General features: G+C 33.8%; 23 protein-coding genes, 1 non-coding gene and 1 pseudogene across 34 annotated transcripts; 11 read left to right on the top strand and 14 right to left on the bottom strand.

Moving 5' to 3' along the window:
- Positions 1 to 11,837: 11,837 nt before the first annotated feature.
- LOC123220627 (ethylene-responsive transcription factor ERF098-like) lies at positions 11,838 to 13,334 on the top strand. Its single transcript, XM_044643162.1, has 2 exons — positions 11,838 to 12,383; positions 12,929 to 13,334. The coding sequence occupies exon 1, from the start codon at positions 11,911 to 11,913 to the stop codon at positions 12,367 to 12,369; it is 459 nt and encodes a 152-aa protein (XP_044499097.1). The 5' UTR covers positions 11,838 to 11,910; the 3' UTR covers positions 12,370 to 12,383; positions 12,929 to 13,334.
- Positions 13,335 to 17,457: 4,123 nt separating this feature from the next.
- LOC123220628 (ethylene-responsive transcription factor ERF096-like) lies at positions 17,458 to 18,211 on the bottom strand. The gene has a single exon (XM_044643163.1). It carries the CDS (start codon positions 18,195 to 18,197, stop codon positions 17,763 to 17,765), a length of 435 nt encoding a protein of 144 aa, XP_044499098.1. The 5' UTR covers positions 18,198 to 18,211; the 3' UTR covers positions 17,458 to 17,762.
- Positions 18,212 to 24,246: 6,035 nt separating this feature from the next.
- LOC123220235 (RING-H2 finger protein ATL16-like) lies at positions 24,247 to 26,052 on the top strand. The gene has a single exon (XM_044642320.1). It carries the CDS (start codon positions 24,680 to 24,682, stop codon positions 25,739 to 25,741), a length of 1,062 nt encoding a protein of 353 aa, XP_044498255.1. The 5' UTR covers positions 24,247 to 24,679; the 3' UTR covers positions 25,742 to 26,052.
- A 3,431-nt stretch (positions 26,053 to 29,483) lies between these two features.
- LOC123220233 (transcription factor bHLH104-like) lies at positions 29,484 to 32,261 on the top strand. Of its 2 annotated transcripts, none has more exons than XM_044642319.1 (5): positions 29,484 to 29,684; positions 29,778 to 29,846; positions 29,928 to 30,005; positions 30,109 to 30,253; positions 31,838 to 32,261. In XM_044642319.1, the coding sequence occupies exons 1-5, from the start codon at positions 29,587 to 29,589 to the stop codon at positions 32,084 to 32,086; spliced, it is 639 nt and encodes a 212-aa protein (XP_044498254.1). In that variant the 5' UTR covers positions 29,484 to 29,586; the 3' UTR covers positions 32,087 to 32,261. The 2 variants fall into 2 exon arrangements, with proteins under 2 accessions (XP_044498254.1, XP_044498253.1); XM_044642318.1 differs by having other exon boundaries at positions 29,488 to 29,684; positions 30,091 to 30,253.
- A 130-nt stretch (positions 32,262 to 32,391) lies between these two features.
- LOC123220232 (WAT1-related protein At5g07050-like) lies at positions 32,392 to 36,038 on the bottom strand. Its single transcript, XM_044642317.1, has 9 exons — positions 35,811 to 36,038; positions 34,248 to 34,497; positions 33,986 to 34,048; positions 33,789 to 33,905; positions 33,489 to 33,723; positions 33,209 to 33,367; positions 32,961 to 33,112; positions 32,683 to 32,863; positions 32,392 to 32,651 (listed from the first exon to the last, which is right to left on the bottom strand). Exons 2-8 carry the CDS (start codon positions 34,451 to 34,453, stop codon positions 32,686 to 32,688), a joined length of 1,110 nt encoding a protein of 369 aa, XP_044498252.1. The 5' UTR covers positions 34,454 to 34,497; positions 35,811 to 36,038; the 3' UTR covers positions 32,392 to 32,651; positions 32,683 to 32,685.
- Positions 36,039 to 38,103: 2,065 nt separating this feature from the next.
- LOC123220231 (CASP-like protein 5B3) lies at positions 38,104 to 41,903 on the bottom strand. Of its 5 annotated transcripts, XM_044642314.1 has the most exons (6): positions 41,641 to 41,903; positions 41,127 to 41,241; positions 40,037 to 40,113; positions 38,678 to 38,810; positions 38,459 to 38,571; positions 38,104 to 38,381 (listed from the first exon to the last, which is right to left on the bottom strand). In XM_044642314.1, exons 1-6 carry the CDS (start codon positions 41,646 to 41,648, stop codon positions 38,156 to 38,158), a joined length of 672 nt encoding a protein of 223 aa, XP_044498249.1. In that variant the 5' UTR covers positions 41,649 to 41,903; the 3' UTR covers positions 38,104 to 38,155. The 5 variants fall into 5 exon arrangements, 4 of the variants coding, with proteins under 4 accessions (XP_044498249.1, XP_044498250.1, XP_044498248.1 ...); XM_044642315.1 differs by lacking the exons at positions 40,037 to 40,113; positions 41,641 to 41,903 and adding an exon at positions 41,485 to 41,633 and having other exon boundaries at positions 38,104 to 38,283; positions 38,382 to 38,571; XM_044642313.1 differs by lacking the exons at positions 40,037 to 40,113; positions 41,641 to 41,903 and adding an exon at positions 41,485 to 41,633.
- A 900-nt stretch (positions 41,904 to 42,803) lies between these two features.
- On the bottom strand, positions 42,804 to 43,444 carry LOC123221551 (1-aminocyclopropane-1-carboxylate oxidase homolog 3-like). The gene is made up of 3 exons (XM_044644378.1): positions 43,252 to 43,444; positions 42,965 to 43,166; positions 42,804 to 42,858 (listed from the first exon to the last, which is right to left on the bottom strand). Exons 1-3 carry the CDS (start codon positions 43,442 to 43,444, stop codon positions 42,804 to 42,806), a joined length of 450 nt encoding a protein of 149 aa, XP_044500313.1.
- Positions 43,445 to 45,241: 1,797 nt separating this feature from the next.
- On the bottom strand, positions 45,242 to 46,849 carry LOC123220230 (1-aminocyclopropane-1-carboxylate oxidase homolog 3-like). The gene is made up of 3 exons (XM_044642312.1): positions 46,194 to 46,849; positions 45,776 to 46,097; positions 45,242 to 45,701 (listed from the first exon to the last, which is right to left on the bottom strand). The coding sequence occupies exons 1-3, from the start codon at positions 46,787 to 46,789 to the stop codon at positions 45,444 to 45,446; spliced, it is 1,176 nt and encodes a 391-aa protein (XP_044498247.1). The 5' UTR covers positions 46,790 to 46,849; the 3' UTR covers positions 45,242 to 45,443.
- Positions 46,850 to 47,866: 1,017 nt separating this feature from the next.
- Positions 47,867 to 51,622, bottom strand: LOC123221550. The gene is made up of 6 exons (XM_044644377.1): positions 51,034 to 51,622; positions 50,624 to 50,945; positions 50,293 to 50,546; positions 49,033 to 49,590; positions 48,587 to 48,908; positions 47,867 to 48,282 (listed from the first exon to the last, which is right to left on the bottom strand). The coding sequence occupies exons 1-6, from the start codon at positions 51,555 to 51,557 to the stop codon at positions 48,025 to 48,027; spliced, it is 2,238 nt and encodes a 745-aa protein (XP_044500312.1). The 5' UTR covers positions 51,558 to 51,622; the 3' UTR covers positions 47,867 to 48,024.
- A 1,058-nt stretch (positions 51,623 to 52,680) lies between these two features.
- LOC123220229 (1-aminocyclopropane-1-carboxylate oxidase homolog 1-like) lies at positions 52,681 to 54,361 on the bottom strand. 2 transcript variants are annotated; one of them, XM_044642310.1, is made up of 4 exons: positions 54,064 to 54,242; positions 53,712 to 53,950; positions 53,306 to 53,627; positions 52,681 to 53,134 (listed from the first exon to the last, which is right to left on the bottom strand). In XM_044642310.1, the coding sequence occupies exons 1-4, from the start codon at positions 54,103 to 54,105 to the stop codon at positions 52,877 to 52,879; spliced, it is 861 nt and encodes a 286-aa protein (XP_044498245.1). In that variant the 5' UTR covers positions 54,106 to 54,242; the 3' UTR covers positions 52,681 to 52,876. The 2 variants fall into 2 exon arrangements, with proteins under 2 accessions (XP_044498245.1, XP_044498244.1); XM_044642309.1 differs by having other exon boundaries at positions 53,712 to 54,361.
- Positions 54,362 to 56,070: 1,709 nt separating this feature from the next.
- LOC123220228 (1-aminocyclopropane-1-carboxylate oxidase homolog 1-like) lies at positions 56,071 to 58,659 on the bottom strand. Its single transcript, XM_044642308.1, has 3 exons — positions 58,433 to 58,659; positions 56,560 to 57,516; positions 56,071 to 56,465 (listed from the first exon to the last, which is right to left on the bottom strand). Exons 2-3 carry the CDS (start codon positions 57,457 to 57,459, stop codon positions 56,208 to 56,210), a joined length of 1,158 nt encoding a protein of 385 aa, XP_044498243.1. The 5' UTR covers positions 57,460 to 57,516; positions 58,433 to 58,659; the 3' UTR covers positions 56,071 to 56,207.
- A 3,634-nt stretch (positions 58,660 to 62,293) lies between these two features.
- On the bottom strand, positions 62,294 to 64,752 carry LOC123221797 (1-aminocyclopropane-1-carboxylate oxidase homolog 1-like). Its single transcript, XM_044644712.1, has 3 exons — positions 64,077 to 64,752; positions 62,868 to 63,189; positions 62,294 to 62,772 (listed from the first exon to the last, which is right to left on the bottom strand). The coding sequence occupies exons 1-3, from the start codon at positions 64,607 to 64,609 to the stop codon at positions 62,515 to 62,517; spliced, it is 1,113 nt and encodes a 370-aa protein (XP_044500647.1). The 5' UTR covers positions 64,610 to 64,752; the 3' UTR covers positions 62,294 to 62,514.
- Positions 64,753 to 67,865: 3,113 nt separating this feature from the next.
- On the top strand, positions 67,866 to 74,567 carry LOC123221549 (1-aminocyclopropane-1-carboxylate oxidase homolog). The gene is made up of 3 exons (XM_044644376.1): positions 67,866 to 68,390; positions 73,577 to 74,126; positions 74,202 to 74,567. The coding sequence occupies exons 1-3, from the start codon at positions 67,982 to 67,984 to the stop codon at positions 74,299 to 74,301; spliced, it is 1,059 nt and encodes a 352-aa protein (XP_044500311.1). The 5' UTR covers positions 67,866 to 67,981; the 3' UTR covers positions 74,302 to 74,567.
- Positions 69,266 to 71,212, bottom strand: LOC123221798 (1-aminocyclopropane-1-carboxylate oxidase homolog 1-like). The gene is made up of 3 exons (XM_044644713.1): positions 70,572 to 71,212; positions 69,758 to 70,079; positions 69,266 to 69,680 (listed from the first exon to the last, which is right to left on the bottom strand). The coding sequence occupies exons 1-3, from the start codon at positions 71,102 to 71,104 to the stop codon at positions 69,423 to 69,425; spliced, it is 1,113 nt and encodes a 370-aa protein (XP_044500648.1). The 5' UTR covers positions 71,105 to 71,212; the 3' UTR covers positions 69,266 to 69,422.
- Positions 74,568 to 75,102: 535 nt separating the features above from the next.
- On the bottom strand, positions 75,103 to 76,523 carry LOC123221796 (stemmadenine O-acetyltransferase-like). The gene has a single exon (XM_044644711.1). It carries the CDS (start codon positions 76,465 to 76,467, stop codon positions 75,163 to 75,165), a length of 1,305 nt encoding a protein of 434 aa, XP_044500646.1. The 5' UTR covers positions 76,468 to 76,523; the 3' UTR covers positions 75,103 to 75,162.
- A 5,312-nt stretch (positions 76,524 to 81,835) lies between these two features.
- On the bottom strand, positions 81,836 to 82,467 carry LOC123221547 (vinorine synthase-like). Its single transcript, XM_044644375.1, has 2 exons — positions 82,174 to 82,467; positions 81,836 to 82,096 (listed from the first exon to the last, which is right to left on the bottom strand). The coding sequence occupies exons 1-2, from the start codon at positions 82,465 to 82,467 to the stop codon at positions 81,836 to 81,838; spliced, it is 555 nt and encodes a 184-aa protein (XP_044500310.1).
- Positions 82,468 to 87,624: 5,157 nt separating this feature from the next.
- LOC123220049 lies at positions 87,625 to 90,227 on the bottom strand. Its single transcript, XM_044642044.1, has 5 exons — positions 90,026 to 90,227; positions 88,486 to 88,600; positions 88,311 to 88,400; positions 88,125 to 88,223; positions 87,625 to 87,991 (listed from the first exon to the last, which is right to left on the bottom strand). The coding sequence occupies exons 1-5, from the start codon at positions 90,091 to 90,093 to the stop codon at positions 87,890 to 87,892; spliced, it is 474 nt and encodes a 157-aa protein (XP_044497979.1). The 5' UTR covers positions 90,094 to 90,227; the 3' UTR covers positions 87,625 to 87,889.
- A 2,459-nt stretch (positions 90,228 to 92,686) lies between these two features.
- Positions 92,687 to 95,128, top strand: LOC123220211. Its single transcript, XM_044642279.1, has 5 exons — positions 92,687 to 92,893; positions 93,952 to 94,066; positions 94,206 to 94,295; positions 94,437 to 94,535; positions 94,627 to 95,128. Exons 1-5 carry the CDS (start codon positions 92,826 to 92,828, stop codon positions 94,726 to 94,728), a joined length of 474 nt encoding a protein of 157 aa, XP_044498214.1. The 5' UTR covers positions 92,687 to 92,825; the 3' UTR covers positions 94,729 to 95,128.
- Positions 95,129 to 97,162: 2,034 nt separating this feature from the next.
- Positions 97,163 to 109,203, top strand: LOC123220020 (actin-related protein 9). 4 transcript variants are annotated; one of them, XM_044642011.1, is made up of 21 exons: positions 97,163 to 97,300; positions 97,378 to 97,450; positions 97,539 to 97,648; positions 97,752 to 97,811; positions 97,918 to 97,983; positions 98,760 to 98,862; positions 100,021 to 100,235; positions 100,521 to 100,641; positions 101,024 to 101,088; positions 101,770 to 101,859; positions 102,656 to 102,706; positions 103,998 to 104,129; positions 104,274 to 104,363; positions 104,466 to 104,536; positions 104,629 to 104,828; positions 104,909 to 104,952; positions 105,042 to 105,091; positions 106,234 to 106,279; positions 107,016 to 107,066; positions 107,616 to 107,762; positions 108,466 to 109,203. In XM_044642011.1, the coding sequence occupies exons 1-20, from the start codon at positions 97,298 to 97,300 to the stop codon at positions 107,757 to 107,759; spliced, it is 1,785 nt and encodes a 594-aa protein (XP_044497946.1). In that variant the 5' UTR covers positions 97,163 to 97,297; the 3' UTR covers positions 107,760 to 107,762; positions 108,466 to 109,203. The 4 variants fall into 4 exon arrangements, with proteins under 4 accessions (XP_044497946.1, XP_044497944.1, XP_044497945.1 ...); XM_044642009.1 differs by having other exon boundaries at positions 108,452 to 109,203; XM_044642010.1 differs by having other exon boundaries at positions 108,414 to 109,203.
- LOC123222243 lies at positions 109,077 to 109,203 on the top strand. Its single transcript, XR_006503566.1, has one exon. It is a non-coding gene; the product is annotated as a U11 spliceosomal RNA (small nuclear RNA).
- A 131-nt stretch (positions 109,204 to 109,334) lies between these two features.
- Positions 109,335 to 110,298, bottom strand: LOC123221546 (annotated as a pseudogene).
- A 1,477-nt stretch (positions 110,299 to 111,775) lies between these two features.
- Positions 111,776 to 112,370, top strand: LOC123220021 (uncharacterized protein At4g14450, chloroplastic-like). Its single transcript, XM_044642012.1, has one exon. It carries the CDS (start codon positions 111,906 to 111,908, stop codon positions 112,212 to 112,214), a length of 309 nt encoding a protein of 102 aa, XP_044497947.1. The 5' UTR covers positions 111,776 to 111,905; the 3' UTR covers positions 112,215 to 112,370.
- A 6,854-nt stretch (positions 112,371 to 119,224) lies between these two features.
- LOC123220035 lies at positions 119,225 to 121,664 on the top strand. Its single transcript, XM_044642033.1, has one exon. It carries the CDS (start codon positions 119,625 to 119,627, stop codon positions 121,389 to 121,391), a length of 1,767 nt encoding a protein of 588 aa, XP_044497968.1. The 5' UTR covers positions 119,225 to 119,624; the 3' UTR covers positions 121,392 to 121,664.
- A 617-nt stretch (positions 121,665 to 122,281) lies between these two features.
- On the top strand, positions 122,282 to 125,723 carry LOC123220295 (bet1-like SNARE 1-2). Of its 2 annotated transcripts, none has more exons than XM_044642407.1 (6): positions 122,282 to 122,654; positions 123,932 to 124,088; positions 124,445 to 124,501; positions 124,593 to 124,652; positions 124,974 to 125,063; positions 125,309 to 125,723. In XM_044642407.1, the coding sequence occupies exons 1-6, from the start codon at positions 122,641 to 122,643 to the stop codon at positions 125,339 to 125,341; spliced, it is 411 nt and encodes a 136-aa protein (XP_044498342.1). In that variant the 5' UTR covers positions 122,282 to 122,640; the 3' UTR covers positions 125,342 to 125,723. The 2 variants fall into 2 exon arrangements, with proteins under 2 accessions (XP_044498342.1, XP_044498343.1); XM_044642408.1 differs by having other exon boundaries at positions 122,288 to 122,654; positions 124,974 to 125,059.
- Positions 125,724 to 129,719: 3,996 nt separating this feature from the next.
- On the top strand, positions 129,720 to 131,505 carry LOC123221763 (AT-hook motif nuclear-localized protein 20-like). Its single transcript, XM_044644670.1, has 2 exons — positions 129,720 to 129,899; positions 130,425 to 131,505. Exon 2 carries the CDS (start codon positions 130,467 to 130,469, stop codon positions 131,277 to 131,279), a length of 813 nt encoding a protein of 270 aa, XP_044500605.1. The 5' UTR covers positions 129,720 to 129,899; positions 130,425 to 130,466; the 3' UTR covers positions 131,280 to 131,505.
- The last annotated feature ends 157 nt before the right edge of the window (positions 131,506 to 131,662 follow it).

The following is a 131,662-nucleotide window of genomic DNA, read 5'->3' as shown; positions in this document are numbered from 1 at the left end:
TTTAAGGATAAAATCATCATTTTATTAATAATATTAAAATAATTAAAATTATATCTTATTTTTCTTCTTTAGTTTGAAAAAAAAACATATAAAATTTTTTTTATTAAGATATACAAATAAATTTTTTATTAAATTTAAGGATAAAATCATCATTTTATTAATAATATTAAAATAATTAAAATTATATCTTATTTTCTTCTTTAGTTTGAAAAAAAACATATAAAATTTTTTTTATTAAGATATACAAATAAATTTTTTATTAAATTTAAGGATAAAATCATCATTTTATTAATAATATTAAAATAATTAAAATTATATCTTATTTTTCTTCTTTAGTTTGAAAAAAAAACATATAAAATTTTTGATTAAATTTTAAAAAATTTACTTTTCCTTCTTAAGATATCAAACCTGAAATCTGGTTATTTTCTCTAGCGAACGATAAACTAATAGTGGAGGAACAAAACGGAATCGTCTAAAGGATGAGCTCTAGACGATGATCATCATCAAATGATTACGAGTATTGTCTAGATCTGGACAATGTTTCATCATTTAGACTGAATAACAAGTGTTGTCCTTACTAGATGATGTTTAGGAACAAAACAGAATCGTCTAAAGGATGACCTCTAGACGACGACCATCATCAAATGAGTACAAGTATTGTCCATATCTGAACAATGTTTCATCATTCAGACTGAATAACAAGTATTGTCCTCACTAGATGATCATTATCTAGAGAATGGATGATGCTTTGTTATTCAGTGAAGGATGACAAACGTCGTCTAAAAGTCACTTTTCAAAGTTTACACATGTGTATTAAATGTTAATTTTTAAAATTTAAGGAAGATAATAAAATAAAATAATATGTTTTTTTAATTTTTAATAATATTATTAAATAATAATTATACATTTATATTTAATAAAAAATTTTATAACAATTTAAAAATAAATAGATTTTTAGATTTTTTACCTATTACAAATATATTATTAAAAGTGAAATTATAATAAATACTTAAAACTAAAGAGTGTTAAAAAAATTATCCAAAACTCTAAGGATTAAGCAAAAATACCCTTAATTTGGGAAATAACTAAACTACCCTTATATATAAAGCCCACATTTTCTACGGATTTACTATTCAAATTCAGAAAAAATTCAGATCTCTCACAGGTGCAACAGGTTTTGATCTTTTCTGTCGACTTATCGTGTTTTTCGACAATCGAAAAATGACAAATAAGGATAGTACATCATCCTACTTCTTGTTTGAATCAATTTATTGTTAGGAGTATTGAGATTTGAAGAAGATTTTGAGGTTTGAATGTTTAGGGTTCTGATTTTGAACAACGCATAAAATGTTTTGATTCTTGGTTGTTTTGCTTGAGTTTCTTGAGGGGTTTTGTGTTATTAGATGTGTAGATTTGATTTGTGTTGAAATTAGAGGCTGAAATGATGATTTTTGATCGAAAAATGGGTTAGATCTGTTGACGCTACGATAATCTTTCACGAATGCCCGTGGGGTAGGGGGGAAAATTAACGTTTTCAAAATTTTAGAGGGAGGGGGAACAGGGGGAGATCCACGGGTGTCCGTGGGAAATTTTACACTGATCCGTGAAAACCATGGGTTGGGTGGAAATTGACTTTTTTTAAACTATAGGGCTTGTAGGAGATAGATTTTGAACGATTATAACTTTTAATTTGGGAGGAGTTACAGAGCCTATAGTATATCAACACAAAACTCGTTTCGAGTTCTATAATGACAACCACCTTTGCTGTTGCGCCCAATTTGGAGGCCTAAATAAAACTGTTTCACTGTGTATTATGCAGTTTTTTTGTTTTACCAAATTTAAGATTTTCAATTTTTATGATTTTGACATTGTTTGTGACCGAGCTAGACTTTTGATATGTAGTTTTTAAATTTGACATCTATCTCTTTAGCTTTTTACTTTTTTAGACACGTTTTACGATATAATTACAAAATTTTAGATTGATTTTTCGGTTTTCTCGTTTCTAAGCTATTTGAACGTGTAGTTTTTGAAATTCAGATATATTTTCTCAGATTTTCGAGTGATTTTTTTTATTGTTGACATTCTAAGGTACTTCAATATATCAATTTATTCTTAACATGTTATTTAAATCTTTTATATATTGTGTAATATCAAAATACCCCGCATATTTTTCTAACGTTCATTTAACCCCTAAATTATTATCAAATATCTAAATGCCCCTTTTACATGACATACAAACTAGATTTAACAAATAAAATTAAGTTTTGAATTAAGATTCATATAAATACTTTTTTTCACGAATTAATTTTTTCGATTCAAATTCAAAAATACAAAATTCTTCCTTTCGAATGAATTCATAGTAATTGATATTAAATAAAAATGAGAGTAAAAGTGAGTGTTTAAATAGTATAAAAAGTGTATATAATAAGAATAAAAATGTAACGGTTTATATAGATGTAATAAAGGGTAATTTTGATATTTAAAAAAAATCTAAGACATTTTTACTTAAAAATAAAAAAATAGATATCTTTACTTAATAAAAGAATAAAATAGGTATTTAATATAATTTCTCTTATTAAAATTAAGCTAAAACGAGGGGAGAAGCAGTCCTTTGCCCCCTTTCTTTTTCTTTTTTTTTTTTCTATGGTCAGTTTAATCTCTGTAATTCTGTTCTGTTGGCTAGCATCTTATTCAGCAGAAAGACTTTGGGGAGGCCTTTTTGTCTTGTTTCTCTTTGTTGTTTTGTTTTTTTTATTTCAATGGCAAATATGAATAATAACTTCAGAGTTTCGCAGTCAAAACTGTTTTTGATCAATAGGGCACATCAGTAAAAAAAAAAAAAAATTACAACATAATCTCATACATAAGTTACTTGAACAGTTACTCAGAAAATATTGTCATCTTGGATATAGGCTTTTTGTTTTTCAGTTGAACCATTTTATAAAACAATTCGTAATTTAAATTGTTAATAGAGTTTTATCTTTAATTTAATCTGAAAATGCTAATTAAGTACAGATTTGACCCCCAACAATCCTTCCAAATTGAACGGTAAATATCCCATGAATTCCATTACATTTCCTTCACGTCTCTCCTCTTCGCTACAACCGGTGGTATTCATGTGAAACGACGCAAACAATAATCATAAATCGCTGCCAACTCTAACCAACACTGATTCACTCTATTCTCCCCTTTCAATTGACAGTGACAGGGCCTAAGCAGCCAAAATTGTCTTGAACAGTTTTTTTATTTTTAAATATTTATTTATGGATCATAATAAACATATCAAATCGTTATCCTATCCTTCTCACGTTGAATTTGATGGCTAGAAAATTATGGTCTACATACAGCTCCCTTGAAATCCCCAAATGACTGTTTCAGTCTCCCAACCAAAGTAAGTCCTCCACAAACAAAGGATAGCTATTTGCGATTTTGCTAATTTTCTCGTTGGAAAATAGACTCTTGAAGTTTCTGGGAAGCCCCCCATTTTGGGATATTTTTTCTTTTCCAAGTGAATTAGAGCCCGTCAATGGCAAGTAAATCTCAGTGGAAAATTCATTCATACTGTAAAACTATTTTTAATTAGATAAAGTGGTGATTAGTGACCTTAATTAGAGAAACATAAAAATTAATAGTTTGTTTACAGCAAAACTCTTTCACGAAAAAGGAAGAGCAGGACTTCTATAATTAAATTGACAAAGCGATTAGGCGGAGGATGATGATGATGTGTACGAGAGATTGAGATTCATGGAACATAGTCAGTTTAAGCTGATTGTTCACATGTAACTTGGCACAATGAGACAAAAGACCCACGCTCCTCCCTCCTCCCTCCTCCCCCTCCCGTGCCCTTCACTCACACCAACCTAGACTTAACCCATTTAAGGCCGCCTGATGGACCTTTACCCAATATTTTCATAACTAGGTTGGATATCATTGATCCAATGAATGAAGCAATTTGATTTAATGGGCGATTGAACTGTTTGACTGGATCAAAATTGATAAACTATGTGTTAGGTTTAAGTCCTAATAATAAATATTTTTTTTACTTTGATTCAATCAAATTTAAGTTTTCTTCTGATTTGAATATTTTAACCACCTATTTTAATTTAATTTAATTTGATCTAAATTTAAAAATAATTTTTAAGTAAACCATAATTATTTTTCTTTAATAGGAAAAATGCAATGAATTAAAATAATGGGAAGAAGAAGGTTCGGAGGAAAGGAGTGATAGTGGAGTGAGAAATGGAAATTCTATGGGCCATCGTAAATTTTTTAACATTTTCACTTACATCAATCACGTCGATTTAAAAATTGGAATTAAAAAAATTGAATCAAATGTGGAAGAATTATTATATAATATCAGAAACTGAAAGTATGAAGAAGGAAACTAACTTAACTGTTGTTGATTTGATGTAATTGGTACATGAACTTGAACATTAACTATGCTTTTCAAATATTATTTTAATATATTTTAAATGTGATGTACCATGAATCATATTAATGGGCATTTGGGTCCCCAAGATAAGACATTATGAATTAATTCCATCTTTTTTTGAATTTAACCTTCTCAATTCACATTATAAAAGTTAATTAATTCAAGGATATGAATGCAAAATTAGTTTTACCAATATATTCAGATAACTCGAATAATCATAATTTTGTTGATATCTCTAATATTCAAAGACTTAGGCAAAACTTTTAATATCCCTTGTCATACTCTCATATTCAACAAAATCTCATTTAAAGAATACGAAGTCAAATCAACTTTGATAACACAACAACGTATATTAAATAAAAACAAAAATGTGCGATAATTTAAATAGAAAATGACATGCCGAAGATTGAGGAAAATATTGAACTCTTATTTACGTATAAACCGCAAATAAAATTGCATTTAAACAAAGTCAAGATATACTTTAATACTCTAATAGCGTGATATTGTATGAAATCGAAGAGGAAGTTGTTACCTATATTATTGTCCTATGGAAGAATATTACATATTTGATTCCTTAAAGAAAGGTTTAGCAATGGGGGATGATAATGATGACTCCATGGACAAGATTTTGGCTAGATATCCTTAATCTAGACAGATTCATTCATCTATACTGCGATGGTTTATAAAGGTTTAACAAAATTTTCACTCCTTGAAAAAGTCTAATCTAATTAATTATCCTTATAAACATTTTTTTTTTCTTTTTTTCTTCTTAATCGCATGAGACTTGCAAAAAATGAGGTGAATTACTGTTATTGATAGTAACATCAACAGTTAAAAGCGTGAAAATCAGCTAAGTCTAATGATAATGGAATTGGAATCATACACATTGATGATTAATGGACCACAGAAAGTGCATCAAACTTAAAGAAATTTTAATAAATAATTCAATAAAGTTAGAATAGAAATCTATAAAAGCAAACATGATGAACAGTAATTAACAATTTTAATTTATTTAAAAAAAATAATTACTAATCATTTTATTGTCTTTGTTTTAAGGCCAAATAAATACTATTTTTCACTCAAACTTTGGTGAAACCTATTTTTTAGAAAAGTTTAATTGATTATCTATTTTTTAATTTATTTATAAAAATGATTTGGTTTGACTGAATATAATAAATAAATAAATATGAATTTAAAATAAAACTATTAATTAATCGCTGCTTGTCAACTACCTCGTCAAACTTGATCCCAATATTATTGTGTAATTAAATCGTCCTTATTTCCAAACGAATGTAATGACCAAGGCAGGCTGGGCTGGGCTGCCAACTGCAAAGGCTTGTTTATTTTTTTGGAATTTATTAAAACTGTGAAGCCCGAATTTAAGTGCTTTGTATCCCATAACGTTTAACCTTTCTATATATACATAAAATATATTATTGGATTGGTGATATTAAAAATGTGGGCCTATATTTTTATAGGCAGAAGCATAAGGATAAAGTTTGGTGAATGGCTAATGATTGATTTTAGCTGAACTAAACCTGTGCAAGGACTGATTCAAATATAAAATAACAAGCTCAAAATTAAGTTTAATTTGTTCAAATTATTAAAAAAATAATTGTTTAAATGTAAAAGAACCATTAAAGAAGAAAAATTATTAAAAAAAAAAATCGTTTGAACCTATAATAATTAATGAAGAAGAAAAAGATGAATTTTCAATAAGACATATTTCGACCGATAATATAAATGAGGTAAGAAGATTCAAATGAAACCTAACAACGATCTGAATTTGAATTATCTCGAATAGACTATTAGGAGCTTCCCACGTACGCTAAAAAGGTCATCAAAAAGTACTTGCTTTTTTCAATCCAATAAAATAAAACTATGTTTTCACTAAAATTCAACGTCCAGGTGCAATGCAAGGTTTCAGCAATAATAACAAGTTGAACATTAAGAAGCTGTTATCGCTGTTTGGGTTTGTCCGGTTCTGATTATTTTATAAAATATCAACATCAACCCATTAAGAATGATATGGCTGCTTCAGGATTTTGTTACATTGTTGGCTTGGCTGCTTTGAAAATTAAAAGTAAAGCAACGATTTTTAGCTTATTATTATTAAATGAAGATGAATAGGCCAACTCACTATTGCCCACCCAAATTTTGATATAAAACAATTTTTCATCTTTTGATTTTGAAAAATCTATTTTCTCAGCTGTTTGTTAAATTTGATAGGAAAAATTGTGAAATGGAAGGGCAAAAAAGTTATTTTGCCTAAAGTTATTATAATGGTAATTTTATTTCATTAAAAAAAAAACTTTATTTGAAATATTCGTTTTGATTAACCCATATTCGTGATTCACTATAAAATTTAGAGACTTAGGTCATGAGAGAATCACTGTGGGTGGTGGAGCTTTCGTGATGAGGATGTGAACCAGGTTTTTATAGATAACATGTTGAGCATCGCAAAGACAACGCACATGAGTGATGTCATGTCTTTTAATCAAATTGTAGATTATATTATAGAAAAATCAAATTTTCTATGAAAGATGTTGATCCAACCAATAATGGCCATGCCTCATGGGTAACTCCATTTGTTGGCATGAAACATAGGTAGGGTCCATAAGTAGATGACTTGTTTAGAATCAGACTAATCAATCGAAGATCTAATGGTAATTGTAAAGATCCCACGGTGGCGATGGACCATAACTTTAAGAGTTAAGGTTGTCCTTATGTATTCGAAAACTAACTCATAAGCTTTAGATAGTTTTAGTCACGTCATCTATGGTTCCATTTCCCAGTACCACGACCAAAATGAATTCATGCTTTCATAATTTTTTATAAACTAGTGTTCCAATAACTTCTTATTATTTCTCCCACACTACCTTTTTTTTAAGAGATGAGGTGTCCTAAAATAAATAATTGTGTATCATTGGATCCCACTCATTTTAAGGGCTAAACCACTTGAAATTTGGGTAATCCTTTTCCATCAAGTACTCGTAAGTGCAACCAAAATTATAATCAATGGTTGGGGTTGATGAGTTATCATCATCATAATATATGATTAGGATAAAAAAAGTTTGATTTGTATTAGATGGGAACAAAGAGATGACTTTAAGAACAAGAGAACTATATTGATAATCCACCAAAGCGAGCTTTGATTTGTTGTGTTACAAGAGTACAAAGAGTATGCACATGTCCAGGTTAGGGTTGAACGTTATTAAGGATGACATCAATAAAGGGTATGACAAATTACACCTCATACATGGAAGAGATAGTAACAGTCGCAATAGAGGTGATGTAATCTAATCATTGATTGAGATGACGGATGAGGGTTTAGAATTGGTGATAAGAACAAACTAGTAATGGTGATGGTGTTGGTGATGAGATGACTAGTGAGAACCAATCGGTGATGGTAATTGGTGAGACTATGTTGGTGGAGGTGAGAACTGATTGGTGGTGGTGGTGGTGGTTGAAGATATTACGTTGGTGGTAATGACTGGTAAAATTCTATTAGTGGTGGTGAGAATCAATCAATGGTGGTAACGAGTGAGACTGTGTCATTAGTGATGTGCTGAAGATGAAGGAAACATAATGGGAGATAAAGAAATAAAAAGGAAAAAATAGAGAGAAAACATATAATGAAAAAAATAATAATATAAAACAATTATTTTTAATATTTAAATTAGATTAGGGTATTTTTGTAATTTTAATAAAAATAAATAATTAATATTTATATTTAAGTATTAAGAATAATTTTTATAATTTTTTTAAAAGAGCAAACTAGTAATTTATAGTAAAACTAAATGATTTTCACTAACATAATTGATAGATAAGTGGAAATAGGGATTTTTCAATATTCAAACTTAAAGGGTAAAACATTGCCATTGCATTAAAGTTCGGGTGGGACATAGTTATTTGGCAAGACGAATATTTTTCAAAGAGTTAACAGTTACATGTGCATTGACTATTGCCCTCTGAAAAAACAAAAACAAAGAGAGGATTTTTATAATGGAAATAAATAATATTTTGTTAAAAAAAAAAAATGTTGGTGAGGTCAAGGGAGATTCGGAAAGTGGTCAATAAGAAATACAGAGTATGACCGCGGTCATTAAGGGACCTAAGTTTTAATTTTATCCGCCACCTGAATCTACCAGTCTTCCTCCTACATTGCTTTGTTTTTTTTTTTTTTCAAAACTTCTATTAATCGTATAATATTATTTTTTTATATTAATTTAATTTATACAAATAGAAATAGTTTATTATAATTAAATTACATCAATTATATAAATAAATTAATTAAAAAACTAATATATTTGCATCGGTTTAAATAATAAAAAAATTTATATAAGTATATTTTAATTTAAATAGTTTGATAGATTAATAAAATATTAATTATCTTAATCACATCATCTATTATACTTTTGTTTTTAGATTTTAGAACCAAAGAGTTTATAAAGTATCTAACAAAGTGTTTTTTATTTTTAATATTATCAAATAATATAAGATGCACGTACTTCTTTAACATATCCTGTATTTTAGCGATATAAAATTTACATAATAAGTGTGTTACAAAGAATTATGTTCACTTCTTTAGAAATCAAAGGTAAAAAGTTGGCTTTTGTCTAATCAAATATAGACATAAAAGTAAGCTTTTTGAATACCTTGAACATTAAAACTCGTGATTTTAGCTAACGCCAACAATTTGAGCTTCAATCATTGAGACGGAAGGAAGATTCAAATTTTTCTTTATTGAAATAATTCGCATTTGCAATTATGAATTGGCCAAAGGACTATTTCTAGGGCTGGATTCGAGCCGAGCCGAGCTCGGCTCGCAGCCAGCTCGGGCTCGGCTCGGTTTTTTTTATGACCGGCTCGAGTTCGGCTCGAGCTCGACTCGAGCTGACTCGGCTCGGCTCGAGTTCGGCTCGTTTTCTGCTCGGCTCGTTAACGGCTCGGCTCGACTCGTTTTTCATATCAAAACGACATCGTTTTGTGTATATATATAAATCAAAACGACATCGTTTTGTGTATATATATAAATCAAAACGACGCCGTTTTGAATAAAAAATTAAAAAAAAAATTAACCGAGCCAACCCGAGCCAGCTCGGGCTCGGCTCGAGCTCGATCGAGCCGAGCAGAGCCCGGCTCGTTTCGGGCTCGAACCGAGCCGAGCCGAGCTCGAGCCCGAGCTGGCTCGGCTCGAATCCAGCCCTAACTATTTCCCATCTAAAGTATGCTATTATCTCAAAGTTTCTTTTGTTAACTTTAAAAATTTTATTTACCTATCCATAAACGGTTAAAATTAATACAACTCCAACCCCTTAAAATTTTATCTCTTTTCCCCTCTAACCTCTAAAAACTAACAATTTTTCCTTAGACCAAGTTTTAAAAAATATCTCGTTTTCATCTGGGAAGACGAAGAGCTTCATCCCTTGATGAAGCTCTTCGACTTTTCAGGCGAGATCTCGATCGATTGGCATTCCAGAAGAGAAAAGAGAGACGATCAGAGCATGGTGATGCCTCTAGAAAGCTTCGTCATCGACAATGACGTTAGATTTGATGTCGAGGATTGAAAGCTAAACCCTAGAGAGGGAATGCTATTTTTTCATATTATAGATAAAATAGCGATTTTACTCTTTAAACCGTTAATTTTAACACCCTATAGGTGGGTAAATGAAATTTTCATAATTAACGGATGAAAAGTTAAGATTACAGTATACTTTGGGTGGGAAATAGTCCTTTGGCCTTATGAATTCAACCAAAAATTACTCTAGTTTGTAATTTAGTAAGAATACTATAAGAGAAGTCATTTGTTCCAACGGTCTACTTTCTAACGCAACCAAGAGTTATCAAATAACTATGAATATTTCGATGCCAAATGGCCTTGCTCATTAGGAGCACACTTTTAGCTATTCTAGTATTGTTTGGAGGGGTGGGTTCGCCAATCGGGTTTGCGGCTATGTGTTTAAATTGAGTAAGCCAAACTTGAGTAGTTCAGGTTTGGGTCAAATTAGCTTGAATAAACATAATCATAAAAAATTAACTTTTTTTTTCCCAATGACTTATTTTTCAACTTCTTATTTGATGATTCTTTGTCTTCTTCATTCTAATAACCTTTTTTCTTTCATCTTTAACAGTAAGAGTTAGATTCAAATCAAATTTGTTCGAGCTCGAATTTGAACAAGCTTGAAACGAGTCAACCCCAAATGAGCTCGAGTTTGAGCTTACAACTTCGAGCTCGAGCTACTTGTCAAGTTTACAAACTAAAAATTTTGATACAAAACGATATTGTTTTGATTGATCTGTATTAAAACGATATCGTTTTAATAACGAATTAGTTAAAATTCGAGCTTTAATTGAGCTCGATTGCAGTGAGCTCAACGAGCCCGAGCTCGAGCTCAATTATTATAAATCTAATCAAACTCGAGCTTGACTCGAATCTAACCCTACTAACAACTTTCTTATGACTTTTTTGTGAACTCATTGTCAGCTAAAGTAAACCAACTCAAGCTTGAGCTAGCTTTCCTTCAAACATAACTTAATTCAAATCCATTCCTAATTGTTTTCATTCGGCTTGGCCACATATTCAAAGCTACAATATTCAGACTGAGTCATTTTATACAAATTGGGACTAACTGGAATTCTTAGGCCACATGACAATTTTCACAAGATGCATGTGTAGAATTGTGTAACTACCATTTTTTTTATAAATGTGTTATGATTAAAAAAATAATAATTGCAAAGAGTATATTAAGGTCTAAGAATCTTGGCGGACAATCAAATATGTATTTTCAACATTTGAATTAATTTGCCTGGAACATTCAATTAGAAGAAAGCCTGTTTCATCACTTGATTGCAAAATTTTTCTCACTAGTAATGTCTGTTTTTCCAAAACCATAGAAATTAATAGTGAAATTCCTATTGAATTGATTTTCCATTAATGAATTCTTCCCTGGCCCCTAGGTGTTCGTGATTTGGGTATCCATGGATGCTTTTTTACTTGGCATATCTATGAGACCGAAAGTCGCCACCAAATAGTAAAATTCATGTTTCTATTGACCACAAATGTTAAGCTACAAAATCCATTTGATTCTTCCATATTTTCCATCAAAATAAAGAAGAATCCGAGCCAGATTAAAAGAATCCTCCTTATCATGAATGAAATAAAGAAAAAATGCTTATCGAAAAAAAGGAGATCCATTAGTCATAGGAAAGGTCGAACAATCCAAATCTTATACTGCTAGCAAGAACCTTCCTAGAAGAAGAATTAAAAAAATTATATTATATTTTCCGACTTGGTCAATCCACGTTCTAGACAATTCATTTTTAACGTCAGATCTTACTTCACCCTTAGATGGGTTTAAATTGAGATGGCTAACAAGCAACCAAGTTTGAAACTATAGCTTTAAAAAAAGACTAAGCTAGGTTAAGCTTAGTCGTTGTATTTCTTTTGTTTTAACCTAAAAAGAAAAGGGTTAGCTATGGAGGATAAAGGCAAAGAAGAGAAGGGAAATAAAGAAGAAGTTCGATATCGAGGAGTTCGAAGAAGACCTTGGGGAAAGTTTGCTGCAGAGATTCGAGACCCTTCAAGACAAGGAGCTCGGTTGTGGTTAGGGACATTTGACACTGCTGAAGATGCTGCTCGTGCTTATGATCGTGCGGCGTTTAATCTCAGAGGTCATCTTGCTATTCTCAACTTCCCTAATGAGTATTATTCTCAACTTATGGGGTCTGCTCCTCAGTATCGTCCTTCATCGTCTGTTACATTTTCGTCTTCTTCTTCTTCATCCTCTAGTTCTCAACCGAGTGAGGGTTTTGAGAGGGGAACTTCTTCGGGTGGACAACAAAGACCAGTTTTCGAGTTCGAGTATTTGGATGATAAGGTCTTGGAGGAGATGCTTGAATCAGAAGAAGAAAAGAAGAAGAGAAATAGAGATTGAATCTTGAGGTTTTGGTACTGTACACTTGCTTAAAACCAAGATCTTGAGTTTCTTATAATAACTCATTACAAAGTACTGATCTAAACAATGTAGTTGTGCTATTTTCCCTTCAGCTTTTGGTGAGGAATGGTGAATGTATAATAGGAGAGGTGAATTAAGCAAATATAACTTATTACGGGTAATCTAATTCGACTTTAATGGCTTACGGGTAATCTAATTCGACTTTAATGGCATTTTAAATACTAGAATCAAAGCTTTCAATTTCATAGAAGGTGTTCTATAATATATGCCCTAAAGGTAAAAGGTGTGTGTGTCTGTGTGTGTGTGTGTATTGTAGAGAGTATTAAAAAGATGCATCCAGCGAGTACCTAGGTTTTCTATGGATTTAATACAATCAAATTCTTGCATTCTGTCAATTTAATTCGTTCTTATATATGTAAAAAACTTATAAGTTCATGAAACTACAACTAGAAATTTTCCATTCAAAATGGCATGTCACCGAATGTTGTTGTCACAGAAAATGGAACTAAGTTGTTTTGTGCTCTTCATGCATTTTCAGGGATTAGAAACTTCTTGGAGAACATCTTAAATCGTGTTATATATCAACTAAGACGGAGTCTGCATCTGGGTGTTAATTTATCTATGCTTTATTGCTGTTGTTGGCATTGCGTTTCTGAAGTGAAAATGGAAGATTGAGGCCTGAGAGGTGGAATCAACGAGGGCTTTAACTGCTTTCAAATTACTTGTTAGCGATCTTCATCGGAAAAAGAGCAAAGGGAATCATGGGTGTTCGGCAATCACAATTCACAAACTTGATGATCAAATCAACAGTGTACTGTATGTGCTTAGAGGTAAAACCATGTTTTTATATGTTGTAATTTAATTTAGTTAAGCTGAAATACTATCTCCAAAATGCTCATTTGGATGAAGCCCTTGACAAGAATAAAGTTCGGACTTTTTGTGGATTTGGTATAATCTTGTTTTACCTAATTTGGAAATCGTACATATCCCCAAATATACTGTCAAGATTTCATATCTAGTTACTCTTGAAGAAAAAGGTATTAAAGAAGATGATTCTGGATTATAATGGCATCAAAGTATTATCTTTATAATCTCCTTTCCTGGTATTCCACTGCAATTTGCATAAAGGAAGCCAAGCGTAAGGACATGAAGATAAGTATGTGTATAATAGATGCTTATTCAAAACCTAATTTGAAACAATGTCAATTGAGTTAGCAATAATTTCTTAGTGATATATAGAATGATGCAATAACTGAATTAACTTGATAAATCAACTGCCATATGAAATAAGAAACAACATCCTAAATCTATATACTCATCTTTACACATGTTGATCTACTGCTTGATAAAATTATTACCATGTTTGTATATCGAGGTACACTATATTTCATTGTGATCATCTTGAGATCTGTTAGTGTTGTGTCTCAAATCTTGTTTATTCAAGAAGATTTGTGAAAATTTTTGTTCCAAATGTGTGTTTACTAGATTGGTAAATAGCTTATTTTATTTTAACTAAGTTAGACAATTTCAAATCATGAGAAACACTAATAGAATAATGAGAGGTTATTAAAGGATATATCAAGGGTTTTGAGATTCATGATAAAATAATAAAAGTTATTAAAAGATTTAATAGAGGTACTGAGGATCCAAGATAGAATAGTTAGTGACTATTTAAAGGGTATGTATAATTAAATTTTTTGGATTTAGCAATTATAAAGAGTTTTGTTATTTTACTTTTCCAAAAACCACATAATTGTAATAATAGATTGATAACTTTGGATTACATCAAACCAAATATTCTTAAGTTCTTTGTTTTAGACTTTCTTTTGAACTTGTTTGTTTTATTTTTGGGTTTGGGTATTCCACAACAAGATCATATCATTTTGAGATAATAAAAGATGTCTACTTTTTTTTGATAAATCAATATAATTTGGGAAGGAAGGTCTCTTCTTGTGAAAACACATAGTTGATAGCTTGCTAATAGTTTAAATGATAATAAGAGGACACCCTTGAATTAATATCATGATATTCCATATCTTGTAAACATTGGCAAGGTTTATGTCAGTTCAAATTATAATATTTTTTGGCTCAAAACTTTAAAAGAAAAAAAGGAATTAGCACATATTCCTTTCAAAACAAGAAAATTCAATTTCCATGTTAAATTGAAATTACTGAAAATAGTATAAGTAAAACCAGATAGTTCATAAGGATCATTTGATACGTAAAGCATTTTGAGATCTATAACATCAATTAGCAAACGGTTTCACAGTATTTCAAAGCCTTTTCATATATATATATATATATATATATATATATATATATATATATATATATATATATATATATATATATATATATATATACATATTCTAATTATGAATGATCATACAAATAAATAATAATATTAATTTCATGAAAAGAACTTGTTTACAAAATTAATTGTCCATTTTTTTACTTATAAATATAAATGTGTATACCCATCTTTATGTATCCAAAGCTAATTAATTAATTGTAATTTTTCACCCAAAAAACCAAGATATCTGATTCCCACCTAAATATAGCTTAAGAATATTTGCCCAAAGCTCTATCACTTTAACATGTTTTGACAGAAAGAACAATTTATGGTTTACAGGACTCTTTTAATGGAAATAATTTTATGAGAAGGAGTTTATACAATTGAGATGGAGAGGAGACAAAATGTTTCCCTAAACTGTGTTTTATTCAGTTAGGGAGATTAATAAAGGGAATTACAAGAGGTAAATAACTCTCTTTGTAAAACTAATTAGAAAGTTAGTGGGGAAGTCAAATAAGGGAGCTACAAAATAATTTTTTTCATTACTGAGAAAATAGAAAATTCATTGGAAAGAAACCCTTTTTAAAAAAAATAAAATTCCAATGATTTTACCTTTTCTCTCTTTTTATAAAAACTAGTGTGTTCAAGTCTTATCCATAGTAATATTTGAAGATCTTCAGTGATTTTTTAGAGTTGAAATAATTGAACTTTTAGACGAGAGAAAGAAAACATTGAACGAGAATTCTGGAATTAAAAAGAATTTTACTTGATGAATAAGAGGTCGTGCATGTACACACTCTTCTTAGACATGTTTTCTCTGTGCCCTTTTTTCTCCTTTTGGGTTGGACTATTCTGGCCACATAAGCGATCCTCATTTCTCTGTGCTAATTTCTTTATACTTAAAAGCTACTTTTAACCCTACTTCTTGGTATTTTTATCCAATCTTGACCCTTATTTATCTCAGCTTAGTCATTTTCTCAAGTCCAGCTCCTATAAACGGAAATTGTACATGTTTAATGGTTTGGAAAATATACTAGACCTCTAAATAAATGCATACATACATACATATATACATACGTATAGCCTTGATTTCAAACAACTATTTTCTAACCTAATGAGGATTAGGTGATCACAATATTATTCTTTATCCCATTTCAACATAGGTAATTAAAACGTTTTACATTTAATATTGATATAATTTTATATTGTTCTGAAAAGGTTTAATGATTAAAAATTATATGTGCACGTTAAAAACCTAAACTTCATCAAATATATCATTAATCAACAAATAAAAATGATAAATTATTTGTAACATCAAAACGTAATCAATCTCAGCCTGTCCATTGTGCGTTACTGGTCTCTCTTTCTTGAATATGTTATCCTATTAAGGGACATCATCATGAGAAACTCCTTTGTTGTTTGATTGGCATCCCTAGGGAGACTTCACGCCATAGACTATCTCTAGAATCATGGCCTTATTGCATCATTTGTGTGTTATGTATATCCTCTTTTGAATCCCACGGGCATCTCCACTTTAGCTGTGTTTCTCTTATATCTAGAGAAAACTCCTAGTCAAAACACTTGTGGTTTGGTCTGTTCTCACATTGTTCTTTTTGCTCTACTAACAAAGGTGACTTCGAAACATATCCTTGCATGGTTAATTTGATTAACAATTATTTATTTTTTATGGTATGAACGAAATAATCAGATATTTCACTAACAACATAATTCCTGCAAGACTATCATTACTTATATTTATAATCTAGTTTGTTTGAGCTAAAATTTGTGACATAACCTCCTGATTTGAGATTCCACCACAGTTTCAAGTTATTTGACAATTGTTTTTATTTTCATCTTTTGTGTTGAATTTTGTTAATAGATTTTAAATCGTTGTTTAATTGAACTCCCATTTTTTACTTTAGTGTTGTTCTCCAATTGGGGTTGAAGTTAAAGAGGAGTTGCTTATAATTGTTATTGTCATTATATTTTTGTATTAGGTGGACTCTCTCAAAATTGACACAACATTTGTAAAGAGAAAGATTTTGAACCTTCTTGTCTGGTCCTTCTACCATTAATGGGGGTTTGCCCCTTGTGCTCTTAATTTTTAGTATATATAAAATTAATTTTCTCTCTTCCTGTGTTGCTCCTCTCCTTCTCCGCTGCTATTCTGTCGTTAATTTTTATAAGCCTAACAACCGCCTGAATGACAATAATTTATTTATTTTATTATTCTACCGGTTAGGCAGGCAACTGCCACCACCACGACTAGCAAACAAAAATCTTGCATTACGCTGACACAAGATCACTTTCCCTTCAAAATTAATTATTGGGCCAATAGCTGGAGCTGGTTTATTTTTTTCTTTCATTATGTTGGGTGTTGGTCATGCTTCAAAGCAAATCAGAGAGTGATATTGAAAGATAGCTAGGAGACATGCATCACTCTCAAACATGCCCACAACCTTTCTTGAAAATTTTCGAAACAGAGTCATCAATCTGCTATTCAACTTCCCAGCATTGCCGATATTCCAAAGTGCTGAGATTTGACAGTTAAATGGTATATACCTTAGAAATGGGAGCCGGCTGCCTCCGAACTAACATACACAAAGGATTGGTGGCTCAAAGCGTCTTACAAGTTAAAAAAATATATATATATACTTCGACGAAGGACACCTGCAACAATATTGCCCAGAAACACAAGTACTGACAAAGGGGAAAGCGCCAAGCTGCTTCTCAGTTTCGTTTAGCCAATTGTCAAGAAGGTTAGCAATAGGAGATACATTAAAATTTCCAAACATGGTTATATTATCTGTGAGTGTCTGGTTATTTTTGTGGGCTACACAACTGGGGGTTAGCCCTCCCCTGTCTCTTGAATACTTTATATATATTAGGATCTTAAAACACTTTATTTAAGCTCGATCTGTAGCTATGGTGAGAGCTAAACAGCAGTTAAAAAAATATGTATTATGAGATAATGCAGCCCAGTTTACTGACCCTTTGCATACACAATCAAAATTAGAAAAATGACCTTATTGTGTTTTTATAACAAAAATCTGAGCTCTCTATGGTCCAGAAATGGTCATCATTTCTTGTTATTTTTCTCTCCTTGCTCGAGAAGTTCTTCCAGCAACTTATCATCAAGGTACTCAAACTCGAAGACCTGCTTTCCATGCCCAGTTGAAGACGAAGATGATGATGATGATGAAGATTGAGTAGAACTAGAAGAACCACTTGACATAGGGTACTCATGAGGAAAATTAAGAATGGCTAAGTGACCCCTCATAGCATAAGCAGCTCTATCATATGCTCGCGCCGCCTCCTCAGCAGTGTTAAAAGTTCCAAGCCACATGCGTTGGCCGTGGCGGTTGGAGTCTCGTATCTCCGCCGCAAACTTCCCCCATGGCCTCCGTCTAACGCCTCTGTATTTCACCTCCCCGCTTCCCTCATTAGGCTTTCCTCTAGAGTCCTCCTGATCCATGGTTGAAATGTTTATGTTTAATTTGTTCTTGTGTTGCATGGCTCATGTACTTGGAAACAGCATATATATATGAGAGGTAAAAGGCAACGAATTTGGCAAATTAGTGGGTCCAAAATTGATCCACGTAGAGGATTCTGTGGGCAAAAAGAGTCCCCTCGTGTTTATTAGAAGTTTCTATAATGACAGAAGTTTATTTGAGTCCAATGTATCTGGCTTAGTCAAGGTGCACGATGGCTTTTGAGCTTCCATGTTGTCTTTCAAGATGTCACTTTTACGAGTCATAAATTAATAAAGTTTTCAATTAATGAAGCCAAAAAAGACAATACAAGAACCAAGATTTTTTGAGGCTACTGTCGCACTCGCTGATGAATTCATGAGCTGCCTTAGGCTTACGTATAAGAATAATATTACCAAATTATAGGCTAATAATATGATCTTTGATTATTTTTTCCCATGTAAATAATCCCAAAATTCAATATTCCCCAGTTGGGTTTTTGAAGTTTAAATTTCTCTTTACTTTGTTCCTTACGTAACATTTATTATATGAAGTCTGTGGACTCCATTTCCAGGTGATTGGATTTGTTCGCTTCTTTTTGGCGTTGAAAAATGGATTTGATTCTTGATTTAGTGTGGGCGAGAATCAGAATTTTTGCTAATGTAAGAGTTAATCATATTGAAGGGGGAACGTAACTTGGGTTATACCTTTGAAAGGGAAATTAAGCATCTTAATAAACTAATTATAACCAAAAACTTAGCACACAGGTGATATGTATTTGTTGATGCTCCATCCATGCAGCAGTGAATTCTTAATTTGACTGCCTAATTTTCTGGTTGATTCGAAGTTGAAGAACCCTAATTAATGAATCAAAGAATAAGAATTATTCTGACTTCTATAGCTAGGGTCCCAAAATTTTTTTATTTATGTGCACGTTTCTTGACTTTAACCAGTCAAATTTCCAAATCTTTATCATTGAAACGTGTATCTTAATTTGTGCTTCCGATATTTGATATCCAGCCGAAAGTGGTGAAAAGCCCACCTCTTTGATGAATCATCAACGACCTTGCTTTATCAAATGCTGATGCCGCAGGTTTTTGTCAAAATACTCATAATACTACTGAGAGAAAATTATCGTGGGTAGGGTTTTGTTTTGGGAACGTTGTCTCACCCTGATTAATTTTTAATCACTTATGCAAAATATAATTAACGATAAACGAAAAACGAAAAACAACCCATTTCTCTGGCATGCCTATGGAGCAAAAGGCTTAAATCAAAAGATAATTTCTTAATTGTTATTGTTACACCTAATGACTTTTCTAATCAGGAAAAGTGGATATATCATAGTTTAAATGTGTTTCAGTTATTACTTGAAGATCAAACTGCATGCTAATCTCCCATTAATTTGTAAATACATAATTTAATGATATATGAGCTTGTGTCCCATTTCCCCTACTGTTTTATATTTTATTTCTATAATTAACTTTGCTGGAAATTAGCCCTAACACTGATGGAAGCCTGAAAGAGTAATATTGTAACATCTCTTGTTTAATAACACGATCCACAGTTAAGATATTACTTACACATAGTTCAAAAAATATTTTGACAGTTTAAAAAACTTACAAACTATTTAACCAGTCAAATGCTCTTATTCTTAATTGATATGAGATATATAGACAGATTCAACATCTCTTTCATGTTTCACCGATGTGAGATTTGCTTAAGGATGTCACAAATATATAATTATTGGCTTTTGATTATGATGAAGAGCAAACTGTATAATACTTAAAATCATGAATTAAAACAGTACATATAAATAGCGGCGCTTAATTCTGATCACATTAAACTATCAGTATTATCTGTCTGTTGGTAGTTTAACATATTTTTCTGGCTTAGAAATTGGTATGATCTCCATTTAAGCCTATTAAAACGTTTAATATGATAAAAACCAGCTAAGAGCCATGATGATAATTCTCTGTGGAGATCATCAAGGAAACATTGAGTTGTCTTCCTGCACAGCAAAATGTGTTAGCATGCAAGCCCTAATCTAAAATGTGATCCTCAACGTCGCATAATATTTTGCTGAGTCAAAATCAATCATATATTTTTATATCAATGTCATCAAGCTGGCGATTCGAGGGACATATATATACATATGACAAATGACTTTTCATTCACCAACTCATGCTTAATTTATTTAGGTCAACCATTGGTTGTTTTGATTTGGGAAAAAAGCATAGACGCAGTACGTACAGATTATGGAGTATTAAAGAAATAAATAACAATAAAATTATATATACACGTTTTTTATATACAATTTAGGTATATAGATAATTTATTATCATGTGATTTGATAATTTAATAATAACACATAATCTATTTATCTAAATTATATAATATATATATATATATATATATATATATATATATATATATATATACTCAATAAATAATATTGGAAATATAATTTTTAAAACAGCCATGGTTATTCTTCGTCTTTGTCCCCTTCTTTGTTATTTTCATTTCTTTACTTGCTGCGAAGACATATTTAAAGCTATTAAACTCTAGCTAATTTCATATATATATATAGTTTAGAGAAGGTATAAAATGATGTTATAAAATTTAATATTTTAATTTCTTCTGTTTACAAGATTTATTTTCTATTACCACCATTAAAGTTAGAATCTAGGCCAAAGGACTATTTCCCACCCAAACTATGCTGAATTATCAAAGTTTCCCTCATTAATGATAAAAATACCGTTTACCCATCAATGACCAGTTAAATTTAACAAAACCCTAACCCCTGAAAATTTAATCTCATTTTCCCCCCCTAAAAGTTTAAAAACTAATTTTTTTGCTCTAAGCCAAGTTTGAAAATATCACATTTCCCCCCCTAGGGTTTTGTTTCCAAACACGTTCACTTTCTCCGACGCCATCGTCGGCTATCTCTTCCACTGATAGGCCCCTTCAACTCCACCCCAACCCATCCGACATCGAGAAACGTCGTTTGGGAACAAAAATCGTCTTCCCAGATGATGAAGACGAGGTCGATCGATCTCATCTTCATCGTCTGGGAAGATGATTTCTCTTCCCAGAAGACGTTTCTCTGTGTTGGATGGGTTGGGGTGGAGTTGAGGCAGGCCGTCGGTGGAAGAGAAACCGTCGGGAGGGAGAGACGGCCGACGATGGCGCCGGAGAAAGTGAACGCGTTTGGAAACTAAACCCTAGGGGAGAAATGTGATCTTTTCAAACTTGGCTTAGGGGAGAAAAATTAGTTTTTTAAATTTAGGGGGGAAATGAAATCATATTTAAGTTTATTTTTAAAATTAAATATAAAATAATGATTTTATCCTTATTATCGTTAATTTTAACTGTTCATGGGTGAGTAAACAATATTTTCATAGTTAATGGGGAGAACTTTGAGAATTCAACATAATTTGGGTGGGAAATAGTCGTTTGGCCTAGAATCTAAATAGAAATTTGAGAAGATATAACACAAGATTGAAATGACTAGTACATAGTTAGTGATTAAGGTTGGGATGATTCTCAACTCGTGGGCAATTCCTTGTATGGTGGGGTTGCTTTTTTTTTTTTTAACTCAGTATTCTTGTAAAGCAAGCAAATTGCTGAGGGTGTGGAGCCAAACTAGAGTTGGTAATTTTTAATATGATCGAGTTAATTCGACATGATTTAATAAGACAAACTGACAATTCTACCAAACCAGCTTGGGTCGTATTTGAAATTAAAGTATTCATGGGTTTCCGCAGGCTTTTTCAGAGTGGCCCAAGTAATGAGTGGGGCTGTTTCTTTGATTTCTCTTTCAGTACAATCGGCCCAAGGCTCAAAATTAAATAATTTTTAGGATTATTTTATAATAGTAATTAAAAAGTGGGCCCCATGAGTCAAAAGTCAAATCCCTAGGCAAATTGACTGATGTGACCGTACGTGGTAAAATTGACTAAAAGGGAAACTTTTTGCATGGACGGTTAACAAAGCACGTGAAAACACGTGCAACTCTGCCCCACGTTTGTAAAATTTTCTCAAACGCTGTAATAAATGTCCCGTGAACTCACGTGACCATCCCCACGTGATATGATGTGAAAATGATGATATGCCTACCCTTTCCATCGACGACCTTTTGTTTCCTCTAAAATTCTTCTCTTCTTTTGTATTAATTAAGTTTTACTTGACAGTATTAACTTAAAAACAGTTATTTTAATTATAATATTTTAGTTGAATTTGAGTCATTAACACATTTCTCGAATTCAAAAATTATTTACTTAAACTTTATTAGGCCAAATTCAAACATAATAATACTCAAATCAATTTGATTGTATATACTTTTATTTGGTCTTAATATATATATATATATAAATATATTAATGTTTTATTTTATAAATAAATGATTTAATTATTTTATTTATAATTTAAAATTATTTAATACATAAAGTATTATTAATATGTAAAGGCCATCCATGTTCAGATGTTACAGGTCCTTAATATATTATTTTATTCTACATTGATGCATATATCTAAGTATAAATAATTAACCTCGATGTGTCTGACCAATGCAAACATTTTGCAGTTGTGAAAAATTGATAGAAATAAACAGAGTCAAACTGACCAACTATTGAAAAAAAATTCGACAGACAAACAAGTACAAACTCATTCAATTTGTTTTATAGAGTATTCTGATACTCCCATCTCCTCTTCCAAAGGTAACTCAACCTTCAACAGCTGTTGCCTCAGTCCAACCATGTGCCATGCCACCTCTTCCTTATTTATACATTTTCCAATAGTTTTATAGCTGCTGCATCTATGATCATATGCTTCACCTCTGTTAAACACTTGAATTTCCATAGATTGACTATAATAAATAAGCTTGATGAACAAGTTACACATGGTGGGTTCATTTAGTTTTGAAAAGGATATACAGAAAATAATAATAATAATAATAATAAAGCTATAAGAGTGTTGGTTTATACAACATGTGTATCCAATCCCAAGGTAACAAGTTTTATCAATCTTCAGATAGATACACTCAAACATTTGTTTAAATTTGTAAGAGAAATACGGAAAAAAAAAATATGCAAAAGGTGAGAGGGGGTGATGGTGATGTGAACGAAAGAAGTTGGAAAACAGAGCAGAAAAGTAAAGGGAATTTTCTTGTTTCTTCGGCAGAGGGCTCAAACTTTGACTGAAGGAACTGGGGAATCCACACTTTTTGAAAATGAAGGCTGTGTATGCTTTTATGTTTTCTGTTTTTTCTTAGAGATGGGGTTGCGCTTAAAATTGTCAACACGCAAAAGAATGGATAGTGTCGGTCCTGATTAATTTAATTTTTAGTGTGTTCTCTCTTTAAGGATTAGATTTGACTTCCTTTGTAATCAGATATATATATATGGACCCATCTCTTTGACTATTGCATCTACCTTTGCCCCTTCTACATTTCTCTTCTAAACGTTCCCATCCATTTATATAACTGGATTTGGAGCAGGGATTGCCTCAGTGGGCTGCATGTGCCATGGAGACTTCTTTGCTTTTTGAATATTGATGATGATTTTGAGGACGAATAAGTGCATGGAAAGTGAAGCTCTTCTTCTTCTTTTATAATCTTCAAAACTGGACTCGTCCATGGAAGCTCGCTACTCATTGGTTAGTTTATATATGAATACATGAATTATATGTAAGCAATGAGAACCACATGATGGGAAATACCAAGACTTTATTATCTATATTGAAAAAATATTAATTCTTTATTTTACAAAAGAAAAAGATAGATTAAATATTATAATATATATATTAATTTAAAAGGAATTTTTTTTTATTAAATAAATACATCAACCTTTTACTCTTGAAATTGCAAACGGTGAAATGGGTTATGACAAGACAAGAAAACCCAAAATTTCATTTTTAGTATTTTCAACAAGTAACATGTTGATAATGTTTTAAGATTCTAAAATTTGTATAAGAAACATGCATAGTTATTGGCAGCAGAAATTAGTTGAAACTTCAAATCAAGAAAGATGATAAATTTGCATCTGAACAACAATAGAATTAAATGGTGAAGATGATTTTTGGTCTAGGCTAGGTCTCCTACCAGGTTGATCCCTGAGGAGTCTGTAGTTAAGCCCCTATCATCCATGGTAGATAGCCCCCCCATTCTATATATTCCCCATTGTTTTTTTTTATAATAATAAAAATATAAATTTACAATAATCGAGGCACTTCAATTTCAACAAATCCAGTGGGAAACCTGAGAGGAAATTTTCACCAACCATGTACAAACACTTTGCTCAGCCACATTTTCTTCTAATTTTTAAGCTTCCTCTCTTGTCTCTCTCTAAGACTTCCATCGTTTTAAGTCTTCTGGGTTTTCTCTCTTCTCCATTCTCTCTCTGTTCATATCCTTCTTCTTCTACTTGGTAGGTTGTTTCTTTCTTTATTGCTAAGCTTCTTCTTGTTAATGGTCAATCTATTTATCTTTGGAGTTTTCAAGATCTAAGAGAATCCATTTCTTCATTTCATGGATCTTGTAAGCAAACACTACATGATCCAGGGGGCACAAGCTCTTTCTCCTATCACAACTCCAAGTAGCTCCATCTTTGGCTCGCATTCCTCAGGGACAAGTTTTCCCATTATAGCCATTGCCATTATAGGGATTTTAGCCACTGCTTTCTTGCTGGTGAGTTACTACATCTTTGTAATCAAATGCTGCCTCAATTGGCACCGTATGGATCTCTTAAGGCGATTCTCTTTATCTCAAAGAGGAGGACCTGAAGACCCTTTAATGGCGTACCCTCCAGCCCTGGAAGTTCGAGGACTCGATGAGTCTGTGATAAGATCATTACCAATATTTCAATTCAGTAAAGGACTCAACAGCAAGGAATTCGGAGAAAGAAACTCTTGTGAATGTGCAGTTTGTTTGAACGAGTTTCAAGAAGACGAGAAGCTGAGAATGATACCAAATTGTAGCCATGTTTTTCACATTGATTGCATTGACGTTTGGCTTCAAAACAATGCAAATTGCCCACTTTGCAGAACAAGTATTTCATCCACAACAAGGTTTCCCATTGATCAAATTATCGCACCCAGTTCAACTCCTCAAGATCCAAATCCATACACGGGAAATGTCGTAAGCAATGATGAGGATTATGTTGTGATAGAACTGGGCACTCATCACTCTGTGGAGCAAACATTGCTTGCAACACAAGAAAGATTGAATTCAGGGGACTTATCAGGGCGGTCAATTAGTCCTCCTCCGCCGCCGCGAAAGTTAGAACAGAGAATTGTTCATAAAATGGCTAGGAAGTTTCATAAAGTAACGAGCATGGGAGATGAATGTATTGATATCAGAGACAAAGACGAGCGGTTTGCAGTAGAACCCATTAGAAGATCATTCTCAATGGATTCATCAGCTGATCCAAAGTTCTATTCAGCCATTCAAGAAGCTTTTCAACAAAACAGGCAAGTCAGTGAAGTTAGCCCCATTGAAGGTTGCAGTAACAGAGTTAGAAGATCTTTCTTTACTTTTGGCCATGGCAGGGGATCCAAAAGGGCAGTTCTACCAGTATATTTGGAGCCATGAAAGAAACATTAACTTTGTTAGCTTTTTTTAGCATAGAAATTTTGGAGACACAGATTGAAAATTTTATTAGTAATATATTATTTGAATTGGTTAGAGGCTGGTCCGGTGTATTCTCAATGACTTACAGCCATAATTGTGAACATCATTGCAGAAAGGAGCACTTTTCTTTTCTTTTATTTATGTATAAAAAGGATAAAATTACTTTCTTTTCTCTAATTGAATCCAGTTATTGTCTCATTGTTAGAGTGGACAGACAGAATGGAAAATTTTACAAAAGAAAACTTAAATTTGGGGAGCCCTCCCTGCTCTAACTCCATTGATTTTGGGTGCTTTTCTATTGAAACAATCATATCGCCACCACCAACTTCTAATGCCAAATTAATAATGGTGGTGTACTGTGGAGAAGGTGTGTCTGGTGATGGTTGGTATTTGGTAATGGTCATTGTTCTATGAAACTAGACTACAGTTTTTCCAGCCTGTGGGAATCTAAGTGTTTTTCTAAATTCAAATATTTCATATGATCATTAAGCAACTCTTCATAAAGCTAGCTTTTCAAGGATAATTTAAGTAATAAAGGAATGAAATTTCAAACATGAAAATAAAAGTTTATTTCCCTTTAATAATATTTTTAAATTAAAATTTTAAATTTATTTAATATAATAATTATAAATTTTATAATTAAATTCAAAATTTTACTTATGAAGGGGGAGTAGGCAGTTTATAGCAAGAAATTATTAACAAATAAAATGTACCATTAATTACTGCTGATTAGTTGCTTCCAAGCTGCTAGAGACAACCCCCGTTTTTGTATTTATTCAAATCCTGAATAGCCCTACTGCAACTCTCAAGGTGGTTCAACAATGAATAGCTCGCCTGGTCAATTCAAGGAGACAGTCACTGGCAAAAGTTTATTCAGTATTAATTATCTTACCCTCCCTTTTTTTTTGGGTGTTGAAAATGAAATAGGAATGCGGTGTGGAGTGGTGTGGGAGATGAGTTGTAAATGAACTGTTTGATTATTCAAAACCCTGTGGCAACACAAGGATGCAGCGTCTTCAGGGTTCCAAATTTCAATAAAAATAAAGGCCAAATGACTATTTTCTAATTAAAGTTTGAAATAAATCTAATTTTTTATTAATTAATTATAAAAAAAATTAAATATTTATTTATTTATTAAATTTTATTATTATTATTAAAAATAAAATCTTTTTAAAAATTTTTTATTTAAATTTATATTTTAAATTATCTTTAAATTTTAAAATTTTATCTCTACACTTTAATATTATATTTTTTAAGTTTAGAAAGTGCCTTCATTTCCTCCCAAATTTACGGTTTTAAAACCCTTGTCTTTTTATCATAAATGTTGCGTCCCACCCCCCTCACAGTTTTAAAAAATCTCAATTTAATTTCGGTTTTCAAATCTTCATCTTTGACGACCAATTGCCATCACTGATCATCAACTCTCTTCCTCTTGCCTTTTCAGTCGATTGGTCTTCTCTCTTTGGCCGTCTTAGCCTTCATCTTTGATTAACAAAGATAACTGAAAAGAAAAGGAAGAGTGACCAACAAGGCTGGAGGGATACACTGATGGTCGGTGGTGGCAAATCGTTGCTGGAGAGAAGGGGAAAGGAAGATTGAGGTGCAATTGAAATTTTTTAAAGATCTGATGGGCCAACTTATATGAAAAAAAGATAGAGTTTTGTAACCCTAGAATTTTGAGGGAAAAAGTCAGTTTTTAAATATAAAAATTATGAGTTTAGAAGGTAAAAATAAAAATTTAAAAACTTATGAATAATCCTAAATATGAGTTTAAATAAAATTTTTAAATAATGATTTTACCCATAACAGTACCAGTAAAATTTAATAGACAAGTGATTATTTAAATTTTTAATAATTAATAGATAAAAAATTAGGTTTACATCAAACTTTCGGTGCAACATAATCATATGGCCTAAAATAAAATTAAAACATGAGCGATGTTTCAGTGAGAAGAGGGGTAATAAGGTATACAACATTGAAAATGCGTATTTCAAATAGTCAATCCCTCGAAATTTGATTCTATACCCATAATATTTAGCAGACACAATTTTTGAATTTTCATAGTTAAGCATGATTTTAAAATTTAGGTCAGATTCACCCTTTCAAGCCAACCAAATTGAGACCATAGACAATAGTGGTATCGGATGACAATCCAATAGTTTTAAACCATTTTGAACTGTGCTTCAATCAGAAATATCATGTCAGATTGTAGGTAAACTATTAGACCAATTATGAGGAATAAATCATCCAAAGTGACAAGATCGATGTTGTAAAAGAACTATTGAAGAGCAGATAGGCACAAGATGAAACTATAAATAATAGGATTAGTGTTGGATAGAGTTAAAAACGGCGAAATCAATACCAAAAAGCATTTTTTTGAAAAGAAATCAACACAAGATGAAGCCAAATATGACAAGATTGAGATTAGGACGAGCCAAAAATGGCAAGATTAAGACCTTCTGAAAGAAGATCAACAGTTGAGGTTATTGTTTCTTGTGTTGATGAGCTGATTGAAAAGATAAAAAATGAAGCTCATGTTATATGATTTTTATTTTTAATTTTCAGATAAATTTCTATTATTCCATCAAAGGAATGCAGATATCCTACCAAATTAACATACATTTCCCATAAAATTTCATGGCCTTAAATCAAATTTGACCCTGTATTCATTTTTCTACGGAATCAACTAATATTTGAGTCAGATAGCATGTTTATTTTGTCTCCGGGTACGGTCTTTAATGAAATCAGGTATGAAAAAACTGCATTGACAATCAAGAAAGGTGGCTCATGGCTGTCTGCCAGTGACGACGTCTTAAAAATGCACTGAGCCACTGATACTTGATTGCGTATACTCAACGATCTGCACAAGTGTGACTCGCTGGCAACGGATGTGCAATTAATGGTGCTTGTTTGTTTGGCATCATCATCGCTTGCCTGTTGACTCTACTTGCTCGGCTGTTCAAGTCTTCCAATATTTCTTTCCGGCAGCCTTGCCTCATTTGATAATGATAAGCAAGTACCTAGGAGGCAATTGATTCTAATTCGTAAAACTAGGCCGTTCAATTGAATTGGGTAGACTTGTTCTATCGAAACAAATGTTTTGGGTTAAACAAAATTCGACATTATGATAGACTTAAATTTTTTTTTTTTTTAAATAAAGATTTCAGATTTGGTCTTGAATAAATACTGTTCAAACCCATTAGCACGCTCAGTTTCTATTACTTATAAGTGCATTTGGGTGGACCAAGGGCTATTGAATTTTTATTGCAAAATGTGTTTTGTTTTTGAATTTGGTTTAACTCTAAAACTCGGTATTTATTGAACTAGATTTAGAATCCAAAACTTAAAACTCAAATGGGTAAATTCAAAGTTTAAATCATCGAATCCATTTCAACAAACCCAATTGATAGACTTATTTAAATTCAATTTAGAGTCAATATTTGGATTGGTCAATTTTTAGGGTTTTCAGTGAGTTCATAGTGAAGTGAGATGTGATTAAATTTCGTTAATTTCAGTTAATTTATCCCTTAACATTGCCCAGCCTACTTGAGCCGGACGTAGTGATCAGCCAATAAATTTTGAACCACACTATCGTGTTTGGGTCACAGCCCCTCTGTCATTTAAACTATTTGGGTTGGCAGTGTTAAGTGAATCTGGGCTGTAAAAAGACGAGTGGGCTGACTTTCGCAGCCCAAAAGGAAACTATAACTACGCATTGATAATCTTGCGGCGGCGCTCAACCCAATCTTCCTACGTGCGACCTATTTTCTATCTCAATTCAAGCTCCAAATCACAGATGAAAAGAAATGGAGTTATTAGACGACGATTGTAGTTATTTGGATTATCTCGATTCAATCCTCGTCGATCAAAACACATGTTCTGATCTCTTTTGGTCCAATCCAAGGTACCGCTTCTTTTTTTCAGTAATTTTTTTCCGTCAAATTTAATGGTTTGAGATTGGGTTTGTTTTTTATTATGTGATTTGCAAATAAAATAGTGGCAGCGTGGGGAATGATTTATCATCGTCTGAGTTTGTGCCACAAGAACAAGAAAATACGCGTAAGAGGTAATAATTTTTTTCCTTAAGTTATAATAGGTTTAATATTTGCTTGTAAATATATTTCTTAACGTAGTTTTTGTTGTACAGGGCACGAAATGATTCCTGCAGGAAGCCGGGATCCAAAGCCTGTCGCGAGAAATTGCGACGTGAGAGATTGAATGACAGGCAAGCTTTAAATTTTTAAATTTATTTAATTGTTTTAAGAGAGCATTCATTTATATCACTTAATTTTGTATATGGGTTTGTGAAGGTTTCTTGATTTGAGCAGTATTTTGGAACCTGGGAGACCTGCAAAATCTGATAAACCGGCTATACTTGATGATGCAATTAGGGTTTTAAACCAATTAAGAACTGAGGCCCAGGAGCTCAAAGAAACTAATGAAAAGTTACAAGAAGAGATTAAAAGTTTAAAGGTTAGTTGGTTTACTTTGCTTCCCCGCTTTTATATCGTTGAGTTTTCCTTTTTCTTTATAATCTGTTTACTGTGGACGGATATCACTTGTATCATTCATTTTGCTTGTCTTTGTAACACTTTGCAGCTGTAACTTTGTTATTCTATTTGAGTTGTTTGTAATGACTTATTAATTTGCTGTATTTTCTTATCTGAAATTGTAGAAGCAAGCATGCAAGATGTATATGTAAGATCTATCTGAACTTTTATTGGATTAATATTCAGATTTATTCTGCACGAAAATCTGATCTGTTAACCATCTTAGGTGCTAGAAAATGGTAGATACAAAGTCCTGGAATTCAAAGTAATCGTATAGTCATGAGTATGAATTGGACTAGTGCACAAAGATGGATTAACAAGGGCAGTGATAAACGAATAATTTGGAATATATGCATTCTTTATAAAACAAGAGTAGCTGTGTTACTTTGAGATGACATCGTGTTAATTTAGATGGTATGGCACTGTTTAAAGTGGTGGAGAAACTAACCCAAAATTGCATGGTAGAGAAGCTCAACAAGCTTGCTTACATATGGACTATAGATGCAGAAGCCTAATATGCTGTATATAACAATAATGTAAGGAGAGATTTGTGAAGCATGCCAAACATATTCAGGCTTTGATTTGATGATGGAGAAATCAACCCTAAATTGAAGCTTTTGGTTGGATTCTATATTAGAAAGAAGATAAAAGGCTTTGACAAGTTTATACTAGTTGAAGGAGGTTGACATACATGTTGTAAGGGTTTATTTGCTCATTTGTCTGCTGTTTGGAGTTTGGGACTGAATTTAAGTATCAGTTACCTAATTCAATGTGGTACTACTTTCCCTCATCGGGGCTCTTTCATGATCCATGTTTTGAACCTTGGACATGCATCAATTATAAGCTGCCTCTGCAAAGATTTTATTCAACATGGCCATAGTTTATTTATGTTGAGTATGTTTACATCCATGATTTGGATATTCAAAGACTATTGTTATACTCATCCTTTTCTGGTTGGTCATTAGTTCAGTCAGGTGGATTTAGACCTTCTTGGGCCAACTTAAGTAGAGAGTGTATTAAATCTGTTCTATGATTTAACATGCCTGGACATAAATAGATTTTCATGAAACATACTGCCTACTTGCAAAAGACTGGTGTTAAGTAGAAACAGGGGGAATACTTGATTCTCTTTAGTATCAATTCAGTTATGACGATATTAATGCTAACATTATACATATTTGTGTTGAGTTGACATTTTTCTATGTCCATGCAGCATAGTTCAGTAGTTAGTGATAGTTATAATTTAATCTTGGGGCAGTTGTATGTTACAGATATTAGTATGAGATCTTTTCCACTGATTTGTGTATCATCTAAATAAATAATGATAAAGAGAGAATGGTAACATGTAGCTATTAAATTGCTTGGAATTGTGAATTTTATTTAGAATTCTAGATATTGTAGTGACGAATTAAGGTGTGTTATTTTCACATATTTTCATATATGCTTTGCGTAGATAAAGAATCAACTGGTCTCTTTTTTAACATTTTGTACTGTACTATATCTACAGGCTGAGAAGAATGAACTTCGCGAAGAGAAACTCATTCTGAAGGCGGACAAAGAAAAGATTGAACAACAGTTGAAAGCAATGGCCCATTCAACTGCTGCTTTTATGCCAGCCCACCCGGCAGCATATCATGCTGGGATGAATAAGATGGCTGTTTTTCCTAGTTATGGTTTGATCCCCATGTATCAATATTTGCCTCAATCTTCACGTGATACATCCCGTGATCATGAGCTCAGGCCCCCTGCAGCGTAGCTTTTTAACTTGGCATCCCCGCCTAATTCTAGTCATTTGAATAATTTCTCAATGATTTGTATTGTTAACTTACAAAAGTTTTGTATTTGCCCATCAAGGTGTACATACATTGCTTGTTCAATTTGCCTAATTTTTTATTTAACTATTGGCAAATGAATGGAAGGATTGACAGGAATATCTGGTCTCAATGACATACTCAAATCTCTGCATGCTTAATAGCACATTGGTCTCGGCTCTTGTGGAGTAAGAATTTCCCTCTGTTTATGTGCGCTCTAATAACCTCATAGCTTTGCATAATTGTGACATTAGAAGTTGAACTTTTTGTCTCTGCAGAGACAACTTTTTTCAGATAGCAATTCTTTGTCATTCAAGTCTACCATTACAATCTCTCTGTTACCTAGAGCAACAAAGCTTAAGACTAACGAAACAATGGAAGTGTGTATTGAAATTGCCCAAAACAATAACTGATGAAGCTATTATTTCAATGCTCAATACATTCGTTCTCCTTCAGTATGACATCATGATCATCCCTGTGCTTTGTTGCTTGGCAGAGAAATGAAATATCCTTTTGTTGCTTGGCAGAGAAATGAAATATCCTTTTATGGTTCAACATGCGGTATCTCCCTTTCAGCTGGAGTGGTTTTCTGTAGTTTGGGGTTCTTCTCATCGTATGCGGAATCAGAATTCCCTTCTGTTTCAATGTGCACTTCCTTATCACCCTCTTTGCCCCAGAGTAGCAGATACAAACCAAAGATAACAATAGTTGCCCCCAGTATGCTGAGCAAGAGTCAGGAGTCACACAGGTAACCTTTTAATGCAAAAATCTTCAATGAAAATTGAAAGCTATAAAATTGAGTCTGTAAAACAAAATTACCTGCCAGTGTAAAGCTTTTCACCAAAAACAAAGTATGCTAGAGTTGCCACTAGTACTGTACAAAGGGGGTTGAACATGGTCACAAAAACTGGCCCCCTTTCTTCTGTGCACCATAGTTGAAGGAAAATAATTAAACCAGACACCACCACTCCCTGCCATGCATCAACTATCATCAGAACTACAATGAGTTATAAGAAAACTGAGGCTAGGTTAATACATTATAAGGCTATTTAAATGCTATCACATACGCCATAAATGGTAGACCAGAAGTCTATATTGAATCCAATTCTCCAAGCTGCCGGTTTGTGTTGGATTATGATAGTGAAGAAAGCTGATTGTGCTGCCCCAAGAAAGCACATCCATGTTGTCAGTGATAATTGAGCAGGATATCTCTTCAATGTGAATGCCTACATGTTACCATAGAAATTAGAATAGTTGATTGATTTACAAAGAGTTTTGTGAGTTAACTTTTTTTTATTATTTGTTTTGAAATAGAATATTTGAGTTTTGATTCAGTTGGAAATGAACCTGCATAATGTACCAAATAGACCAAGTTATGCAGCTTGCAATAGTAAGAATTGAACCCTTCAACCAGTGCTCATGGATAGGAGTGTTTCCTTGAATATGGATTTGATGAGAATACAATAGATTTCTCATGATAGGCCCCTTATATACTGTCATGATCGTTACACCAGCCAAGGAAACCATGGTTCCAAGAAGTTTCGCAATACCTCTAGAATTTTGAAGATCAAGCGTCTCTAACCTGCAGATCAATGATGGTCAGACTTTCATTATAAATTTTTTATATAGATAACAATTAAGGCCAACCTGAGAGCAATTGCAATGACAAAAGTTAAGGCAGCTATAGTGTTGACCACTGATGCAACAAATGTTGGAGAGGTGTATCTCAAGCTTGCAAAGTACAAGTTTAAAGTCAATCCAACCCTGAAATCATCACAGCATTTAACCTTATCGGTTATTTTATTGTAAAGTTGCTCAGAACCATATATTTTACCAGTACATACCCCAGGAGTGAGAGAATAAATATCTCCACAAAAAGAGCCACTGTCAGCTTTGGCCTTGTTTTTCTGCAATATATCAGAAAGGAAAGATCAGTACTATGCACAAGGAAATTAAGCATATTGATCAATATATTGTTAGATATATCATCAACTTCTTAATGTTTTTATACTTAGCTACAGCCAACTTAATGATCAACTAAACCAAACCTGTAAGTCGAGCATTATGCTATTATCTGTGAACTTGTTACAGATATCTAATGAGTACCTTTCAAGGAAAAAGGCAAAAGGGAACATGAAAAGGCCTGCAACGATATTCCGGTAAGTTACATAGACATGAGGATCCATGCCATGATTGAAAGAGGCTTCTGTGATAAAATACAGAAGAGTGTAGCCAATCTGAGCAATAAGCATAAGGAGGTGTGGCTTGAACCTCATGTAAATGTCCCAAAGGGAACTTGCTTTAAGTGCCATAGGCTCCTCTTCTCACTTCTTCTTGTTTACTTCTTCACAATATGCTGAACGAAACAACAACATGCACTTATAAATATATAAGGTGAATGACAATGATAGAAGATTTGGGCTTCTAGATGCTTTTTTCAGTTGTGTTAAATATCATGTTCCAGTTTAAATTCCCTTTAATATACTGATCAATGACAGGACTTTATGTCTGAGTATGGGGATATTATAATAACTTGTTACACTAAAAAACTTTATTCTTCTAAATCTTTATCATCAGGAAGCTCATAGCAGCTCATGAGGATTCATTTTTCAGTTAAAATTTGATGCTTAGTCAGTTATTGTGAAATAGTGGACAACTTAACGATTTGCTTATTAAGTAATTTAATTAGTAAACTGTCAACTACATTGCTACTTGAGTTTGTGGATCGATGCATGAAATGTAATCACATCCCAGAAGAATCTCTTTTCGGATTCGTGCCTGTGCTGGTACATATTCTTAATAAACTTTCTAAAGTTCTTTTTAAATCAAAGAAATTCTTCTATCACACATTAATCCTGAAGTTATAAAATTTTCAAGATGCATATCAAACTTGAAAGAAAACCACTCAGTATTGAGGAAGACACTCAATAATTGTGCATGCAAAATGCTTAGGACAATTTTATGATTTTTTTTTCCCGAAATTCTGAGCAGGAAAATCTAGTGTTAGTTGACACTTAAAGCCATTGTAACTATCTTAAACAACATACTTAAACTGGAAATATGTAAGGCCTTAAATTACAGTCCTTTTCTTTAAAATCAAGATGTTTTCATGCTAATACATAAAGCATATCATTCTTATTTTTATTCCTTCGATTCTTTTTGTGGGCTTATAGTCTGATATATTCTTGCTACTTCCCCGGAGAATCACTTGTCTCTTAAAGTACCTAAATTAATCTAAATGCTTTCATCATATATGATCATAATTCTAACAGCGAAGTAAAGGAACATTTTCGTTCTTGATAGAATTGAGAATATTCCATTGATTAATATTCCTACTATGTGCCACTATATAATAAATGACCAAAAACCCAGTATAAAAACAAAATTGTATTCAGCTTCTGTAACATCAAAGAGCAGGTTGATTATATTTGCAATTAGTTTGATTCTCAGGACTACTTTACTCAACCCCCTCATGGAGTGGCTGCTGACAACAAAAAGGTTCTGCAGAAAGAATGAACAAATTCATCTTTTGTTATACTTTTTCAAGAATGACATAGAAAGGCAAAACGTGCAAGCAAAATACTATGTTAAAGATGTTAAAAGAAAACATCATGAACAACGTAGAGCTGAATTAAGCTAAAGAATAGATTAGGTAACAGATGACTTTACTTTAATCTAATGGCAGAAGTATTCCAAGCAGTGGAACCTGACCAAGCTGTTCATTGCCCCCAGTACTTTGCTTCTAATAGCTTCTATATTCTGAAACCAGAAATGCATTTATAAAAACAGAATCGATCCTTAGAAAGTGATAGACATTTGGAATTCAGGCCTGTATTTATAATGAACTCATAAGTAACCCATATGAGTAAATGCAAAGGCCATTTGTCTCCACAAGCTAAATGAGATTGTCACCATTAGAAACATGTCAATATGCATGCTGAATCATTTGTCAAGTGATTAATAGTTGGTAGCTAAGTAGCACGGAAACTTACAATAGGATGCGTTTCCACGTTTCGAAAACGTTTCCGTTTCCGAAACTTGTAGGAAACGTTTCGGGTCATTTCAAAATTTTTGAAAAATTTTGAAACACGTTTATTTTATAAGAAAAATCGTGAAATCGATTAAATACATATTTTTTGTATTTTCAAACCGAAAATGTCGTTAAATCTCACATTAAATTCATCTCTTCTTTACTTTTTGATGTGTTACTCATCTCTTCCCCGACATATCATATAGATTGGTGTGTATTATTGTTACTTTCTTAAATATCTACATGCGTTTGCTTAAGAACAATTTACAATAGGCTCTATGATTCTATTTTATAGTATTCTTTCTTTTTATTTATTTTTTATTATTTATTTTTATATTATACAAGTTTATGTATTTTTATTATAAAAAATTTAGTATTTATAAAAAAAACTCTTATATTTTTCATATTTATAAGTTTCCCCACATTTCCGTTTCCTATATTTTTTAAAAAATGCGTTTCCACGTTTTCGTTTCCGCGCTTCCATGTTTCTCCGTTTCCGTTTCCGTGCTACATAGGTTGGTAGCACCAGAGATCCACGGTCAACCTTTCACTGTAATATTTACTGTGATTTAGTTTCTGCTGGATAATGGTAGGATGTCAGTGGAATTTTAAGAAGATAGTTGAATCTGCATATATTGACAAGACTTCAACCATATCTAAGCTTAAATAATCCCCTGGAAAGTGGTTGATATTCTCTGCAACATCAAGAACTTCTGAAGCAGCTATAGATATTTGACTTTGTACTTACAAAATTTCTATTCTACACGTTTGTAAATTCCCTTAGATATGCATTATCATTTATATGTTGAGCCATATAGAAATGGGGGCCTCACAATCTTCCAGATCCAAATCCTATAATCAATCTGATTAACACATGATTCATATGATGCAACATATACAAGTGGATGGGGATTTGATTTTGATAGTGTTACATTTTAATATGAATTGAAGCGTAGGAGGAGCAAGAAAAATTCTTATTTGCATGGGGATTTGATTTTGATAGTTAAAATTCAACATGAATATATCAATTTTGCCTTTTATAATCATCCCTGGATTTTGCCAATTCCAGGCCTGTAGTATTTACATTAAATAATGGAATTTCTGAATCAATAAGTTAAAGACATCTCCAACTGTAAGAAATAAGTGAAAAAGGAAAGAAGAAACGTAACGAAAGACCCCATATATCATGATATAGTAACAAAGCAGCATGTTAAACAACTGGTATTCAGATGAGAGTTGGTGATTAGAGAAAGAAGATGAGGATGTCAGAGTAGTGTCAATAAGCAACTTCTGTGGCGTATATTGCTGGCAAGCTGGAAAGAGATTCCATAGTTGGTTGAAAAGCGATGGACCCCAAGCACACAAATGGGCGATCCAGGGGGTTTTGAAAATTATATGTTGCCAGTGCATGATAAACTTATAAAGAAGCCTTATCATTTCCCTTCCACTACAAGCGTGGAGAATTTGCTGAATGGCCACTCAAATTTTTTTCTCGATAATTGTGCTTGAATTTTTAGCTTCTCAACCATTACCCAATTCCTTTTTCGTCACCCATTATATTAAAACTAGAGGTGCGTCTGAATTGAGCCAGCTCAAGTTAAGTAAATCGTCAGAAAGTCATCAATAATTTTATTTTATCTAATGACTTTTCCTCGCCAACAAAAACTTTTCAACTTTCTCTCTGACTTTTCGTCTTTGACTTTTTTTTTCAACAGTTTTAATTTTTCATTTTTGATTATCCATCTTTTTCCTCTGTGGCTCTTTCCCGCAAACAGCTGCCACTTGAACTGGATTTTCTGGATTCACACTGAACTCGGGTCAGCCTATGTTCGGATTGAGCTTGGCTCAAATCCACCCCTATTTAAAGCCCTTAATTTTGTATATTTGGGTAAAGTTAGCAAAACTTTATATGATAATTTCTCAACAAGGAGCTTGTGTGCAAAACTTTATATGATAATTTCTCAACAAGGACCTTGTATCATTTTCAATTGAAAAAGCCCACGTTACATTTGCAACAAGCAAGAAGACAAGAAGGGAAAAAATAGAACATATGAGGAAGTGAAAGCAATCTATAACTTTTGAGTGTAGTAATGCTATATTCTTGCATTGTTTCTGTTGACAATATGAAAAAATCAAAATTTCCGTAAGATTGACTGATCAGTTTCAAAGAGATTTGAGATATCAACAGGCTGTACATGGAAAGGCCTAACCTGCAGCTAACAGCCAAAGCATTATTAGAGATGATATTGCAATTGTAATCCAGCTGAGGAAGGCCAAGGCAACTGACATTTGATATTTTTGACATTCCTCCGTAAAACTGCAGTGTCCCAAATCATTAAAATATAGCACCGTGACGCCGCCTGCAGCAGAAGCAGCAGCAAGAGATAATGTAGCAGTCACCTGTAACAATTCCACTTCACATGGAGCTTCACAACCATAATAAACACAAAACTATAATGGATTTCAGAGAATAGCCAAGAACAATTAAAGGGTTATAGAGACTAACCCAGTCTCCTACAACAAAGAGGCTGACTATAAGATGATTATGAAGGACCTTCTTTCTTATTAAGGCATATGCATCAATGAAGGCGAGCCCAAAGCTCCAGATAATTTGCAAACCCATTGAAGAAATTAGGTAGCTGCAGAAAAAATCAAGATTTTTGTCACAATATTGTATCCATTATCAAACCAACGTTAAAAGCTACCCCATTGTATATGATATATGAATTGCTCAGTTATAAAGAATTAGTCATGAGGGCATCATCTCTATTAAAAAATGTCTTTATACTAGGACGTTGATTCATTAAAGATACTGATGCTAAAATACTCCTTGCTATCCACAAAATGCCGTCTGAGAGACGTCCTAGAAGTGTCAATTACAGGATTAGTGGTCACAAAGCCAAATTACCACTACACACGGATCAATTCAGCTCACCAACATTTCAACTATATCAAACAGATACTTGTTAATACTAGCACTCTGATTATTCACAGTACTCAGATTTTACATCCATTTAGATAAAATTCCAAAAAAATCACCACATTTTTTTATCAAATTATTGAATGCCTCCAACCTTCAGCTACAGACAGTCCACATAAAACGGTATGAAGTCTGAATCATTTTTGCAAATGTATTCCTCTGCTATATCAACAATTGAAGTCCAAACAAGAATGCAGATATTGTCTTATTTGTCAATTGATAGTGCTTCATTGAAATTGCTTTGCTTCTAAAAATTGTCTATCTTCACCAGTTTGGCTTCGTAGTCTAGAGTCCATCTTTCTAATGTTGCTACTAGTTCGTAAGAACATTAAAAATGATGGTGACAATGCTCAAGCAAATTGTCCTTCATGACCCTGGAAATTTTACATCAATAAGTACATCTCATAGCATTTAGCAGCTTATATAGACTAGAAATTACCTAGCAGACAGTGAACTCTGCCACAATATGGTAATTAGAAAAGTTCTGTATCGGTAGATTATGATCATGCCTATGAACATAACAAAACGCATGTAGAAACAATATGTAACTAATAGATTCTAGCACAAAAGCTTTTCAGGTGTGACTAAAGGAGAAGCAGAATCACAAATTCAACTCCAATTTGTGTCAAATATGTAATAGTCTTAGACAAATTATATATCAATAAAACATGAGAGAGATAATGGGTATGCATGAATATTCTATATCGTTTGAGAATAATGAGAAAATTTGTTATATAGCTAATAAACTCTTAAACTGTTAAAATGCATTTTGAATTACAAGACCCAAAAGCACCCGAAAACAAAATCGTAATGGATTGTGTGTCTAAAGTGGACTAGACTATTGGACTAAGATATTACAAATGATATCAAAATCACTTCACATACTCGAATGATGGTGGGGGCAAAGTTAAGCAAAAATGCTGAGTCACGTACATAAATGGTGAATACCCCCCAGGCAAATCCTACATTGACAAAATGTGAAAGATGTTGGATATGAATGGATATCTCATATAATTTGGAAGTAAGGTTAGCAAACCTATGAGCTCACAAATTGTCAAGACGCATTTTAGGTTATAAAACCCAAAAACAAAATTGTGATAACTATGTGTCCAGAATGGAAAATATTTTGATAATAAGACAAATTATTGGACCCAGATGCTACAATATACATTGCACTTAGCCTTAACATCACCATCCCTTTGAGACAACTCCACACATTAGAACAACTACAATACGCCAATACACTCTTCAACACACAAAAGCAAACCCACTATTTCTTATCAGCATTTCTATGTATCAATCTGGATTCCAGAAAAAGAGAAACACAAAACTGGTGGAACAAGTAATTTCATACCACAATCAGAGGAATTGCAAGTTTTAAAAAATTGGAAATTATTTCCTCTTTTAAACATTAATTCCTGACATAAATTCGTCATCTCAATGGAAAACAGAGAAACTCTTTGTTTCAGAAATCATTTTCTACCTCTCCAAGACCTTAAATCAAATGCAAGGAACTATGATTAATCATCAAGCGGTTAAGCTCCCCAGCGCCAGGAATTCATCACCAATGAGGCCACTGTAAATTCGAAGACCTTCTTGAACAGAGAATAGGTATCGCAACTTCCAACCAAATAACCTAGAAAATATTCATGCCGTTTTGTCCTAAATTGCAACCAATTTGGTGATATTATTTTAGATGGATTATCTAACTAGAAAACCCTCCTATAAACAGCTGGAGCACGAGTAGATAATTGAATTATTCAGTACAATAATATGACTTTAACTCATTAGCAAACCATTACCAAGACAACAATAAACCAATTATGAATCATGTATCGGGCTTAACATGAACCAATTATGACGCTCACTTCTGATAGACAAAATACATAACATGAATCTCCAGTATCTCATATAAACAAGAGAAACATAAATTTTTATCATATGAAAGAGTTAGGATATAGTCAAAAACAAATACCAGAAAGCTGTGGAATTGACGAAAGCGGCAGTGGTAGCCATAGAAGCAATTGATCCAGCTGCAAAAACACACTGTGCAATCCTTAGAAATAGCCCAGTCAAAGTCCCCGGTGTCCCTGCAAAATCCTTCATCTTTAACCTTCAAAACAAATTCCCACAAAAAAAAAAAAAATTGCAACTCCTGATGGATCAGCAAAGTAAAATCAGTTAAGAGGAAACTGAAAAGGAAAAATTGGTTAGAAATTAGATGAAGATATGTAAGCGGGAAGAGGAAAGGACATAATTATGGGAACAATACTAAATATGGTTAGTAAAAGTGTTATTTGACACTGTTACGAAATGTCATAAAAGCCGTTTACTTGCTGTCTGCGGCTGCTCTAAACGACTTCCTAGACTATGTCGTAATTTACAGGAAAACCAACACCCACTCCACGCGCCTCTCTCACAAATGCTCATAACTAGTTTTCCATTATGTTAGAAAGTTGAACAAGCAAGGGTAGATGAACTGGACCAACATTGTCATTTGGAGATACTTGCTCCATAGGCTTCACTCATTCGGGCTTTGACTGGGCTATAACTTTAGGCTCGGATTTCACGTGGAGGGAACGGTTTGTTCACTTGGCTTTTATCTTTTGTTTTCTTTTTTTAATTAATGGAGTTTACTCAAAATTTTCCATAAATGTTGATGCATAAAATACTATTTCTCAACAAATGATGTACATGTAGGGTGGATTTGAGCTTAACCTAACTTAAACAACGATTAATTAGAGTTTGACTTGTTTAATAATAGTCAAAAAAGATGAAAAAACCCACTCCTCCGTTGTTGGGATGGTTTTGAGCTGATTCCATGGTTAACAACTTGAAAAAAAAAAGCCCGCTCCTCTTATGCACCCTGAACTTGATCAACAATTTTTTGGAATTGATCAGTCAGAATGCCACTAAGATCAATTACTGGAAGTCCAATGTGGGTCCGAGGGTGATCTAATTCAACGGCAAGCTCATTCAATAGTCAGAACATTTTAGGGATGGTCACCACCCCCGCACCTACTTGTCTTTGGACACCGAGCTTGGTGTCCTCAAGTGCCTTAAGCTGTCTCACTCAGTCAAATTCTAATTCAGGTTTACCATCGTCTAAGATTTCCAATTCTCTTCTCTTTCAAGAGAATAAATTTATGAGGTACTTAATTTTCTTCTCCCTTGCGATAGGGTTAACTATGGTCTCTCGATAACTATATGTATATATACATCGTTATGTATGTGGCTATTAACAATAATAGTATTAATTATTAATTTACAGCACAGACGGCAAATTATTTGTCAAATGAAGAAATTCTCTTATTCTCAAATATTTGTAGGGATATCGAGTTGAGGTTGTCCAAGTGTTCCATGCATTGAAGCTGCATAATTACAATTTTTCCTGTAATTTAAGGTTAGAATTATGTTAGAGATTAAGACGAACCAGTGTCAATATCGTAGTTATTATCCTGATGTTTTACGTATAGGTGCAGAATACAGATAACATGGAAGTAATTAGTCAGGATCAGAGTGACTGCTAGCTCCAATAGTAAGCTCTGGCTGTGGGCATTTGGGATGTTAGTGGCCTACAAATGTGCATTTTCCAGCACATTCAAGGGTCTTTAGATGATCAGGCTTCAGGCCTAGAGTCTCTGACAGTAATTCATATAGTGTCTCCTAACTTTCTGACTTGTTCAGCATTCTCCATTGCAGCATCTCTGCATATATTTCAGTAGAAGATTGCAGTGAAAAGCGAATTTAGATGATAGGACATGTAAAATAGTTGTGAAATTGTTTCTCATATAGGCAGTGTTGAGGCTGTGCCTGAGAGCAGCAGCGAGTAGCCGAGGATCAAAATTCTCAGAAGCAAACACGGGAGAAGTGATTGTATCCCTCCAATTAGCAGCTTTTGGTTGATACAGATCGAAGTTGCTATTGAAAGTCACTTGTCTCTTCGCATCACGCGTATACCATTCTTTCTTCACCTCAACATCTTGTTCGTTAAACTTAACTACTCCAATCATCCCTTCCAACACATTCAAGGTGATCCCATGATTCACAACTTGAAAAAAACCCCATGTCTCGGATGCACTTCTAACCTGATCAGCAACCTCCTCGTGTTTGCCTCAAAGATATATGAGGGACCTGCAGATTGTTCTTGTGATAATTTGACCTGTGAACAAGCTCATTAGGAGAAGGTGGGCGAATGAATATCCTTGCAACATTCAGAATTCCAGCATCTACTAGTCCTTTGACGCTGGCTTTTGTTGTCATCAAAAGCTTGAAGCTCTCTAGCTCGATCATAATCCGATACAGTTTCAGAAGATGGGTTCCCACCGAATGTGATATCCATTCTCTGTTAGTACATCCAAATGATCATGGTCTAATGCATCGTTTATGTAGACATTTTAATGAAGATATCATTATTAAAATTTAGAAAACACTTAATCAAATTCAAATAAGATGACACTTGTTGGTGGTGTCGGCAAACTTCCTCTTGCATAGCTACAAGATGAGGGCCATTACCATCACAGTCACCTGGAAAATCATGGATGTGGTGGGGCACTATTCTTTGCATGAAGGCCATGTCAACCTCCATACCTTCCACGTTGAAGATGACTAAATAGACTTGTATCTGATGCCCAACACTTGATCTGACAAGTAATATCTATCGAATATTGTATTTTTCATTTTTCTAAAATTGGTAAGATCTGATTTTAAAAAAATCTGCAATATGAATAATAATACAAACAAGTTGAACATTATCGATGACGGTGCTGGCACAATTTTTTGGTGCAGAGGCACAATTTACTGCGTGTAAGTCGTTCTGTCTAGGCCATGTTAACCTCCAAATAGCTTTCACCTGGAAAATAGCTGAATAGATGTTGTCTCAACGAAAACCCTCTCATCTGTGTGTTAAAGAGAATATAATAAGAATTAAATGCGTTAATTTTGTGTTGGTGTGAAAGACTGCACCACCGATAATTACACTGACTCTTGGTGAAATTCGATGTAAGACTTAAAAGAACACACAAAAAAAGAGAAAAAAAAGAAGGGATTTTTACAGTGGTTCGATCAGAAATATTAAAAGCTTTCTAAATCCATGATAGTGTTATTATCTAAGTGTAAGAAGAAAGATTACAAAGTTATAACATTGATTGAATGCTTTTAAAATGCGTCTAATGGCAGAGTCCTTACTCCCATCAGTGGCTTGATTGGCATTGCACTTTAATTAATTGAGGACAGTGATAGAAACTATTGTTTAATGTTGGGCTTACTGCAGAAATTATGGCAGATTTGAACCACTATTTGTCGAGGCAGATGTGAACCACTATTTGTTGATTGTGGGTTTGAGAGGAGTCATTTTTTTAATTGACAATATTTTGATTTAATAATTCAATTTATTGTTAAAATATTATTTATTTTAGATGTAAAGTTCGTCGTAATTTTGTTTTTGGATTTCACAATTTAAAAAAAATCTTGATAACTTAGGAACTTAAGCTATTTAACCAATCTATTTTTTATATCTCCAACAATGTAAAATACTTATGCATACCTAATATCTTTAAAAGATTACAATATTCTTACAAGGGAGAAGAGGAAGTGTCGAAGGTCTCCATAGATTCTTTAATAAGAATGAAAGGAAGAGAGAATAGACTCTTCTTGGAAGCACAATCATTGAGCATGTAACTACTGTTTCAACCAGCAAAGTTGAGCTAACAAACTCCGACACATGAGATTGGCTTACACAAGCGAAAGGTTGCAAGAATTTCTTAAGCAAGGACTACTATTAAATTGTGGCAGAGCAGGTTAGAATATTGTAAACATTGTGTGCATGGTAAAGTATTGAAAGACTCAAGTTTAGCTCGAAAGTGAAAATATCATGAAAAGATTATGCTATATATACATTCTAACTTTGGGTACCAACAAAGAGTAAGAATATAGGTGGACACAAATACTTTATAACTTTCGTTGACGTTTACGCGAGAAAATGACTCAAGTTTAGCTCGAATGTGAATAGAACCATAGAAGAGTTAAGTTATGTATATACATTTTGAACTTTGTAGAGTAACAATGAGAGAGATCATAAGTGGAAGTAAATAATTTGTAACTTTCATGGATGATTTCTTGATAAAATTATCAGTATATTCTCATCCTTTATTTGATGTTCATAATTTTGATCCACACATAAAATCAAACTATGGATAGAAATTTTACAATATTTTCAACCTCAACAGAATTCCAGCATCCAAGTTCTTTTAACATTTCACGATCTGGCCAGGCTAACCTCGTTTATTCAGGTCTACCTTAGCAACTTGAAATGAGTAAGAGCAGAATTTCCATCGAGTCCTTTTGAATTATAGTAGGCAATAAAATCTTGCACTGTGGTCTCACGGTATACAGGAGGATTTTGCTCCGATAACAGCTCCTTGACTGGGCCGTACATCCTGGTAGATGGGTATAAATGTGGTGTCAAAAAGCAGGCCACAGATACCCGGGGACCTATATGATTTGCCAGTACGCGATGCTCCACACTTTTGAACTTGTCATTGGACATAAGCTGCAACCACAGAAGAATCTTGTCAAGAGGTTTCATATAACAACTAATTGCTGATATCCCTCCATCAGACTTACCTGTAAAAGATCTCCAATGTTTACTACAAGAGCTCCGGGCACCGGAGGAACATCGATCCACTGATTTTGATGGAAAATCTGGAGTCCACCAACATGGTCCTGAAGAAGAATGGTGAGAAAATCAGGATCAGAGTGCTTGGTGGTGCCCATGGTAAGCTCAGGCTCTGGGCATGCCGGGTAGTAGTGACTAAGAAGACAATGACCTTTTGCACAATCCAAATTTAGCAGATGGTCAGGCTTCAGCCCAAGGGCTTCAGAGAGTAATTCAAGCAAAAAAATCCCTAATTTATGAACAAGCCTGGAGTACTCCATTGTTATATCCCTGCATCCATTAACATTTCACAAGCAAGTACTCGTTTCTAAAGTCCCATTGCTTCGATCAAGAAAGTAAAAGAGCAAAACTTAAATAGACAGATACCTGCAAACAAGAGGCAGCTCTTGAGGATCAAGAGGCTGAGGTCCCATAACACAAAATAATGTGTCCCTCCAATTGGCAGACCTTGATTCATACAAATCAAAGTTACTATTATACTTCACCTTCCTCTTCACCTCCCTACTATAATACTCCTCCTTCACTTCTCTTGGAAGCTCGTGAAACGCACGGGCCCCCTCCAACATCTCCTCCAACACTTCCTTCGCCACGCAATGATTGACTACCTGGAAGAACCCCACCTCCTGTGCCGCTTTCCGAACACAAGACACCGCCTCATCTCGTCGGAAATCGACGTTTCTAAGGTCGACCACCGGAATTGGAGTAGTGAATTGCGTTGTGTTTGGTTCCCCGGCAGTGTGGTCTTGTGGACGGATGAAAATTCTAGGGAGTTTGGTGATGCCAGCGTCAACGAGGCCCTTAACGCCAGCCTTTGAGTCGTCGAAGGCTTTGAGTTCTTGGTATAATCTGTCATCATCTTCAGTTGGCAAAGAATTCTTAGTATCCACCATTTTGATCTCGTTTTTGTTCCTGTAGATCTGAAACCTCGCTCTTACATTAGGAATCTTATTATTGTCAGCCATTTTGCATCATACAACCAAATTTCTGGCTTGAACAACCGAGAGTAGATGAACTGGACCGACATTGCCATTTGGAGATACTTGCTTAATAGGCTTTGCTCATTTGGGCTTTCACTGGGCTATAACTTTAAACTCAGGTTTCATATGAAGGGAAGGGCTTCTTCGCTCGTTTTGTTTGTCTGTTTTTTTTTTTTTTTTACTGAGTTAAATTTTCTATAAATGTTTATGCAAAAGATATTTTCTCTTAAGAGAATTTGAGTTGAGTTAAACAAAGGTTCCTTTGAATTTAACTTGTTCATATCATCAAAGAAGAGAGAAAGAATTGTTGGAAAAAAATAAGAAACCCACTCCTCCAATGTAGGAGTGGATTTGAGTGATTCCATGATTGACAATTGGAAAAAAAAAACCCTCTCCTCCAATGTTTTTTGAACTTGATCAACAATTTTTTAGCATTAATCAGTTAGAATGCCGCCAAGATCGATCACTAGAAGTCCAATGTAGATCCAAGGTTGACCTAATTCTTTGGCAAACTCATTATTTGATAGTTGGAACATTTTAAGGATGTTCACTGGCTACCCCAGCATTTACCAGTCCTTGGGCACCGAGCTTGGTGTCCTCAAAAGCCTTAAGCTCTCACACTCCATCAAATTCCAATTCAGACATACCATTGTTTAAGATCTATTTCTCCAACAACAGAATAAAATTGTGAAGCACTTAATTTTCTTATCCCTTATGATGGGGTTAACTGCATGGTCTCTTGATATCTATACGCATATATACATAGCTATGAATTATTTTTATTTAATTTTCTGTTTTTTACAGAGTATAATTACGTTAGAGATTAATATGAACCAATGGACCCCAAGGCTTGGCAAAACCGGTAAAATATTAGAACATTCAAGGTGAAGGTCTAGATTCAAGTTTCTGCCACGTTTTTGAAATCTTGGTTTAACTAATACAATGATAGTAAATTCGGTCACTTTGCTAATGTTTATCCGTACAACAACTACGGATAAGGTTCTGGGTTATCCAAAAAGATGAACCAGTGTCCAGTGTCAGTATCTTAACAAGGAGGAGTAGTTGAGAAACGCATAAAGTAGCTGGTGTTTGAATGCAGCTATTCTGATCTATACCTGAGAACTTATTTAAGTACAGAATATAGATAACATGGAAGTTTTATTAAACAACTTTGTACCAGTTGTTTCCAAAGACTGCTTTGTAGTACCACAATCATACTGCTAGCTTCCTCGCTTGAATTTGTCCAGGGTAGCCTTCCCATCCAATCCCCCGTCAAAATATTTGCCAAAAAATTCAGAGACCAGGAAGTTTCTGTAGAGAGGTGGATTTTCTTCTGAAATCAGCTCTTTCAAGGGGCCGTAGGATTTCGGGGGTACACTATCTCTTCCTGTGAAAAAGCAGGCCACAGACACCCTTGGGGCAACGTTATTGGTTACCACTCTGTGATCGACGCTCTTAAACTTGTCGTTTGAGATGATCTGTCAGTTGGGGACATTAAATTAACATTACTAAAATATTATTCAGAGTAATGGTTATATAATTGTAATGTTAGTTGTAAAAGGTGTAAACCCAACGACAACTGACCAAATTTTGCTAAGGAAACAGTGTAACAAGAATCCAAATGTTGTTTTGCATAAAAGCGTCATAAAATTCTCGTAGAATTCAGATTTCTATTCAGATTATGATTCATATTGTCTTGCAATGTTATAAATTGTATAGCATTTAGTTAATAAGATTTGATTTGGATTACAGCCCAATTCATAATTCTTTCAAAAGGCTTACCTGGAGATAGTCCCCTATATTTACCACCAAGGCCCCTGGAATGGGGCGAACCTCAACCCACTGATTTTCATGCAAGACTTGGAGACCGCCAGTGTGATCTTGCACCAGAACTGTAAGGAATGAAGGATCAGAGTGACTGCTTATTCCAATTGTAAGCTCTGGCTGTGGGCATGGGGGATAGTAGTGGCCTACACATGTGCATTTTCCAGCACATTCAAGGCCTTTAAGATGATCAGGTTTCAGGCCTAGAGCCTCCGACAGTAATTCAAATAGAGTGTCTCCTAACTTTCTGACTCGTTCGGCATGCTCCATTGCGACATCTCTGCATATTTGGGAGCAAGATTGTAGTGAAAGGCAAATTGACTTAGTTAACGAAAATCCAACAACTCCTACCAATTAGATCATAGGACATGAAAATAGTTGTGAGAAGTGTTTCTCAGTTGTACCTGAGAGCTGCAGGGAGTAGCTGAGGATCAAAATTCTCAGAAGCCAACACAGGAAAAGTGATTGTATCCCTCCAATTGGCAGCTTTTGATTGAAACAGATCGAAGTTGGTATTGAAAGTCACTTGTTTCTTCACATCACGTGTATACCATTCTTTCTTCACCTCAACATCTTGTTCATTAAACTTAACAACTCCTTCAATCATCCCTTCCAACACATTCAAGGGGATCCCATGATTTACCACTTGGAAAAAGCCCCATGTCTCGGATGCACTCCTAACTTGATCAACAACCTCCTCGTGTTTGCCTCCAAGATCTATAAGAGGAACCTGCAGATTGTTCTTGTGATGATTTGACTTGTGAACAAGCTCATTAGGAGAAGGTGGGCGAATGAATATCCTTGGAACGTTCAGAATTCCAGCATCCGCTAGTCCTTTGACGCCAGCTTTGGAGTCATCAAAAGCTTGAAGCTCTCTAGCTCGATCATAATCCGATACAGTTTCAGAAGATGGGTTGCCACCGACTGAGATATCCATTCTCTGTTTGGTAATGCAAATGATTCTCTAATGCATCACTTATAAAAACATTTTAAAGAAGAAATAATTATTAAAATTTAGAAAACACTTCATCAAATTCAAATAAAATGACACTTGTTATTGGTGTCGGGAGACTTCTTGCATGGCGACAATAAAAGGGCCATTACCACCACAATCACCTGGAAAATCATGGATGTGGTGGGGCACCATTCTTTGACTTCAGGCCATTCTTTGACTAAATAGACTTGCATCTAATGCCCAACACCTTATTTTACTTATAATATCTACTGGATATTGTATTTTTCATTCAATTAAGTCCTATTATGATAATTTTTTTCTAAAATCGGTTAGATCTGATTTGAAAAAAACTGGAATATGAATAATAATACAAACAAGTTGACAATTATCGATGACGGTGTCGGCACAATTTGGTGCAGAGGCAGAATTCATTGCGTGTAAGTCATTCTGTCTAGGCTATGTTAACCTCCAGATAGCTTTAACCTGGAAAATAGCTGAATAGATGTTGTCTCAACGAAAACTTTCTCTTGTCTGTATATTATTGAGAAAGATAATACGAAATAAATATCTTCTATCATGATTTTGATCCACACATAAAACTAAACCATGGATAGAAACTTTACAATAATTTCAATCTCAATAGAGGTCCGCATCCAAATTCATGAACATGTCACGATCAAGCCAAGCCAACCTCGTTATTCAAGTCTACCTTGGGAACTTGAAATGAGTAAGAGCAGAATTTCCATCAAGTCCTTTTGAATTATAGTAGGCATTAAAGTCTTGCACTGTGGTCTCACGGTATACAGGAGGATTTTGCTCTGATAACAGCTCCTTCACTGGGCCGTAAATCCTGGTTGATGGGTATAAATTTGGTGTCAAAAAGCAAGCCACAGACACCCGGGGGCCTATATGACTTGCCAGTACGCGATGCTCCACACTTTTGAACTTGTCGTTAGACATAAGCTGCAACCACAGAAGAATCTTGTCACGAGGTTTCATATAACAACTAATTGCTGATATCCTTCCATCAGACTAATTACCTGTAAAAGATCTCCAATGTTTACTACAAGAGCTCCAGGCACCGGAGGAACATCGATCCACTGATTCTGATGGAAAATCTGGAGTCCACCAACATGGTCCTGAAGAAGAATGTTGAGAAAAGCAGGATCAGAGTGTTTGGTAGTACCCATTGTAAGCTCAGGCTCGGGGCATGCTGGGTAGTAGTGACTAAGAAGACAATGCCCTTTTGCACAATCCAAACTTAGCAGATGATCAGGCTTCAGTCCAAGGGCTTCAGAGAGTAATTCAAGCAAACAAATCCCTAATTTATAAACAAGCCTGGAGTACTCTAATGTTATTTCCCTGCATATTGGACACACACAGTAAAATAGCTAATCACTAATCGTTTCAATGGACCTTATTTTCATAAGATCAATGAATTCAAGCATACCTGCAAACAAAAGGCAGCTCTTGAGGATCAAGAGGCTGAGGCCCCATAGCACAAAACAGTGTATCCCTCCAATTAGCAGACTTTGATTCATACAAATCAAAGTTACTATTATACTTCACCTTCCTCTTCACCTCCCTACTATAATACTCCTCTTTCACTTCTCTTGGAAGCTCGTGAAACGCACGGGCGCCCTCCAACATCTTCTCCAACACTTCCTTGGCCACACCATGATTGACTAACTGGAAGAACCCCACCTCCTCTGCCGCTCGCCGAACACGAGACACCGCCTCATCTCGTCGGAACTTGACATCTCTAAGGTCGACCACAGGAATTGGAGTAGTGAATTGCGTTGTGTTTGGTTCGCCGGTGGCATGGTCTTGTGGACGGATGAAAATTCTAGGGAGTTTGGTGATGCCAGCATCAACGAGGCCCTTAACGCCAGCCTTTGAGTCGTCGAAGGCTTTGAGTTCTTGGTATAATCTGTCATCCTCATCAGTTGGCGAAGAATTCTTAGTAACCACCATTTTGATCTCGTTTTCGTTCCTGTAGATTGCTGCTTTAGGACATGTTGTGCGCAGTTAACCATTACATCCTTATCTTCTTGCATGATTTTTTTATTTTGTTTTGTTTTTATTATTGTTTAAACAAAAATTGGTTTAGATTTTAAATATACCCAAGGGACAAAGGATTATTCTTTCCTCGAATTTTAACTCAATATCCACAATAAATCTATAACCGACAAAAAAAACTTAAATATTTATTTATCCTTCAACTATTATTAAATTTTTTATTAAATACAAGGATGAAATTATTATTTAATAATATTATTAAAAAATATATAATTTTATTTTATTTTTTAAAAAATTTTAAAAATAATTTTTAATCCCAAACTTAAATTTTAAAAAGTGATTTTTTTCTCCTAAATTTCAAAATTTTTTCTTCACCCTTCTCTCTAGCTATCAACTACCAATGAGAGTATTGCTAGATAATGAAGTATTGTCCAAATCTGGATAACAAAATCATCCTTGGATGACTCTATCTTGTATCTTTATCGTTGGTCCACCGTTCATTAAAAACAATGACTGAATTTCAGGTTTAATATCCTAAAGAAAAAAGTGAATTTTTTGAAACTTAATCAAAGAGAAAAATGTTAGTTTTTCAAACTAATAAGAAAAAATAAGATCTAATTTAATTATTTTAATATTATTGATAAAAATAATATAATTAAATATTATTGATAAAAATAATGATTTTACCTTTTAATCCTAACGAAAAATTTGTGAATATATCATAACAGATTAAAAGATATTTACGTTTTTTATTTGTCACACATATATATTTGTCATTTTAGCAAAATTTAGGTGAAAAATTGTTCTTTTCCTTGTACTTGAAATAGTTATTAATTAGTCAAATTTACTCAAAAAGTTTAGATAATTCAATTAATTTATTACCAAAAGAATTTTTTTATGGTAAAACTTTTTCAATTTTTTTACTTAATTCCACTTGGTGAGGAGTTTATTATTATTATTATTATTTTTATATTTCTTAGATTTTGTGAAAAAGAAAACAGGGAAATATTCCTTTTGAATAATCAAAATTTAGGATAATCAGCAAAAATAGCACATAGATCATAGATACAAGAAAAGCTATCTTCAAAGGCAGAACGAACTTCGTGCATGAGCTCTGAAGCATTTATAAATTAACACATATAGAATATTCATATTATCAACAAGGAAGAGCAAAAATAAAATTCACTGAGACATTAAGGTTTGGAATTAGCTATGACAGGTGACAAGTCATCTTCCGTTTTGTGCTGCTGATCTTCAAAATCTATAGGCAATTGTCACAGCTTTAAATGATCCAGACAAGGGGTCCCGTCGAGCCCTTTTGAATAGATGTAGCTAACATAGTCTTTTACAGTGGTTGCCCTGTAAACCGGAGGATTCTCTTCTGACAACAACTCTTTAATTGGGCCATATATTCTACAGTCATTTCCTTCTTGGAGATGTCTTCTGAAGAAACATGCCGCTGAGATTCTTGGGCCAACATCTTTCGCCACTACTCTGTGATACACACTTTTGAACCTGTTATTGGATATTAGCTGCAGGAAAATAGATTTTAGAACTAATTAAACCCTCATATTGTTTAAAAGAAAGAATTGACATTCTTACCAGTATTTCGCCATTGAAATTGAACCAAAATGTCACACCAGAAAGAAGATTCTAAATGACAGATAAGAAGTAAACCACGTTAAAGGTTAAAGGATACTTACCTGTGACATATCTCCAAGGTTAACAATTAGAGCTCCAGGAAGCGGGTTAACATCAATCCATTGATTTTCATGGAGAACTTGGAGACCACCCATTTGGTCTTGTAAAACCACAGTGAGAAAGGCACTATCAGTGTGCTTACTAAGGCCTAAAGTCAACTCTGGTTCTGGGCATGCTGGGTAGTAATGACCGATAAAAAATAGTCCTTCCGCACAACCCATTTCTCTCAAGTGGTTGGAATTGAGGCCAAGAGCTTCAGACATCAATTCAAATACAGTATGCCCGAAATTCATTACTTCATTTGAGTAGTTGATAATTATGTCTCTGCAAAGAATATCAATAAAGTAAATGACAATGGTGAAAAGGCGTTATCAGTGTGATTAAGCCAATAGTAATTTTACCGCATACCTACACACTGCAGGCAATTCTTCAGGCTTAGGTGGGCGAGGAGCCATAACACAGTACAATGAATCCCTCCAATTAGCTGCTGGAGCTCGATAAAAGTCAAAATTGGTGTTATAGATGACCGATCTGGTTTCATCTCGTGAATAAAACTCTTTCTTTTCATTGGTGTCTTGCTCGTGAAATCTGCGTATAGCATCAATCATCTCCTCCAACATGTTCAAAGGAATGCCATGATTGACCACCTGAAAGAAACCCCATTTCTCAAAAGCATCTTGAACTTTGTCGATTATTTGAGAGCGTATGCTTGAATCTTTATCAATGCCTTGAAAATCTATGGTAGGAATAGTTAACTTACTGTCTTCGGAGCCTGATTTCTCACCAGAATTAACTTTCTCATCGATGAATAACCGTGGGACTTTTGCAACTCCAGAATCTACAAGCCCCTTTACACCTGTTTTGGAGTCATCAAATGACTTCAATTCACTGTTTCGGTCATATTTGGAATCGCTTTCAGCCTGAAATTGGCGTGAGCTTGTGAGTACCATTTTCTTATCCAAAATAGGACTGTAGTATAAGATTTTATCAATTTCAAAGAATCAAAACGAGATGAAAGGGGAACGAACAAGAAAACAGAACCACCATTTTGTCTGCAAATGGGCGCACCAGGACAATTTATGATAATTCAAATGGCACTACTGGACAAAAACCTTGAAGTGCGGCAATTTAAATATATTTTGACAGTTAAAGAAAAGAAAAATATTAAACGAAATGTGCAAAAATATCCTTCTTAAAATTTCAGAGTGAAAAAGTGCCGTTCACTTGTCATTATATCTCAACATTAAAAAAAAAAGGGGTAAAATCCGTATTATTTTTTCTATTCAAAATGCAACTTATTCCTCATGCCTTGATTCTTATTAAAATGCCAACTTCTTTGAAGCTGTCCCTCAATTTTCTAGTCATAGAAATTTCAATGATATTCAAAACTTTTTTCAGGGATTCAGAAGCAGTAATCAAATGTAGTCTTTAAAAATCAGTGGTAATGAACTAAAATAGTTATATTGAAAGGATGTTGTTAGGATTAAGACATTTGTCCTCAATCCAACGGTTAATTTTTATTATAAATATATGTTTAAGGTTTTTAAAAGGGAGAAGAGAAGAAAATGTATTAAGGTTTGGTTTGAGGGCACCCATCTTTGGCTGATTTAGGGAGGCCTCCGGCGCCTCGAATGATCGAAAAATGGGAGGCTCCGAACTCCTTGAATTGTTCGGTTTATCATTGTAATGTTTTGGTTAATTACATAGTTTAGTTTATTATGTTTTTTGTGTTTTAATTTTATGTTTTGATTGAAAGAGTTGGGTTCCTAACAAATGATATTAGAACATTCGATCCAACAGGAAAGATAGATGATGGTCGGAATAGTAAAGAGTCGTCAAAAAATGTTCATGGAGAAGGCTGACTTGAAGAAGAATCATTACACGGAGAAATGAGTCGGTGGCTACATGTCGAAAAAGTGGAAGAAGAAGAAAATGAAAACAGAGGAAGAAGGAGATGAAAATGGAATGTTGGCAAAAGTCTGAAAAAAAAAAATTACAGAAGGCAGAAAGGAGAAAACGTAGAGAAGGAAGAAAAAGAAGAGAAAAAAACAAGGAGAAGTAAAGGGAAAGGAGAGAAAAAATAATAATAATTAAAAAAAAGAAAAAAAGGTGGAGGCCAAGACGTTGGTTTGTTGGAAAAAGAGAAAGAGAAATGTGGTTGTGACTTGTTGGGAAAGCAAAAAGAGAAGGCATGAGCTTTGGGAAGAGAAAACCCAACAAAAAAGAAGGCAAAAACATTTTTGGAAAGAAAAAAAAAAGATATGGCATCGTTGAAAAGAAAAAAATTAATTAATTAATTAATTAAAAAAAATTTTAAAAAATCAGAAAGGGAAAATTATAAAAAAAAAATCATTTTATAAATTACCATCTTGAGGACAATATGACTTTGAAGAGGAGAGAAATGTTAGGATTGAGACACTTATCCTCAATCCAACGGTTAATTTTTATTATAAATATATGTTTTAGGTTTTTAAAAGGAAGAAGAGAAGAAAATATATTAGGATTTGGTTTGAGGGCAGCCATTTTTGACTGATCTAGGGAGGTCTCTGACGCCTCGAATGACCAGAAAATAGGAGGCTCCGAACTCCTCGAATTGTTCGGTTTATTATTATAATATTTTGGTTAATGAAATAGTTTAATTTATTATGTTTTTTATGATTTAATTTTATGTTTTGGTTGAAAGAGTTGAGTTCCTAACAGATGCATACAAAATTTATACCCACTTTAGAGTTTATACGAATAAATTTAGTCTCCGGGAAAATAGATATGGCAACACAAAATTGGACGCAATTGATTAATATTACAGAGTCTACACACAATGTATAAAGCTAGCGGTAACAGTTTTCCAATTATTGAAGAGCCTGGCAATGGCAATGTTCATCTAATCTCCAGCCAATTGCTTCTTCATAGCTTAAAATAATCTAAAGCAGAGGTGCCGTCAAGCCCTATTGAGAAACTGTGCGTCATGAATTCTTTTGTGGTGGTTTCCCCGTATATTGGCGGGTTTTCTTCTGATAGCAACTCCTTCATTGGACCGTACAGCCTCGAAGAGTCCTCTGTTTGAAATTGTGGTCTGAAGAAACACGCCACTGAAATTCTTGGACCAACATTTTTTGCTAGGACTCTGTGATTGACGCTTTTAAACTTGTCATTGGAGATTAGCTGCAAAAATTCACAAAAACTTTGAATGAAACTGAAATCGATGAATCAGATCAAATAAACTGCACCTGAAGATGTAGTACAAAAATTAACTTGCCTGTAACATGTCTCCCAAATTTACAACTAGACCTCCAGGGATTGGAGTAACATCGACCCATTGGTTTTCATGGAGAATTTGGAGGCCACCAATGTGATCTTGGAGAAGCAAAGTGAGGAAGCTACTATCAGCATGGCTGCTAGTGCCCATGGTTAATTCTGGTTCAGGGCATGCCGGGTAGTAATGGCATACACAGAAGAGCCCCTCTGCACAACTCATGTCTTTCAGTTGATTTGGACTGAGACCAAGAGCTTCAGATATCAATTCAAATAGTATAAAAGCTAATTCCTTAGCCATTTTCGTGTAATCAACAATTATATCCCTGCAAACATCTGGCAATTCTTCAGGATCTGGTGGATTAGGAGCCATAACACAACTCAATGAATCCCTCCAATTAGCAGCTGGTGCTACGTGCAAATCAAAATTGGAATTATATAGCACCTTGCTAGTTTGGTAATTACGGTTATAAAACCTTTTTTTCACCTCAGTTTCTTGCTCGTGAAATCTACGTATCCCATCAATCATTTTATCCAGTATGCTTTCCGGAATGCCATGATTGATAACCTGAAAGAATCCCCATTTCTGGCAAGCATTTTTAACTTGGCTAACTATCTCGGCATGCAAAATTGCCTCTTTCCTGACGCCAGCTAAATCTATTATTGGGATAGTGATATTGGAGTCAGCCGACCCTGATTTACCGAGGTTTAGTTTGTCATGTATGAAAATCTTTGGAATCCTAGTTAGCCCGGCATCAACAAGACCCTTTACACCTGCTTTTGTGTCATCAAATGCCTTCAACTCGCTTTTGCGGTTGTAGCTGGATCCAGTTTGTGCATGAGTATCACCATCGCCAGGGATTTTCACACTTGTGTCCATTGTATTTTCCTTTTCGTTTTCCATTTCCGAATGTAAATCCTTTACGATTGCTGCTCGGTTATCTAAGAAAGCAATTTGTTCCTATACATTAAAGGAAAACTCATGTGAGAAAGGATTAAAAACCTATGAACAGTCAGAATCATACCCAAAAGAAAGAGTCCAGTAAAGTAAAGCAAGCCCTTACATGTTATTAAGATTCCAAATGAATAAAATCTTAATGCAATTGATTTTTTAACATCATTTTGAAAGCACATTCAAATCGCAAACAAATATCCAACAGACCTCAGCATTTCCGTTTCAACACTACTGCCCACATTCTCAATGAAACAAATATATCAAATTAGTTTATGAATTAGGGAAAAACACCAGTTTCAGAATAATAACAAAAGTAGAAGAGAATAAAACCATTTTTTTTTTTTTGTAAGTGATAATTAAAACATTTATAAGAGAATAAATTTAGCCCAAAACTCCAAGGCAGTCAATGGCTGACCATGAAACGTCAAAAAGACAATTTTGTCTCTAATCTCTCGTAACACAACCTAAAACTTTACCAATACACATGATGTGCCACCTAACTAAAGTAGGACTATTTGACGGACCAACCCTTTCAGTTGGCTAATACCCGAACCAGTTCTCCAACATTATCCTTACGTTCTCACATGTTATTATATTTTATTTTAATTTTCTTGCAAAGGAGATATATAATAACAGCAATAATCATCACAGCCACTGCTAACAGTGAATCAACCATACAACACATTTCCGAACAACAACCGCCATGATCAACACTGTTATCATCACCTCCTTTATTTGCCATATAAACTTGAGTATTTATCATATACATATAGGAGTTGCATGAAAGATTGCGGACTTCAATTTAAATACTTAAATTTTTTAGCGTCTGCTAGTTTTTATTTGATCAAAATGTTTTTAATTTATCTTGATCCGTTTAATTTAAACAAATTCAATAAGAAAAATGAAAAAGAAGTAGAAGAACCTGCTTCGAACTCTCCGGAGGTGCTACGCTTTAGTTGTATCTCGACGGCTTCTTTGGTTTTCCAGCCGTCGGTATCGATTTAAGGCGGTGATTCCGGAAATAACGACGGAACCTCGACAGCGTGAAAAAATAGAGAAAGGACTTGAAGTCTTGTCTGTTGGCTTGAACAAAGAAGAGTTGTTTAGAGCAGCACGTGGAATTATTAGTTACAACTTTGAAATTACGTTAGGCCAATGGACTTATTCCCACCCAAGTTCATTTGGTTTACAAACTAATATTTATTTATAATATCTTGTTGTAATAGTCAAATTTATTATTTATATATTATTTATTTTAAATATATATTTTATAGTAGTTTTGATTTTAAGCTATTTGTCTATTTATAATTGATATGAGATATATAGAAAGAGTATAGACAAACCCTATATCAACCGATATGTGATATATAAACAAAGTATAAGTAAACTCAACATCGCTTTCGTATTGTACCGATATGAGATTCACCTAAAGATATTACATAAATTCTCTGGGATGCTGAGATACACAGACAAAGTACAGATAAATTCAACATCTCTTTCGTGTTGTGTCAATATGAGATTTCACTAAAGATATTACATAAACCCCTCCCCTCAGGATACACAAATAGAGTTTAGACAAACTCAACATCTCTTTTGTGTTTTGCTGATATGGGATTTGCCTAAGGATATTACATAAACCCCCCTTATGAGACTCAATGAGAGTTCAAGAGGATATAAGAAGCCACTTTGATATTATAGATAACATTGTTGGTCCAATAGTTTGACCCACTATCAAATATTATTCACTTTAGACACACAATCCATCATGATTTTGCTTTTGAGTTTTGTAACCTATAACACATCTTGACAGTTTAAGTAACTCACAGATTATTTAACTAGTCAAATTCTCTCATTTCTAACCAAAGTGGGTTATACAGATAAAGTACAAACAGACCCAACATATCTCTTGCGCTTTATCAATGTGAAATTTGTCTAAGAGTATTACAATATTAATTATTGAAAACTCAAATACTCATATATGAACGATTAAAATTATCAGAACCAATTAACATTATCTATTTTCCCATAGGTTTTGAAAATTAGTAATTTCTTCACAAGATTAAACTTTGAAATATTATATTTTTCCTCTTAGGGTTTTTTTCTATTCTCTTTGTCTTTTTCGGTGTTATCATTGACCGGTTTCTCTCTCCCTTTCCTTTTGCAAAACCGTCTCCAAGCAAAGACTAATTTGTCTTTATTCAGAGACGATGTTGGAAAAGGGGAAGGAGAAAGAAGCTAACTAATGACAAAGTCCAAAAATGAAGGAGAAAAGAAAGAACTCTGATGAAGAAAATATAATATTTCAAAATTTTATATTTAGAAAAAATTATTTGTTTTATAAACTTAGAGAATAAATAGATAATGTTTTATTACTTTTAATATATTATTAATGAAATAATAATTTTACTTTTAAAACTTAACTAGTTTTACTAAGTTTAATAATTTATAAATAAATATTTAAATTTTTAATAATTAATAAATAACAATTTAATAACGTAATAAACTTTGAGTGGGAATAAGTCCTTTGGCCATTACATAGTGGCAACAGGTGGGATAGTAACTGTTGTTATAAATAGTGGATTTTCCAATCACATGAAATAGACTTTCGTAAAAAATAATGTGAAAATATTAAGTGCCTTGAAATATTTGCTTTGAAAATGGCCATCTTCTTGACTAAAGGGGCGGCCATGATTTGTATAAATACCTCCCCTTCTCTCTTCATATGTAACATACATACCTAATAAAATTTTCATCCAAACCTCCCAAGTTCTGCCTTCTTCTTCTGCTCTTCATTTTTTTCTACTTACATGTACTTTATTTATCTTCTTATAACATCCTTTACTCATAATTCTTATCATATTTGTAATTCTTTATATATATAACAACTGTAAGGTTTATAAATTAATATAACAAAGGAAAAATAGTAAAAGCGTACTTGTGACAAATGCATTACAATTACAAATTGAAATAGCGGTTGAGACGATTTGCTGTATTTGTCGTATTATCTTGTCATTTTCAGCTCATCTCAAGTCACCATGTCCCCACCTAGCATTACCGTAGATTATCACCATACCAGTCACTGTCGCGAGATATCCCTACACTAAACCAGCACCACAACTTATTAATACCAATTAGCCCATTTTCATTTACTTTTGGTCTCAATGCTACTTTGTAATCTTCTGATAAGATCACAGCGTTCAACGTCTGCTCAGCAAATAGAGGCCAAGCAATCAAAGGCACGCCATTCACAAACTCTTTCAGGTATTGAATTCCAACCACAATGGCTGACGAAGCCTCCAGTTGAGCTATGCCCAAATATTTCAATCTGTGGTGCCCAAGATGGCACTACCAAGCCCTGTCCCTTGGTCCTTTCTACAAACCGTTTTGGCAAGAAATCGAAAGGGTTTTTGTTACTTTGGATTCTGATGTATGAACCACTAGCAAACTTGTCATCTGGGCTTTTCACAACCCATAAAAATTTTGGCTCTCTCATTTCTAAACCTAAGGCAAATTCAGTGAGATGATCATAAGAAAGAGTTCCCCCACTACCAAAGGAAACAAATAAAAAGAGTTAATTGGCTGGCTGTCTAACCATTTAAGACAATCAGATCCACTAGTTTCATTACTGGAGCTGGACCTTATGAGCGGTCCAATCGGTTAGACAGTAGACCTCCTGTTTACCTGTTCCTTCCTCTTGCAAAGCGTCAGGGAGGCTTACTCCAAAGTCAACAAAACTATTTACCAGAAAACCTTCTGCTAAATCAAACCGTCTCGGGTGTGGAGATACCAATATCATAAAAAAAAAATTTCACCATTATAACCGCATCAATCGAAAAAACAAAAACCCAACAATAATAACGGTCAAATTTCAAAATCAACTACAATAAAAACTTAGGTAGCGGGAGACTGGATCGAGCCGCTACTGCCTCCGGTTTGACTCCAGCCAACTCCCTGCACACGTATTGCCGCTGCAACCGGCAGCCAACGCTGCCTCACAAGGCCAGTTGCATCTTTGAAGCTGCAACAACCTTACTTGAAGCTGCATAATGTAAATTTCAGTCATTTGGCTTGCCTTTGACTGCAAATCGACACAAAACTGCTGGTTCAACAACGGGTCAAATTATGAAACAATTTTTGTTGCTACCACCCGTATTTCCTTCCAGGTCTCGGTCTGGTCTAGGATTTAAATCCATACATCTCTGGTCATATTAATCAAAATGAATAACAAGCCATCTAACATTAATCTAGTCACATCACGTATTATTTCTTCCATAATGAATTTATAATTCTTGGTCTCAGTTAAAAAAGAAAAACCATCTGAATCATAATTTAGTGTATTAATTTTAATCCCAGTAGGTTTTGTGAAAAAACTGGACAATCTGCACTTGGACTACTGTTGTTGATTTTTCCCATTCCAGGCCAAACCCAAATGTGACGTACTTTGGACAGGATTCAAATATAATTAAGACAAAGAGGAATAATAAATTGTTGCCAATTTAGCTTGCTGTTTTGTTGCGGCACTAGATTTACTACTGCTAATATTTCTACACCTGGAGCCTACTGAAAAAGTTTGCAGTTCCTGGTTTCTACAAATTAATTTAATTATTCTTCCATATATTTATTTTGTGAGACAATTATGAGTACTCAGTTTTGAGCTTTTATTAATATTGCTAGATAGTCTTTAGTTAGATTTGGACAGTTTTAATATATTTGTCTTCTTATACACTCATAACAATGAAATAATTAACAAAATAATACCAGTAACATCAGGCCAGAGCTTGAATGAGACAACTTATTTTGTCACATTGAAATAAGAAATAATTCCTTCAACAAAACACACCCATCAAGAACTACAAATCATATATAGTTTTGAACATGGTTACAAGTAGGATATATGTAAATAGACAAGACATTAAACAATTCCAAACAAGCGCTAAATTGTTTTACTTCAGAAAAACCATTTATTTAATTATCCAGATATTCATTTCATCTTCTTTGCGAAGCTTATAGCCTGAAATGAAGCAGCGCAGAAGTCCCATCGAGACCCTTTCCCTTAAAGTATGCGACATAGTCTTTCACTGTGGTTTCCCTGTACTTTGGAGGATTCTCTTCTGATAACAACTCTTGGATTGGTCCATAAACTGTCGATGAGCAATCTGACTGAAGATCTGTGCTGAAAAAGCTCGCCACTGATATTCTTGGCCCTACCCGGTTCGCCAGTACTCTATGCTCCACGCTTATGAATTTGTCATTTGATACTAGCTGCAAAAATCAGACAAATATATAGCTAATGAGCAAATTCTTCCATAACGATGCAAATTAACATATGACTGGTGATGAAAATTTACACAACATGCCTGCATGAGATCTCCAATGTTAACCACAAGAGCACCAGGGGTGGGAGGCACATCAACCCACTGGTTTTGATGAAGAACTTGGAGGCCACCAACATGGTCTTGTAGAAGTACAGTGAGAAAGTCATTGTCCGAGTGCCTGGATGTGCCGATTGCTAATTCTGGCTGTGGGCATGGTGGATAGTAATGGCAAAGTAATACAAGCCCCTCAGCACAATTCATGTCTTTCAGGTGACTTGGTTTCAAACCAAGAGCCTCTGATAATAGTTCGAACAATACATAGCCAAGTTCCATTACTTGCTTCGAGTACTCCACTAGTATATCTCTGCAAGATGGTAATGTAAAATTTATTATGCATGAACAAAAATAAAATCATGCAATCCTAATTGCATATGATCATAATATATATTATAAAATATGAAATTAAAATTTCAGGATTTTACTGATAATGAACTTAAACCTTAAAGTTTGTACTAATAGTTTATACTAATGTTATCTATTCATAGTCATAACGCTTGTATTGAGGTTATATTTATTCCAAAGATCATAGGAAAATCCAAATAAGGTTTTCTTGTTTGTTCATCACCAAACATTTCTAGATCCCAATATACCCAATGTCAAATAGCTGCCAAGAAGCACAAGACAGAAAACACAACATCTGCCGCAGCTATACCTTCATAACTCCAAATATCCGGATTCATTATTGTCCCCCTTGTAATACTCCAACCGCCCATGAATTGGTTATTCCTAAACGAGCCATGAAAGGTAGAACGAGCATACCTTGTGTCCACATTGGATCAAGAATGGGTTCAAGGGGATAAAAAACTGCTAATTCATATAGAGTCATTGAACCGGCCCACCCAACAGCCAGATCTGTATGCATTACATGGACATAAAGCAAATAACCGGGATCGTTCAATACGAGGCAAAGCCATTGGAACAACCCTTATCGACCAAAAACTAAAAAAACACTATATAACTTTATTTCATTATTGTGTTATGTTATTTAATCGCTTGATTTTATTAAAATTAATATTGATCTGCACCAACAAATTTTCTGTAGGTAACATCTCATCAAAATCTATAGAAGTAATCTTTTATGCAGTAAAAGACAGCTTAATTTCCAGTAATTCAACAACATTTAGTTGTTCAATAATTTTCTCTTAAATAGTGAAAATTTTTTGTAAAGTATTATTATTACAAATAACATACCTGCAAGCAGCTGGTAAATTTTCAGACTGGGGAGGATGAGGAGCCATGTAACAAGACATGGTATCCCGCCAGTTCGTCACTGGTCCTGTGTATAAGTCAAAATTGCTATTGTAGATCAACTTTCTGGTAAAATCACGGGTGTACCATTGATTTTTCACCTCAAAATCTTGCTCATAAAACCTGCGAACCCCATCCTTCATCTCCTCAAGAACGCTCTCAGGAATCCCATGATTGATAACCTGAAAGAACCCCCACGTCTCCGAAGCATTTCGAACTTTTTCAACAATCTCCTTGCGTTGACCAGGATCTTTATCAAGTCTTCCCAGGTCGATAATCGGAAACTTATATTCTGTAGCACTAGAAACCTGATTAGCATAGGGTGGGCTAAAGAATATCCTGGGAATCTTGTCAATTCCGGCATCAACGAGTCCTTTAACGCCGGCTTTTGTGTCATCGAAAGCTTTTAATTCACTTGTTCGATCGCGGTTGGGTTCCATCGTCAGCTGTGCTTCATGTGGAATAGTGGTCACCATTTTCGCTCGTGTTGATTGAGGACCTGCGATTCTGAGTGTTGAGGATAACTGTTGGGAGAAGTGATTGTAACGAGAAAGGGGATAAGACAAAGTTATGATTGATGTGAAGGCGACTCATAACTTTGTCAGAGAATGGGGGCTGCGGGTGCAGCCTTTGGACATTATTATTATTCATCAATTAATTAGGAAAAATTTTTAAAAAATCACCGAACCTTAAAAAAATAATGCAATATCAAAAAAAAAAAAAAAACATTTGTAAGAGAAAATAAAATAATAAAAAAATACTTTTTTTAATAGATAAACTTTTTCAAGTGAAGAGGGCAAAATGGAAACTCTATTTAAATTCAAAATAATAAAAAATATTTATAATAATTACAATTTAAAAAAAAATTATAATTGTATTATTAAAAAAACACAAAAACGTTAAGTTATATAATTATGAATTCAATTGTAAAAGTTAAAATTTAATTATCCGAATTAAAGATCAACCTATTTTTTATGTACTAATTAAAAATATCAAATTAGAATATTATATCTAAAAATCTAAATATTAATTATTTAAATATAAAAGTAAAATATAATGATATACTTAAAGTTCTTCAATATAACATAATTTTTCAATTTGATATATTTTAAAAACGTTCAATAATATTTTTATTGTTGAATTATGTGAAAACTTGAGTAATTTAGTATATCCAAAATCTTATTTCTTATTTTGAATATAACTTGGATATTTGTCAAAATCCCATATGCCTTTTTTTATATGAAAATATATATTCAAAATTTTAATTATTATTTTAAGTATAACTTCGATAATTTGAAGAGACAAAGAAAGCAATTAACTATAAAACGCAACTATAGCCTCCCAAGATGTAGCTTGAGTGATAAAATATATATAAGAGAATATGAGTTTAAATTTTCTTTTGTAACTTATTTGATTCAGTGGTTATAGGGTCGGTCATTAAACCAAAAGTTTATCTTGTTCAATGTGATTGATTCGATCCCGAAAATAACGATCCGACCTCGTTACCCAAAAAAAAAAACACACAACTATAAACAACTTATATAAATTTGACAATTAATATATACAAACATGCACAACATTCAATACAAAAATAAAGATATTTAAAAATATGTATAAATCACTCACTAATTTAAGATTTTGTTGCATAAATTTTATGATGAAAATAATATTTGTAAAATAAAACAATAAAACAACACGAGTCTAACCGTTTCCATTTTGAAAATAGGTTTTAAGAAGCAAAATTTTAAATTTGGAGAGAAGAAGTGATTTAAGTATTAGAGGGAATAAAGATTTTGGGAAATGTTTGGATTGTAACGATAATTTAAGAAAACTTAAGAGTGGGCCTTTGTATCCATTTTTTTTTTTTTTTAAAGTTTTGAGGGTGGGCCTCCTAATACTACAAATCTGCCCCAGTATGGGTGGCTAAACAGTTAAGTCTGAGGCTTGAAAGAGATTAAGAAAGTCATACATTTTGATGAGATAGCTCATGAAGTAGTGCTACACTTAGACCATTGAAAGGGAGTGGTAAATATCTCAAAAATACCAATGAATAAGTGTGACATCGTGTTAGACTTGGATTTCATGAAGTAATACAATGTGACAGTAAAGTCTCGCAATAATGTGGTTTATATAATATATAGATGAAGATTCATGCATCATTCATATAATAGCTAATTGAAGTCTCATGCAATTCATCTAAGTTCAATGCAACTAGTGAAGAATGAAAAAGTAGAAGCAAGGACAAGCTACACAAGGAAGAACAAGTCATTGGATGATATTGTGAAGTCTATAGTAGACAAGACTATGCAAATACTGTCAAGTTTGTGGGTGTTTCTGTTAGGTTTAATCTTCTGTTTCTGAATAATCCTTGTTGACTAGGGAGTAGCTTATTTGTTTTGACTATTTCCTTTATTGATAACCATGTTTCTATTAGAGTAAACGTGAGTTGTAATCTTTCCTTTTATTTAGGAAGTTGTGAGGCTATATAATATCCAGAGTTTGCTGAATTCTAATAAGTCATTCTCCCAGATTAAGTGTATTGTTTCGTCTAAATTCTGTGTCACAACAAATACAGATCATCTTTAATAGTGCAATATGTCGTGAGAGACTTGGATACAAAAAGCCAAGCAATTTCATGAGTTTATCAGCATCACAAAATTAGATGAGGGAGAATGTCACATTCAAGCAAATTCAAGATTCATTATTGCCACTATGTGATGAGAGACTTGAAGACAAAAAGCATTCTTGTAATATGTCAGTGAACTTCAAATATGCTCTAAAATATTTCTCACCCGAAAAAAAAAAAATTAGAATAGGATTAAGATTCTTATTTTGAAGTGATTAATATTGATTGGAAACTAAAACACATTGCATTTTGTGATTGAAATTAATGTTAGCAGTATTTCATTTCTTGTTGAACCTATTAAGTTGTCTCAAATGGCTGTCTAAACTCAATTGAAGAAAGATCCAACTATCAATTGGCCCTGGTCCATCAAACAACTATATCTTTTGTTTTAGGTCACGTCTAGTTGTTTGTATGTTGTAAATTTCCAAGTGTTGGTTCAAAATTTGCGGGTCAATCCTAGGGTCCGACTAATAGGTTAATCTGACATGACCTATTAGCAGACCGTTTGTTAAAAATCTATAGAGGCATCTTCCAAAAGATCCTGAATCGTACTCTAAACCTTACCATATTATGGGTTGACACAATCTGTCTTTTTACAAGTCATGACTTGACAAAACTTATAGACACGATGAATTGCATCAGATACTACTTGACACCACCACAATCGTGTCTAAGCTTCGATTTTATGATAGAACGGTTTTTAGTTTTATGAAAGCTAAAATGGTTATATATTGGCATACCATATACATCAATAAGCCATACATATAAAAGCGAAGCTGATTAATACTTTGTAATTTTCTAACCTTTTAAATGATAACATTGTAATTCATAGATATCTATAAATTCATGTTTGATAATTTGATAAATTTACGTGTTGTCAACGTATTCTCCAAACCAAGGATAATTTGAAAATAGTGATTGCTTCTGATTTCCGAAAAGGAAAGTAGAAAGCCATCGAGTTTTAGCAACAGATTTTGTGCTTCCCACCAATACAAAACAGAAGCTATGTTATCTTGCTATTTATAATAAATGAGATGGATTTTTCGCTCTCAAGCTAATTCAAAATAAATGAGGCTGCATAATTCCCGAAAACAATATTCTCAAGTTGTATTACTTGTTGAAATGGACCTGTACGTAGTTTTCTTCTTCTTTTTCTTATATATTATCTTCTAGCACATCATAAGAGTCATATCTACAGCTTCCATTAGCAAAAGCAAAGAAAATGGCGATCACAAGCTCAAGTGAAATTTGTGAAGGGAATTCCACATATGACCGAGTAACTGAATTAAAGGCTTTTGATGACTCCAAAACGGGTGTAAAAGGGCTTATAGATTCTGGAGCTGCAAAACTTCCACTGATTTTTGTCGATGAGCAATATGAGCCCGGTGAAAAATCAGCTTCCGGAGACTGCAAGTTTACCATTCCTACCATTGATTTTCAAGGCATTGATAAAGATCCAAGCCTACGCTGTGAAATAATCTGCAAAGTTGGAAATGCGTGTGAGAAGTGGGGATGCTTACAGGTGGTCAAACATGGAATTCCATTGAACCTATTGGAGGAAATGATTGATGGCGTACGCAGATTTTGGCTGCTACAACCAGTTTTTCCTTCCAGGTCTCGCTCTGATCTAGGTTTGAAATCCATACATCTCTGGTCATATTAATCCAAATGAATAACAAAGTATCTAACAGTAATCTAGTCGCATCACATATTATTTGTTCCATCATGAATTTATAATTCTTGGTCTCAGATAAAAAAGAAAAACCATCTGAATCATAATTTAGTGTATTAATTTTAATTCCTGCAGGTTTTTAAAAAAACTGGGCAATCTGGAATTGGACTACTGTTGTTGATTTTTCCCATTCCAGACCGAACACAAATGTGACGTGCTATAGCATAATCCATAGCCAGACCACACGGTTTCTTTTCTGATGCTACAAATAAAACCACTTCATCTATAATTAATTAATGATGAACGACATGTAATTATGGTCAAGTTTTGATGGGTTTGTGATAAGGATCTAGTTTGATGGTCATTGCAGCCACATAAATCTGGAGGCTACTGAATATGTTTGCAGTTCTCGGTTTCAATAAATGATATTTCAATATTGTTGAATACTCTACAGTTAGATTATAACAATTTTAATATATTTGCCATCTGATGCACCCATAACAATGAAATAATTAATAAAATTACGTATACTCATTTTTTTGTATATAAATATGTATACATTTATACGTGTCGTTATATAATTGAGTAATTTTGAATTAAAGATAAAGTAACACTTAATCATATGATGACATATATAAATGTATGTACAATTGTGTATTCAAAATATATACACATAATATTACTTACGAAATAATGCCAGTGAAGCAGGCCAGAGCTTGAATGAGAAAACTTATATTGTCACATTGAAATTCTACAGCCAATGTATAATTCTCGAGATTATCATCCGTTTTGTTAAGAAATAATTCCTTCCACAGAAGAAACACACCCATCAACAACTAGAAAATACAAATCATGTATAGTTTTTGAACACGATTACAAGTAGGATATATGTAAACAGGCAAGGTATTAAACAATTCCATACAAGTGCTAATATTTCATAAAAACCATCTGTTTAATTATACAGATATTCATTTCGTCTTCCTTGACTAGCTCATAACCTGAAATGAAGCAGCGCAGAAGTCCCATCGAGACCTTTTCCATGAAAATATGAGAAATAATCTTTCACCGTGGTTTCCCTGTACTTTGGAGGATTCTCTTCTGATAACAACTCCTGGATTGGCCCATAAAGTCTCGCTGAGCAATCTGTCTGAAGACCTGTGCTGAAAAAGCCCGCCACTGATATTCTTGGCCCTACTCGGTTCGCCATTACTCTATGCTCCACGCTTATGAATTTGTCATTTGATATCAGCTGCAAAAATATCAGAGAAAAACATAACTAATGAGCAAATTCTTTACATATGACTGGTGAAAAATAACACAACCTGCCTGCAGAAGATCTCCAATGTTAACCACAAGAGCACCAGGGGTGGGGGGCACATCAACCCACTGGTTTTGATGAAGAACTTGGAGGCCACCCATATGGTCTTGTAGAAGTACAGTGAGAAAGCCATTGTCCGAGTGCCTGGATGTGCCGATTGCTAATTCTGGCTGTGGGCATGGCGGATGGTAATGGCAAAGTAATAAAAGCCCCTCAGCACAATTCATGTCTTTCAGGTGACTTGGTTTCAAACCAAGAGCCTCTGATAATAATTCGAGCAATACATAGCCAAGTTCCATTACGTGCTTCGAGTACTCCATGAGTATATCTCTGCATGATGGTAATGTCAAATTTATTATGCATGAACGGAATAAAATCATGCAATCTAATTGCGTATAATCCATACATATACTCTAAAATATTAAATTAAAATCCAGTATTTTAGAGATATCGTAGTATTCCATTAACCTCATGAATGGGAACTTTAAATGGGTAATGGTAGATTGATGAACTCATCAAAGGTTTAATAAAGTTTAAAATGTCACACTAACGGCATCTATTCAGATTATGTCATTTAAATGTATTAATTACAATCATGTATACTAAATTTGAATACAATACACTTATTTGTATCATTATATGAAAATATGTTACTTTATTTTTAATATAAAATCAAATAATCATATATAATGATACAAATTAAGTATATATTCATTTATACTCTTAAAATAAATATATATAATTTTATTGTTTCCAATAATTCAACAATATTTACTTGATGTATAAATTTTCCTTAAATAGTAAAAAAATACGTATATATACCTGCAAGCAGCTGGTAACTCTTCAGCCCGGGGAGGATGAGGAGCCAAGTAACAAAACATGGTATCCCGCCAGTTGGTTGCTCGTCCTGCGTATAAGTCAAAATTGCTATTGTAGATCAATTTTCTGGTATAATCACGGGAGTACCACTGTTTTTTCACCTCAAAATCTTGCTCATAAAACCTGTGAACTCCATCCTTCATCTCCTCCAGGACGCTCTCTGGAATCCCATGATTGATAACCTGAAAGAACCCCCAAGTCTCCGAAGCGTTTCGAACTCTTTCGACAATCTCCTTGCGTTGAACGGGATCTTCATCAAGTCCTTCCAGGTCGATAATTGGAAGCTTATATTCTGTTGCACTAGAAACCTGAGTAGCATCGGGCTGGCTATAGAATATCCTGGGAATCTTGTCAATTCCAGCATCAACGAGCCCTTTAACACCAGCTTTTGTGTCATCGAAAGCTTTTAATTCACTTGTTCGATCGTAGCTTGGTTCAGTTGTCACCTGTGCTTCATGTGCAACAGTGGTCACCATTTTCGCTCGTGTGTAAGGTCCTGCGATTCTGAGTCTTGAAGTTTACTATTAAGAGAAGTAACCGTAACGAGAAAGAGGATAAGAAATTTGATATTGACGAGATATACCATGCGCAACTTAAGGTCTAGAATGGATGAGTGATCAAATATTTTGACTAATCCCAAAGATGAGATTTATCAGTCAAAGTGTCAGCATCATAAGCAAACAATTCAACAGTAATGTCATGAATAAAAAAGATAGAGTGATTTACACATATCCCAAAGCCACAAAAACATTCTCATCTTAATAAATCAACACTAAAATAGTAATTTTATATTAAAATTTTTGGAAGAAATTCAGAAGAATAAGACAGTTTTTACGACTCAAGTTTGGAAACTTTAGCTCGTGCAACTGCCGTCTGTCCAAATTTAAATCCACTGGAAGTGCTACCTATATTGTTAAATCCAAACCAATCAGAATTGTCATTCACCCAAACTTATAAAAACTCCAAACAGAACAAATTGGCCTTCCGTAAGTCTAAAAATTTGTCATTTAACTGTCATCAGTTCAAATTCAAACTCATCAAAAGCCGAAATATACTCATTTGACCTTTTACAAGTTTGAAACTTGTAATTGAAGCTTGAAAACACTAATTCTTAAAATTGTCACAGTCCAATCTTAAATCCATCAAAACTGTAGCAAATCACTCTGTTGGGTACTTTGGTGAGGCAATTATTTTAACAAAGATTGGTTGAACTTGACGATGATAATGGGAATTTTGTTAATCTCCATTGCCAAGTTCATAGCCAGCAATGAAGCAGCGCAGAAGTACCATAGTGTCTCCAGCATGAGACTTCATCTGTGCGGAAAAAGCTTGACAGTGACAATCTTGGTCCTACACCGTTTGCTACTACTCATCCACCACGCTTATGAATTTGCCATTTTGTTATTACCTGCCAAATCAAATATAAATGTAATTACATTCATTTCAATTGGAAATTAATTGTTTAACCATCCATGATCTTCCTATTATATGAAAGATAGGAAAGCAAGCATAAGATCTCCAATGTTGGCCACTAAAAACTCAGGATTGGACGGCCTTTCAGTCCAATGGTTCTGATGAGAAGACCTTTGAGGCCATCAATATAGTATGGTATAATGCCACGACTGGCTTGAATTCAAGAGTTTATTAGGCCCAATCCATAGTGGCAGGTTGGAACAAAGAGCATTCAAAGAATATGTTAAAAAGCTTTCAAATTGCTCTAAAATATTCATCACACAAATAGACATTAGAATGTGATTAGAATTTTTATTCTAATATGATTAATATCTTATTAGGGTTATTATTCTCGTGATATACTGTAAAGCACAAGAAATGATAATAATAGTTATTTATTTGCTTTATCAGACACATCTTTTATTTCACTGTCACTTGCCTAGGTGTTTGTATATTGTATATTTATAAGTGTTGTTTAAACTCCAAATAGCAAAGAAGGGATGGGTCAGGGACAAGATGAGTTGATGATATATTTATTTTCATTTTTGTCATGTTCTTATTATTGGAATTTTAATCGTTTCCATCTCTGTAACCATTTTTATTAGAGAATCTTCTTCTAGTTCGAAGAAGGGTGGGCTGGAAACCCAATTTGGAGGGCTGAATTGTCATTTCCATTAAAGCTTGTGATAGGGAAATCAAAGTTGATTAATACCTGTAATTTTCTACCCTTTTAAATCATAACATTGTAATTCATGGGTATCTATAAATTCATGTTTGATAATTTGATAAATGTACGTAATGTCAACGTTTTCGCCAAACCAGGGAAAATAGATAAGATTTGCATTTTTATTAGTTTCAAGCTTGGTGCCATGAACATTCAAAGAAATATTTAATATATTTTGAAAGAACTCTATAAATACGATCAAGTTTCACAAAGTTTAAAAAGGAAAAAGTTGATTGAAATTAGTGATGCTTCTGAAATCCGAAAAGCAATATAAAGAAACTAATTAAGTACAGGCAAAAGAAGAAAATGCAGTTTTAGTAAGTCATGGAAGAAGGTACAGAATGGGTGAATATATATTTATATATGTTTTGGATAACAGTTAAAAAATGTAGAAAGCTATCTGGTTATAGCAATAGATTTTGTATTCCACCAATATAAAACAGAAGAAATATTATCTTGTCATTTATAGCAAGCTGAAAGTGAACTTATGTAAGGATTAAGGAAGCTGGCTAGCTCTTTGTATCCTACAAATTGATGAGATGGATCTTGCCATTTATAGCAAAATGAAAATGAATTCATGATAAGGATTAAGGAAGTTAGCTTTTTATATCCTACAAACTAATGAGATGGATTTGTGACTCTCAAGCTAATTCAGGCTGCAGAATTCCTGAAGGTTAGTTCTAATTACTTGTAGAAATGGCTTTCTTGTTTTTTTTTTCTTATATATTACTTCTAGTACATCATAAGAGTCATATACAGCTTCCATTAGCATAAGCAAAGAAAATGGCGATCACAAGCTCAAGCGAAATTTCTCAAGGGAATTCCACATATGACCGAATAAGTGAATTAAAGGCTTTTGATGACTCCAAAACGGGTGTAAAAGGGCTTGTAGATTCTGGAGCTGCAAAACTTCCTCGGATTTTTATCGATGAGCAATATGAGCCCGGTGAAAAATCAGCTTCTGGAGACTGCAAGTTTACCATTCCTCCCATTGATTTTCAAGGCATTGATAAAGATCCAAGCCTAAACTGTGAAATAATCAGCAAAGTTGGAAATGTCTGTGAGAAGTGGGGATTCTTACAGGTGGTCAATCATGGAATTCCATTGAACCTATTGGAGGAAATGATTGATGGCGTACGCAGATTTCATGAGCAGGATGCCGAGGTAAAGAAAGGGTTTTATTCTCGTGATGAAACAAGAACAGCGACCTTTCATAGCAATTTTGATTTATATGGAGCACAAGTAGCTAATTGGAGAGATACATTATTTTGTCATATGGCTCCTCGCCTGCCTGATCCTGATGAATTGCCTGCAGTTTGCAGGTATGCATTTTAATATGAAACTTAATTTTCTCCTTTCAAAAAGACCTGAACTTTACATGTTTGACCAACTTGCAGAGATACAATGATCGACTACTGCGATGAAATAAGGAAGTTTGGGGAGACTCTGCTTGGGCTGATCTCGGAAGCTCTTGGGCTGAATTGCAACCACTTATAGATAAAGGGGGGACACTTGACATTGCAGCATACCTTGGGTGGGAAATAGTTCTTTGGCCTTAAAATAATAATAATTACCGTTAAGGGTCTGTACCCAAAGTAGGGTGTTACAATATTCCGTTTCATTCGAACTACAATAAACAAATAGAAACCAGAAGCACAGGAAATGTTCATAAGCAAAGCGACTCCAAATATCAGCGGAAACATGAATTAAAATCATTTGCTGACTCAAAAATTGGGTTCACTTGAATTTATTACAATTTTTGTTCTTTGACTTTAACTCATTACAATCCCATAATTCAATCAGAAATTGCTTCATATGATTATTGATTAGGTTGAGTTGACTTGTAATTAAATCGAAAATGTCATAGAAAGCAGGTTGTCAATGAAACTAGTAGTCCATTTCAAGACAAAGGCAAAACTTGTGGCATCTCTACCTACTTAATGATACAGCCTAAAAGGAATAAATTTTATACCAACTCTTGCATATGAGTTTTTTAGTTAGGATACTCTGGGTCAATCAATGTATCATTTTAAACAGAAACCCTAGTAGTATGCATAATATATGAGTTTTGCCAGATTTTTCTTCAGATTAATAATAAAAACAACCGCTCCACATAAATTTGTGTGTTAGTGAGTTTTTTTTCATTGCCTTGATTTTTCTCTTGGTTTATTGTGCAACTTTAGCTCAATATCTTTCCAAGTCTAGAATTAAAAACAACAGAATTCTCTCTCAGGGCCAATCCCTTTTTTAAGTACAGCCTGGGCTTTAGTACAGTGCACAAAGTAATACAAAGAAAGCTCAAATAAGCACAAATATTTATTCCAAATATATATAAATATATTCATTAAAATAGAAATATTATGGGTTTGAGGTTGGAGAAAGATAAGAAAGCAGATGGTGGTCATTTTCAAATTTGGCCATGTCTTCTTCTGTCATGTGAACCCATGCCTCAATTCCATCTCCATCTTTGGTGTCCATTAAAGTGACTAAATTCCTGTAAGGCAAGCCACCCCAAGCTATCCATATTGGCCTCCCCCACCCAAAGTCAGCTTCATACACAGGAAACCTGCAAAGACTTGAATACCAGAAGTTGACCATCTCTGCTTTGTTCAATCTTTCATCATTCGTTACAGAAAAACCAAAGTCTTCCATGGCGCCAGCCTGCAGTTTCATCACATAATCCCCGTTGATTTTGCTTATTGCATTTCTAAACTTTCTGATTAGACTATAGACATCTTTCGATTCTGAATCCTCTGAAACAATTATCCCAGACGGTCCAGCTATATTCCCAAATGAATCATCTGGTAGTGGCTCATGCATCCTCTTACGCAAATTCACTGCTTGAACCAGCATGTAAGGCCTTTCAAACCCAATCTTTGTTCCAGTGGAGGCAGCAAAACGACTCCATATAAAAGATGATAACACCTCCACACGCGTTGGATGTATCTTGTTATCTTCTAAGGTGGGTTTATCAGAATATTTTTCTCTGAGAGCAGCTATTTTATAGCCACTGAAAACAAACCTCTTCATCACAATATTTTCCTTTGTGGGAACAGCTTCTGTGCTAGATAACCCACCTACATCTTTAGGTGGGAAGAGGATGGCAGACACAAATTGTGGACAAAAATTGGCGCTTTCTCCACGAGCGGTAGCAGCCCAATTCTTGATAAACGTGATCATTGATGAAGCATCTGCAATCTTGTGTGAAATGAGCACACCAATGGCAAAACTGCCACAGTTAAAGAAGTTGACTTGGATGGCAAGGACTGAATTTTCAAGCCCATATTGTTTCTGACGATCATAAGGGAGGAATTTATTGAGCTCAGTAAGAAGTGGCTCTTGGATGAATTGTGAGAGTTGGCAACTGACTTGAGCCTTCAAGAAAACCACACCATCATCGTTGCAGTCTACATAGTTGTGTTTAAGGCAGCCAGCTAATGGATAATAATGACAGAGAACCTTAGATAAAGATGATTTCAGGTTGCTGAAGACATCACTGTTGCCAAGTTTGTGATCAAGAATATCGTAGTAGTAGATCAAAGGGATATAGACAGATGGAGATAATTGATCTGGAAAGGAGAATTGGTAATGGTGAAGATGGTGCGGAGTTGGAGAAGAGGGTTTGACTGTCTCTTTGGAGATAACTTCTACCTCAATCTCCATTGTTAGCTACTGTGCACTAATTCCATGGCCCATGGAACTTAACTCTATATAGAGCCTGCAGGTAGCTCCACTGATTTTGTAATTCACAGTTAAGTAATAAGGAATTGAGAAGGTCCTTTTCAAGAAATTTAGTAGAAATACATTACAGTAAACCATGAATCATTATATGGTCCAGATCAAACTTAATTAAAAAAATAAAGTTGAATATTAGCTCTACTAACTTGCTATTTGTATATGCATATGATTGTTCACCGGCCTATTAGTGTCTTTATTGCTGTCAGCACCCATTGACTCTGGGCCAAAAGACTTATTCCCACCCAACGTATAGTGAAATCCTAACCTCCCACTTTTTAACTTTTAAAAACTTAAATATATACCTATGATTTGAAAAACTAATAATTTTATCCAAAATTAAGTTAAGGTTAAGGACAAAATCGTTATTTAAAAATAATATTTAAAGTTTATATCATTTTACCCCCTTAATTTGAAAAACTAACAATTTTTCTTAAAATTAAGTTTTGAAAAGCGACACTTCCCTCTACCTAAGGTTTCCAATTTCGCCGATAAATTTTTGGCCAACGATAATCGATCTCTCTCCCTCCCAATGTCGTCTCTCCCTCTGGTACTCAATATCAGACTAACACCATCTGGATTTGACGGAATCCAAATGAAGAGACTCTTCATCTGGATTTCGTCAAATCTATATATCTTTGATCCGATATTGAGCACCGAAGAGAGAGACAACACCAAAAGAGAGAGAGATCGGCCATTGTTAGCTGAAAATTTGTCGACAAAATTGGAAACCCTAGGTAGGGGGAAAATATCATTTTTCAAAACTTAATTTTAGGGGAAACTATTAGTTTTTTAAATTAAGGGGGTAAAATGATATAAACTTTAAATATTATTATTAAATGATATTTTACCCTTAACTTTAACTTAATTTTAAAGAAAAATTATTAATTTTCTAAATCATGAGTGAGTGTTTGAGTTTTTTAAAATTAGAGAATGAGAATTTGAGATTTTACTATATACATTTGTGTTTGTAAATTGAAAATTGATACGTAGAATTGTTGACAATTATATATATATATATATATATATATATATATATATATATATATATATATATATATATATATATATATATAGGGAAACTGAAATTTTTACTCTTTTTTTTTACCATGTATACAAACATGTCATTCATCTCAAAACTTAAACAAAAATATCATAATAGTATTTTATTTCCCTAAAATACCTTCATTGATGTAACTTATGCAGAAAGAGAGAATATTATCTCTCTCTTTTTCCTCAGTCTTTTAGTGTGAGAGAAACAAAAATTACTAAATTTATTTAGAGAATTAATATTTGTTACAAATATTTCACAGTAAAATCATCTACATTCAGGTTAATATGTTATGTGTTTTTTTATGAACAATTAAAAATTAAATAATGTATGGTAGATTTATGTTCATGACTTTATATGAAATTTAATTTTATTGTGATTTTATATTGTTAGATTGTTTAATATTTTTATCTCATATTATTTTTATTGTTTAAAGTTATTATAATATTATATTAATAATTATAAAATATAAAATTTTAAATCTGAAAAATTTTCAAATGAAGAATGGGTTAGCGTCACCAACCCCCCTTCTGGATTTATTTATTTTTAGTTCTCCTTCATGCAATAGGCCCATACATTTAAGTTAAAATATTGCAAATAACTTGATTTTATTTCTAAATTTTCTTCCAACAATGGGGCCCATATAAGTTAAAATATTGCAAATGATTTTATTTTACTGCATGAAAGATTCTTTCAACAGTAGAGCCCATATAAATTAAAATATTGCAAATGAGTTTATTTTACTATATGAAAGAGAACTCAAAAATAATAAATCCAGGAGGGGGTCGGCGTTGCCGTCAAGGGTTAGTGTTAAAGTCAAGAGGTTGGTGACGCTAACCTATTTGGATGATTGAGAAGGATTTCGCTCTTACCGAATTGATGAAAAAGGGAATAGTTATCATCGAACCTGCTCGTCTGTCTGTATTATCTAAAAACTTTTCAGATTTAAAATTTTATATTTTATAACTATTAATACAATATTATAACAACTTTAAATAATAAAAATAATATAAAATAACAATATTAGATAATCTAATAATATGAAATCACAACAAAATTAAATTTCACAGAAAGTTATGAATATGAATCTACCATATATTATTTGATTTTTAATTGTTCATAAAAAAAAAATACATAATATGCAAGTTTTATTGTTCAATCACGTGTCTTCTTTGTTGAAGATTTTTTTTTCCATATTGCAATGATTCCTTCCTTACTAGAAGGCTAAGAAAAAAAATATAGATGATATTTTTTCTTTCTGCATAAGTTATATTAATACGGGTATTTTAGAAAAATATATTACTGTTGTGGTATTTTTGTTTAAGTTTTAAAATAAGTGGTATAAATGTATACACAGTAAAAAAAAAAAAGATAAAAATTTCAATTTCTCATATATATATGTGTGTGTGTATGTGTGTGCGCGCACACACAGGCTTAGGAATCTCATATTGATTGTGAATTGACTTAGATGTGGGTATATAAATAGAAGAGAACATCTAATCATTTAAATTAATATAAAGAGGATTGTTTAAGTGTTGGTATCTCTCTCTCTCTATATATATATGTGTGTGTGTGTGTGTGTAAGTTCTAACATACTGATAATTCAAATTGAATTAATTCAAATCAAACAACGAGTTGAAGTAATTTTAATTCGAGATCAATGTTATTGTCGAAGTATGTCTTGATAGCGATTGTTTCCTTTCTACTTTGACTATATTTCTATTTCTCCAACAATTATTTTTTAATGACTTTTCTTTGAATTCGAGATGGTAGTTTTGAATTCGAGAAAAGTTCAAATTAACTCTTGTTTATTTTAAATTTGGTTCGAATCAATTATTAGATGTAGATGCGACCTAACCACATTAATGGTCATGATCTTATAGTGCAATAGCATGGACAAATGAAATGTAATTTAAAGGTTAGAATAAAAGACGTAAACTTTAAGTAGTTTATCTTCGTTCACCGGATGAAACAACATGCGAAGCCTCTCAACCCCTATCTTCGTTCCAGAGGAAGCAGTGAATCGACTCCATATAAAAGATGATGAGGCCTCAACACGCGTTGGAAGCATGCGTCCAAATTTGTTGCAGATCAAGTTTTGTTAACCGTCGTGATTAAGATAAAGCAACAAAGCATGAATAGGGCACATTCAGAAGGAGCATTAGGAGTTCCAATGCATTCCCATCGATTATGAAATAAGTCAATAAAATCAGGCCAACTTCATCAAATCTGCTTCCCATGATTGATTAACCAAGACAAGTCTCCATAAATTCAGTTCAATAACAAGTAAACAACTTCTTTTTAACTAATTTAAAGACAAAAAAACCAACTTCAAACATGGAATCATACAAAACTAGATCCTAGACTACATCCAGGCAGAGTCAGATATCGACCGTGAAACTAGAACCGGGCATAACAGAATATAATTCTTTATAAAGTTTTGGTTTTGGGAGCCTCTTTCTTCAGTTTTCATCTTGGCATTGAGTTCTTCATGCGAAAAGACAAGGAAAAAAGATTTAAAACAATGTCACAACCACAATAAAATTTAAGGAAATTCTAAACGAAAGGGGAAGAGGGTACCAACTGAGCTTACAGCAAATTAAATCTTAATTACTAACCTGTGTAAACTTTGAAAAGGTTTGACCGAATTCCCTTTTAACAGCATCATAGTTGTAGAAATCATATAGAATAGGAGTAGCAATAGCCTGATGCAGAAGCTGCACCACAACAAAAAAATAAAAAATGGAGTTAATGTAGTTAATTCATGTTATTGCCAATTTCAAAAAACCAGAGAGAGACCACAATACCAACCAAAAGATAATCTCCCAGAGAACTTCCAAAGATGAAAAGAAGGCTTCCAACACCCTTCAATGCTATAGGAGAAGCAAGTAAATACTTTATCTGTAAAGGAAAACACTGATATTTCGGTGAAATCACTAAATTACATCTCAACAGTTTAGTTTCAAAAAATTAAAAGGTTACGCATTTCAACTTCTGGAACTTGCAACCCAGCTAGAGATCAACCTTGGCATCGTAGTTTGCTTTGTCGGCCATTTTTTTTTACTTCTTCAGTGATTCTTTTACTTCCCTGGCAATTTTGATTTTCTCTAACAATTTTTCTCTTTCTGTAACGTTATTGTTTACCAATTAAAGCTCGAGTTGACGATTTCAAATTTGAACCAAGTTTGAATTGACTATTTTCTTCAAATTAATAATAAGAACAGCGGCTTTCTGCAACATAAACACATTGCTTGAGCCACCGAAATTTTGTATGTCTACTGAGATTACTTTTTAGGACTGATTTTTCTCTTGGTTTGTTATGAACTTTAGTTCAGTATCTTACAAAGTTCAGAATTGAAAACAGCAGAAATCTCTCTCAGCGCCATCCTTGTATAAGTATACAGCCTGGGCTTTAATAAAGTACATAGATAGATACAAAGAAAGTGTTGCAGGAGGACATCATCAATGAAATATAAGAGCAATGATATATAGTAACAAAGCTCAAATAAGCACATAAATATTTATTCCAAATATATATAAATATATTCATTATAGTTGTTTATTACAAGAGAAATATTATGGGTTTGAGGTTGGAGAAAGATAAGAAAGCAGATGTTGGTCATTTCAAATTTGGCCATGTCTTCTTCTGTCATGTGAACCCATGCCTCAATTCCATCTCCATCTCTGGTGTCCATTAAAGCAACTAAATTCCTGGAAGGTAAGCCACCCAAGCTACCCATAATTGCCTCCTCAGCCCAAAGTCAGCTTCATATACGGGAAACCTGCAAAGACTTGTGTACCAGAAGATGACCATCTCTGCTTTTTCAATCTTTCATCATTCGTTGCAGAAAAACCAAAGTTTTCCATGGCGCCAGCCAGCAGTTTCATCACATAATCCCTGTTGATTTTGCTTATTGCATTTCTAAACTTTCTGATTAGACAATACAAATCTTTGGATTCTGAATCCTCTGAAACAATAATCCCTGACGGTCCAGCTATATTCCCAAATGAATCATCTGGTAGTGGCTCATGCATTCTCTTACGCAAATTCAGTGCATGAACCAGCATGTAAGGCCTTTGAAACCCAATCTTTTTTTCAGTGGAGGCAGCAAAACGACTCCATATAAAAGATGATAACACCTCCATACGCGTTGGATGTATCTTGTTATATTCTAAGGTGGGTTTATCAGAATATTTTTCTCTGAGAGCTGCTATTTTAGAGCCACTGAAAAACAAACCTCTTCATCACAATGTTTTTCTCTTTGGAACAGCTTCTGTGCTAGATAACCCACCTACATCTTTAGGTGGGAAGAGAGTGGCAGACACAAATTGTGGACAAAAATTGGCGCTTTCTCCAGGAGCATTAGCAGCCCAGTTCTTGATAAACGTTATCATTGATGAAGCATCTGCAATCTTGTGTGAAATGAGAACACCAGTGGCAAAACTGCCACAGTTAAAGAAGTTGACTTGGATGGCAAGGACGGAATTTTCCAGCCCATGTTGTTTCTGATGATCACAAGGGAGGAATTTATTGAGCTCAGTTGAAGTGGTTCTTGGATGAACTGCGAGAGTTGGCAACTGACTTGAGCCTTCAAGAAAACCGCGCCATCATCGTTGCAGTCTGCATGGTTATGTTTCAGGCAGCCGGCTAATGGATAATAATGACAGAGAACCTTGGACAAAGATGATTTCAGGTTGCTTAAAACATCATTGTTGCCAAGTTTGTGATCAAGAATATCGTAGAAGTAGATCAAAGGGACAAAGACAGATGGAGATAATTGATCAATATAGGAGAATTGATAATGGTGAAGATGGTGTGGAGTTGGAGAAGAGGGTTTTATTGTCTCCTTGGAGATAACTTCAACCTCAATCTCCATTGTTAGCTACTAAAATTTTAAGCTATTTCTGCATGCACTGATCATAGCCAAGGAACTTAACTATATATATGGAGCTTGAAGGTTGCTCCACTGATTTGTAGTTCATGGTTAAGCAATAAGAAAATAAGAAGGTCCTTTCCAAGAAATGCATTATGTTAGACCATGAATCATCATATCGTCCAGATTAAATGCAAATGGATTGTTTAATTGGGTATCTCTGTTTTGAAATGGAAGGATTTATTGCTGCAAACAGAGGATAACTACTTAAGCGTGCTGGTTGCACCAAGGTTGATTAGAAATCTCGATATATAAAGTGTGAGAAAAAGCCTCTATATGTAAAATTCTAGTTTCTAATAGGTTTGCAATTCGAGTCAAGTCAATTTGGGTTTAATTCATTTGGTTTGAACAAATAAAACCCCAGTTAAGGCAATTTCAACTCATCCAGCTTGAGATCGACGTTGGTATGGTAGGTTGCCTTATTGGCAATTCTTGTTTACTTCTTTAGCAATTCTTCAACTTCTCTGACAATTCTTCTCCCTTTATGTGGCTATTGTTTTCCAATTGAAGTTTGAACCGGCAGCTTTGAATTCAAATCAAATTCAAATTAACTCTTATTTAGATTTAATTTAACTTAAATTCACCCCTAATAGAAGTAGGAATAATTACCAACTAGGAAGCGTAGAAATTCACCATGAGGTGCGTTTTCACATTTCAGAAACATTTTCATTTCTAAAACTTATATAAAACATTTCGAGGGTGTTTCAAAATTTTTGAAAAATTTTGAAATGCGTTTCCAAGAAAGAAACGTGTTTCTTTTTTAAAAAAAAATATAAAATCAATTAAACACATATCTTTTATACTTTCAAACCCTAAGTGTCTCTAAATCTCACACTGAATTCATCTATTTTCTACTTTTCGATGTGTTTCTTATCTCCTCTTTGGCATACTATATAAATTAGTGTGTATTATTGTTTTCTTCTTAAATATCTATATATGTTTACGCAAAAACAATTTACAATTAATTTTATGATTTCTATTTATAGTTTTTTTTTTCTTTATTCTTTTTTTATTATTCATTTTTATATTATACAGATTTATATATTTTTGTAATAAAAAGTTTAATACTAATTAAAAAACTCTTATATTTTTTATATTTATAAGTATTCTTTCTTTTTTATTTATCATATTTTTTGCTACATAGGTTACCACATATAAACTTTCGGCAGTTATCTTGTCAGCTAGATCCTCTCTTCTAGACCTGGCCACGGGCCGGTTTGGCCCGTGAACCGGACCGAAACCGGCCCGGCTAAACCTGAAACCGGAACCAGCAGACCCGGAACCGGGCTAAACCGGAACCGAAACCGTGGTTCTACGGTTCGGTTCCGGTTCACATAAATTGAAACCGTGGAACCGCCGGTTCAAACCGGTTTATGAACCGACGGTTTACTGTGCTGAACCGAAAAAAATTTGAAAATTTTTTGAAAATTTTTTGAATTTTATTAAAAAAGGCAACGGTTCCCTGCGCAGGGAACCGTTGCCTTTGAAGGAGATTTGCAGGGGACCAACGGTCCCCTGCAATTTTCAGTGAATTGCAGGGGACCGTTGGTCCCCTGCAATTTTCAGTGAATTGCAGGGGACCGTTGGTCCCCTGCAATTTTTTGGAATTTCATTCACCCCCCCCTATTTCTTATTTTTTTAAAAAAAGTTTTTTTCTATATATATCACTTTAAATTCTATTCTCTCAAATCTCAATCTCTCTCTACTCTCTCACTTAATCCTTCAAACTCTCATTCTCATTCTTTAAACTCTTAATATTCTCTCAATCTTTCAATTCAATTAAATTTTCTTAAATTTAATTAAATTCTTTCTTAATTTTTTATTAATTTCAATTTCAATTTTTTTTATACAATTCATAATTAATTATAGAATTTATTTCTATAATTAATTTTATTTATTATTTTTTTATTATCTTTTATAATTAATCATATAATTTATTTATATAATTAATTTCATTTATTATTAAAAAATGGCAAGTAGTGGAAATTCTTCCGGTTCACGAAGATTTGGTCAATATTCACATATATCAAATGTGAATGAAAATCAATTTATAGATGATTTTCATTCACAAGAAAGTGAAAACCAATATGAAGAGGTGGAGCAACAACAACAACATCAACAACAGATGGAGATGGAACAACAATCTCAAAAAATTCCTACATCCGATATTTTCAAAATTCATTTCAAGAAAATACAAAAGGAAGATGGTAATTTTGATGTTGCTTGCAATTATTGTAGGCAAATTTACAAATTCAAACAAGGAGGTGGATACGGGACATTCAAAAGGCACTTGGAGTCAAAACATCCGGAAAAAATGGGACAAAGCCGAGGCCAAACACAAATAACCGGGTATGGTTCTTCTACACACAAATCTTTATTTATGTATAGTGATAATAAAAGTAAAGAAGAATTTGCAAAAATGGTAGCAATAGATCACTTAGCATTTAGTTTTGGTGAAAATTTAGGTTTTAATAATTATTGTAAAACTGCATTAAATCCTGCATATAAAACTATTCCAAGAAATACATTAAAAAGAACATTATTCAGTTTATATAAAAAACAAAAAAAAGAGTTAATTCAATTTTTTACAAATTTTAATGGACGTGTATCTCTATGTAGTGATGTTTGGAGTGACCATTGGCAAGTTCACTCTTATATGGGTATAACTTGTCATTGGATAGATGATGATTTTCTATTACAAAAAAGAATTTTATCATTTAGGGTGTTTGATGAACGACATACCGCTGATAATATTTATAGAATAATTAAAGAAATATTAGAAGAATATAAATTACTTTATAAAATTTTTTCAATTTCATTTGATAATGCACGTCCAAATACTGCCTCAATAAATAATTTAATTGATATTTGTAGACCTAATTTAGGTGGTAGATTTTTTCATATTAGATGTGCATGTCATGTGTTAAATTTATGTGTACAAGATGGTTTAGAATGTCTTAAAAATTTTATTAGTCCAATAAAAATAGCAATTTCATATTTATGGACACATCCCCAAATTATGAAAGAATGGGGTAAATTTTGTAAACAACATAATAAAAGACCAAAAAGATTTCCTAAAGATGTGCCGACTCGTTGGAATTCAACATATGAATTACTCAACGAGTCATTTGATTATAAGGATTTATTATGCTCATTTATTTCACAAAATGTGCCACAAATTATATTATATCCCCAACATTGGGATATTTGTTCAAAAATTTTAAATGTATTAAGAAATTTTAATAATGCAACATATACTTTAAGTGGGGTTTATTATCCCACTTCTCATTTATTTTTAAATGAAGCTGTTAATATTATTGGAGCTTTACAAGAAGCCGAACAAGATATTATTTTACAAGAAGTTGTTTCTTTAATGAAAACAAAATGGTTAAATTACTATAAAATAATTCCAGAACTTTTTCTTGTTGCATGTTTTTTTGATCCTAGATTTAAATTAGATGGTGTCACAGATTATTTGACATTATATTATGAATGTTTGCAATTAGATGAAGTTAATATTCCATTAACTATAACTAATATTATGAATTTAATTAAAGAAATTTATGCTGAATATGCATTAATTTATGGTGGTTCTTCTTCCTCTCTACCACCTATTGCCCCATCATCAACCCAAAATATGAGCTATGGTGATCGTATTATGATGCAAAGGGGCAAAAGACCAAGAGGAACATTAGGCTCCACCTCGGAGCTTGATATTTATTTAACTACTATTTTTGAGTTTGGTGACAGCAATATAGGTAAAGACTTTCCAGTTTTAGAATGGTGGAGTCGACACGCATCAACTTTTCCAATATTGACAGCTATTGCTAAACAAGTTCTAGCAGCACCGGTATCAACTGTCGCAGTAGAACAAACTTTTAGTCAAGGGGGTAATATATTGGATGAGAGACGATCAAGTTTGGCTCCCGAATCTATTGAAGCTCAAGTATGCGTGGACGATTGGACAAGAGCCGAATTACGACAACAAGAAATGAAAGTGGACTTCAATGAAGAATCGCTTGATTTAACTACGGATAGTTCGATGACGACGGGAAATAATACTCAAGATAGTGGAGGTGAATGATAAGGTAAGGGGGCACTGCCAGCTATTAGATATACAAAGGTAAGAGAACTACGTAGGCTTTGATTCTTCTAAACCCCAAGAAGATACGTAGGAAGCTTAATTGAAAAATTAAGTCCAAGCCTTTCTTTTAAATTTCAATTATTGTAATTAATAATTTAAAAATTAAATCAAGATCATGTATTAGAATTGACGGTTCAATATCGGTTTCGAATCGAAACCGTCGATTTCGAACCGAAACCGTCGGTTCCGAACCGGGGCCATGAACCGGAACCGGCGGTTCCGAACCGTAGACGAACCGTCCTGTTACGGTTTCGGTTCAGGGTTCTTATATTTTCGAACCGTGAACCGGCGGTTCCGAACCGAAACCGACGGTTCATGAACCGTGGCCAGGTCTACTCTCTTCGATTTGGACGTGAAATGGTATGTTTAGAAAAGTCAAAAGAGATGAAAAAGGATTGTCGGGAAATTACTACAAACCAAGCCGCCTCCCCCAACCGAAATCAGTTTCATACTTTGGAAACCTGCATAAACTTGTAAAGCAGAATTTAACCATCCCTTCATCTTTATTCAATCTCTCATTAAGACCTTCCCTTAAACCAAAGTCTTGCAAATTCATTGGATGAACCAACTTGCAAAGCCTCTCAACCCTGATCTTCGTTCAAGTGGAAGCAGTGAATCGACTCACTCTATAGAAAAGATGATGAGGTCTCAACACGCATAGGAAGCATGCCGTCCAAATACCTCCTTGGATAACAACTTCTGTATAATATATTTTACAGGAGGCCCATACAGGTGCAAACGCAGCATTTGAACACTGTTACATCGAGGTCTCAGAAATATGGACAAATACATGGCAGATGTTCTTAAACTTGGTCGTTCAGGCACAGATATAAAGGCTTAAAATGATTAAAGATGATATATGTTGCAGGTCAAGCAATGAGATTATGCCTTACTAACTGTCAGTGATTAAGATAAAGCAACAAAGCAGGAAGGGGCACATTCATCAGGAGCATAAGTTGCAACGCATGAAATAAGTCAATTAAATCAGGTCAACTTCATCAAATCCGCTTCCCATGATTGATTAACCAAGACAAATCTCTCTAAATTCAGATCAATAGCAATAATTTGGCTTGGTAATAACAACAACTTTTTTACCTAATTTAAAGACAAAAAAACCTGATTCAAACATTGAAGCATACAAAACTAGATCCTGGACTACATCCAGGAAAGAGTCCGATATCGACCGTGAAACTACACCCGGGCATGACAGAATATATCTCTTTAAAAAGTTTTGGTTTTGGGAGCCCTTTTCTTCAGTTGTCTCCTTGGCATTGAGTTCTTCATACCAATGAAAAAGAGCAAAGCCCCAAAAAGTGCCAAGCTCTGCGAAAAGTGAAATAAAAAAAAAAAAGATTTAAAACTATGCCACAACCACAATAAAATTTTAGGGAATTCTAACCGAAAGGGGAAGAGGGTCCCAACAGATCTTACAGCAAATTAAATCGTAATTACCAACCTGTGTAAACTTTGAAAAGGTTTGACTGAATTCCTTCTTGTCAGCATCGTAGTTGTAGAAATCATATAGAATAGGAGTAGCAATAGCCTGATGCAGAAGCTGAACCACAAGAAAAAAATGGAGTTAATGCAGTTAATTCAAGTTATTACCAATTTCAAAAAACCAGAGAGAGACTACAATACCAACCAAAAGATAAGCTCCCAGAGAACTTCCAAAGATGAAAAGAAGGCCTCCAACACCCTTCAATGCTATAGCAGCAGCAACTAAATACTTGATCTGTAAAGGAAAACACCGATATTTCAGAAAAATCACTAAATTGTATCTCAACAGTTAAGTTTCAAGAAATTAAAAGGTTACACACTTCAACTTCTGGAACTTGCAACCCAGTATGAGTTGACACGTGCTTTGAGAAGATGTTGAACTTTGGTTCCAATGATTTTGCTGCAGGCCCACCATCAATGCCAAAATCGTTGAACCTATAAACATGTATAAAAAAAAAAAAATTAAAAGATTAGTACTTGAAAATCTGCATTGCTACAAACATACAATTCACAAAAATTGGGATTCAACTGCAGTAAATGCAGTTTATAATATCTTCTGCACTTAAAAATCTGATTTACACCAAATTAAATAACGCCAGTAACTTTAAACAATTTTCATGATTGCAAATAAGCAAGTAACAAAAATATCTTCTCAAATGTAAAACTCTAGCTGTTTTAATTAGTAATGAAATGCATTTCTGCATTGAAACCTCTAATCAAATTTCTAGTTACACGGTACAGCTGCTGGAACAGGTTTTCAAACAATAAGAAATATCCTTAATGCTTTAAGTAATTTACCAGCCTGACTAGGATACAAGCCAGATAGCATTAACTTAAAAAACTTCAGCAAAGACAGAGCAATAACCCTTATTCTTCAATCACATACGCCATAGCAAGGATGGTGGCAGACAATAGTAAAGGAAGCCAGAATATACTAAAAAATAATCATCGCAATGTATTTATAAATTTTGTGATCACAAGATAAAGTCATTAAGAAAACAAATTAACAGTTAGCTGTCCTGTAAAGATATTATACTGCACATGGACAAAATTTTTCATTAATCTCAAATAGAGGATCTTAAGACTTGTAAATAAACAGTTTTTATTATCAAAATATTAAATCGTCAAACTAAATAAAAGTTCCTAAATCGGGCAACCGTTAACATCAACAGAATACAGTTTGAACAAACAGTTCAATTATAACAAATGGTTGAAATTAAATAAGCTGAGCCTTCCTAGACAACCAAATTCAATGAAATTTGATTGTTCCTGGTCAGGAAAATAAAAAGTAAAACTTCGATGGCCATCATAGAAATCTCAGTATTTGTGACAATGGTTTAAGTTCAAAATCAAATCTAGAAAAAAGGTACCCTGATCACAGGATTGCCAGAAAAGAAACTTCTTTCCTACTCTATTACGTACACTTAGTTTCACAAATCTATATACAAACAAAATGAATCAGATTCACGGAATATCCACAAATCCATTCATTCACAACCAACAAGACGTCTCTTAATGGTTCAACCTGTTAAAACTCCTAAACTACAACAGCAAAATTTAAGATAAATCATAATAAACAGTCTACTAAAAAGCTTAGCAAACATTTATATTCAAAATCCATTCATCAGATCCAATGCTTCAAAGCACAGCGAGCAAATATGCACTACCACAAGGAGAAAACTCCGAACGCTTAACCCTATATGCATCTAAAATTCAAAATTTTCCCTCCTTTACCCTCAGCATTAAAGTTAAAAACTCACTAACAAATTGAAAACACAACAACCGAAAAAGAGATAAAAGTGCAAGCAAATTAGCAAGTTGAATAAACGAACAGATCTGAAGATAAGTTTAGAGCTTTACTCTTGCCAGGCGGAAAGAATAAAAACCGATGCGAACAATACTCTTCCGATAAATGAAGCGATAGCCATTTTTCAGACGAAGACCGACCGCAGAGTTTGGGTATTCCTGTCAGTAAAGAAAAATATTGGGGGCAGACTAAATTTGACCCGACTTTGTAATATCAAATCACGGCCGAGTATCAAGGGACGAAGATTTTAAAGGCAGACATGAAGAGGTTGGGGAAAAAGAGTTATGACAGCAATCTTACACCTACTCATGCGAGTATGAAAATAATAAAGACTCGCTGTATGATGTGAGACGTCTTTTGTTTGTGGGAAACACGTCGGTAGCCGAATGAGATTGTTCGAGGGAAGTGAAGAAGCGATGACGTGGAGAAAGGACAGAGAGCGTGTTTTTGATTACTTATAGAGAGATTGGTGGAAGTAAATTTCTTTGTTGATTATTTCAGCGGTAGTGGTCTTGCAAGGAAAAGACCGTGTTATTTAGTGAATTTACGGTTGTATCCCTGACTTTGAATTTTTTGGCTTGCAATGTGTGCTTCCAACGTAAGTTTGAAATTTGAATTAAGACTTAAGAGTCCACGTCCAAAAAGTTTTCAGTCAGAGTCATGCCGCGCACTTCACGACTTGCCATTAGAATACAATATTTATTTGGTTAAAAGACTATATTACACCCAAGGTTTGATGAAGTAACATTCCCACCCTTCGAGTTTTAAAAAGTCAAATTTCCTACCATCATTCACTTCTGTCGCTAAATCTATTTAGTTTTTTTTTAAGAGATTATTTTGTCATTTTATTAAATTTTGCAATTAAAATTTAATATAAATATCAAATTATTAATATATTTCTACCAATTTAAAAAAATTATTATTTAAATTTCTAAAAATTCTCAAATTTTTAATTAATTTTAAAATATTGTGTTTTGGTTTATTTTTTTTTAAGAATATGATTTTTTTTAAACTATTAAGAAACATATTAAAATATTAAAATTTTCAAAGATATCTCTAAACTTTTTATAATTTTCAAAACCCCCCTAAAATTTTTATTAACACTTTTAAAATTTTTAAAAAATATAGTTTGCCCTCAAACTTTAGAAAAAGAAAAAATAGAACAAATAAGATGGAAAATAAAAGAAAAAATAAAGGAGAAAACAAAAAATTAGAAAGAATATAAAAAAATTTACAAAATTTACAAAATAACTTTCTTACCTTTTTATTTCATAAAATTTTCTCATATAAATATATAATAAATAAAATTTGACTTTTTAAAACTTAAAGGGTGATTATTTGCTATTTCATCAAATCATGGGGGGACATAGTACTTTGGCATATATTATTTTTTATGAATTAAAACTTTATATTATGAAAAATAACATATGTATAAGGGAAATGTGTAGTGAATGATGTGATAATATTAAATTAGTGTAATCATATTAAATGATTTGCAATGAAAATGCCAAAGAAAATGATCCAATCAAAAAACAGACAACATTGATTAGACATTACTAATTTGCTTGTCACGGCATGATTCAATGAACTTGTTGGGAAATAGGTAATAAAGGAGTCTCTGGAAGGTTCACAGATCACGTGATGTTGTTTTGCAATGACCATTTAGCCCATAGAGTTTAAATGCTTCATATGATCGAAATTTAAGTAGAATAAAGTGTGTAATTTTAAGGATTAAAATAAGTTTGAGGCAAATCATAAGCACTTGCAAGATTCAAACTGTATTAATAATTAATTATAAAGAAAGTAATGAAGCATGTTCCAATTTGGACAAATGCATGTTCTCATTGGATCCCAATTTTCAATTCATGCTGCCAAGCACCACTCTGTCTCTTGTTTACTTTTAATTCTTTGATTATAATTGATACATGTTCTTAACATGTCACTGTTAGAAGAAGTTTGGACCTAACTGTTAACATTGGCAATACTGAGGGGCAAAATTTATCATCCCATTGTCCTAAATAAACCCAAGAATTTTGATTTGATAAAGAGAGGAGTGACAGTTTCAAGTTCGATTTCAGTTGGTTTGAATTTCATGAAGCATCGAAAAATCATTAATAGATTGATTTTCTTTACAAATTTGAATAAGATTTTTCAAATTCGAATTGAGATAGAATCCAATCCCCATTCAAGCACATAACTGAGAAATGGTCCCAAAAACATCTAAAGCTCACTGGTTGTTGGCCAAACCAAATGGCAGTTTTAAGTCTTTATTTTTTTAATCTATAATTAAATAATTAGTCTATCACTTTATGTCTTGGAATTAATCTCTAAAACATGATTTGTGGCAAAAAAGTAATTTTATTCCAAATGGAGTCAAAGAGAAAAAACAAATAATGATTTTTTCAAGTATTGATTAATTGCAAGTTGGAATGTAAACCTAAAAAACACCTAAATACGTTATGTGTTTAATTAAATCTATTTATTGAATGTTCGATAATACCCTTGTTAAGAGATTAAAATATCAACAGAACCAGAGGATTTCTGGATTAGAGTGTCATTTCTCTTACCAGTGGGTGCTGTTGCTCTTTAAGGAATTTTATCGGGGTTGAACTTATGTCATATATTGACCGGCGATTCAGGGACAAGTGAAAGTGACAGAAATGGTAATTAAGTACAAATCTAAACCCAATAATAAAGCCAAAAATATCTTTTAAGGCATCTCCACTTCAACCGCAAACAAGAAACTCCATTTAAACCTTGACTTCCCTCGCGGGTTTGTCTTTCGAGGATAACGAAGAAACCCGACCCGAGATTCACTCTTTCCTTCTACCGTTTTACACGAACGAGTTGATAATGGGTTTCTTTTCATTCCTCGGACGAGTCCTCTTCGCTTCTCTCTTCATTCTCTCCGCCTGGCAAATGTAAGCAGCTCTCTCTCTTTCGCTTTTCTTAACTTAGATCTGCTAAATATCTATTACTTTGTAACGTTTTTATAGGCCAGATCTGCTAATTGGTTGGTTTTGTTATTTGATTCGGTAATATTTGATTTCTGCTTATTAATCTTGTGTTTGAATGGCGTTTCTGCTTGCTGAGAATTTTAAATTCAGTGAAACTGTTTTTGTTCAAGTATTAAAGTGTTTGAGTTAGCGTGTTTTAACTTGAAGGTGCTGAAGCTGGAATCGGAAAGTTATCCCAATTATTTGATTAGTTTCTTTGAAGTATGAATCCATTTCCTTTAGCTAAAATCAAAGTTGGATATTAAATTTAATTGGAAGAGAATACTGAGAATTGTCGTGGAATTTTTGCTGGTTATTAATGGTTGTCTGAGGAATTCATGCTTCCCTTCTTAATGGAAGTGGAATTGTTATGATGCTTTACTTATTACACCTTTGTGGCGATACAGCATTGTTTTTGTTGACTAATTTACTCTGACGAGAGCTGTCTTTATAGCCTTCTGTATTTTAAGCTGATAATATCTGGAGTATGCGATTTTCTACAATTAGCATTTTTAAAGTAGAATAATGATCCAACTGTAGTATTTTTTCGGATTGATTGAGAATCTTTTTTGTGAGATTCATATATGTATTCATGTTCAATAGAATTATCATAAGATTTTATATTTAAAAAGATTGTAAAATAACTGAATTACAGAATTTACTTATGTAATTTTTTTCTGTGTGCAAAACAGTGTATAAAGAAGAAAATAATGTTATTTTTGTTCCTATTTATTATTGGGAGAGCACATGGATGAAAATGGACCTATTGGTTGAGAAATTGCATGGTTTTTTGATAATTTTTGTCTCAAATTGCATGATACTTTCGTTGTCTGGGGGCTTGTGGTTTTCCCCTGTTTTCCTTGTTAACATAATTGTTGGGTGGTACAAGTCTATAAAGGTGTTGCCATTTGATAAACGAAGCTCCAGTTGATTGTTACTCTTGCACAGCTTTTTTACTGAGATATTGACACTACATGTTTTAGGTATAATGATTTTGGGGTCGATGGTGGGCCTGCAGCTAAGGAGTTGATACCCAAAATTGCTGTTGCTAAGAAGCATCTATCCTCGACATTAGGGTTTGGAATACCTGATATAGAAGTAAGTGTGTTTCTTTCCCCATTTTTTTTCTAGCTTTCAACATTTCTGGTTTTGTAAATCTGTAGGACTAGTTAGATCTTCATGTTGTCTTGTATTTGTGTTTTACTTGTCTTACTGATTCAGAAATATATTTTTACAGGTTAGACATATAGTTACAACTACTATATTTCTAAAAGGATTTGGAGGTATTCTATTTGTAATTGGCAACACCTTTGGAGCTTTTCTCCTGGTAAGAATTTTCTTCCTTTTGGTTCACTAATTTGTTACCTCTGACAACTTAGAACTGAACTTAGCCTAGCAAACCACTGCTTCTTCCAATAGTCAACAAGCACTAATGCCAATCATACTTATTCCCCCACTATATTTGCAGCTTGTCTACTTGGTGCTTATCACCCCACTTCTGTTTGATTTCTTCAACTATAGCCCCAAGGACCCTGAATTCGTTCCTCTCTTGAATGAATTCTTGCAGGTTTGTTTGTAATTCATATTTATGGTGTTTTTCATCATATCTTTGCATTCAACCTTCGGAATGTTGAATCTATTTTTGGTTTTTCTTCCAGAGCATTGCACTTTTTGGTGCATTGCTTTTCTTCATGGGAATGAAGAACTTAATTCCAAGGAGGCAACTCAAGAAGAGGATTCCCAAAGCAAAAACAGGGTAGGTATACCAGAAAAGCTATTGTCCACGGTCGGGAATGACATCGTTCTGTCAGGCATGCCTAAAACTTGGGATTTCCACTGAGAATGCAGCATCACATACTATTTTGTGGAGTTTTCCTTTTCTAGAGATTGTTATGCTGACAGTCCCTACTCACAGGGTATATTGTCATTCTGGAATGTGAAATGGATAGCAATATATTTCATTGTTTTTAGCACAATTAGGATTTCATATTGCTATTTTAGCAGTCATGGATTGTAAACTGCCATGCTTCTGCATGTAGATGAAGATCTTGAATATTTTGTGGTGAAACTCTTGAAGTCCTTAAAGATTTCTTTGTGTTTTTAAGGAGTCATAATCATCCTTAGAAACTGAAGATTAAGTTTACTTATGGAGATTCTCGGTTCGAGATCCGTGGATGACGGGTGAAGCTGATCTCCATTCTGATGAAAGAAAATAGCATGTAAAGCTGAAAAAAAGGCGTCTTCTTGTCCCTTGGGCCCAAACCAGGACCAGCCCGGTGATGCTGGGGCTCGGACTGGGACCGGCCTGCAGATATGCTCAGGCCCTTAGCCCTTTTTTTTTTTAATATTTCATTTAGCTTTTCTACAGTATATTTCTTGATTTACCAACCCCAAGACGCAATGTAAATTTTCATTAGATCTTCTTGATGTAAAAATTTTAAATTTATCGCATTAAAGACGGGTCTTAGGATCAGGCCTTGAACAGGTTTGGATGGGTTCGGTTTGTTTGTTTATTTGGTTAGGGACGAAGTTCATGACCTTTATCATTGGAGATATTCTTCAATTTACTGGTAATTTTTTAATAACATTGTGTATCAATTTAAACTCGAGTTTAACTTAAATATTAAACATTCAATCTGAGTTTAAGTTGTGTCAAGTTTAGTTTAGATCAAATTTGACTTATAAAAATGTGTTTAGTTTGAGTAATGTTTTATTATAAAAAATAAAAAATTTAAATAAAAATATATTATTTAAAATATTATTGAGTATAAATTATTATTATATTTATAAAAACAAACTAAAACACGTTAAAAAACCTTTAAACAAAAAAATGTCAATATGTCCTTAAAAAAGATAAAATTAAAAAGCTCTCAAATAGAAAATATCTAAAAGGATCTATTACAACATGATTCATGTGGTTAATTATCTGAAAACTTAAAGATAGCCCCTTTCCATGTGTTCTCATGTGTCTCCAACTCTTCGTGTGATGGTTATGAATCTTATATGATGGTTAAACCATCGTAAAACTTGATTTTCAAATCCAATTTTATTGTTAATCAAATCTAAATGTAGCGTAACACAAAACTCTTAACAAATTTCATCTAAAATAGGAAGGATTGAAACTATTTATTCAATATTTTAAATCAAAACTCTATCCCCTAAACACCCAAAATCTATATCAGTATGTTTAAATTTCTACACTAGAAAATATTAAGCATGACAAGGAAGGAATAATTAACCAACCTTTTGCGTTATTTTGGTCGTCAAAAAAGTCGGAGAAAAAGCTAGTCAGAATCGCGGAAATTCTGGCCACGTGATATCGCGTACTGGATGGGTGCAGTATGCGAGTTTTCAAAGAGTAAAACGCATTTTAAGTGTACTTTATATACGAGCATTTCGGGGGATATTAATTAAAATAGGTAAAATTTGTTTCGCTTATACCTTTTTAGGCCAACACATAGTAATTTTATTTTTATAAGCAAATATTTTTGTAACTCTAAAAATACCCTCCCAGCCCTGTATACGTAGGTGTTGGAAGGAAAACTTGAGTGTGTGAGTGCGTGCGAAGTGCGCGCGGTACGTGCGTGGTGCGCGCGGTGCATGAGCAGTGCGCACACCCTAATTAATATATATAAACAAAGTGTGAGGGTGCGCGCGAAGTGCGTGCAGTGCGCGCACCCTTTCTTTTATATATATATATATATATATATATATATATATATATATATATATATATATATATATATAATAATAATAATAATAATTTTTAAATATATATTATATTATTATATATAATATTATAATATAATAAATATATATAATAATATAATATTATATATATATATAATATAGTGCATGTACTGTACATACACTGTACACTCACTGTGCACTGTGTACAGTGCGCGCACTGCACATGCATTGTGCACACCGCACACTCCATACGTACTCACGTATTCTGTGTGCACTCCGCACGCACCTACGCACTCTGCACGCACCCACGCACTCCGCGCGCACTCTGCACGTACCCACGTACTCAAACCTTCCTTCCAATGCCTACGTATACAGGGTTGGGAGGATATTTTTGAAGTTACAAAAAAATTTACTTATAAAAGTAAAATTACTGTATGTTTGCCTAAAAAGGTAAAAGCGAAAAAATTTTTGTCTATTTTAATTAATATTCCGCATTTCGGTCATTATATTGATTTAATATTAAAAAAATTGGTTAATTATGTTAAAAAATTTGGGAACAAGTGAAACAAAGAAGAAAGAAGCGGCAAAAGCAGTCATCCTGTTCCGGTTGAAGCTTTAGTGATCGCTCACAGTAGTACCATGGTATGGCAGCACCCAAACACCATCACAACCTTCTTTATTTCTTCAAATTTAACCAACCTCTGGTGTAATCGTGGCAGGATTACTTGAAAACGGTGGTTCCTTCGCAACTCGTCGCTGAACGAGGCGCCAATTTAGTTGTAATCAATCCTGGTTGTGATTCTAACCGCGCTTTAATTTATTAAATTTTACTTCATTAATCACTTTTCAGTTGTTAATTTTGGTTTAACTTCGTGGCCAGGTTCCGCCAATATACGGATCGGCCTTGCTCAACAGGACTCTCCCTTTAACATTCCTCACTGCATTGCACGCCGCACTAGCCAAAGCCCTAAACGAAATGTCAAAGATCAGGTTCACTAGTTTGGTTAATATTTTCAATTAATCTTATAGGTGTGTTAGTGTTTTCTTTGGGAATATTTTTTAATCTTGTGTTGTTTGTTCGCTTGCTTTTTAGATGCTTAATTCTCAGGTTACCACGCCACAGTATGTGGAGAGGGAGAAGGCCTACGATGTTGTGAGTGGGTCTGCATTTTGTTTGGTTCGGTTTGTTATTGTGCTTTTAGGATATTGTTTCTTTTTTTTAATTTTTTGGTTAATTGCTTGTTGTGCTTGAATTTTAGATTGCGTCATTGTTGAAGATACCGTTTATTGATGAGGAGGTTGCTAATAATTCATATCCGCGGAAGGTATGCTGAATGATTTATCATTTATGCAATTTAAGTTTGGCAGGATTTCGTTCTTCTTACTTGCTTTGATATGATGTTATATTTGTTTATCGAATGTTCAACATTTTTTCAATGCAAAAAGATTTCCCTAGATGCAGAAACATGTTTAAGAATGTTGGGGATAATATCTTATGTGGTTGCTATACTTGATGTACAAATTCAGGGTAATGCAAGACTTCTGTGCCTTTTATTATTAGGGTTGACAATGGTTCTTATCATTGTGTAAATCATGATTACAAAAGCTCATAGGATTTTCAGTCGTTTCGTACTTGCCTTTTGCTGATGATAGGGGACTGCACCCATAATGCAAGTTTGAAGTTCCTGACTGGTTACATACTTTAGATCATTAGATCTGCATTGTGCTTAAATATTGTAAGTCAAAACAATGATTTAGAAATGGGGAAAAACTCAGAAGTCTAAAGAAAACGTGTTTTGTAGTAGTGCAAGTTATCATCTTACTAGTGAAGTTTGGACATTAGCTTAGACTTAGTTATGTATGGTACTTGTGGTAATCATTGGAAACTATTGCAACAGAATTTTAGATAATTTTGTTACTATATCCTTATAAGCTTTAAAGGCACTGAAATTAAGTTATAGAATAATTGTTGTTGCCACTCAAGGTGCCAGACATAAAATTGCAAATTGGCAATTTAAGACAAAAAAAATTCAACAAATCATGAAACATTTATAGAGCTTGTTAATCATGGCTTAATTATGACTTGATGGTCATTGTGCAGATGGGTCGTGTTGATGGATATAATCCGCAAAATAGTCGGAAGGATTCACCCTTCAGTTGGACAAATGTATATGAAGAGGAATCTACGGCATCCATGGAACAAGGTTAAAAAAAAGTGATTTTTGATTTTTTTATTCTACAGTGAAGGTAGAATCATACGATAAATGGAACTGAATTATTTAATAAATTTATGCAAACAATTTTGAATCAACTGAGGCATCTTTTGATTTATAGTACAGTTCTAAAGTTTTTTGCTCTTCCCTCGGGTATTCTTTCATATAGTTCCTGTCTACTACAGTTTTGCCACCCTCTTTTTAGCATTATAATAGATGCTATAAAAATGCCAATAATTGTCTTTGCCAAATGAGTTGTATTCTTTATCCATTACTGCTCTTGCTTTGTTTTGCTTGGAACTGGGTTAAAACCTGTTACTGATTGCAGTGTGCAGTCTAAAGCCATTGAGCAGAGAGACAGTGCTGAGTAATTATTTAATTCTGCTCCACCTTCTGGTTCTGAGCTCATGAGTTGCAGATATTGATTTATTTTTGTGTTTTACGGGTGCCGAGGGAGGAATGTTGGATTAGGTCATGGTTATAGAATCTCAAGAAAAAGACTCCTTAATAGTTAGCCACTCCTTCTCACAGTTGTTGTGATGTTAGATTAACTGATTATTATTACAACTTTTATTGTCCTGTACTTGTTGAAGTTGAGCTTTATATGAAGCTTGCGACTATTTATCCTTATGTGTGTGTCTGAGGGCTACAGAGTAGGTCATATTAGGCATAGATTCAAGTCGAGCTGAGTCTGAACAAGAGCCAACTTGAGCTCAGCCCAAATCCAGAATGACCGACTTGAGATTGAGCTTGGTTAGCTTGAGTTGGCTGTTCAGTAACACCTGAGAAGAAGAAGAGTTGTTGAAGAAAAATCACACGCGAGATCTAGTGCGACAATGTTGGCAAGGCATCGATCTTGAGCTGAACTCAATGAGCTGAAACTTCAGCTTGAGTTTGAGCCGAATAGCAATCCGAGCCTAAGTTGGCTCGGATTGTGTCCACCCTTAGGTCATATATTAATCCTCTGTATGTATGTATTTATTTTTCATTTCTACTCATAATTAAGCCCCATGATTTTAGTTAATCAGTGTCCATTATGATATTATATGGTAGTGCAGTCAGATTATAGTATTTCACTTGATATTTTTGTACTGGAAGCTATATCACTTTGCTCTAACTCTTACATTTCTTTGTATATTGATTATGCAGAAAGTTTATCATTAATGAATAAAGACATGACTAATGAGTCAATGGATGAGCATGAATGTACTAATAATAAAGAGTTCAATTTGAATAAGCATAAGCTCAGAGAGTTCATTTGTGGTGAGGAAGCTCTCAAAATATCTCCCACAGAGCCATATTGCTTGCACCGTCCTGTTCGTAGAGGTCACTTAAATGTCTCACAACATTATCCGCTGCAGCAGGTACTTTCTTTATGTTTTGTTCTGTCATGCCTGAGAATATGATCGTCAACTATTGTTAATGTATATCCTTTTTGAGAAAAGAGTACATTGTTTCCTTATAAGATTTACTCTAAACTGTTAACCTTCCATCAGCTATTCTTAACACAACAATTTTTTGTCTGTGTCTTACTAAAGATTGCTGAACCCCATTCAGATATAAATTTATCATATGCTGATGCTGTTATGCTATAGCGGTTGGTAAATATTGAACTATTTACCTCTTATTATACATTTGCCTTTTTGTAGGTACTTGAAGACATGATTGCTATTTGGGACTGGATTTTGATAGATAAATTGCATATACCACACTCAGAAAGAAATTTGTATTCTGCTATTCTGGTCATGCCTGAAACATTTGATAATCGAGGTATTTTTATGTGGATGTTTTTCTTCAAATGGAAACGGAGTGATTTTTCTTCTTCATTTAAATTTTTGGTATGTTTATATGTAAATTGTAAAGGGAGATTCCACTTTAACTCATTTCCGTACATGCTACCTCAGTTATATATAAGTTTGCATGGGTGTTTGTGTGTTAAACTGTATAAAGGTTAGGCTTCTTTTATATGAATCATGTAAATGGAGAAAGCCAACAGGTTGGCTTCTGTTTTAGACAAAATAATTGAATGGATTTAGCATTACTTCAAAATTATGTAATGGCATATTTATCTGTTGTTTTAATTTTCACAATTTGATTATTTGCAAATGCTCTTAACCTGTGAATTATCTGTTTCTTCATATGTTAATCGCAGAAATAAAAGAAATGCTATCTATTGTGTTGCGAGATTTGTGTTTTAGCACAGCAGTGGTACACCAGGTGAGAAGTATATAATATTTTCCATGCTGACTTATAAATTAATTTTTTAATCCCTGTTTTAATGTATTGAATAATACTTCATCGTAGTTTGTTATTAGCTTTATCAAAGCTGAACTTGCTAGAGTATGTTGAAGATATTTCTTCTGGCTTTATGATTTTTTTTTGTTCGTGTATTTTTGACTGGACTACTTCATTGATTTATCTTCAAATCAAAGTGCTTTACATTGCAAGCATATTCTATGGTCCAATCAGCCATTTAGCATCAGAATGGGTCAACAACAAGGGTTTAGTGCAATTTTGGGCACCCTTTGAGCGGCTTATTTGTCTTATGTAATATATTTCTTATCAGAGAATGAAACTATTGTTATCACATTGTTTATTTCTGTAGTGTCTGGTAATTTTCTTCTTCAAACGTGAGAACAACTTCTAATGCTTGCTATAGGGAGTATGATCCGAAACATTTCCATTTGTTTTTTCTCTGTGCCATTATGATTTATAAGAATGCTGCCACTGCAAGCATAACGTCTTTTTCCCCAATGTGTTTACAGTATTTATCTTTTATCTAATTTTTTACTTTTCATCAACATTTACTTGTAGATATGTGTTGACTGTAATTATTTCTATGGTCCCTGTTTCGGTCCTCAAACATATGGCTATCTTATTATGTACTACTTTTACCAGGAAGGTCTTGCTGCAGTGTTTGGAAATGGATTGTCGACAGCATGTGTTGTAACTATGGGTGCTCAGGTGACATCAGTTATTTGTGTTGAGGTAACTACAGATTCCAATTGCCTGCCTTTTTCTAGAACACGGAGAACTTTCTGTCTTATTTTAAAGGATCCGACAAAAACAAGACTTAGACCTTGCCTATTGGCTTCTGGGACTAAAATTTGAATAAATGTTTGTTTTACTATTAAGAAATATAAATGGAGGAATAAAAATGTTGGGACAAAATATATGAACCAAGAATAAGATATTTTTCTTTGTGAAGCTACAGTCACTATCTTGAACACATTGCCATTATTAATGACATTCTCTGCCAGTGACATCATTATCTTCACAAGGTGTCATTGCACATACTTCTCCTTTGATAAATTCAACTTTTTCGGCCTTGGACTGCTGCTTCCATCAGCCATCATTGTTGCCACCACCTGTGCCAACAACTTGCAGCTGTTTTTGCTATCACCATTTTTAGGCAACTGTCATGCCATTACCTTCTTTAGTGGTACCATCAGCACCTCCACGACTTATTTTTCATTGCATACATCATCACTCCAGTGACTCCTGTTTTGATAAATCACTTTCTGCTGCCTCAGTTTTACAGCTTCCGCCACATAAGCGTTTGATCCTGCACTTGCTTTCATTACCAAGTGTACTTTTGGTTTACCTTTGTACTTCTGCATGCAGCCCAAAGATAAAAAGACTTGTGGTTTCATGCAATCTTTATTATTATTAATTTTTATCTTTGGATTCCTCTGAGTAGCAGCATGGTTGGATTGTGTTGAATTAAGGAGTGCTAGGGCTTCACTCTTATCTTAATCTACTACATGTTTCTTTTGGTGTTCAGGATGGAGTGGCTCTACCTAATACAGAAAAGACTTTACCTTTTGGTGGTGAGGTGTGGATTCTGGTTTACCTTCAACTTATTACTGAAATTTTTGCTTGAGCTACAATTTTAGGGGGAAATCATCTAAACTCATGGGAGGTCTCTTACTACTTCTATAATTATTTTATATGTAGTTATGAGTTGGACATTTACTTCCATCTTGTATAGATTGTGCACTGAAGCTTGTTAGTTGCTCTTACACCACTTATAAGTTGCACCACACGTTCAGGTTGAGAATATGTGCCATGTAGGAACTAATGGAATTAAGTTCTAGTATCATACTATTTTTATTCACAGATGTTAAAGTGGCAAGTTTTGTGGGGAATAAGTTTTTACCCTTGCATTGGGGTATTTATTTCTTTTCTCTGGATCTTAATCTTATATCAAGTTATGGTAGTGAATCTTTATGATTTCTCTAATTATTCATGTCTAATTCATGAACTGTTTTGCTGTATGACATCAACTGTGATCATATTTGTTTCTCCTATGTTATCACCTATTGCTTTAACCTGTTCTATAATTTTATACCACCATTTCAAGCTCCTGCTTATCTTGACATTCATTCTGCAGTGCATTCTTCATTTACAGATTGTTTCATGCATCTCCATTGGTTTGGATTTATTGCATAAGGTGCTCATTACTCATTCTTAGGAAGCCATGTTATATTGGCAGAACTGTATGCTCAGCACTCCTGAGACAATATTGGTGTGACGGTGTCTTCAGATGAAAATGGTGTGCTTGAAAACTGTAAGAGGGAAAACACCAAAGGGCTAGACAATAAGAAAAATTAACATGTAGACCTCCAACAAAGAGATGGAAAATTTTGGTGGTGATACATTTATAGGTCAATCCAACACAAGGCTGATGGCAACAAGGTTCTGGTCTGGAATATTTACTTTGTTTGGTAAAAAAATTTTATGAGGGATGTTAGAAGGATTTCTTTAGCAGTCATTTTGTTTATAAGTTTCCTTATTGTTTAATACTTGATTTCCTTTAGCATTTTTATGTTCTGCATTCCTGAAGGATTATTGTTTTTTCCCATGTTAGCCTCCCACCTTTTTTTTTTGTAACGTTTTCTTATATCTTTTTGACGTTTTATTACTGTGTGGCCAAACTTGAACTAGCTGTTGAATCTTGATCCCTTGGACTGAAGTTAGCACTGCTTCATTATTTAACTTTAGCTGAATATGTTGGCTAATGTAATATTTTTCACACTGAAGTGAATCTCATTTTATTGTGTTGGTGATTTCATAGTTATTAATTGATTCCATTTCTTACTTAAGTGTTCTGCATACAATTTCAGGATATATCAAGATGTCTTCTCTGGACTCAGAGGCACCATCACACCTGGCCGCAAATTCGTACTGACATTTTGACAAAGCCTATGGATCTTTTAATGCTTAATAAACTGAAGGAGTCCTATTGTGAGATTAAAGTGAGTTTTCTTTTCTTTTCCAATTTGAGATTAAATAAAGTTTGGATTTCTCTATCTTTTCTCTTGTTTGGAAGCATGTGTTTTTTTATCCATAGTAAGCAATTATAGTTATTGTTTTCCTGATTTTCTATTTCCTGCATATAGGAGGGGGAAGTTGATGCTGTTGCTGTGGTTCATTCATATGAGGATGGCATGCCTGCTGGATCTCATAAGACAAGGCTAACTGCTTTAAATGTATTTTTATCAAGAAGGAAATTTTATACAACATTTTTTTCATTTTTAAACTTATATTTGTCCAACCCAAACTCATATAAGAATTTTTTTTTTAAATAATAGGTTCCTCCTATGGGTTTGTTCTACCCAAAGCTTTTGGTTCCTGATGCGTACCCTCCACCACCTCGTTCATGGTTAGAACTATCCGTTAAAATTCGCTTCTTTGCACCAGGAAGTATTTGTGGCAAATTGCTAATTTTGATATTGTCTAATGGTTTACTTCCAGGTTTAATGACTATGAGGATATGCTAGAAGATACATGGCAGACAGAATTTCCCAGAAGATCTGACATGTCAGATGGCTTATTTGGTGGCATTAATGTCGGTCTATCAATGTGGGAGACCTACCCAGTTTTAGCAACTAAGCCAAAGAGGGAGGAGAAGATTGGCCTTGCTGATGCTGTAACAAGTAGCATTCTTTCAACCGGTAGGATTGTGTATATCTTCCACGGTGTATCATTGACTATTGTATGTGCTCCATCTAACTGTTGGCTGTTATATTTACAGGTCGTATAGACCTCCAAAGAAAATTGTTTTGTAGCATACAATTGGTGAGTTTTCGTTGCTAGTGTAGATCTTTTTAAAGGTTCCATATTAAACATTTTATTATTTCAAAGAATGACTTGTTTTCATGCTTTAGATTGGTGGTGTAGCTTTGACGCGTGGTCTCATTCCTGCTGTGGAGGAGAGGTTTGTTACATCCTTGATTTTCATGTTAAAGAATGTGGTGGCTGTTAGTTGGGTATGATGGAGATTGGAACATTCTAAATTTAAGATCATCTTATTGACATTTTAACCAAATCAGATTAACCCATGTAGGCTTCAGATTGGCTCAGGCCGTGACAGATTTCTTTTCAATTATATTTCATGAACAATCATGTAAAAGTCAGCCTGTACTAATTTATCACTAAAATATGGAGAATTGTGCACACGCCATAACAGATGAAATGAATATGTTCAAATTTAGTATTCTTGAATAAATGAATGTCACCAGTAAATTAAATTATATAATGTAGATATATTTTGTTCTTATTGATACTTATCAGCAGTGCTTGGATTTCTTGGTTTACCCAATACATGATCAGAAGGCAACTACTGCTAGATTGTTTTCATATATTTAGACTAAAATCAATCTATTACTCCAAAACCTGATCTATCATGAAGTGGTAGTAGGAGCGGGTTTGTTTTTCTTGGTAGTAGAAACAATTTTATACCACTAGGTCTGTGTTGCATATTGTGTATTGCTAAGCATAAAAGATATAGCAGTAGTAGTTGTTGTAGAGCTTTCAGCCGACAGTATCTTAGTAATGCATGTGGACTGCAAACTCGAAGAATTGTTACACTGATTGGTTTAATCTACCAGCTGGCCTAGCTAATTAGTTGTTGAAATATTACATTGTGTCCCTAAGATGATGGATCATATTTTCTAGTGCCAGTACTGTAAATATTCATTCTAGATCTTTTGGCATCTTCCACCATGGTCTTTGCCCTTTTCTTTTTTTGGTATGTGGCAATAAGTAATAACTTGGTAAATTTTAGGTTTAGCTATTCTCTATTTGATTGAATATAATATTTGTGTTGGCTCTATTGCGGCTTATCAGGAGTATTAAAATTTTCAATGCATCTGAATCCATTGGCATGATTGTCATAGAATGATGCAAATGTAGTCAATTATTGAGATTCTAGTCCCAAATTTATAATGTCCAAAGCATGTTGCAAGAAGAGACTCATTTTAATTCTTTGTAAAACACAGTGGATAAAAACAGAATTTTGTGTGGGGCCAACAATCTACAAATTTTTTGATGAATCTCATTTATCATTTCTTCTTGCAGAGTTTTACATGCAATTCCCTCAAACGAAGCCATTGATATGGTCGAGGTTAGTTTACATATCTTATTTTCGTTTCCCTACTAAAATTGATGTCATGTTTTTCTTTGGTTTTGGTAAGCTATCTAGACGAGATCTGCTTGAGCATTTGCTTCTTATATCTCCTTAGAAAACTCACTTTGGACCGCAAATTTGTTTTGTACTGTTCTTTTTGGGATGCAAGTTTCATATCATTTGTGCATACCACATTCTAATTTGCTAAGATACATTAATGTTATTCATTATATGCATACTAAATGAGCAGAAATGTTAACTTTTTATCTATTTTGCACATTCGTTTTCTTGCTAAGCCATTTTGTTTCTAAGGGAAGAATTAGAATATACATTTAAGGTTCTGTTGGATTTTACAATCATTTTTTATGTTTTTTTATTTTTATTTATTTTAATTTTAGATAGACTATTCAGATAATAGGGTATCTGGGGCATCATCTATGTTTTAGTCTTCAATATTACTCTTAGAATATTTGTGTTTTCTCTCTTGCTTCTATTAACGGGGATACAAATGAAACATGAAATTCTCAATGAGGTCTATAGTATATGAAGAATACATACCATTTGAGGAAATTTTTTTCGAGCATAGAGATCTGTTTTGGAGCTAGCAAGCTATCAAATTGATTCACCTAGTACTTAAGTTTATGATAAGAACAAATCTCAACAAGTTTCTTGTTTTGCTTCTATTATGGCCGCTAAATCTTGACATTTTCTAAACTTTATGTATGTAAAATAGGTGTTGCAGTCAAGAACAAATCCTACTTATGTGTCTTGGAAAGGCGGAGCTGTAAGTTGGCAGTCATTACAATTATGTTATGTTGTTATTATATTCCATGTCCTGCAACTGATTTTTGTTATTGACGTCTATTAGAAAAATCTGAAGTATTCAACACCATAAAATATGATAGGTATAGCATCTTATATTTTTAATAAGAGGGATGAAAGGACCAAGTTTTTTGTAGTTTGAACAAGACAGTTGTGTTGCTCGTCCCACGAAACTGCAGTGGATGTCCAATATGGAAAACATATGATGCTTATTATTTAGGAAGTTATTGTGATTGGAAATTAGATGTTATACTTGCTTTCAAGTCGTAGGTTCTGATTTGCCTTTCTTTGGTTTATTCTTCTTTTTCTTTGAACTCATTTTAATCTGAGCAATTCTTTAATGAAGTTTAGTAGCATATGTGCATCTTACTTTTCTCAACTTTATAAAATGTCATTAATTGTTGGGTGAATCTACAGTCTATGGATTCCAACAATCAAATTCTAATGTGAAATATTGTTTCCCTGGTTTTCTCTACAAGTGATAATGTAGTTCATATTCTGTTCATGACAGATTCTTGGAGTTCTTGACTTCGGTAGGGATGCCTGGATTCATCGTGAGGATTGGATTCGTAATGGGATTCACGTTGGAAGTGGTAGAAAGTACAAAGACTCCTATTTTCTTCAAGCACAAGCAATGTGTTACATAAATTCCTGAAAGGTAATACAGCATGTATTTCTTAAATCATGTTACAACTTCAGCATGAAGCCTTTTACAAGGACGTCAATTTTTGTTTGAATCTTTTTTCCCATCACTACATGACAAAGAAAACATATTAAGTGAGAAATTGTAATGCATCTCAAAAAGAGATACCCCTAATATCACTGCTTTAGGGGGGAAGTGGCATTGATTAAATTATGTGTGGAGTGGAGGAAACAAATTGATTCAGGTGCCATGCCAGAAGAAATTTCTTCTTTACCACTTGAATCGATCTGGTCTTCCATACTGGAGCATCCAGATGTTTATTGCATTTCATAACTTATTAATCAATGTCAATGTCAGGGGTATCTCTTCTACCTCGATGGATTCTTCTGCAGAACTTTATTTTTATTTTACTACTAATATTCCTTTATATGCTCCTGCTTCATGTCTGCTTGACACTCTTAACCATCTCCTTCTTCCCTACCTCTCTTCTGCAGGCCTTCCTTTCATTAACAGTTTATTCTTGTTAAAACAGTGTTTCTAAACTTGTATCCCCAGTTTTTCTTCCTGCTTTTAAACATGCTCCTTTACATCAGTGTTTTATACTGATTTTGTAGTTAAACTTAATAATTCTGAGGGACTGAATTGACTGCTAATACCATGCTTCAGGAGTCGGCATGTTGATTTCTTATTTTAGATTTGTACAGCTGACAAACTGCAGGTTCCTCGTGTGCACTCAAGGATTTCTGGCAAATGTTGTTGACTTCTTGTAAAGTAGGAAATTCTGGAACATAGCTTGTCCAAATTCCATAATGCTGTCAATGAGATCTAAGAAGGTTTCACATCTTCCTTTTTAGGTATAAGCGTGTTTCGTGGTTGAGTACTGCAGTTGAATAAACAGTGACTCCATTTATTAACAATTACAATAGCATTTGCTTTTGAACCATCTCTGATGTGTATATATAGTCCAATTAAGTTTTTCTATTACGTTATTAATGTTGCGTTTATGCTATTATAACTGGTAAGCTTGGATGTGACTAAGGTGGATCATCATCCTTTCTAGTTAGCCCAGGAAATTTTGTATTTTTATTTTTTTTGTGAATATCCTAAATTAAAACCAGAAAAATTGGTGGATAACATCGATAATGCTGAAGTTCTTTCCACAGTTTGAAATTCGTACAGGCCGTATTGAAAAATAATAAAATAAAAGCAAATTACAAAAGGTTATGGATGTACACTGCACAAACGGAGACAGCATCCCACATCGGAGAGACGTTGAAAGAGAATAGAAACAGCTTTCTATAAAGTTTTCATTTTAATAACTCGCATCCTTAAAAGGGTCGGTTGGCTAAGTATGCCACACTCGCCCTAGTCTGGTGAGTGCCGTATGGCTATCAAGACATATGGCTGACATAATTTGTGGAAACTGAAAGGGTTGGCTCGCTTGGCCGACCCTTCATCACAATGGTAAAACTTACTACAGTACCTGTTATGCAGCATCTTATCCGGTGTGTTTAGTAATGTTAAAGAGACGGCTGGGACTGTGACAGACAGAAATTTTGCGTATGACAGACTAAAGAAAAGTTGCCATTACAGTGAAAATCCATTCCAATGTTGAACTTTCATAGCTTGAAATAGTTCTTTATTATGCAAACATCAACCAAGTACTTGATTTTGGGATGTCATAAATTATTTCATTCAAAACAGTACAATTTTTGAGATGATCATCACAACTTAGGGTTTGCAACAACCGTTTTCCAGCCAATCCCAGAACGCCACATATTTCCGGATACAAACTCTTCCTTATCTCCGCAGAGACCTACCTCACCACTCCATTTCCTGGATGCCAATCGCTTCCCCAGGAACATGCTAGCTTCAACTACGTGCTCTACGCTATCGTGCGCAGAATCCACAATCCCCATCTTCACCGCCTCCTCTCCCCTGATCTTCAAGGCCCTTAATAATATATCGCGCCGAACCGAAGCCGATCCAATCTTTGCCAGAAACAGAGCCGAAAAATAATTAGCCAAACTGAGCCCGATATCCACCTCGCTCATGTACAACACGCCTTTGTCGCGCCTCATTAGCACGTAGTCGTGGCTCAAAGCGAAAGTGAAGCCAGCGGCGACGGCATGGCCGTTAATGGCGGCGACGGTCGGCATAGGCAAAGAAATCATGGCTGTTCAAGACGTTCTCGGGCTCCGGTTCGAGAGCCGGCAGCTTGGGTGTAGGCGAGATCGAAACCACTGGAGAAGAATTTGCCACGAGAAGTGGTAACAAGAACTGAGCCAGGAGTGGCTTGGGCTTTGGCCTGGGAGAGAGCGGAGAGTATGGAGTCGATGACGGTTGGACTAAAACGATGCTCGTCCAGATCGGAGGAACCGGCTAAGGTTAAGATGAAAACGTCGCCGTTTTTTCTCCAAAGTACACATTGTTTTTGGTATTTCTCAATCTCTGACAAATTGTAAGTTAAGAAGCCCGCCGTGAATTTCAAAAAAGCGAAGAAGATTGCATCGATGGTAATTTTTTTTAATATTAATGTTTTATTTTTATATTAAATGACGAGTCAACTCGCCTTTGTATCAGTATTTTATTCATTTTCCCCTGCTTTGCTGAATCTTCATTCTATAATTTTTTGGATCTTGACATTATGTTCAAATAGTATTGCCTAAAAACACAAAAAAATATTGAACTATTTGTGGTTGAGTGCTCGTCGCCAGACCAGAGTTCCACTTATTCAGTGAGTCAGTTTAGACTCAATTAGATTCTGAAAAATTAACTTCGAGTAGGCACAAAAATGATGATCCAGATCAAGTTTCCTCCTTAACTGAAAAAAGAGCTCTTGGCCTTTTCAGTCTCATTTCTTCGTGGCAATAAAGGTAAGAAATTGAAGAGTTTATCCATGTGAGGATTCTTGATATGAAGATTCTCAGAGAATGAAAGTAAGTCATTGGAATTAACAAAGTAAAATAACAATTCTAATCTTACTTTTAACAGAAAAATTTACCCTCAATTGATCTATGAGTAGGGTTTTAGATTTTTCAACTTCTATAAATATCAAAATTTAGGTGAAAAATACACCTTTGGCCCTATTATTATATTATTTACTCTTTTTGGTCGATTGGGAGGGATAGACTGACTGTCAATAGATACATCTGGTGTTTTCCTAGTGATTCATCGCCATTTTGGTATCCTTAATTCGTTAAGCAGAGATTTAACCTATCACAAGGATTACTCTCTCCATTGATTTCGTCAACGACTATTCCAACACACTACAGTGAACTCTGTCGGAGCCTTCTTTCTCCACACTTCTAAAACGACAATCAACACCTGAAAATTATCTTGAATTCTTCTAATTGACGCATCTATCCTTGACTTAACCCAAACCAAACCCCGTTGTCATTTGCTCTGGACACTACAAAATTCAACAAAACGACAGTAAAGATAACAACAAATGTAGACCACACACGTGTACATTAACATTTGTACCCGGTAAAACATGTAGATGGGATGTGAACCGTCAGATGAGACACAAAAGTGTAATCGGAGGGGTAGTGATGGTGATGGTGATGGTGATGGTGATGGTGAGTTGAAATGTCAGAGATCATGTAACGTTAATCAAAAGACTGATGGTGGGTAGGGTCAAAATCTGGTGGTGTATGTATGATTTAAGAATGGGCCAATAGAATTGGTTAAAATATTTGGGCGGTTTATGATTAATGAGTCAAATAACGCACCCAACTAGACCTTTGACCCCTCTTATCTTATTCATTGCCTTTCCTGCTTATCTCAGCTTCATACTTCATAAGCTCAGCTTGGCTTCGATTTTTTACTTAAAAAATTTAATAATTTTTTTTTAATTTTAATAAAATAATAGTAATATTTTTTATATTTTAATTCAATAGAAAAAATTATTATTCATTTTAAATTGAAAAATGCGGATTCTCCCTTAAAAAATAATCGGCTCGAATAAAGCTGGAGCTGCGAGAGTCAGCTTGTTCTATATTTGAAGGTTTCTGTCCTTAGAAACGTGTACACCACATGCCTGTCTCCTTTGGTCTTCTTTATAATCCTTCCTCTTCATTCTCTCTCTCTACTCTCAAACTTCCTCAATTTTCTTCTCAAATCAATTCCTAAACAATTGATACAAAATCTGTTTCCATGGCCGAACCCTCCAGAAATAAAACTGCCACCCAGCCAAGCCGGCTCCAGCGTCGCCGCCCGGCTTCTCTGCAAATCAGTCCTGCATCGAGCTGGAACGTGGCGATTCCGCTCCTATCACCACTTGCCTCCTCGCCGACATCGATTGACGTAGCAGCTGAGATTAAGTCTCGGACAGAGTCACGGCAAGAGCAACGGAGAGATGGTGAAAAGCCGGTGTTCAAGAAGTGGCAGCATCCAGCGGCGCCGTTCTGTTACGAAACGCCTCCGATAAAGCCGTTCTTTTCTGTACTGCCGGTTGGGCGGTAGATTAGGATAGTCAAAAGTAGATGGTAGACGAATCTAACGGTGTAGGTGCGTGTTGGTGTTGGGCAACAACATGCACGTGATTCAACTAATTGTATCTGTATATGTATGTAGTAGTTTTTGCTATTATAATTAACTTCTTCCGTTGAGAACTAAAAACATTTTTCTTGTCTGTTTGGTTGCCAAGAAAATGACTGAAAGTGAAAAAACAAATGTACAATCAGAGGTGTTGAGAAAAATCACTCCAATGATAAGCGAAGGGTAAGAAATTGATAACAGTACAATTATTTTTTTTTTCACTAATCCACAATAACAGTAAAATTAGATAGGCAAGAATATATTTATATCATATTATATTATAAAATATGTATATCTTTTCAATATTACTACTGGCACATGTGAGTAAAGTAAAATGTAACCGTACAACAAGAGACAAGTCTGGCATAACATAAACGTTGAACGAGTGAAAAATGTGCTAGGAAATTATAGACAGAAAATAATACACAACTGGGATCCGATGAAACCGAGGCCAAATTGTATAGCTGATTATGTCAATCAATGTATAGGAAACGCAGCACTGTTTAACTACCCAAATTGACAGATTTTGGAGAATACATGCCAAATTGGATCATAAGATAAAATTATTAAATACAGAGGAATTATATTATGTGGATTAAAATTATAAGGCCAAATGACTTGACCCCACCTAAGGCACGATGAAATTTTAAAGTGGTGTTTATTAATTTTTTAAAATTTAAATATTTATTTATGAGTAAAATTTTATTAAAAAACTTAATTAAAGTTAAGGATAAAAAATCATTTAATAAAAAAAATTTTAAAAACATAAAACTCATTATATTTATCTCCTTAAATTTTAAAAATTAATAATTTCATTCATGCCTAAAATTTTTAAAAATTAACATTCTGACCACCATTTTTGAGCATGGAAGACGATGCTTTTAACCCTAATCTTTAGAGAAAAGTTCGAACATCTCTCCCTAAGTCACATTGCCTGAAGATCCAGACAAAAATTATCTGAAAATTGAGACGATTTTCTTCTAGATGTCATCATCCAAACAATTTGTGTGGATGTAATCACTAGACAAAAATCATCTAGATTTTTAGACAAAAGTCATCTGGATTTTCAGATGATTTATGTCTGAAAATTCAACTTTTGATAGTTGGACAACGAGAAAACTTTGACAACAATGATTTAGGATAGATTCGTGGTTGTTGAATATGAAAATGGTGGGCGGAGAGGGTTTGGGGAGGGGGGGAGGGGGAATGTGATTTTTTTTTAACTAAAAAACCCTATATATGAATGAAATATTAGTTGTTAAACTCTTGAGAGAAGGATAAAATAAAATTAATTATATAGTTTTTTTTAATAATATTATTGAATAAATGATTTTATCTTTAACTTTAATTGAATTTTTTAATAAATTTTATTCATAAACAAATATTTAAATTTTAAAAAATTGGAGAGGACCATTTTAAGGTTTTATCATAACTGGGGTGGGAACAAATCTTTTGACCAAATTATAAAGATTCTAATATTGGGCTGCGACAATAACTATGAAAATTCGATCTGGTCCTATTTGAATGGTCGCACCCAAACACCGAAAAAAAAAAAACCTAAAATAATTTGATAATAAAATATTCTTACACACGTATAAAATAATATGACATATATATATATATAGGAAATAGAGATTCGATGCGGAAATCAACGGCCACTGTTAGTCAGTCTCAGGCACAACAGTGGTTCGGATGCTTCATCGTTTTCAGTATTTTTTGGGAAAATAATTTGTCTCACTCACCGCTATTTTTTGAACCAAACTACGCTGAATAATTTATACGGTCATTATTTTTGGACACTCTTAATTCTCATCACAAATTGAGCAAATCGAACCTTGACGGGATTATGCCTTGAACCTTGTTTTCAAGGAAATGGGATTCCTTGTTCAGTATTATCAGTGTACCAATGCATGTCTTTTCTTGTGATATATTATAGTGGTCAATTCACGATTCTCAATATGAATCCTTTTTCGTCTTCCCGTTACAAATTTGAAAGAATCTTTGAAAAGAAGAATACATTTTCCCATTCAAGTTTCATTTCTTAAATTTTGTTGAAAATCCTATTATTTGTATCATTTATGGGAGGAAAAGCATTTTCAGGCCAAATCTTGGGTGGGAAAACACTCTTCACAATGGAGAAAAATTCAAAGCCAACTCTTAGCCTAGCTTGTTCATGATAAAATTATACACCATCAATTCTTCAATAAGACCAATCAAGGACGGTCTCAATTTACCGATGTTTTATAGGCAAATGAACTCAAGCAATGAATTTTTCTACAAGACCGAGCAAGCTGCATAGACCATTTCGCAAACAGAAAGAGCAGCCATAGAAAAAGCATACATGATATACGTTTGTTGACTGTTTCAAAATCTAGAAAAGCAGAAGCAGCAATTTCAACTGTCTCAGCATGCGAAAATGAAGTTCCACGATCTTGATTGCTACGAATAGAAAACAACTGCATGGCCCGCAGCAGAAAATATTATGGTTTCTTCTGTTAATATATATTCTAATTAAGCGTGAAAAAGTCTCACAAAAGTCTGTAATATTATAGTGGATTTGTAAAGGTAGCTTCTCTAGCTTATTGGTATTTGCCATACTGCAGCTTGATAAAATCAAGAAGACGGATTTGGTTGGAATGGTGTTCCCACTCTAGAGTCATGTTGCTCAAAGAAGACAGAGATGAAAACTGAAAACAAGATAAAAGTAAACGTATTGGTGCAAGTACTTTGACATTGTTTCAGATAAGAGTAGAAAGAAAACGTGTTGGGTAATTTCTGGGAACCAGTTACTTGTAAATAAAAATCACGACTTCATGGCACAACTGAACTGAAAAATCATTTGATTTTTGAGAGTGTAGAAGGAAGATCAGTCATGGAGGAGTCAAGGCTCAAGAACCGTGAGAGTCCGCAGGTTAATAAAAAAAAAACCATCTGTAATATATCAAGTGATTAATTAGGTAACAAAATAATAAATAAATTGACACACGAAATGGCTCATTGCTTGCCTTGCACTTCAATTGTGTTCACCATGATATTGGGCTGGACAAATTGCTTGATCCTTTAGGGCCTCTTGATTGATGTGGGTAGCTCATTTGAGCTAACAAACAATATATTATCAAAAAGTCATCAACAAGATAAACAGTTTTGTCTAAAAGGTGAATAGTTTTGTCAATGAAATGAATAATATCAATTGCTCAAGCTCATACTGAACCCATGAGTTCATCTCAAGTTTATTTAAGTTAGTGCACATTATCATCTAATGGTCATCAATGTGATAAGCAATGATGTCAAAGGAATAAACAATATCATCAATATGATGAACAATATTAATTGCTCAAGCTAAGATAAAAGTAATTATACTTAGCTCAAGTTCATTTGAGCTGGTGTATAGTATAATTGAAAAGTGTTGATAGAATAAATAGTATCATTGAAGGAATGAATAATATTATCAGCAAAATTAACAATATTAAATAATGAAGAAACAAGTCAATCGAAGTTTTAACTCAAATCCAACTGATTCAAACCAAGATATGGATTCAATCCAAATCAACCAGGAGTAAATTCACCTCTAGGGGTTTCAATTTCCAACCTTATTTCAAAGAAATAGTTGGAAAATAAAGTATTCATCAATAAATCGACCTTTATCCTTTACACCAACAGATTTCCAAAAAATCAAATTGCCTTGATTGAGTATCAACAATCAAACACTTGATAATTCCCTCAATTGCCAAAAGATACACCTAAAACCAAAAAAAATAACACTTACCTGCCCCAACGACAATGACTTTCCCTTGCTAATTATTCATTGAAAAAGCGGATTGTGGGCCAAATTCAACAACCTCAGCCTTAGCCTTACCCATTTATTCTTATCTAAAAGTGAGTCCAAGCACAAACTTACATGCAAAATGGTGGGACATCGTCGCTATCAATCAATCCCTTCTACGCTTTTATGTATTCATCTTCTCCACTATCCATTGCCATGGTGGATTTGTTAGGAGCTGCCTTTCTCATCATCATATTCATATCCTTTTCTTGTTTTATTATAATTAAATAGGAATTTGACCTTAATATTCGAACTAATTATATAATTAACCGATGTATTACTTGAATAATAATGCTTTGAAAAAGCTAGAAGATTAATTATTATGGCAGACTTCCCTTTCGAGCAAAAGGAGATAAAGCAAATATACGCCATGGACCACGGCGCTTTCACATGCATATGATGATGAGCTGAAGAATCGAAGGCACACAGAATGATAAGCAAACGCAAAGGCCAGCAAAAGCTGAAAAAATAGCCTTGAAGCTCTTAGAATATTGAACAATACTGAACCCAAAATCAGGCCACTATGAGCTGAAAAAGTGGGAGCTGACAGGCCGTGTTGTGTACTTCAAGCTCTTAGAAAGAGAAACAAGTATGCTCCAGTCTGTTAAATTTACAAAGGAATAAGTTTTTAGGCATATGTTAAGATCTGAGTAGCTGATTTTTCATGTGCCCACACGTAGGTATTAGCATGTTACTCTGATAAATGGAAGGTGGGCTGATGCTCCCACATGATCCTTTTCAACAGTTATACATTATTATTTAATATAAAAGCATCAAGAAGCTATGGAGACCTAGAAATTGCTTGTGTCGACATCAAATAAGCAATTGGGAAGCTGTGCCTACCTCCTTTTTATGTACATATCTATCAAGTAATTTGACAAGAGTTTATTGGACCTTCCTTCTCTCTAAAATGACAGATAATTGGGAGATTAGAGAAAGGATTAAGCAGAGTTTATTTAATGTAAATATCCTGCAAGGAGAAGCCGATTCATAATTTAGAGTGATTATCCATGTATAATCCATACGGATGGTCTTCGCTCTCATGCAAGTAAGACGTATGCCTTCACATGAAAAACAAAAAAACAAGTCACCAACTTCAACTATGGTTAAATCTTGACAACTCCATCCACTTCGGTCAAATTTCATGCATAATAACTTATTTTTTCCTCCATTATTGATGAATAAATCTTTTATGAAGTCTTTGCTAGAAGATGGTAGAAAGAATTCTCACTCTTCTACTTTCTGTTTGATTGGAGAAAAAGCATTGAAACTTGAAAGCGGTGTTAGGGGGTGCTTGAATAATATCAAAGCTGAGAGAAGGACAAGTTACAATTTAAATTACTATAACACCAAGATGATTCCGTATTTATAAAATATGAGAAAGATGTTAGGTACATATGCAAATTTCACGCATTTATGATGCTAACATATGAGTTATTAAACCGTTAAAAGATGTTTTAAACAATATCTTAACAGTTGATCCAATTATTCGAACTATAATAATAGAGTAATATGTTATAATTACTCTTTTACCCCATGAATCTAAAGATGGCTCAAATTAGAAGAGTGGATGGCTACTAAACCCTGTAATAAATGAAAATTTACTTCATCCACCTAAATATTGTTCAAATTGAAAGAGTAGTAGACGGCAACTAAACCCTATAATAAATGAAAATGATATTAATTGCAAATTTCAACTGGCTAGCAAATTGTAGGCTTTAACGTTGACTCGTTTTAACCCAACAAGAGATTCAATACAAAAATTGGCTTAGAGTCAAAGTTGGTTTGGTAGCTTCTATTTTGGTTGACCCAAACCGAAAGCAATCTTAGGTCAAACCCGAGGCAATGGTACTTTCCTGGCAGTGGAGAGGGGACACCAAATCCTCAAAGAAGCACATAATTCGTCACACTCCATAATTCCATTGATTAATGTACTTGTAAACAAATTATATTTATTTATTGCAATATTATTTAATAAAATACCCCATTTTCGATTCTGCTTTCTGTCTAGAATCAGTTTATCCTTGGTAAATTCCAGTTCCATCCCTTGAAGAATCAAGATTGAAATCAATCATATAAGTTTCGGATAAAATCTTGTCCATACAATTTTCAATTCTTAAGATATAAGAACCGTCCGATTCCAATTTTGATTCTTACATTTTCAACCCAACTCTCATTCCAATTTCAATTCTTAAAATTTTCTTTGAATATTCTCTAACTTCATTCTAACGCAGAATTAATATTTGACTGGGACAGAAATTTTCAACATTTTTGTTTGTTAATGTAATATTTGAACTATAAATATATGGAAGGCCAAAAGATCTATTTCCACCCAAGATTTACTGAAAATAAAAACTCTTATCTATCAATTTTAAAAAACTTAAAGTCCCATCCATCGCTTATCTTCTGTTAGAATTTTTTCTTAACACCAAGGATAAAACTATTATTTTATCAAAAATATTTAAAATATCATAACTTTATCTTATTTCTTTCCGTTTTAAAAAATAATATTTCACCTTAATCTAAAACTTTTTCCAATTTAAAAAAATGATTTTTCCTTCCCTAAATCCTTAAGGTTTCTATCTTCCATCTTTGACTATTGTATTCGATGACAAAAACTGTCGAACAGGAGAGGAAGAGACCGCGACGATCTCTTAACAGAGAACATTTGTTGTCGATGAAGATGTCTCTTTCTCTCTTGTTCAACAGTTTTCGTTGTCGAATATAGTGGCTGCAAATAGAAAATAGAAACTCTAGGGATTTAGAGGGGAAAAAACCATTTTTTTTTAAATTGGAATAAGTTTTAGATTGGGATAAAATATTAACTTTCAAAATCTGGGAGAAATAAGCTAAAATTATAATATTTTTAATATTTTTAATAAAATAACAGTTTTATTCTTGATCTTAGTAAAAGATTTTAAAAGAAATTAAGTGGTAGGTGAGACTTTAGGTTTTTTAAAATTGACAGATAAATAGTAGGCTTTTACTCAACCTTGGGTGGGAATTTGTCTTTTGGCTCATATGGAAATATCTAAAAATATCATTTTTAAATTATAATTCAAATATTTCTTTCAATTATAAAGCCAAATCTATGTGTACCAAAATGGAGTAATAATCTGGGGAGCCATTCACTGCAGGTTACCAAAATATGACATTTATAAATAATTGCTTTAGGCTCTTTTAATGGCGTGTAGTGCTTAAAGGGAAGAACAACAACCAGAAATAAAAGTCAACAAAGTTCAATAGAAGGACATTGAATGGTAGTAGCAGAAGCAGAAGGCTTTTTTCAAAACCCTCAAAACAGTGACGCAATGAGAGCTTCTCTGCAATACCGGTGCTCTTCTTTTTGATTCCCACTTCACGCCCTTCCTTTTTTTTTATTTTTTTCATCACTTTCATTTCTCCTCTTGCACGTTGCTCTTACTTTCTCCAACATTAATCAATTGTAGCAGAAAGCTTTTTCATTTTTTGAGTATAGTCTCCAACAACCCCACTCAGATCTCTAAGCAGAAATGGTGGCAGAACCTTGGATACTCAAGATGGGAAACCAAGTAAGTAGCAATCTTAGACACGCTCTTCTTCTTGAGCAGAAAAAAAAGAGCCCAAAAACCCATGAAGCTAAACACTTCGTTGGGATTCTTTCTTTTGAAGTAGCTAATGTCATGTCAAAGACTATTCATTTACACAAATCTTTAACAGATTCTGAGATCTCGAAGCTGAAAGCTGAGATCTTGAACTCTGAGGGGATTAAGTACTTGGTTTCAACTGATCAAAATCATCTTCTTCAGCTGGCTTTAGCTGAGAAGCTGGATGACTTGAACCGGGTTGCTAGTGTTGTGTCCAGGTTAGGGAAGAAATGTTATGAACCAGCTTTACAAGGATTTGAGCATGTCTATAATGATGTTATGACTGGAGTTATTGATGTTAAAGCATTGGGGTTTCTGGTTAAAGATATGGAGAGTATGGTGAGAAAAATGGAGAGGTTTGTGAATGCAACTGCGAATTTGTATAGTGAATTGGAGGTTTTGAATGAGTTAGAACAAACGTCTAAGAAGTTTCAACAGAATCAGCATGAAGAAAGTCGTAGAGCGTTTGATCAGAAGTTGATTTGGCAGAAGCAGGATGTGAGACATCTCAAAGAAATTTCCCTTTGGAATCAGAGTTATGATAAGGTTGTTGAGCTGTTAGCAAGGACTGTGTGTACAATTTCTGCTAGGATTTGTGTTGTCTTTGGGGAGAATGCTTTAACGAAGGACATTCTTCGGTTTAGTGAGGAACCTTCTGTTGTGTTTAAGGATGAAAGCAGACAGGTTTTGGGTCAAGTCCAAGTGGTTTCGGGGCCATTGAAACGGGTTCTCAGCAGGCGTAGTGGTAATGGGTGTCATTCAGGGTTAATTGAGAAAGCTGGACTGGATAAAAGGGAGCTAAGTTTGAAGTCTCAGATTGACTCAAGGAAAGGTGAAGTAGCATTGTGTAGAGTGGAAGATTTTAATGTTCCATGTGGGGCTAGTCCTGGGAGACTTCTTATGGAGTGTCTTAGTTTAAGCAGTTCAGTTTCGAAGTTTGATGATGATGGGATTGATTGTGAGGAGCGAAGTAGTCAAATTTCAGGATGTTGCAGTGTTGGTAATGGAAGTTTTAAGAGAGAGCCAATTCATTCTGGTTCTTTTATCCTGAATCAAATCAGTGTTCCTTTCGGTGTAGATCAGAGACAGTCTATGTGTGCACAATTTGGCCACAAGAACAGGTTGACTGCTTATGCTTCTCCCTCTACTGTGGGTGGCTCTGCTCTTGCCTTACATTATGCAAATGTCATAATTGTCATAGAGAAGCTGCTTCATTACCCTCATTTAGTTGGTGACGAAGCTAGGGATGATTTATACCAGATGTTGCCAGCGAGCTTAAGAATGTCTCTCAAGACCAGTCTCAAGTCTTACATAAAAAATCTGGCAATATATGATGCTCCTCTTGCCCATGGGTGGAAAGAGACCCTTGATGGGATACTGAAGTGGCTTGCCCCAATGGCACATAATATGATCAGGTGGCAAAGTGAACGAAACTTTGAGCAACAGCAAATTGTGACACGGACAAACGTTCTGTTGCTGCAGACACTGTATTTTGCTGACAGGCAGAAGACAGAGGCAGCCGTCTGCGAGCTCCTTGTTGGCTTGAATTACATATGTCGCTATGAACAACAGCAAAATGCCTTGTTAGACTGTGCCAGCAGCTTCGATTTTGAGGACTGCTTGGAGTGGCAATCGCAATATGGAGTTTCTTAAAAGAGTTGCAGAGCATCTTACTCCATCCCTGATAGATACTTGTATGAAGACACAGATGATAATTCAACAAAATGTGTATACATGAGCTTGGCCCCAGTTATATGAAAAAAGATATAAAATTCTTCTCTGTAGAATGTTTTTATATTCCTATGTAGACTTTTTTTTTTCCTTCTCTGTACACAGAAATCTAATTCAACTTGACATCTAAGTTGTCATCATCTAGAAAATTTCATGCGTGATGATGTGAGTGAGATTCATGTCAAGTTCAAGCCACTGAGTGTCTTCTTGTTCGAACTTAGAACTTTCGTGTCAATTACTAACTCACTGGAACATGATTATTGAATGTAGTCAATTAATATGATTCCTGAAGGTTATAAAAATCATTGCAATTTGGTTTGTGGCTCGAGGTGTGAATAAAGTACATGAAATTTAAGCCTTGATCTGTCAGTACTTTAGAACCACATGCACACTTTTTTGACCCTAACGTGAGCTTTTTCATTCAGCATAACAGCTGTTAAGTGAGCCCCAGAAGATTCAAGTCTTGACACCGATGCCGTCTTTTACTGGCCCTTGACACCATTGGGGCCTGAATTAGGCCTAGTCCGCGTATAGGAACCCAATAAACGGATCATGTTGGAGCTTGACTCAGAATGAATTGGGCCTCTACAAATCCCCACTTAAAAAATTACGGGTACTCTCATTCTTCTCTGCAGCTAATACACATAAAGAGATCGAGGTGCAGTGAACAGGAGCCTAGTTCAAAAAAGAATTTTTGAATAAGTTTCAACTAGGCTCGTTTATAAAAATGAATCACACCTTCAAACTAAAACCCGGGTCATAGATCCAAGCTGTGATTCGAATACGATCAAGCCTTACTTTTGTAATGTGGTAAAAAGGTTGGGCCAAATGGGCCACCGACGCTTTCTTCACTCGATTGCATCTGCTGGCCGTTGTGACTGCTGGGCAGCATGAGTTAAACCATCAACTCTACTCCTAAGCGAATCCCGGCTCCCTATTTTATTTTCTAGAAACTGCTTCTGATCTCTTTTGCCACCAAACAAACATGTAAAAATTCAAATATTTCAATTTACATATTCCTTCCTATTTCTTGCATTTTCTCAGCATCCAAACAGACCTTGTTCTAAATTTGTTGTTTACCAGTCTGTTGGCAATTTCATTTTTAAACAAGTCGGCGGAATTATAGAATAAAAGACGAGCAGAGAAGCTGAAGCACTGCTGATAAAATATCATGAGCTATAGAAGGTTCGTTGACAATGTCTCTCCATTACATCCTTTTTTATTTTTCATATCAGTTGTATAGAATCAATTCACTTGATTATTTCATTTTGTTAAATCTGTTCATATGGTTTTGTATCTCGTCGATTCATTATTTACATTTATATCTATTTTAATCGTAATGAAGATACGTTCAATTGGTTTCTAGGGTTTTTGAGCTCTAAAAGCAATAGGTTAATGATTCGGAGATCATGTTTGATACAATGAATTTGATGATTAGTCGTAATATCTTTACCTTTTTTTTAACACTTAAAAGTTCTATTCATAATAATATGAGTTAATTTCGGTGATTGTTGAACCTGGGATGAATACTGGAAATATTTAAGAATTCTATTTATTCCTTCAATATGACTTGTTATGTGAGAATTACTACCTAGAAAACTTTAGAATACACTTGTACCAAATATTCTTTTCGTTTTGAATTTCTAATTTTTAAATACACATTCTCTATTTTTCCTTTATGAGTCCTAATAAATTGGACATGCTCAATTATATTAGGCATTTAGAAGATCCAAAATAAGTAAATTAGTAGAAGCAATCATATTGAAAGTGAAAATCAGATTGAACAGCATTAATGTTTAGTGTATTTTTCTGTTTAGTTTTCTTTCCCATAGATATCTTTTTCAATGTTTATACTCTTACGCAATAGAGCCTCTGAATAGCTGGTCTTTGATTTTCTTTTCTGATTCATTTTTTTTGGGCCTAAGGCCCTTCTTTGTCACACTTGGTGATGTATTTTGAATTGCAAAAATGTCCATACCTTGAAAATTTTTCTTGATTATTGATGTAGCTTTGATGAGAATTTTGGTTATCATGTTCCTCTCTTCTATGTACAGAAAATAAGAATTTGTGTGAATGTTTGTAGTTTCTGAGTTTTCAGCCTTGATATCTAATCCTTATTGTAGACTGAATTTTGCATATCAGTGAAGCTGATAATAGTCTCCTTTTATCTCTTGTTTTCTTTCATAATAAGATGGATATGATAGTTGCTGAAAAGAGGTTTGGTTTAATCTTGGTTGTCTTGAACTAATTCTCTTAGACATTAGATCAAGTTGTTCGGGTTGGGCTGGGGTCTTAGGCTAAGAGCCTGTCAAGAGTAAGATATGATAGTTTCCTTGCTCAACTGTTTACTTTTCATTCTGCAAAACTTTTCTTATACCTCTCTGATCTTTGGATTACTTTCATTATATGCATTTTTTTTTTAATTTAGATTTTGAAATTGTATCATGATCACTGTTTTGCAGAGAACATCGTGCTTCCAGATCGTCTCTCTTTGATGACTATGATGGCCTTGAGGAAGGTGGCCTTAAGGCCTCCTCCTCATACTCCCATGAAGTTAATGAGCGTGACAATGACAAAGCACTTGACAGTTTGAAAGAAAGAGTTGTTTTTCTTAAGAGAGTATGAACCAATGAAATCATTTGCTTTCATATTCAATCATATACACGAATTTGTTTTATGAAATGTCTATCTTATCAGCTTCCATAGGCAGTGAAGTTGTTCAGTAATTGTATCTTAGAGAATCAATTCCCTGAAAGTTGTCTACTGCCTATGTATGTTTGTCCCATGATGATAGAGGAAGTGCTCCAGCAAAGTAAATTGGTGTTTTGTTGGAACATTTGATTCTTTGAAAAATGTGTATGTTCTTTTTGGGAAAGCTAAAGGGAAACAAAAAATGAAGGGAAAATATATTCTTATGGCTTATTGATAAAATTTCTCTTTATAACATTCTTAATGTGTTTTCTGCTCATTTTCAGTTAACAAACGATGTGCATGAGGAGGTGGAGGGTCATAATCGTTTGCTTGACCGAATGGTATGGTACAGCTAATTCAAATTCAAATTTTATTTTTTCTATGTTGAAAACTGTTTTGCTTTGCTTTGAGTGTACTGTGTTGAAAATTCAGGGCAACAGCATGGATGCATCAAGGGGTATAATGTCAGGAGCTATGGACCGATTTAAGATGGTACTTTAAGTATATCTAATCTGATATATTTAATATGTTTTTTTTTTCGTTTTTTTTTTTAGGGTTAGGATATTTTAATATAAACATTTAACTCTAAATTTTGACATCAAGTTTCTGAAAATATATCCATTGCAATTCAACAGTTTTAAGGGAAGAGTGAAGGTTGTTATTCTTTATACTCTAATTCGATTACTTTTTTAACTGTTGGATCATAATGGATACATGACTGAATTGTTATGACAAAGTTTAGTTGAAGTAGCCTAACCTTTATTGATATATGTTTGTAGTTATTTTATCTAATTATAATAAGTTGTTTTGTAGGTATTTGAAAGGAAATCCAACCGCAGAATGTGCACACTCGTGGCATCTTTTGTTGTTGCCTTCTTAGTTTTATACTATCTCATTAGGCAGGTGAATCCAGTCATGACTAGTAATGTTCATTGAACTGTTTATTTGTATGACTATGGAACATTTCCTGGATTTATTTTATATAATTAATTCTAAAATGGATCGATACCTTCCAAAAATTCGGTTAGGGAACAATTTTTGAATGCCTCAAGCAATCCATCGGCATACGATCTTGTTATGTCTAATTTAAAACAAAAATTAGCACCGTAGTCTGCTGATTTGATGCTGACTTGCTCTGATATTTTCAGGGTTCTCATGCATGGTTGAAGCAGAAATATTAAAGCTTGGTTGCTCGAATCTTCTGTTTGGTGATGGGCTTTTTTGCACTGAGTGCAATCATGTGATTTGCGTATGTCTTAGATCCTTGTTCTTTGAATGAGAATGTGGTATAAAACCACTCCTGGCTCCATAAAATTTGAACTCAGCTTACAGAGAATGGTTGGACGTCAAGAATATTCAGAACATGTTGACAATTTTTGCCATGACCACCCTTTTGCCTACAATTGTTGTTTCACTTGTACAGTTATAGATGACAGAGATAATAGTCTTTTATTCTTTGCCTGGAATGTGAAAAGTTGCCTTTCTTTTTCGGTTCCAGGAAGGATTGGTTGTGGGATTTTCTACTGCAAAGTGAAACAATATATGAAGGTAGATTTTATGTCACTTTCACAAACCTAGAACAGCAGTTTTAGCAGTTTGATCTAGTGGATATACACATTGGCGGCCCTACTGGCTTTGCTTAAGATGCATTCCCTGAATTAATAAAAGCTACCATACCCATTAATGGTTGAGGCATAACGAGATACAGGTCACAGGTATTACTGGTATTGATTATCTGTCATAATCTTGTAACACTTCTAGAGAAATTTCACATCAAGAGATGTTGGGATATGTATGAACATCCCATATAGCTAGCAAAGTTCAACAGCAAAATCGTGATAGACTGGGCAGGATGTGTGTATAACCTCAGCTATCTATCACTTGAGTTGGTGAATGTGTCAAGAGTTTACTCAATCCCATAGCGATTCCTTTCCCATTCTCACAAAATTAATACATTAACTGATCTCTAACCCAGTTTGTAAGAACAACTTTTTGGAAAATTCAATACAAAAGAAGAACTTTACAATAAAACTTTATGAAAGTCTGTTGATGAACTGCGGTTTCTAATTAATGAACCATAAACTGGGTTCCAGCCACAAGTACCTTGCATTGCATATATGTTATGCTACAAACATTTTTCTGGGTCTTAATAACTTAGGTCTCCATCTCTGTGGAGACTTTATATATATATATATATATATATATATATATATATATATATATTCCAGTATTGCTATTTTGTTGGATTTCACCAAGTCTCCCACAGAACGACAAGAAAATGGATATCTTGGGGTATCTTTTTTTGGCTTTACAGGTTAATTTGCTCGTGAACTAAATTGACAACTCTGATGTTGGTTTTACATTAAATTATATGGTAAAATCAAATGAATTAAGAATGCAAAAACTAACATAAGAGATGGTGAATATATTATCAAATGTATAGTAGCCAACTTCGATTTGAAAATGATTATAAACCTATTTTGTCACACAAGTTTGAATATTCTATAGATATAAACGGGTTAGTACATACTATTATAGTTTAACCTACTACTGTTGAAAACCCTATATTAACTATTGTGTTATTAGTGTTAAAAGAAAATTTTCGACATAGTAAAATAGAGAAATATTATATGTATAAATAAATTATATAAAATTATCCATATAATCTATTACAATAATATCCGATTATGTGATATTTTAGTGGAATATAAAGTGATTATTCATATCATTCAATCACATGTTATTATCTTTGTTTGTTAAAATAAATTAATAAAATTTGTTTATATGTATAATTTTATTTACAAAAGTATCAAATACAAAGATATCGATCTTATACCTTATAATTATGTATTTATAGGGCAAGAGAATTGATTAATTATGTTATTATTATAATTTGTATCAATTAATTGTGTTATTATTATAATTAAATAATACCCTGATTTTAGTGCATTTGACTCTAGACATATATGAAAATCATTTGATTGTGTTGGTGTTATCAAGCAATGATAGGAGTTTTCATATGATTAAGTAAGTCATAAAATGAGCAATATTATATATACTCATTTTAAATATACAAATAAGTATATATTTATATATGTTATTATATGATTAGATTTTATTTTATTTTTAATTTAAAATTACTTTATTATATGATAATACATATAAATATATATTAATTTATATACTTAAAATAAATACCCATAATTTTATTACACGTAGAATTATATTGTGTCATCTTTAACACACGTGTGCTATATAGAGTATGCATAGAATAAGAATTCATTCGGTATAACATTACTAGTAAGGTCCAATAAATGTTTCCTCTTTCTTGATCAAAATCATTACATATTCACTTTGATTTAATATTTTAAAAAAAGGTTGCATCTGCTCTTGAAAAGGAGGCGAAATTCAAGTGCCAAAGAAGAGGCCACTACTCAATTTGTAATTTGATTTAATTGTCGCATCTCAGATCAAAACAAGAATCGCTGTTGTTCTTGGAAGCTCAAAAATGCTTTGATGCCTGTCACATATTTGCTTTCTAATTTGTTGGCCGGTTTCCACTTGGAATCAAATTAAAACTATAATTTGGATACATAACTTATACTGGTTTTATTCTTTTGACGATTTCAAATTTGATTTACAAAGTCTTACAATAAGATAGATTCGAAACTAATATAAATTTTAGGAGAATCATACTTTAAAAATTAACTATTAAAATCCGTATTAAAATCCTAAACTTTTCAATATAGAATTTAAATTTCATATCTTATATTTAGAATCTTAATGAAAACCCTAATGAGTATGCATAGGTACTTCTTCTCTAGTTTTTTTTTTTTTTTTTTGGGAATTTGAAAGATATCAGCTTTACATTACAAAAAAAAATCTCTGCCAACCTAATTAATTAGAGATGTATTTTTTTTTTCCCGCAACGTAACTCAGCTAATTATTTCATTTATATACTCTGATTGCAATTTAATATTCAATAACAACATATTTACTTGGGCTTCAACTGGCCTAATCAAATATTTAATCCTCCTCACCCAACTTTTTTTTTTTTAAATGAGAAATCACATCTGAGTTAAATTATTTTTTTAAAATTAAACTAATCATACTAAATAAAAGAAATTTTAAATTTAATAATAAATTTATAATTATTAAACAAAATAAATCAAAATTTTAATTTTGATATATCATCAGACGATATCTTAATTTATATTATCTTATAATTTTTCAAAAAGTGTAGCACCCCACAATTTAAACTCATTTTCGTATAATATTTCAAAAAATGTAACACCTTACAATCATTAAATCAAGTAAATTAAGAATTTAATTTTGATATAATATCATAAGAAATTTAACCTCATATTCTATAATCATATTTAAAAAAAAGGTGCAGCTTTACAACTCATTTCCTATAAATTTATATAATAATACTTCTCACCAATGTGTGTGTATATATATATATATATATAAAAACAAAAGTAATTTTTTATGATTATTTTTATATTTGATTTCCTCACGTGCATAATGAATCATTTTTAAATACTCTGTTGTAAATCATATATCATAATATAAGATTTATTTTGACCCAAAATATATATAGTCTTGTATATATGTTTCAGAATAATTATTAATATTGTAACGAAAAGAATATTACATTCATATAAGAAAGTTTTCGCAAATATCACACTTATGTTACAACCATACATAAATATGATATTGTTCATATCTCTAAGATAAATCTTATTATAATTTTTATTTTTATGACACATCTACTAATATTCATATTTTCAAGAAAAATTTTAAACCGGTGTTTTTATAAATTAAACTCAAATCATTTATAGGTTTAAAAATACTATCATTTACATTCTTATCTACTCACTCATGAATAAGTAAAACTTATAATACATTATCGTAATATCTTTTTATAAATAAAGTGATGATCAATTCTAACTTTCTATCATATAAAATATTGAAAATTATTTGATCATCACCACTACCACCAAATTAGGCTGCTACCAACCACTGTCTTGAACATCTTCATGTGATCGACAGCTTGAAAACCTACTCTTCTGCCGGAAAAATCAACACCTCCATACTTTATGCTAATATGTGTAGCCATGAACCCCTTCTTCCTTCTTCTACTATGACTAAACAGAAAGATGATCCAATAAATTTGACATCCTAACATAAGAAACCGTTAAACTTGAAATCTTTCTTCCACGTTGCTAGCTCTTCAAATTCTTACAGCTTGCACAATGAATTAGACAAGTCATTAGTAGGTAAAAGGGGTTTATTACTTATGTAATTAAGTTCACGAAGTGTAATAAGAGTTGTTGACAAGACAAGATGCTAAATCGAAAATGTTGAGAGTCAATTCAAGATCATGCGCAATTTATCTGCAATGTCTATGGCACTCAAAGGTTGTGAGCAGTAATACTAGGACCCCAAATCCCATTTGATTTATCTCTCTCTTTCTCTCTTATATTCATATGTTGGGGCACGAGAAAACGACGTGCTTCCCACCTTCCCAAGCGCATGCGACCCCACGAAATCCTAATTTCAAAGACCTCCAAAAGAAGAGCTTAAATTTGTTTTTATGTTTGAATTCTTACAAATATACTACCCATATATCAAAGGAACTACTTACTCCCCGAATCACAACACAAAAGAACAACAGCTTTGAAAGAAAGAACGGAGAAAACTAAGTAAAGCATCTCAGTGATTGTTGTGTTTTGAGTATGTTGTTTTAAATACTGTAAAATTTCTCTCTTTTACTGCATTTGTTTATTCTCTACCTGTTTCAAAGTGTAGGTGCTATCTCTTAATTGATTCTATCGAGGGTTTTGCATCTGTTCTTGATTTGTTCTCTTCATTGAGATCACTTCTGGGTCATTGATCTTTTAGATTCTTCTTCATCTTGTAAATTAAAGACTTCCTTTCTTTTCTTCTCTCCTTTACTCGATTCGGTTACCAATTGCATCTAATTCTCTCTTCTTACTGCCTCTTTCTTCATCTCTTTATCTCTACCTAGCTTCTACCTTCTATCTTATTAAATCTGTGGAAGGTTGAGCACACAGTAGCATAAAGAAACAATCCATAGTTTGCAAACCTAATCTGCTTTTTCTTGTTAAGCTCAAGTTTGACTTTCTGGTCTCAAACCCTCAATTTGTAAAGAACTCAAAATACAAACAAACACGGAACCCTTAAAGGTTATTTAATTCTTTGATCTATCATCTTCACTTGTTTGTTCTTTTACCACAGATTGCAAAACTGGCTAACCCTTGGTGGACAAATCAAGTGGCCATGCCGGGCATCGACCCAGCAGCCGATTCACTGGTTCTACACAAACGCGACCTTGAAATCTCAGTAAATGAAACCAGCAATAATAGAAGCAATGAAGATGAAGACAGAGATACTGGCGACGAACCCAGAGAGGGAGCAATTGAAATTGACACCCGAAGACCCAGAGGTCGACCTCCTGGATCAAAAAACAAACCCAAACCACCAATTTTCATAACCAGAGACAGCCCTAATTCTCTCCGTAGTCATGTCATGGAGGTGGCTGGAGGTGCTGATGTGGCAGAAAGTGTAGCCCAATTTGCAAGAAGGCGACAGCGTGGCGTCTGCGTCCTTAGTGGCAGTGGTTCGGTGGCCAACGTGACACTGAGGCAACCAGCAGCACCCGGTGCTGTGATGGCACTGCCTGGTAGGTTTGAAATTCTATCGTTGACCGGAGCGTTTTTGCCCGGACCAGCTCCTCCAGGCTCAACTGGGCTAACCGTGTACTTAGCTGGAGGACAGGGCCACGTGGTGGGAGGGACTGTGGTGGGGCAACTGGTGGCAGCTGGCCCTGTTATGGTCATTGCAGCCACGTTTGCAAATGCTACATATGAAAGATTGCCTCTAGAAGATGACGAAGAGACTGCTGGTCAAGGACAGATCCAAGGGACTGCCGATAATTCGCCGCCGCAAATTGGGATCAGTGGCCAAAACACTCACACTGCTCTTCCTGATCCTTCACAAATGCCTGTTTACAATCTGCCTCCAAATCTACTCCCAAACGGCAGTCAGCTACACGAGGCTTATAGTTGGACTCACATGCGCCCGCCTTTCTAGATAGAACTACAATTTCCATTTATAATTTGAAGGTAGGAAGGCTGTAAGTATGTTATTCTTATCTTAAGGTCTTTTTTTGTGTTACATAAAGATAGGCTCTTGAAAGAAGATAGAAAGAAGGATTGAGAAGAAGAGGAACCATGGTTTTCATTGTACATTAATTTACTTGTTCTTTGTTTCACTTCCTTTCTGTTTCTAATAAAAATGTTATCTTCTTATTATTCAATTGTTTTCTAGTCACCGATACAATTATAAATTGTTGGTGATCATGATCTAGATTTTTTCTTTCGCAATATTTTTTTGTTTTCGGGTTTGAATTTTACTATTTATATAGACTATAGTTTTCTATATAAATATTGCTAATTGGATTATGATTTAATATG

Source organism: Mangifera indica, chromosome 7 (genome assembly GCF_011075055.1).
Source record: "Mangifera indica cultivar Alphonso chromosome 7, CATAS_Mindica_2.1, whole genome shotgun sequence".
Taxonomy (NCBI): Eukaryota; Viridiplantae; Streptophyta; class Magnoliopsida; order Sapindales; family Anacardiaceae; genus Mangifera; species Mangifera indica.
This window is presented reverse-complemented; position numbering and strand designations above follow the sequence as displayed.

Coding starts and splice junctions, on each gene's coding strand:
- LOC123220627 (XM_044643162.1), top strand. CDS start 11,911: ATGGAGGATAAAGGCAAAGAAGAGAAGGGAAATAAAGAAGAAGTTCGA.
- LOC123220628 (XM_044643163.1), bottom strand. CDS start 18,197: ATGCAACACAAGAACAAATTAAACATAAACATTTCAACCATGGATCAG.
- LOC123220235 (XM_044642320.1), top strand. CDS start 24,680: ATGGATCTTGTAAGCAAACACTACATGATCCAGGGGGCACAAGCTCTT.
- LOC123220233 (XM_044642318.1), top strand. CDS start 29,587: ATGGAGTTATTAGACGACGATTGTAGTTATTTGGATTATCTCGATTCA. Junction 29,685..29,777: donor CTCTTTTGGTCCAATCCAAG/GTACCGCTTCTT, acceptor CAAATAAAATAG/TGGCAGCGTGGGGAATGATT. Junction 30,254..31,837: donor AAGAGATTAAAAGTTTAAAG/GTTAGTTGGTTT, acceptor CTATATCTACAG/GCTGAGAAGAATGAACTTCG.
- LOC123220232 (XM_044642317.1), bottom strand. CDS start 34,453: ATGGCACTTAAAGCAAGTTCCCTTTGGGACATTTACATGAGGTTCAAG. Junction 33,724..33,788: donor GTCATTGCAATTGCTCTCAG/GTTGGCCTTAAT, acceptor ATTGATCTGCAG/GTTAGAGACGCTTGATCTTC. Junction 33,113..33,208: donor TCTGGTCTACCATTTATGGC/GTATGTGATAGC, acceptor GATGCATGGCAG/GGAGTGGTGGTGTCTGGTTT.
- LOC123220231 (XM_044642313.1), bottom strand. CDS start 41,581: ATGAGCATTTGTGAGAGAGGCGCGTGGAGTGGGTGTTGGTTTTCCTGT. Junction 41,242..41,484: donor AGAGCAGCCGCAGACAGCAA/GTAAACGGCTTT, acceptor AGGATTTTGCAG/GGACACCGGGGACTTTGACT. Junction 38,572..38,677: donor TCTTTGTTGTAGGAGACTGG/GTTAGTCTCTAT, acceptor GAATTGTTACAG/GTGACTGCTACATTATCTCT.
- LOC123221551 (XM_044644378.1), bottom strand. CDS start 43,444: ATGATCGAGCTAGAGAGCTTCAAGCTTTTGATGACAACAAAAGCCAGC. Junction 43,167..43,251: donor TTTGAGGCAAACACGAGGAG/GTTGCTGATCAG, acceptor ATGTGTTGGAAG/GGATGATTGGAGTAGTTAAG. Junction 42,859..42,964: donor CTACTCGCTGCTGCTCTCAG/GCACAGCCTCAA, acceptor AAATATATGCAG/AGATGCTGCAATGGAGAATG.
- LOC123220230 (XM_044642312.1), bottom strand. CDS start 46,789: ATGGCTGACAATAATAAGATTCCTAATGTAAGAGCGAGGTTTCAGATC. Junction 46,098..46,193: donor GAGCTGCCTCTTGTTTGCAG/GTATCTGTCTAT, acceptor TAATGGATGCAG/GGATATAACAATGGAGTACT. Junction 45,702..45,775: donor ACATTGGAGATCTTTTACAG/GTAAGTCTGATG, acceptor CTGTGGTTGCAG/CTTATGTCCAATGACAAGTT.
- LOC123221550 (XM_044644377.1), bottom strand. CDS start 51,557: ATGGTGGTTACTAAGAATTCTTCGCCAACTGATGAGGATGACAGATTA. Junction 49,591..50,292: donor ACTCATTTCAAGTTCCCAAG/GTAGACTTGAAT, acceptor GATGCATTAGAG/AATCATTTGCATTACCAAAC. Junction 48,909..49,032: donor CTACTCCCTGCAGCTCTCAG/GTACAACTGAGA, acceptor CCAAATATGCAG/AGATGTCGCAATGGAGCATG.
- LOC123220229 (XM_044642309.1), bottom strand. CDS start 54,253: ATGGTACTCACAAGCTCACGCCAATTTCAGGCTGAAAGCGATTCCAAA. Junction 53,628..53,711: donor GAATTGCCTGCAGTGTGTAG/GTATGCGGTAAA, acceptor TATTCTTTGCAG/AGACATAATTATCAACTACT. Junction 53,135..53,305: donor ACCTTGGAGATATGTCACAG/GTAAGTATCCTT, acceptor ATTTTCCTGCAG/CTAATATCCAATAACAGGTT.
- LOC123220228 (XM_044642308.1), bottom strand. CDS start 57,459: ATGGAAAACGAAAAGGAAAATACAATGGACACAAGTGTGAAAATCCCT. Junction 56,466..56,559: donor ATTTGGGAGACATGTTACAG/GCAAGTTAATTT, acceptor GAATTTTTGCAG/CTAATCTCCAATGACAAGTT.
- LOC123221797 (XM_044644712.1), bottom strand. CDS start 64,609: ATGGTGACCACTATTCCACATGAAGCACAGCTGACGATGGAACCCAAC. Junction 63,190..64,076: donor AATTTACCAGCTGCTTGCAG/GTATGTTATTTG, acceptor ACCATCTTGCAG/AGATATACTAGTGGAGTACT. Junction 62,773..62,867: donor ACATTGGAGATCTCATGCAG/GCATGTTGTGTA, acceptor TGATTTTTGCAG/CTAGTATCAAATGACAAATT.
- LOC123221549 (XM_044644376.1), top strand. CDS start 67,982: ATGGCGATCACAAGCTCAAGTGAAATTTGTGAAGGGAATTCCACATAT. Junction 68,391..73,576: donor CAGGTCTCGCTCTGATCTAG/GTTTGAAATCCA, acceptor TTCCATTAGCAT/AAGCAAAGAAAATGGCGATC. Junction 74,127..74,201: donor GAATTGCCTGCAGTTTGCAG/GTATGCATTTTA, acceptor ACCAACTTGCAG/AGATACAATGATCGACTACT.
- LOC123221798 (XM_044644713.1), bottom strand. CDS start 71,104: ATGGTGACCACTGTTGCACATGAAGCACAGGTGACAACTGAACCAAGC. Junction 70,080..70,571: donor GAGTTACCAGCTGCTTGCAG/GTATATATACGT, acceptor ACCATCATGCAG/AGATATACTCATGGAGTACT. Junction 69,681..69,757: donor ACATTGGAGATCTTCTGCAG/GCAGGTTGTGTT, acceptor ATATTTTTGCAG/CTGATATCAAATGACAAATT.
- LOC123221796 (XM_044644711.1), bottom strand. CDS start 76,467: ATGGAGATTGAGGTAGAAGTTATCTCCAAAGAGACAGTCAAACCCTCT.
- LOC123221547 (XM_044644375.1), bottom strand. CDS start 82,467: ATGGAGATTGAGGTTGAAGTTATCTCCAAGGAGACAATAAAACCCTCT. Junction 82,097..82,173: donor CGGTTTTCTTGAAGGCTCAA/GTCAGTTGCCAA, acceptor TGTGATCATCAG/AAACAACATGGGCTGGAAAA.
- LOC123220049 (XM_044642044.1), bottom strand. CDS start 90,093: ATGGCTATCGCTTCATTTATCGGAAGAGTATTGTTCGCATCGGTTTTT. Junction 88,224..88,310: donor CTCTGGGAGCTTATCTTTTG/GTTGGTATTGTA, acceptor CTTGTGGTTCAG/CTTCTGCATCAGGCTATTGC. Junction 87,992..88,124: donor CCTTTTCAAAGTTTACACAG/GTTGGTAATTAC, acceptor CACTTTTCGCAG/AGCTTGGCACTTTTTGGGGC.
- LOC123220211 (XM_044642279.1), top strand. CDS start 92,826: ATGGGTTTCTTTTCATTCCTCGGACGAGTCCTCTTCGCTTCTCTCTTC. Junction 94,067..94,205: donor TTGGAATACCTGATATAGAA/GTAAGTGTGTTT, acceptor ATATTTTTACAG/GTTAGACATATAGTTACAAC. Junction 94,536..94,626: donor TCTTGAATGAATTCTTGCAG/GTTTGTTTGTAA, acceptor TTTTTCTTCCAG/AGCATTGCACTTTTTGGTGC.
- LOC123220020 (XM_044642011.1), top strand. Junction 97,812..97,917: donor GGGAGAAGGCCTACGATGTT/GTGAGTGGGTCT, acceptor CTTGAATTTTAG/ATTGCGTCATTGTTGAAGAT. Junction 107,067..107,615: donor TGTCTTGGAAAGGCGGAGCT/GTAAGTTGGCAG, acceptor TGTTCATGACAG/ATTCTTGGAGTTCTTGACTT.
- LOC123220021 (XM_044642012.1), top strand. CDS start 111,906: ATGGCCGAACCCTCCAGAAATAAAACTGCCACCCAGCCAAGCCGGCTC.
- LOC123220035 (XM_044642033.1), top strand. CDS start 119,625: ATGGTGGCAGAACCTTGGATACTCAAGATGGGAAACCAAGTAAGTAGC.
- LOC123220295 (XM_044642407.1), top strand. Junction 124,502..124,592: donor ATCGTTTGCTTGACCGAATG/GTATGGTACAGC, acceptor TTGAAAATTCAG/GGCAACAGCATGGATGCATC. Junction 125,064..125,308: donor TATACTATCTCATTAGGCAG/GTGAATCCAGTC, acceptor TGATATTTTCAG/GGTTCTCATGCATGGTTGAA.
- LOC123221763 (XM_044644670.1), top strand. CDS start 130,467: ATGCCGGGCATCGACCCAGCAGCCGATTCACTGGTTCTACACAAACGC.